At 43.6% G+C, this 144,179-nt stretch overlaps 1 protein-coding gene and 2 long non-coding RNA genes across 8 annotated transcripts; 1 reads left to right on the top strand and 2 right to left on the bottom strand.

Moving 5' to 3' along the window:
- Positions 1-6,162: 6,162 nt before the first annotated feature.
- On the bottom strand, positions 6,163-23,211 carry LOC137322449 (uncharacterized). 3 transcript variants are annotated; one of them, XR_010963130.1, is made up of 3 exons: positions 22,480-23,211; positions 8,897-8,948; positions 6,163-6,883 (listed from the first exon to the last, which is right to left on the bottom strand). It is a non-coding gene; the product is annotated as an uncharacterized lncRNA (long non-coding RNA). The 3 variants fall into 3 exon arrangements; XR_010963128.1 differs by having other exon boundaries at positions 22,384-23,211; XR_010963129.1 differs by having other exon boundaries at positions 22,369-23,211.
- A 9,661-nt stretch (positions 23,212-32,872) lies between these two features.
- Positions 32,873-80,112, top strand: asmtl (acetylserotonin O-methyltransferase-like). Of its 4 annotated transcripts, none has more exons than XM_067985729.1 (14): positions 32,873-32,949; positions 35,914-36,045; positions 45,328-45,459; positions 50,559-50,606; positions 53,302-53,366; positions 55,275-55,339; positions 61,717-61,825; positions 64,318-64,756; positions 65,659-65,830; positions 69,076-69,257; positions 71,863-71,995; positions 73,059-73,202; positions 75,158-75,280; positions 79,687-80,112. In XM_067985729.1, exons 2-14 carry the CDS (start codon positions 35,953-35,955, stop codon positions 79,899-79,901), a joined length of 1,920 nt encoding a protein of 639 aa, XP_067841830.1. In that variant the 5' UTR covers positions 32,873-32,949; positions 35,914-35,952; the 3' UTR covers positions 79,902-80,112. The 4 variants fall into 4 exon arrangements, with proteins under 4 accessions (XP_067841830.1, XP_067841831.1, XP_067841832.1 ...); XM_067985730.1 differs by having other exon boundaries at positions 32,876-32,957; XM_067985731.1 differs by having other exon boundaries at positions 32,878-32,953.
- Positions 80,113-88,989: 8,877 nt separating this feature from the next.
- Positions 88,990-103,437, bottom strand: LOC137322450 (uncharacterized). The gene is made up of 3 exons (XR_010963131.1): positions 103,370-103,437; positions 90,036-90,173; positions 88,990-89,125 (listed from the first exon to the last, which is right to left on the bottom strand). It is a non-coding gene; the product is annotated as an uncharacterized lncRNA (long non-coding RNA).
- Between the last annotated feature and the right edge of the window lie 40,742 nt (positions 103,438-144,179).

The raw sequence follows: 144,179 nt of genomic DNA on the forward strand, positions 1-144,179 counted from the left end.
ATTACCACAAGTGGCTAATGAAGTTGAGTCAATCACAACATTGAGGAAGTTGGGTAAACACTTGAAGAAAGATATTAAAGGATATTTGGAAAGGGCAAGGAAATAGGTGTAAATAGATAGCCCTGGCATGAAGCTAGCACTGCCCATAGGGACAGGCTGAATGGATCAAAATGGCCTTCTTTCTGTACTGAAGCAGCGAGTTTTATTTTGAGGAGAAAGTTTTATTTTTTTTTATTGTTCTTGGGGTGTAGCTGATACTGGCATGTCGGTAGTTATCGCCCAGTTCTAGATTTCCTGAGAGTATTAAGAGTCAACTACATAGTGTGGGACTGGAGTCACATGTAGGCCAGTCCCCGGTAGAGGTAGCAGTTTCCCTTCCCCCCAGGACTTCTGTGAACCAGTTGAGTTTATACAACAATCGGCAGCTTTTTTGGTCATTTCTTTCCTGGTGCTAGCCTACACATGAGCAGATTTAGTGGGGGAGGGAATTTTAACCCCCAAGAATGGGTGGTTTGGGGGCCAGTAGGAGGATAAAATAACAGCTTTTTGGAGTGGGACCGCATCCCGGCTCCAACTTGCCTACTTCTGGGTTTGACCCAGGCAGGAAGTCCCGCCCCTACTTGAAGCCGGCGGGCCAATACTAAAAGGGGCATTGTATCTCATTGAAATACTGAAGTACTTAATTCTTTATGTATTGGAGAACTTAAATGAATTTAACCTTACCTGTTCGGGTTTCCCATTGCTTCCAATTCACGTCATGTGAAAGCAGAAGGGAAAGACCGGATCCTTGAGGTGAGTGCCTTTATTGCATTGGTTGTGGGCCCAGAGGAGCAGGAATGCTTCATCCAGACCTAACAAGCTCACCTGGATGACAGGATCCCCACGATTGGCTGGACACCCTCCCATCCCCCAAGATGGTGGCCCCCACCTACCTCCGACTCTTCACCTGACCTGCGATCTCATCTTCAGTTCTCGAACCTCTTCGAGCGACCTCCGATCTTTACCTGGCATCAGACCCCTCCGATCTCCAAGTCCCGACATCAGAACACCCACCCGCCAATGTTCCCCCCCCCCGCCCATGATCCCTCCCTCCCTCCATCCAATCCCCGGCTGTGGCCTGCTACCGCAGGCCATCCTGCCCGACAGCCAGCCAGCCTGTCAATCAGGCCGGCTGCCGGGATCAAAGCCCGGAAGTAATGTTATCCTCACTAAGGTCGCGGTCGCAGATTGCAGCACGCCAACTTACCTTCCTGGTTTTACATCTGAAAATCTTCCCCTCGGCTCTCTTCCCAGCTCAAGATCAAAATCATGACCATTGAATTCATGGTGGGATCTGAACTCAGGTCCTTTGGGTTGTTAGCCCAGGTACCATAACCACTAGGCTACCAGGCGGAAAGTACGTTTATTATATGTTTAAACATGTAAATCGGTTCTTGATTCACATATGACTTCATGATCTTAAAATCAAACTGCATGAACGTTTCCTTAGGAGAAGATTATTTAAAACAGGCTAAAGCCTCAATTAAAATAGTAGACAAAAGAATTTCATCCAACAGGTAAAACATTTGTCCGATAATCATAGAATCATAGAAAGGTTATCCCACGGAAGGAGGCCATTCGGCCCATTGAGTCCGTGCTGGCTCAATGCAAGAGCAATCCAGCTAGTCCCATTCCCCCGCACTATCCCCATAGCCCTGCAAATTTTTTCCTTACAAGTATTTATCCATGATTGAATCTGCCTCCACCACCCCCTCGGGCAGTGCATTCCAGATCCTAACCACTCGCTGTGTAAAAATGTTTTTCCTCATGTTGCCTTTGGTTCTTTTGCCAATCACCTTATATCTATGTCCTCTGGTTCTAGACCCTTCCGCCAATGGGAACAATTTCTCCCTATCTACTCTGTCTAGACCCTTCATGATTTAGAATACCTCTATCAAATCTCCTTGCAACCGTCTCTGTTCCATGGAGAACAACACCAGCTTCTCCAGTCTATCCACGTAACTAAAGCCCCTCATCCCTGAATTCATTCTAGTATCTCTTCTGCACCCTCTCTAAGGCCTTCACATCTTTCCTAAAGTGCGATGCCCAGAACTGGAAAAAATACTCCAGCTGTGGCCAAACCAGTATTTTATAAAGGTTCATCATGACTTCCTTGCTTTTATACTCTATGCCTCTATTTATAAAGCCCAGGATCCCGTATGCTATTTTAACTGCTTTCTCAAACTACCCTGCCACCTTCAACAATTTGTGTACATATACCCCCATATCTCTCTGTTCCTGTACCCCTTTTAGTATTGTGCCCTTTAGTTTATATTGCCTCTCCACATTCTTCCTACTGAAATGTATCCTCTCATTTTTCTGCGTTAATTTTCAACTGCCACGTGTCCGCCCATGCCACCTCTTGAAGTCTATCACTACCCCTCTCACTGTTCACTACACTACCAAGTTTTGTGTCATCTGCAAATTTTAAAATTGTTCTTTTATACACAACTCTATTAGTGTATATCAAGAAAAGCAGTGGTCCTGGTACCGAGTCCTGGGGAACACCACTGTACACCTCCCTCCATTCAGAAAAACAATCGTTCATCACTACTCTCTGTTTCCTGTTACTTAGCCAATTCTGTATCCATGTTGCTACTGCCCCTTTTATTCCATGGGCTTCAATTTTGATGACAAGCCTATTATGTGGCACTTTATCAAACGCCTTTTGAAAGTCCATACACACCACATTAACTGCATTGCCCTCATCTAGCCTCTCTGTTACCTCATCAAAAAACTCAATCAAGTTAGTTAAACACAATTTGCCTTTAACAAATCTGTGCTGGCTTTCCCTAATCAATCCACACTTGTTCAAGTGATTGTTAATTCTGTCCTGGATTATCGTTTCTAAAAGTTCCTCCACCACTAAGGTTAAATTGACTGGCCTATAGTTGCTGGGTTTATCCTTACACCCTTTTTTGAACAAGGGTGCAACATTTGCAATTCTCCAGTCCTCTAGAACCACCCCCGTATCTACAGATATTTGGAAGATTTTGGCCAGTACCTTTGCAATTTCCAACCTTACTTCCCTCAGCAATCTTGGATGCATCCCATCCGGACCGGTGACTTTTCGACTTTAAGTACAGCTAGCCTTTCCAGTACCTCCTCTTTATTTATTTTTAGCCCATTCAGTATCTCAACTACATCTTCCTTTACTGAGATTCTGGCAGCATCTTCTGCCTCGATAAAGACAGATGCACAGTATTCATTTAGTACCTCGGCCATCCCCTCTGCCTCCATGAATAGATTTTTTTTTTGGTCCCTAATCAGCTCCACCCCACCACTTATTACCCATTTACTGTTTATATGCCTGTAGAAGACTTTTGGATTCCCTTTTATGCAGGCCGCCAGTCTATTCTCATACTCTCTCTTTGCCCCTCTTATTTCATTTTTCACTCTCCCTCTGAACTTTCTATATTCAGCCTGGTTGTCACTTGTGTTATCAACCTGACATCTGTCATATGCCCTTTTTTCCATTTCATCTTACTCTCTATCTCTTTTGTCATCCAGGGAGCTCTGCCTTTAGTTGCCCTACTTTTCTCCCTCGGGAATGTGCCTAGACTGTACCCAAACCATCTTCTCTTTAAAGGCCTCCCATTGTTCAATTACAGTTCTGCCTGCCAATCTTTGATTCCAATTTACCCGGGCCAGATCTGTTCTCATCCCACTGAAATTGGCCCTCCTCCAATTGAGTATTTTTACTTTAGAGCGGTCCATGTCCTTTTCCATAGCTATTCTAAACCTTATGATATTATGATCGCTGTTCCCTAAATTTCCCCCGCTGACACTTGCTCCACTTGGCCAGCCTCATTTCCCAGAACCAAATCTAGCAATGCCTCCTTCCTCATTGGGCTGGAAGTGTGCTGGTCACAAAAGTTCCCCTCCACACACTTCAAAAATTCCTCCCCCTCTTTGCCCCTTGTATTATTACTATCACAGTTTATATTGGGATAGTTGAAGTCCCCCGTTATCACTACTCTATGGCTTTTGCACCTCTCTGTAATTTCCCAGCAAATTTGCTCCTCTATATCCTTCCCACTAGTTGGTGGGCTATAGAATACACCCTGTAGTGTAATGGCACCTCTATCGTTTCTTAGCTTTAACCAAATAGATTCTGTCCTTGATCCCTCCAGGACATCCTCTCTCTCTAGCACTCCAATATTCTCCTTAATCAATACTGCCACCACCCACCCCCCCTCCTTTCTTTCCTTCCCTACCTTTCCTGAACACCTTGTATCCAGGGATATTTAGTTACCAATCCTGCCCTTTTTTGAGCCAGGTCTCCGTTTTCGCACACCGATAATATTTGCACAGCATAATTTTAAGACCTTTGTGTTACAATTGTATCTGATTAGAGGGTTTTATATTATTTAGCCTTTTAAGATTTTGCCTTATTGATGAGATAGTGACAGCTTTGTACACCGAGCTCCCAGATTTTGGATTGTTACCTGCTGCAGTGCTTCCTGCTCTATGCCGATTTGCAAGGCAGAGAACTGTTTCAATGAGCTTGACAGACCGCATTAAAAGTTTGACATCATGATGTGTTGCGACAGTCTGGGAACTTCAAAATAAATCACCTAAAGATTAAAAATTTCCCCAACTGATACTTTGAGGCTTTGAACCCAGCCAGCCTCTAAAAACACATTAAAGCTGTTTAGAAATGGAAACATATTGGTCGTCAACATCGCATTGATTGTCTGTTTGCTCTTATCGCACAAAGGGTGGTGGAAATCTGGAACTCTCTTCCCCGAAAAGGCTGTGGATGCTGGGTCAACTGAAATGTTCAACACTGAGATCGATAGGTTTTGTTTAGGTAAGGGTATCAAGGGATATCGGAACATAGGAACAGAAGTAGGCCATTTAGCCCCTCGAGACTGTTCCACTGTTTAATGAGATCGTGGCTGATCTGTGACCTAACTCCATACACCTGCCTTAGCCTCATATCCCTTAATATCTTTGGTTAAAAAAAATCTATCAATCTCAGATTTAAAATTAACAATTGACCGAGCATCAACTGCCGTTTGCAGAAGAGAGTTCCAAACTTCTACCACCCTTTGCGTGTAGAAGTGTTTCCTAACTTCACTCCTGGAAGTCCTGGCTCTAATTTTTAGGCTGTGTCCCCTAGTCCTAGACTCCCCAAACAGTGAAAATAGTTTCTCTCTATCTACCCGATCAGTTCCCCAAAATACTTTGAAAACTTCGATCAAATCACCCCTTAATCTTCTAAATTCCAGGGAACACAACCCTAGTTTGTGTAATCTCTCTTGTAATTTAACCCCTTGGAGACCAGGTATCATTCTAATAAATCTGCGTTGCACTCCCTCCAAGGACAATATATCCTTCCGAAGGTGCGGTGCCCAGAACTGAACACTGTACTCCAGGTATGGTCTAACCAGGGCTTTGTATAGCTGTAGCATAACTTCAACCCCTTTTATTCTAGTCCTCTAGATATAAAGCCCAGCTTTCCATTAGCCTTTTTGATTATTTTCTGTACCTGTCTATGACATTTTAATGATCTGTGTACATGGACCCTTAAGTCTCTTTGGACCTCCACTGTTTCGAGCTTTTCACCTTCTAGAAAGTACTCTGATCTATCCGTTTTAGGTCCAAAGTGGATGACTTCACATTTGCCCACATTGAAATCCATTTGCCACAGTTTTACCCATTCACTTAATCTATTAATATCTCTCTGTAATTTTATGCTTCCATCTACACTGCTCAATGCTGCCTATCTTTGCGTCTTCGGCAAGCTTGGATATGTGGCTCACTATCCCGTCCTCCAAGATATAGATCAAAGGCAGGTGAATGGAGTTGAGGTACAGATCAGCCATGATCTAATTGAATGGTGGAACAGACTCGAGGGGTTGAATGGCCTACTCCTGTTCCCATGTTACATAAGCGTGCATTTGCATGGAACTGAGTACATGCCTTTAGCTGGACAGAGCAGCAAACGCCTAGCCCACCAATAGGTTGATGCATTGGTCTGCAATATATTCAGAACCCTGAATGCCAGGTCATCCATATTTGACTGCATTAGGTACAGAAGAGCTGCAAGTCTGGCATCACTAGTATTCCTTCAAATAAAGGTGTGTCCAGAGAGTATTACAAGAGTTGTAGTGTATGAAAGATTTAATGTGTAAATATTCCTTTACATGTGATTTGTTCCTTTATATAAAATTACATAGAAATTACAACACGGAAACAGACCATTCAGTCCAACCAGTCCATGTCGGTGTTTATCCCCCACATGAGCAGTAGTCCTAATCCCCTGTGCCCCCTGTTCTTTTATCTTTTCTTCAACCACCTATCCAATCTATTCCTATGCTCCTACGTTCCTTCCTGTACGTATATGGTCTCTCCTTCAAGCACTAACTCCAATAGTGCATTCCACAGCCTCACAACTCTCTGTAAAAAGGTCTCTCCTGCTCTCTGTCCTAAATCTCTCACATTCAATCTGATATCTATATCCCCTCATTCTGGATCCCTTAATCAATCAAAACAGTCTGTTGCTATCTAGTCTGTCCCATCCCTTCATAATTTTAAACACCTTTATCAAATCAACCTTGTAATCAACTTTGTAATCTTCACTGTTCTGAGAAGATTGCCCTGAGAAGCTCTGTGGACTTTGTGCTGATGGTACTTCCATGATGGTGTCAGGCAGGGTCTCCAGGATTTTAAGCCAGTGACAATATATCCAAGGCAGGACGGTGTGTAGCTTGGTGGGGAACTTGGAGGTGATGGTGTTCCCACGATACTGCGGCTCTTATCCTCAGCGGTAGAGGTCGTAGAGCTTGAAGGTCTTGTGAAAGAGAACTTGGTGAGTTGCTCCTGTAGATGGTACATACTGCAGCCACATAAATTCAGTTAATTAATCAGTAATTAAAAGAAACACTTAAAAAAAACAGCTAATCGGAAATCAGGCTTGAAATGTTCTTTTCCATTAGGTCAGGGGATTATGGTAAGCCACATGTGGGTTTTAAACTAATCCACTAAAAACCACAGAAAAGTTGCAGAGCCTAAGGATTGCAGAATTATACACATATCATACAGTCACTGTAGAACTTCCTCAAAAACATCTTAATCAAATCTTAGAAATGTAGGGTTTTTTTGTTGTTGTTGGTTTTTCTTCCTTCCCCTTCTTTCCGCTCATGAAAGTGTTGACTCCATATTGGGGGTCAGTTCCATAAACGCTTGTCACACCCACCAGTATCTTGCCCCAAATGGCCATCCTTTCATGGGGGTGCAAGTCAATGGAAAAGGAAATCAGGTGGACTGTAAAACCTTGCTGCCGGTGCGCTATCGTCCGTTTTGCGCTGTCATCCATTTTGCGCTATTGTCCAAGACGAATTTCACGCCCCTAACATTAGCCTTGACAGAGACTGTTAGCAGGCTATTAAATCACTGGAGAATCAAAGCTGAGCTTGATTCTGTCTACCTGATAGCCACAACAATGTGCACTTCCATGAAGGGTTCACTGAATAACAATGGGTGAAAACCAGGGCCGATTTCCCCATATCTAATCCAGGGTCACTCCACTCAATGGGTAACATATCTATTGTCAGTATATTAATAACTCAGCACAGACCAGGGATCAAACCTGGGTCTTTCTTGATCTGTTTTGTTCATCTACTCACTGGAGAAATCTACTGAACCATCAAATTGAGAAATATCAGCACTAGGGAATGGAAGATTGTCATATCAGCCATAGCATAGTTCAATGCACGATAAAGCTCTCTCTGCTTTGCCCTAAACGACCATTTAATGTTACCGTTCAATTTGTACTCCAGTGGGCATAACATTGTGCCATCTAACATTACATGACCGTCAATCAACTGAACATTGTTGCGCCCATTTTTTGGGCAAAAAAAAATTCAATGTTAGGGGGATGAATTTTGGGTCAAATCTCCGGTGTCCAATCTTCCCCGGAAGTGTGCTGGCTGCCAAATTGGAAGCCAGCAACCTCTATGTGTGCAGGGCATCCACCTGAAAAGGCGTTAAGCACCATACATATGCAAATTGGGGTCCTAAAGCCGAGTGTAAGGCCCCAATGTAAAATTGGTCATCAAATGGGCGGAACTTGTGCCGCCCACACTCTGCTCAATTGTTCCGGGTCTTCAGCGGCCTATCAACGGTATTTAAAGGGACCGCTAGAGGCCATCCACAAAAAGGTAAGAAAACTTTTTTATAGTTTCATTTCTGTGGAACCGGGAACAGGGGTAGGGCATTGGACCCCTTGAGTTTGTTCCGCCATTCAATTAGATTATAGCGGATCTATACCTCAACTCCATTTATTCGCCAATGCTCCATCCTCCTTGATACCCTTACCTAACAAAAATCTATCGAACTCTGTCTTGAAAATTTCAATTCAGCCAATATCCACAACCTATTGGGGAGTGGGTTCCAGATTCCCACCACCCTTTGTGTGAAATAATATTTCACCACCAGGGGAAATCTTTTCTCTGTATCTACCCTATCAAATGCCTTACCATTTTAAATACCTTGATTAGATCATCATTCGACCTTCTAAACTCAAGGGACTACAAACCAAGTTAATGCAAACTGTCCTCATAATTTAACCCCTTAAGCCCTGGTATCATTCTGGTGAATCTGTGCTACATCCTCTCCAAAGCCAATATATACTTCCTGAGATTCAGTGCTCAAAGCTGAATGCAGTACTCCAGTTGGGGTCTGACCAAGGCTCTGTATAACTGAAGCATCACTTCCTCACTTTTGTACTCCAAATCTCTTGAGATAAAGACCTACCAAAGTTACGGCAGGAGAATGCCAGAAGTGCTATGAATTTTCAAGGCTATTATCTTTTTCGCTTTAGACTAAGTTGAAAAAGAAATCAACCCACCAGCTTGAAAGTAGTCTTGATGTGTTTATCTGGGGATGTTCTGCTCACACACCTGGATAGGTTGCAAGAAGAGCTGATTAGTGATCTTTCCCTCACCTCTAGCCTGCAACTTCACTCTTTCTGTCATAAACTTTCTCGTCTCTCTTTTTATTTTACTGCTATGATCATTGCTCCTCTAAACTTCCTTCCCTAGCTCCTCATAAGCTCTTAATATACCATCCTACGCAGTCGTCCTGCTCCCCGCAACTTCAATGTGTTGAAGGCTCGTCATGCCATCTTACTCTTACTCGTTCTGTGGGATTCTTTACTTGCCTCAGTCTTTCCTTCCTCCTACAATTCATGGGTGTTTAAAACCCAAGCTTGACATCACCTGGATGAATGAGGTAAAATTTATTCCGTGCTTTTCCTCTATTTTATTCCACATTGGCACTGTCTTATACTATGGGACTTTTCCTTTCACCTCTCATCCTTTCGTTTCTCTTTCTGTGGCTTGCATCCTGTCCTGCAGTAAATCCTTCTCGTCTGTTATCCCCATCCTCACTGGCTCTCTGCAATCAATTTCAATTCAAATCTCTCATTGTCCTGGCACCCCCTCCTGCCACACATTCACTCCCAAGCTCTTTAAACTTCCAACTCTCGTTTCTGTTTCCCTCCCCACCCCTGCCCCTCCCTTCGCCTTACCACTAGTGCCAAAGTTTTCAGCCACCTTGGCCCGACTCTCTGGAACTCCTTCCCTAAATCTCTCCATCTCTCCACTTCACTGTTTGATCCAGCCTTCACTCACCTTTCCTACATTCTCTCCCATGGCTTTGAATTTGTTTGTTTTATTATTCCTTTGTAAAGTGCCTTGCAATGTCTTGTATGTTAAACGTGCTACATAAATGCAAGTTCTCATTGTTGTTCTTCAACTGCCTCTAAAGGTGTATCAGATTCTTTTATAGGTTTCATTTCCATAAGTGAAGAAGTTACTGAGGAAAGTTCAGAAAAATGCTATTCGTCAACAACAAATACCTTACAAGGTATTTTTTTTAGTATTAATATATCTTTAGATCTATTGGCTTCTACAGAATTCTAAGAAAATCAGTCCTTTTTGTTTATAGTGATTGTATATTAGTTATTGTATCATCACTAAATCTAATGTTTTGGACTGTTGGACTATAACCTGGTGTTGTAAGATTCCCTACATTTGTCCACCCCAGTCCATCACCTGCATCTTCACATCATCACTAATTCTAAATAATTGTAACTAGATTTAATAGTGATCTCCCTTCAAGGGTGAGAGCATGATTTTAACTTGGAGCTCGGAGCTCAGTGGGTGGGTAGATTTGCATGTGGGGAATTCGGAAGTCAGGTGTGGCTTGTTTAAATCTGCGATCGCAACTCGATTGCAGGCAATTATTTTTGCTTCCGGGTTTCGCATCTCCAGGCTGCCCAGCGGGCCTACTGCACTCCCGAATGTCATGATTTAAAGCTCACTATTTAAAGGGCCAGTCCAAGAATGGATTTTGAAAGAGAAATGGAGTCCAGGAAAGCAAAGGCAGCACTTAGATTTATTGATGCCTCCCTAGATGTACTACTGGCTGCAGTGAGAAGCACGAGAGAGGTGATTTACCCAAACAATGGGAGAAAGAAGTCTGGATCTGTCACCAATAGGAGCATGGTGCCCAGGTCTTGGGTTCAGTACAGGAAGCGGTTTAATGACCTAAACAGGTTAAGAAAAGTGAGTGCATTTACAGATTCACCCACATCCTGTGAAATGCAACTCTGTGTTGGCATGCCTACTTCATCACATCACTCTTCACACCCACTTGAGTTTCAGCATCAACCGACCTTCACTTTCTATGCACTTCCTCATCTCCCCATTTGTGCACCCACCACTGCCACTCACCCCAATCGTGATGCAATGTGATATATCTGTCTGATAGTCACCCTCTGATGCATCTGTTTCATTGTCAGCCTCACCGAAAGCAACGTATCCATCGGGTAAAGATGTCGCCTTCAGTCACTCACAGGTCTGTTCTTTCTCCCCTTGTTGGAGAAGAGAGCGCAAAATGTAAGGGAGAGGAGCAAAACTGGAGGTGGACCACCACAAATAGTCTAGCTGACAGATGCAGAGGAGGAGACCATGGAGATCAGTCGCACCGTTGCATGCCTATCCGTCAGAGATGGAGAGACTAGCAACTGCAGATGGCTGTGACAGAACTTTAACATCCTTCACACACATGATGAATTGATTTTATCAATGATTGAACTAATCCGGACCTCAGTATGGTCAGTGGAAGGACTGTCAATTTTCCAATGACTAATTAATATCGGCTTCTGTTGTCTTCTGGGGTCTTCATGCCTTCAAGAGGAAGGAGCCGCGATGGAAGAAAGCGATTCCTCAGAGGATTTCATTCCTTCTGACATACAGCCACGCACCAGCGCAGATACTGGCACTTCGGTAGGTTATGTTAGACAGTTAGTTAGGTTGTCATCTGGTGATTCACCACTCACAAGTTTGTACGAGCAGACACTGATGGCAGGGGCAGCCGTGGAGAATCCGCGTCTGGGGGGGGCACTCCTCTGCAAGCTCTGCTCAGCTGAACATAGATGCTGAACCCCGGGGGCCATCGTTGAGAATGAGAATGCTAGAGGTGCAGCAGCAACTTTGCGAGGTACTGGAAAAAGCGCCACCCACACTCTCCACAATAGCGGAGAGGATGGAGGAGTCCAACTCCATCGCTAGTGGATTGGTGGCGCAGGTAAGTGCAGGAATGGAGAGAGTGGCAGCCTCCATTGTGCTTCAAGCACGGCTCTCAAATGAGTCCATTCAGGCCCTGACAACGGCCATGCGGACTCTGGATGCCTACATGTCTGCCGCCTTAAGCAGGCAGACAGATACTTTAGCTGTGGCCTCACAACGCGTCACAGATCTGCTCAACAACCTGCTGGCCAGCAGAGTGGTGGGAGTGATGTGGCCCTGGCCCAGGAGAAGGATGATGGTGAAAGGGGACATGGAGCAGTACTTTGGAATAAAAATTACTTTCCTTAGACTGACTTTTCCCTTTAATGATCTCTGTGTTAATGTTCTTCTTGTGCAATTGCTGTGTAAATGGCTAAAATACCTTTTTTGGTAATGTTTTTGCGTTTATTTAATTAACAAACACAAATGGTAAAGGCACAAAGTACACATTCTAACACTGTCACAATCCGTGCAAACAAGGAAGGCTGCTGTGGAGTTTACCAGGTCACGACTTTTCATTCTGACTTGCTGTAACAGGAAGAAATATCATTTTGACTTTATATAGCAGGTACATACACTGTAGACACACAGCAGACAGTGCGTGAACCAAGTAACCTCTGTATTCTTCCCCCTACCTCACCCCCCCCACCCAGTGTTCTAGTGCTTAGATTTCTGAATGGAGTTTGTATGAAATCTCTCTGTCCTCTATTTTAACAAATAGTGAACAAAAGAATTTAACACAAGCATATCAACACGATTGCTACTAACACGGCCCCCAGCAAGGGGTACTGTCAGTTTGATAAAGGTTCCATTATGGAGCATTGGCTCTGTTGCTCAAACAATCAAATAGCTTGTGTTAGCTTGGCCCAGTTGGTAATACTCTCACCTCTGCGTCAGATGGTTCTGGGTTCAAGCCCCACTCCAGAATTTGATCACATAATCTAGACTGATACTCCAATGCTAGTATTGAATACTGCTCAAAGTGTGTCTTTTAGATGGGACATTAAGCTGAAGCCTGTCTACCTGCTGTAATGGATGGCACAATTTGAAGAGGAGCATGGAGATCTCCCGTGTCTTGGCCAACATTCATCCTAGAAACTATTCAAAATGAACTGATTGTTCATATCCTTGCCATTTGTGGGATCTATGTGCTGTAACCTTTGCCTATATAACAATGATTGCACTTTTGAAATAAGTGATCTGTAAGCTTTGGGATATTTCTAAAGCACTAGGAATTTTCTCTCCTTTTAATCTTAATACCGATACTCTTGGAGAACTTGGTTCCTTTAGAACAACTCCATCCAGGCACTGACCTCAAAGGAATTTTGGCGTACCCTAAATCAAGCAAAAGCTCTTTTGGCAAAGACTGGTGAAAATATGACCAAGTGGAAGCTGAGAAACTGTCCCAGATGTGAATACAGAGAGTATTGGCAAACAGTTGAACAGAGAGGTTGAGAAGAGGGATAATGTAGCACCATCACAGTCGCAGAGAATGTCATTTCTGACTTGGATTTTCCTGACTTCCCCATTAAAACAATGTCCTGTTTTCGTATATCCTCATACCTCTTCAGAAAGCGACCTGTCTTCCTTCTTGTGCTGAAATGGAGATCTATAGATATATCCCAAGTGTTTGCCTGGAATTGTTCATATTAGAAATGACAGTGCATGAACCAAGTCTGTGTGTCTTGTAGCTTTCTACCATAGGAATGACTCCATTTACCTCCCAGGTGACCCTGACATAGACAGACTGGTGAAATGGGCAGACACATGGCAGATGCAATTTAATGCAGATAAGTGCGAAGTGATGCATATGGGGAGGAACAACCTGGAGAGGCAGTATAATCTGAATGGTAATATTTTGAGGGGGGTGCAAGAGCAGAGGGACCTGGAGATGCATATTCACAAATCTTTGAAGGTGGAAGGGCAAGTGTATGGGATACTTGGCTTTGTAATAGGGGCATTGAATACAAAAACAAGGAAGTCATGCTAATCCTTTACAAATCACTGGTTAGTATTGTGTACACACTTGGCAACACACTTTAGGGAGGATATCAAGGCCTTGGAGAGGGTACAGAGGAGGTTTACCAGGAAAGTACCAGGGATGTGAAACTTCAGTTATGTGGAGAGACTGGAGAACCCGGAATTGTTCTCCTTAGAGCAGAGAAGTTTAAGCGGAGGCCTAATAGAGATATTCAAAATTATGAGGCTTTTGATAGAGCAAGTAGGGAGAAACTGTTTCCTCTGGCAAGTGGGTCAGTAGCCAGAGGTCATAGATTTAAAATAATTGGCAAAAGAACTTGGTAGGAAATCAGTGGAAATTTTTTCACTCAGCAAGTTGCTAAGATCTGGAATGCACTACCTGAAAGGGTGGTGAAAGCAGATTCCATAGGTACTTTCAAAAGGCAATTGGACATGTACTGGACTAATTTGCAGGGAAACGGGGAAAAAGTTGGGATGTGGGACTAAATTGGACAGCTCTTTCAAAGAGCCAACACAGGCACAGTGGGCTGAATGGCCTCCTTCTATGCTATGATATACATACGTATGGTGACACCATCTCCTTTTCTGTCCACTCTCTTTTGTGAGACTGGATACCGTTGAAAGTTACACTGCTCTGTTGTCAGTCTTCATGATCCTCGTCTTTATTTTCCAATCTCTCCACAGCCTCACTCCACCCTAGCATGGCAATCACCTCCAGCTGTATATCCCCGCACCCACCCTCCACTCCTCTGAATCCAGATTACTGTTCATTTCCCATTCCCTTTGCTCCATCATCAGTGGCTGGTCTGCCCGATGGAAATCTCTCCCAAAATCTTTTCTTCTTGCTACCTCCTGGTCTGCCTTCAAAACCACTCTTTATGCCAGCCTTTGGCCTCCCCCTTGTCAACTCCTTTTCTCTACCTTTTTTCTGTATATTGGGCACCTTTTGCTTGCTTGCAAAGCACTCTGGGAAGTTGTCTTGACATGAGGAGCATGTGGAAATGTAAGCTATGTCTACCTTTGACTCATCTGCAGGTCAGAGCTATGGATTTATTCCACACTTATTACCATTGAAGTTTACAGCCAAGGAGGAGGCCATTCAGCCCATTGTGTCCGTGCTGGATCTTTGCTGGAGTAATTCAAAACTAATCCCACTTTAACCCTCTCTTCCCTTTGCCCAGTATCTTCCTCTGCTTCAAATATTTATCCAATTTTGCTATGAAAGCTGTCATGATCTCTGCCTCAACCACTCCCTGTGGCAAAGCATTCCATGTGTCAAGAACCCTCTGTGTAAACATATTTCTTTGGATGGGCAATAAATGCCGACCTTGCCAGTGATGCCCATATTCTGAGAATGGACTTTAAAAAACGCTGGGTGACCAATCCGGATTTGGGTCATTTGAACATTGGTAATTGCCTCTCTTGCCACACGAGAGTGGTAGTTGTAGTAGTTGTTATAATTTGTAGGCTTTAGTATTTGAAAGTGAACAATACGGTAAGATTGTAACTATTGACCTGAACTATTTACAACATCACCATCTTCTGGCATAGAAACAGTACTGCATAGATAAGGTTTTAAATGACCATTTTATCAGTTACTGCATTATTATAGATGGAAAGTGGTTCAGGACAAAATGAAAAATTCATGTGAAGGGATACATCAATCATATTTACCATTATTGGTTTTGTAAATTAGCATGCTAACTGGAACACCGACCATATATTAAATTTAGTACATGGGGTGTGTGTTTCATTAAAAACGGTCCTTGGTACAACAACAATAACTTGCATTTTTTTGTATCTCTAACATAGTAAAAGGTCTCAAGGCACTTCAGAGGAGCGATTTTCAAACAAGATTTGACACCGAGCCACATCTGGAGATATTAGGTCAGGTGACCAAAAGTTTGGTCAAAGAGGTAGATTTTAAGGAGCGTCTTAAAGAAGGAGAGAGAGGTAGAAAGGTGGAGAGGCTTAGGGAGGGAATTCCAGTGCTTAGGGCCTAGGCAGCTGAAGGCACGGACACTAATGGCGGAGCGGTTGAAATTAGGGATGCGCAAGAGGCAAGAATTGGAGGAGCACATAGATCTCGGAGGGTTGTAGGGCTGGAGGAGGTTACTGAGACAGGGAGGGGGTGAGGCTATGGATGGATTTGAAAACAAGGATGAGAATTTTTAAATCGAGGCATTCCTGGGCCGGGAACCAATGTAGTTCAGTGAGCACAGGGGTGATGGGTGAACGCAACTTGGTGCGAGTTAGGATACGGGCAGCAGAGTTTTGGATGAGCTCAAATTTATGGAGGGTGAAAGATGGGAGGTTGGCCAGGAGAGCATTGGGATAGTCAAGTCTAGAGGTAACAAAGGCATGGATGAAGGTTGCAGCTGCAAATAAGCTGAGGCAAGGGCGGAGAAAGGTGATATTACGGAGGTGGAAGTAGGCGGTCTTGGCGATGGAGCGGATTTATGGTCAGAAGCTCATCTCAGGGTCAAATAGGATGCCAAGGTTGCGAATAGTCTGATTCAGCCTCAGACAGTGGACAAGGAGAAGGATGGAGTCGGTGGCTAGGGAACAGAGTTTGTGGCAGAGATCGAAGACAATGGCTTTGGTCTTCCCAATATTTAGTTGGAGGAAATTTTTACTTATCCAGTGCTGGATGTCGGATAAGCAGTGTGACAAATAAGAGACAGTGGAGGGCTCGAGGGAGGTGGTGGTGAGGTAGAGCTGGGTGTTGTCAGCATACATGTGGAATCTGACGTATTTTCGGATGATGTCACGGAGGGGCAGCATGTAGATGAGAAATAGGAGGGGTCCAAGGATAGATCCTTGGGGGACTCCAGAGGTAACGGTGCAGGAGTGGGGAGAAGCCATTGAAGGCGATTGTCTAGCTACGACTGGATAGATACGAATGGAACCAGGGGAGCACAGTCCCACCCAGCTGGACATCAGAGGAGAGGCGTTGGAGGAGGATGATGTGGTCAACCATATCAAAGGCTGCAGACAGATCAAGAAGGATGAGGAGGGATAGTTTACCATGGTCACAGTCACATAGGATGTCATTTGTGACTTTGATAAGGGTCATTTCAGTACTATGGCAGGGGTGGAAACCTGATTGGAGGGATTCAAATATGGAGTTGCGGGAAGGATGGGCACGGATTTGGGAGGCGACAACACGTTCATGGTCTTTGGAGAGGAAAGGGAGGTTGAAGATGGGGTGGTAGTTTGCAAGAACAGAGGGGTCAAGGGTGGGTTTTTTGAGGAGGGGGTGATGATGGAAGGTTTGAGGTGGAGGGGGACAATACCTGAGGAGAGGGAACCGTTAACAATATCAGCTAACGTGGGGGCCAGGAAGGGAAGTTGGGTGGTCAGCAGTTTGGTGAGAATAGGATCAAGGGAACAGGAGGTGGGTCTCATGGTCAAGATGAGCTCGGGGAGATAGGAGCGAGAGTAGAGAAAGGTGTGAGTTCAGGGCTAGGGCAGGGGGGGAAGCATGGGGGATGTTTGGCTTGGTGGGCTAGAGGAAGGGAGGGAAGTGGTAAAGGGGAATGGAGGGAAGTGGTAAAGGGGAATGGAGGGAAGTGGTAATGGAGAAGGGAGGGAAGTGGTAATGGGGAAGGGAGGGAAGTGGTAAAGGGGAATGGAGGGAAGTGGTAAAGGGGAAGGGAGGGAAGTGGTAATGGGGAAGGGAGGGAAGTGGTAAAGGGGAATGGAGGGAAGTGGTAAAGGGGAAGGGAGGGAAGTGGTAAAGGGGAATGGAGGGAAGTGGTAAAGGGGAAGGGAGGGAAGTGGTAAAGGGGAATGGAGGGAAGTGGCAGAGGCAGAGGCAGTTGAATATCCTCCAACAATCCCTTAATCCTGCATTAAAGAACAGTGAAACATTCAGCCAACTTCCATATCAATGACACACTGACAATACAGACTCAGGAGCAGCTAGAAAACCACATCACAGACCAAAATGACAAGGTGATGAATTTAATTCCCAACCCAATAATTGCCTTCCATTCTTTTCTTACCCAAGTATCAACCCATGGTGTATTTCTTCTAAGAAGCTTCCAGCTCCTACAAAGTGCTCCCCTAGTTACTGGAAGTCTGCTGTTGCTCATGTTGGGACCCATGAGATGCTCATCCAAAAGACAGAACCTCTCAGCACTGCATCAGCCCAGATTACATGGTCATATCCGTAGTGCTTAGGTGATAACTATTAAGAAATTATTTTATAGTTTTCTCTCTTGAATTCTTTTTTCATTTAAGTTCTTTGAGTGAACCAGCTGAATCATTCTCAATTTGCAATGAAGTACATACAGTTTTGTGATGTGACTTTGCACCCAGGAATTGGGTTGAGACCACTCAAATAATTGGTACTCTTTTCAACTAGTAGGGAGGGGGAGAGATAGAAAGAGAAAGAGAGAAAGAGAAAGAAAGAGAGAAAGAGAGAGAAACTGCCTATCATCCTATTAATTTGAATTGGATTCAAACCAAAGACTCAGAGGTGGAAGGATAAGAACATAAGAAATAGGAGCAGGAGTATCAGGCCCCTCGAGCCTGCTCCGCCATTCAATAAGATCATGGTTGATCTTCAACCTCAACTTCACTTTCCCGCCCAATCCCCATATCTCTTGATTCCCCTAGAGTCCAAAAATCTATCGATCTCAGTCTTGAATATACTCAACGACTGAGCATCCACAACCCCCTGGGGTAGGGAATTCCAAAGATTCACAAATCTCTGATGAAGAGATTTCTCCTCATTTCTGTCCTTAATGGCTGACCCCTTATCCTGAGACTACAGCCTTTAGTTCTAGACTCTCCAGCCAGGGGAAACAGCCTCACAGCATCTACCCTGTCATGCTCTCTCAGAATCTTATATGTTTCAATGAGATCATTTCTCATTCTTCTAAGTTCCAGAGAGTACAGGCCCATTCTACTCAATCTCTCATCATGGGACAATCCTCTCATCCTAGGAGTCAATCTAGTGAACCTTTGTTGCACTGTCTCTAAGGCAAGTATATCCTTCCTTAGGTAAGGAGACCAAAACTCTACATAGTACTCCAGGTGTGGTCTCACCAAATACCTGTACAATTGCAGCAAGACTTCCTTACTCTTGTACTCCAACCCTCTTGTAATAAAGGCCAACATACCATTTGCCTTCCTAATTGCTTGCTGTACCTGCATGTTAACTTTCGGTGTATCGTGTACAAGGACAACCAAATCGCTCTGAACGCCAACATTTAATAGTTTCTCACCATTTTAAAAATATTCTGCTTTTCTATTCTTCCTACTAAAGTGAATAACCTCACATTTCTCCACATTCTACTCCATCTGCCATGTTCTTGCCCACTCACGTAACCTGTCTATATCCCTTTGCAGACTCTGTGTCCTCCTCACAGCTTACTTTCCCACCCAGCTTTGTATTGTCAGCAAACTTGAATACATTACACTCGATCCCTTCATCTAAGTCATTAATATAGATTGTAAATAGCTGAGGCCCAAGTACCGATCCTTGCAGCACCCCACTAGTTACATCCTGCCAACCGGAAAATGAACCGTTTATCCCTACTCTCTGTTTTCTGTCCATTAACCAATCCTCTATCCCTGCTAATATATTACCCCCAACCCCATGAGCCCTTATCTTGTGTAACAACCTGTTGTGTGGCATCTTATCGAATGCTTTTTGAAAATCCAAATATACTACATCGACCGGTTCCCCTTTATCTACCCTGCTAGTTACATCCTCAAAAAACTCTGATGGATTTGTCAAACATGATTTCCCTTTCATAAAACTGTGTTGACTCTGCCTAATCATATTATGATTTTCTAAGTGCCCGATACTACGTTCTTAATAATAGATTCCAGCATTTTTCCAACTACTGATGTCAGGCTAACTGGCCTGTAGTTCCCTGTTTTCTCCCTCCCTCCTTTCTTAAATAATGGTGTTACATTTGCTGCCTTCTAATCCATTGAGACCGTTTTAGAATCTAGGGAATTTTGGAAGATCACAACCAATGCATCCACTATCTCTGCAGCTACCTCTTTTAGAACCCTAGGATGTAGGCCATCAGGTCCTGGGGATTTGTCGGCTTTTAGTTCCATTAATTTCTCCAGTACTTTTTCTTTACTAATATTAATTACTTTAAGTTCCTCACTCTTGTTAGACCCTTGGTACCCCACTATTTCTGGTATGTTGTTTGTGTCCTCTACTGTGAAGATAGATACAAAATATTTGTTCAATGTGAAATTCTATCATATTACGATCACTCTTCCCCAGAGGATCCCTTACTATGAGAATACTAATTAACCCTTTCTCATTACACAAGACAAAATCTAAAATAGCCTGTTCCCTGGTTGGTTCCACGATGTATTGTTCTAGGAAACTGTCTCAAATGCTTTCCATGAACTTGTTCTCCAAACTATTTTTGCCAATTTGATATGCCCAGTCTATAAGAAGATTAAAGTCCTACTTCCTGATCTTCCGAGCCAAGATCTTTTCTCACTACAGTCTTTATGTCATCCTTTATTATCAGGGCTACCCACCCCCCCACACACTTTTCTATTTTGTCTGTCTTTCCAAATAGTCAAGTACCCTAGAATGTTTAGTTCCCAACCTTGGTCACCTTGCAACCATGTCTCAGTAATGGCTACTAGATCAAACCCATTTATCTCTATTTGTGCCAACAATTCATCTATCTTGCTTCATGCATTCAGATAAAGCACCTTTAATTTTAACTTTTTACGATTTTTCCCTGGCTTGACCTTATTCACTGATGTACTATTACCGTTAAACTCTCTGTCCCTTCCTGACACACTCTGCTTATCTTTACCCAAATCACTACACTGTTCTATGGTCTTGCCTTTTCTCTTTAGATTATAAATTTACCCTGAACCTTCCCTCCCCCTTTTTAGTTTAAAGCCCTATATACCACCCTAGTTATTCGATTCGCCAGGACTCTGGTTCAGCCCGGTTTAAGTGGAGCCTGTCCCAACGGAACAACTCCCTCTTTTCCCAGTACTGGTGCCAGTGCCCCATGAATTGAAACCCCTGTCTCCCACACCACTCTTTGAGCCACACATTTAACTCTCTGATCTATTTGTCCCTATGCCAATTTGCACTTGGCTCAGGTAGGTTTTTTTTATTCGTTCATGGGACGTGGGCGTCGCTGGCGAGGTCAGCATTTATTGCCCATCCCTAATTGCCCTTGAGAAGGTGGTGGTGAGCCGCCTTCTTGAACCGCTGCAGTCCGTGTGGTGAAGGTTCTCCCACAGTGCTGTTAGGAAGGGAGTTCCAGGATTTTGATCCAGCAACGATGAAGGAATGGCGATATATTTCCAAGTCGGGATGGTGTGTGACTTGGAGGGGAACGTGCAGGTGGTGTTCTTCCCATGTGCATGCTGCCCTTGTCCTTCTAGGTGGTAGAGGTCGCGGGTTTGGGAGGTGCTGTTGAAGAAGCCTTGGCGATTTGCTGCAGTGCATCCTGTGGATGGTACACACTGCAGCCACTGTGCGCCAGTGGTGAAGGGAGTGAATGTTTAGGGTGGTGGATGGGGTGCCAATCAAGCGGGCTGCTTTGTCCTGGATGGTGTCGAGCTTCTTGAGTGTTGTTGGAGCTGCACTCACCCAGGCAAGTGGAGAGTATTCCATCACACTCCCGACTTGTGCCTTGTAGATGGTGGAAAGGCTTTGGGGACTTGGGGAATCAGGAGGTGAGTCACTTGCCACAGAATACCCAGCCTCTGACCTGCTCTTGTAGCCACAGTATTTATATGGCTGGTCCAGTTAAGTTTCTGGTCAATGGTGACCCCCAGGATGTTGATGGTGGGGGATTCGGCGATGGTAATGCCGTTGAATGTCAAGGGGAGGTGGTAAGACTCTCTCTTGTTGGAGATGGTCATTGCCTGGCACTTGTCTGGCACGAATGTTACTTGCCACTCATGAGCCCAAGCCTGGATGTTGTCCAGGTCCTGCTGCATGCTGGCTCGGGCTGCTTCATTATCTGAGGGGTTGCGAATGGAACTGAACACTGTGCAATCATCAGCGAACATCCCCATTTCTGACCTAATGATGGAGGGAAGGTCATTGATGAAGCAGCTGAAGATGGTTGGGCCTAGGACACTGCCCTGAGGAACTCCTGCAGCAATGTCCTTGGGCTGAGATGATTGGCCTCCAACAACCACTACCATCTTCCTTTGTGCTAGGTATGACTCCAGCAACTGAAGAGTTTTCCCCCTGAGTCCCATTGACTTCAATTTTACTAGGGGTCCTTGGTGCCACACTCGGTCAAATGCTGCCTTCATGTCAATGGCCACTTGAATGGCCTCCAGTACCACGGTGCCCTGGTCAAATTGCCCATTCTCCCTGCAGTCTTTGTTCTCATCCGCACAGGTAGCAAGTACCTTGTGCCTATTGGACAAGGGCAAAGGCTAAGGCTTCTCCACCACTGCATCCTTGGTCCCCTTACCTGCCTGACTCACAGTCACATCCTCCTGTCCCTGACCATTGACCAAATCTAAACCACTACCTAACCTAAGAGGTGTGACTGCTTCCTGGATCAAAGTGTCCAGGTAACTCCCCCTCCCTGATGCATCGCAATGTCTGCAACTCAGACTCCAGCTCTCAACAACTCTAAGCTGAAGTTCCTCGAGTTGCAGACACTTACCGCAGATGTGGTTGTTTGGGATCTCGCTGCTCTACACCAACTCCCACATGCTGCAGTTACAACACACCACCTGCCCTGCCATCTCTATCTCGCCTTGTTTTATATATTTAATTAGTAATACTCACCAGCCAATCACCTACCTGCTTTCCAGTGACATCACTTTTGGTCTTTTCTTTTGAATTCCCATGTCCGCTCCTGCTCTCTCTCCGCTCCCGCGCCATGTGTGGGCCACTTGCCTCTCACACCCATGTCCACTCCTGCCTCTCTCCGCTCCCGCGCCATGTGTGGGCCACTCACCTCTCACACCCAGGTCCACTCCTGCCTCTCTCCGCTCCCGCGCCATGTGTGGGCCACTTGCCTCTCACACCCATGTCCACTCCTGCCTCTCTCCGCTCCTGCGCCATGTGTGGGCCACTCGCCTCTCACACCCATGTCCACTCCTGCCTCTCTCCGCTCCCGCGCCATGTGTGGGCCACTTGCCTCTCACACCCACGTCCACTCCTGCCTCTCTCCGTTTCCACTTTATGTGTGGGCCACTCGCCTCTCACACCCACGTCCACTCCTGCCTCTCTCCACTCCCGCGCCATGTGTGGGCCACTCGCCTCTCACACCCATGTCCACTCCTGCCTCTCTCCGCTCCTGCGCCATGTGTGGGCCACTCGCCTCTCACACCCACGTCCACTCCTGCCTCTCTCCGCTCCTGCGCCATGTGTGGGCCACTCGCCTCTCACACCCATGTCCGCTCCTGCTCTCTCTCCGCTCCCACTTTAGGTGTGGGCCACTCGCCTCTCACACCCACGTTGACTCCTGCAGCTGTCCACTCCCACTCCATATGTGGGTCACTCGCCTCTCACACCCAGGTCCACTCCTGCCTCTCTCCGCTCCCACTTTATGTGTGGACCGTTCGCCTCTCACACCCAAGTCCGCTCCTGCCACTCTCTCTGCTCCCGCTTTATGTGCGGGCTGCTTGCCTCTCACACCCATAATGTGCCAACTCACTGTCACACACAGTACTTGCAATGATTGTGTGTTTAAGCTTTGGCACCAAACTAACATGGCGTCAAACACAAAAATTGATTTTCCTATCTCTGTGAAGTTACCAAAATATAATTATCAAGTCAATGTACTCCAGTACAGTGACATTGGGTCGAGCTGAGCTAGTCATTTATTTGCAAATTCTGTTTGCTCATTGTCAATATATGATAGCGCAAAGTACAAGGCAGCACAAGTTCCAATAATTCTCTTTTCCTGTTGAAGCTGGACTGATCACTGATGTACTGGTTGATGTGTCCCGATAAACTAAAAGTCAATTTGCTGTACCATACTTGCAGCTCTGTAATAATTAATACTGGTTAATTGTTGCCAGCGAAACTGCAGTCATTATCAATACATTACCATCCACAGGATGCATTGCAGCAACTCGCCAAGGCTTCTTCGACAGCACCTCCCAAACCCGCGACCTCTACCACCTAGAAGGACAAGAGCAGCAGGCACATGGGAACAACACCACCTGCACGTTCCCCTCCAAGTCACACACCATCCCGACTTGGAAATATATCGCCGTTCCTTCATTGTCGCTGGGTCAAAATCCTGGAACTCCCTTCCTAACAGCACTGTGGGAGAACCGTCACCACACGGACTGCAGCGGTTCAAGAAGGCGGCTCACCACCACCTTCTCGAGGGCAATTAGGGATGGGCAATAAATGCTGGCCTCACCAGCGACGCCCACATCCTGTGAACGAATTTTTAAAAAATTACTGTGAGTTCCAAGGAAATAGACATGTCTTATATTGACAAGCCTAGTTGAATGTCTGCTAATGTCTGCAGTTTCGCTGGCCCATTGTGGAAGGCGCAGCAGTGTTGAAAAGAACAGAAAACAAAGTAAATCAAGAAGTAATAATTAGGTGATGACCATGACAAAACATTTTCTTTCCAATTTTCTCTCCTGATTTTTTCCTTCAATTTCTTCCCTTCTCTCCTGATAGCATTAATTTCCTCACTGTTCTACAGTTCCACGGGAACTGGGATTCCTCTGGTATTTCACCCAAGTGGACATTATTGTGCAAGCCTTGATAGTGAGTGACATTCCTTGTTAGTGAGTGTCCTGGCCAATATTTATCCCTCAACCAACATCACTAAAAAAACAGATTATCTGGTCATTATCACATTGCTGATCGGGGGAGCTTGCTGTGTGCAAATTGGCTGCTGTGTTTCCTACATTACAACAGTGACTACACTTCAAAAAATACTTTGGGACCTCCTGAGGTCATGCAATATACTATATAAATGCAAGTCTTTCTTTCATGTAGGCTATTTGACAGTGGGGGACATCATAACCCATCCTGATCATATCCTTACCTGGCATCGGCACTCCAATATTTCCAGTGGCGGTCGATGTGTAGCAATTATAGGTGGGAACCGTACCTGATTTTCCATGCCCAGATCATTTAATGTACTCCCTTGCTCCCTTCCATTGCACAGAGTTCATTGAAGCTTAAAACATGTTGACGATCGCAACTAACTTGACCACCAATATGGAGGACTTACATCAGATATAAATAGAAATAAACTTCTGATTAAATAAATAAAAACTAGAAATGTCAGTACAGGCTGTGTGTCGGGACTGTAATATGTGGGAGTTTGTGGTCAGAGAGACTGTTCTGGATTGCCACATCTGCAGTAAATGTCTCGGGCTTGAGACACTCCAGCTCAGAGTTTTTGAGTTGGAGTGTGAGTTAGAGACACTCGGACTCACAGGGAGGGGGAGGTAGAGAAAGAGGCCCCGCAGACATTGGTCCTATCCAACAGGTATGAACGAGGCACTTGATACTTGTTAAGGATGAAGGCTGCAGGGACGATGCCCAGAATGCCAACCATGGCACCGTGGAGCATGAGGCAGTCCAAGGTGGGGAGGGTGGAGGATAAGAATAGAAAGGTTGTAGTCATAGGGAATTCTATAATCAGGGGGATAGATAGCGTCCTCTGCAGTCGCAACTGAGAGTCCAGAAGGTGTGTTGCCTAACTGATGCAAGGGTAAAGGACATCTCAGAGCAACTGGAGATGAACTTGGAAAGGGAGGGGGAGGATCCAGTTGTCATGGTCTATATTGGCACCAATGACGTAAGGAAGAACAAGAAGGAGGTCCTGCTAAGGGAATGTCAGAAGCTAGGAACTAAATTTAAAAAGCAGGACCTCAGGGGTGGTAATCTCAGGATTACTACCTGAGCCACGTGCTAATTTGCACAGGGATAGACAGATCAGAAAGGTGAATGCATGGCTGAAAGACTGGTGTGGGGAGGAGGGGTTCCATTTAATGGGACACTGGCACCAGTATTGGGACAGGAAGGAGCTGTACGATTGGGACGGGCTCCACCTGAACTGGAATGGGACCAGAGTTCCAGCAGAAAGGATAAATAGGGCGATGGATAAGGTTTTAAACTAGCAAGATAGAGGAGGGTTCTGGGAGCAATAACTAAAGCTTAAAGATAAAAGAAACAGGAGATGAGTGCAAAGGTCAGACCAGGGTAAGGAATAAAGATAACATAAATGGTCAAGGAACAAATACAGTTACAAAACAGAAGTATAAAAAGACTGTTAAAAATAAAGTAAAAGCAACAACTATTAAAGATGAATTAAACTGCATGCACAGCAATGTACACCGTATCCAAAATAAAATAGGGGAACTAGAGGCAATAATCCGTAGCAAGGAATCCAGATGTAGTAGGAATAATTGAAACATGGCTCCATAAAGAACAGGACTGGCAACTAAATATTGCAGGCTATAAGATAATCAGAAAGGATAGGGAAGGAAGTAATGGCTGGGGAGGAGGGGGGCCGGTGGAGTACCTGCACTAATTAGAGATAACATAATGGCAGTAGAAAAAAGGGACATAACTAACAAAAGGATAGAAACAGAATCCATATGGATTGAATAAAAGATAAGGGATCGATCACACTAATAGGGGTATACTACAGACCACCTAATAGTGGAAAGGAGGTGGAGGAAGAAATATGTGAGCAAATATGTGAAATGGGTAAAGGACATAGAATAATAATCATGGGCGATTTTATCCATCCCCAAGTAAGCTATCAAGAAGAGGTAAATAAAGGGGTACAGGGAATGGTGTTTTTACAATGTGTGCAGGACTCCTATCTTATCCAGTATGTAAAAAAAAACAAGAGAGGAATCACTGCTGAATTTAGTGATGGGAAATGAACCAGAACAGACAAGAGAAGTAAGGGTAGTTGAACATCTAGGCAATAGTGATCACAACCTAATCAGGTTTAAGATAAAGATTGCAAAGGACCTAAGTAAGACAAAGACCAAAGTAGTAAATTGGAAAAAATCTGATTTTCAAGGGTTGAGAATGGATCTAGGGAAAACAAATTGGAAACATTTACAGATAAACAAAGAAATAGAACAACAGTAGGAAATGTTTAAAACGATGATCAACAGAGTCCAGGGGAAATATATCCCACTAAAAAGCAAGAACAAACTAGTCAGTAATGATACACCATGGATGAATAAAGAAATAAGGGCAAAATTAAAACTAAAGAAAAAGGCATACACTAAGCACATAGACAACAAAGGAGAGGATGACAAAAGGGAATATGAAAAGGTTAGGAAAGAAGTCAAAAAAACAATTAGGAAGGCAAAGAGAAATTACGAAATTAAATTATCAAGGAATATAAAAATAGTAAAGTATTCTACTGGCACATAAATAACAAAAGAAAAATGAGGATCGGGATAGGGCCACTAAGGGATACACACGATAAACTCAGGAAATGACAGCAAAATGGCAGAAATTTTAAATAATTACTTTGCCTCAGTATTTACCAGGGAGATTAACATGGTGGGCATGACATTAGAAGAAGAGATTAAAAAAGATATAAAGACATTTATGATAGAAAGGGGGGGGGAGATAATTGATAAACTAATCAAACTTAGAAAGGATACGACTCCTGGTCCAGATGGATTGCATCTGCACATAGTAATGAAGTTAGGGAAGAGATTGCAGAGGCACTATTGCTTATATATAAAAGTTCATTAGAAAAGGGAATAGTGCCAGAGGACTGGCGGACAGCTAATGTGATTCCTATATTTAAAAAGGGAGATAGAACTAGTCCAGGGAACAATAAACCAATTAGCTTAATGGTGGTAGGAAAGATAATGGAATCCTTACTCAAAGATGTAATAGGAAAACATCTAGAAACCAAAAAATATAATAAAGAATAATCAGCACCAATATCAAAAGGCAAGGTCATGCTTGACCAACCTTATTGAATTCTTTGAAGGATTAAGAGAAAGGCCAGACAAGAGTAATGTAGTAGATGTAATATATTAGGATTTTCAAAAGGCCTTTGATAAGGTACCGCATAGTAAACCCATGACTAAGGTCAGAGCATGTGGAGTCAGGAGACAAGTAGCAGAATGGATAGCAAGCTGGCTACAAAGCAGAAAACAGAGAGTAGGGGTTAAAGGTAGTTACTCAGACTGGCAAAAGATGGGAAGTGGTGTTCCACAAGGATCGGTGCCGGGACCACTGTTGTTCACCATTTACATAAACGATATGGACTCAGGAATCGTAAGTACAATTTCAACATCTGCGGATTACACCAAATTGGGAGGTATAGTTAACACCCAGGAGGACTGTGACAAAATACAGGAAGACAATAAACTTGCAGAATGGGCATGTAATTGGCAAATGAATTTCAATGTAGGTAAGTGTGAGGTACTACGTTTTCGTAGGAAGAATAAGGAAGCCACATATTGCTTGGATAATATGGGGTTGAGGAGCAGAGGGATCTGGGGGTACAGATACACAAATCACTAAAAGTAGTGATGCAGGTTAGTAAGGCCATAAAAAGAGCAAACAAAGCACTGCGGTTCATTTCTAGAGGGATAGAATTGAAAAGCAGAGAAGTATGTTAAACTTATATAGAACATTGGTTAGACCACGCTTGGAGTACTGTGAACAGTTCTGGTCTCCATATTATAAAAAGGATGTAGAGGCACTGGAGAAGGTGCAAAAAAGATTTACTAGGATGATACCAGAACTGGGAGGTTATACCTATCAGGAAAGATTGAACAGGCTGTGGCTCTTTTCTCTAGAAAAGAGAAGACTGATAGAGGTCTTTAAGATTATGAATGGGTTTGATAAGGTATACGTAGAGAAGGTGTTTCCACTTGTGGGGTAAACCAGAACTAAGAGCCTAAATATAAGATAGTTACTGATAAATCCAATAGGGAATTCAGGAGAAACTTCTTTACCCAGAGAGTGGTTAGAAAGTAGAACTCGCTATCATAAGGAGTAGATGAGATGGCTAGCATAGATGAATTTAAGGGGAAGCTAGATAAACACATGAGGTGGAAGGGATAGCAGGATATGCTGCTAGGGTTAAATGAAGTAGAGAAGGAGGAGGCTCGTGTGGAGCATAAACACTGGCATGGACCTGTTGGGCTGAATGGCCTGTGGATGTACATTCTATGTAATTCTATGTAATCAAGCGCCTCCGTGCCAAACTAACTCCTAGAGTCCAGGGCTAAACAAACTACATTGATCCCCGACCTGGCAATACAGTCCTCCCACAGGCACTGAGCAGTCAGAATTGTGCAGTATAACTTCATAAACTATGTATAGAATTATACACTCTTATAACATGTGTGTGATTGAACACTTAAATATACAATGACCTTATAAAAATATGATGAGTATCCTGGACCATAAAATGGGTTCATAAAATAGATATAAATGCTCATCTACATGATTAATAGCCACAAAAAACATACATATGAATGTACACATATATAATATATATATATTTAAATGTGAATGTACTTTTTTGAGAACCCAATAAAAATATTTTTAAAGAAACATCTTGGCAATTCAAATGCAAATAATTGAATTCAAACATTTTATCAAAGGTGAACTTAAAGCAACTGAAATCTATTTCATGACAAACAGGGACATCACTTTTAATCTTTCACGTGTTTGGTGGCTGCACAGTTACGTGTGCACCAGACTTCAACCTTGAAACGAAGCATCCAGTAGACGAATAAGGTAATGCATGCTCTTGCAGTAGTGCAATAGAAAAATTGCTGACTCACTAGTTATTCAGAGACTGTTGGAATAAACATTGGTAAGTAGTACTGTGCTTTTTTGCAGTGAGACTAACAGGGTGGGAAGGACATTAGAAGAGATTGAAAAAGATATTAAAATATTTAAGATAGAAAAGGGGGAGATAATTGATAAACTAATCAAACACAGGGCGGATAAAACACCTGGGGCGCTAAATTGGGCCGTGTAGCGCCCGTTGTTTCAGCGCCACACGGCCTCTCCGACATCCAAGATGGCGTCTTGGATGCGCACACACGTTTCCAGCGTGACCTGCGCCAGACACCATCTTGGTATAGGAGTTAGCGCAGACGCAGATAACGAACGCTGGAATCATGTAAAGTAGGGAGAAAATGGCTTCAATCAGTGTGCAGCGCTGATTTAAAGTGATAGACACCATTTTAGGACTTAACGCTCAACTCAACGCACAGCCTTAACCCCGACCATCTGAATGTGTCTTAGAGTGCCTGGATGACCCCCCACCAGTGCTATTTAAAGGGATCGTGCAAGATTTACAGGTTAGTGGCTGGATTATTGCTTCTGGCTGCCGAGACATTTGTAACTGCTTTTGGAGGTCTCCTAGGCATCAATACTAGGACGCGGGGACATAGCCTAACATTTAGAGCCAACGTGCAGGAGTGAAGTTAGGAAATGCTTCTAAACGCAAAAGGTGGGAGACGTTTGTAACGCTCTTCTGCAGATGTCAGTTGATGCTAGCTCACTTGTGAATGTTAAATCTGAGATTGATAGGTTTCTGTGAACCAAGGGTATTAAGGGATATGGGGCTAAGGCGGGTAGGTCACAGGTCCACAGGTCCACCATGATCTCATTGAATGGTGGAACAGGCTTGAGGGGCTAAATGCCATGGCCACTTGCTGTTCCTGATATGCACCACCTTCTCCTGAAAGAAAGCGGGACATGTGTCTGGGTGATGATCCTGTCATCGTTGAATAGCTGCCAGTGTGTGTGGCCTGTGAGTTGTGGGTGGGCGGCTTGCAACAGTGGTAATGTGTAAGGGTGAGAAGAAGCATCTGGTTGGAAGAGTTGAGTACTGATGGAAAGAGTAAGTTTGTTGGTATGTGGGGGGATGGTGGGGTTACTGCGTGGTGCAGTTGGTAGGAGACGCCACTTGATAGTTGACCTCATTCACCTTGCCCACTCATGTCAAAGCATTGAACTTCTTCCTACACTGCATCTATGTTCATGATGCTGTGTGCCTGGCATTGACTGCCCCTTTGCCTCCCACTGCCTTTTGGATGTATGTCTGGAGGACCTCTTACCCACCCCACCACCCCCCGCAGATATAGGATGTCCCTCCTTCTGACCACCTCTTGCACCAAGGTCTCTAGTGCATCAGCAGAGAACCTTGGTGCATGCACTCTCGCAGGCCTAGTACCAACTCAGATTGGCAGATTGGTGAGGTCTGGTGTGCAGATTGGAGGATGTGGGATTTAGTAGTGCACAATCTTTATTCAATGTTTTAACAAAACTCATCAGTGTGTAAACATAGGGAAAGAGACCTGCATCTGTGTTTTACGTGTGCAATGTCTGATCTCCGTTCAGAGTCCGTGCCGACAGCAGACTGTTATTTTCAGCAAATAACAGGTACCAGCTACCTTTAAGAGATTTCTAAGAAACATCCTCCCTTTAAGAGATTGAGCTCCCCCTGGTGGAGGAAAGTCCGAATTGCATTGATTAAACATGCAAGGCCTGGAACGGAATGCTAATTGCAGGTGAGTCCTCCGGTGGACCGAAACTTGAGTCCTGCCTGTGCAGGGGTCATTGAGCGTGGGGTAACAGCACATCACGCTACCTATGCCCAAAAATGGCCCCGATCCAATTTTTCCCCCCATGTCCAGATTGATTACATCCATGAATATTAAAAGAAGTTAGGGAGGAGATAGCAGAGGTAATATTACACATATATAAAAATTGACTAGAAAAGGAATTGTGCCAGAGGACTGGTGGACAGCTAATGTTACTCCTATATTTTAAAATGATGTGGAGATGCCGGTGATGGACTGGGGTGGACAAATGTAAGGGATCTTACAACACCAGGTTATAGTCCAACAGTTTTATTTGAAAATCACAAGCTTTCGGAGGCTTTCTCCTTCGACAGGTGAGTGTGGGATTCCATGAAGGTTACCGCATATATAGTCAGAGAACAATGCCTGGTGATTACAGATAATCTTTCCAACTGCCCGTTGTCAAGGCAATCAGACAGAGAGACATTACATACAGGACTACTGAATATACAACGGTCCGAACCCAAAGACAGAGAGAACGAGAGAGAGAAACATCCGAAAGGAAGAGAGAGAGAATGACCAGTTGTATTAAAAACAGATAACTCTTTTTTCGCTGGTGGGGTTACGTGTAGCGTGACATGAACTCAAGATCCCGGTTGAGGCCGTCCTCATGGGTGCGGAACTTGGCTATCAATTTCTGCGCGACGATTTTGCGTTGTCGTGTGTCTCGAAGGCCGCCTTGGAGAACGCTTACCTGAAGATCAGTGGCTGAATGTCCTTGACTGCTGAAGTGTTCCCCGACTGGGAGGGAACCCTCCTGTCTGGCGATTGTTGCGCGGTGTCCGTTCATCCGTTGTCGCAGTGTCTGCATGGTCTCGCCAATGTACCATGCTCTGGGGCATCCTTTCCTGCAATGTATGAGGTAGACAACGTTGGCCGAGTCACAGGAGTATGAACCATGTGGGTGGTGTCCTCTCGTGTGATGGTGGTATCGCAGCAAATTACCCAGCTTTCAGGAGAACAGCGTCCACGACACCACACAACCCTGCCATGACAACCTCTGCAAGACATGCCAGATCATCGACACAGATACCACAGCGTTGCAGCTCCTGATGGCAGCCAGCCTGTCAATCAGGCCGGCTGCCGGGCGCAAAACCCGGAGAGGACGTTTAACATCAGCAATCACCATGCGATCGTGTCGGAAACGGTAAGTTTTGTTTATGCGGGTTTGGATTTAAGTGAATTTATAGCTCCAAACAAGCTAACAAACTTCAGAACTCAAGCCACTCTCTCAACCCCGGTCTTTAATTTTTCCCTTCCAATCTGGACCACATGCCAGATTGCTCCGTCCACATATCCAGGTTGGACGTTGCCCATTGGGGAGGAGTCGCTCTGACAGCCTGCCTCTCTTCCGCGGCCTTGTCCACGCCCCGGAGAAAGAGCACGCCCTGTCCGCCGGTGCTCTTGAGGCCTTCTGCCAACCGGTGGGCACCGCAGGGGGTCCTGGGAGTAACATTATCACTTAATTTTTTGAACTTCCTTTGGTTTTTATGATTTGGGGGGGTTTTTCCATTCGTTGTTCCCTTCTAAAAAAAAAGGGGGGCACTTTTTGTTAGATTTGCTGTCTGATGGCACTGGGGCAACTCAGCGTCTCTTCATGGGTTAAGTCACCACTGGCCGCCTCGCCTCAGCTTCCCCGACGCCTGCGCACACCGGCACACACAAGACGCGCATGCGGACTGCGTCCCCCAACTCTCTGCGCGTGCGTGTTGTGCACCGCGCACGTCTCGTTCCATTTTCCGTGACAACGGGCGAGTGGGTGGGTCGGCAGCCGGAGAGACTCCGAGTGAGTGAGTGAGTGAGTGAGTGGAGGGAGGGGAGGGAGAGACCGGGGCGGGGGGGGGAGGTATTTGCAGGACTGTCGTCGGGAGGGGAGCTGAGTTGTTAAGCCGGGAGCAACGGCCTGCGAAGGATGGGACAAGGAGGAGTGGGCCGCATTGGCGAATAGTTAAACACACGGCGCTGCAGTCTGTGTGTGTATTAGTGCGTGTGTTTGTGTATATTAGTGTTTGTTTGTATATTAATGCGTGTGTATATTAGTGTTTGTATATTAATGCGTGTGTATATTAGTGTTTGTATATTAATGCGTGTGTATATTAGTGTTTATATATAAATGTGTGTGTATATTAATGTGTGTGTATATTAGTGTGTGCGTATATTAGTGCATGTGTGTGCGTATATTAGTGCATGTGTTTGTGTATATTAGTGTTTGTTTGTATATTAGTGCGTGTGTATATTAGTGCGTGTGTATATTAGTGCGTGTGTATATTAGTGCATGTGTTTGTGTATATTAGTGTTTGTTTGTATATTAGTGCGTGTGTATATTAGTGCGTGTGTATATTAGTGTTTGTTTGTATATTAGTGCGTGTGTATATTAGTGCGTGTGTATATTAGTGCATGTGTTTGTGTATATTGATGTGTGTATGTTTGTGTGTTTGTCAGTGTCATTGTATGGACGATGTAGACATAGAAATACGGCAGGGGGACTGTGATATACTCGAACATATGAACATCGAGCGGGAGGAGGTATTGGCGGTTTTAGCAGGCCTAAAAATGGATAAATCCCCAGGCCCGGACGAAATGTATCCCAGGCTACTGTGTGAGGCAAAGGAGGAGATTGCGGGGGCTCTGACACATATATTCAGAACCTCTCTGGCCACAGGGGATGTGCCAGAGGACTGGAGAACCACTAATGTAATACCATTATTCAAGAAGGGGAGTAGGGAAAAACCGGGGAACTACAGGCCAGTGAGCCTAACATCAGTGGTAGGAAAACTATTGGAAAAAATTCTGAAGGACAAAATTAGTCTCCACTTGGAGAAGCAAGGATTAATCAGGGATAGTCAACATGGCTTTGTCAAGGGAAGATCATGTCTGACTAATTTGATTGAATTTTTTGAGGGGGTGACTGGGCGTGTGGATGAGGGTAACGCAGTGGATGTGGTATACATGGATTTCAGTTAGGCCTTCGATAAAGTCCCCCACAGGAGACTGGTCAAGAAGGTACGAGCCCATGGAATCCAGGGTGCCTTGGCACTTTGGATACAGAACTGGCTTAGTGGCAGAAGGCAGAGGGTGATGGTCGAAGGTTGTTTTTGTGACTGGAAGCCTGTGGCCAGTGGGGTACCACAGGGATCGGTGCTGGGTCCCTTGCTGTTTGTGGTCTACATTAATGACTTGGATATGAATGTAAAAGGTATGATCAGTAAGTTCGCTGATGATGCAAAAATTGGTAGGGTGGTAAATAGCGAGGAGGATAGCCTCAGTCTGCAGGACGATATAGATGGGTTGGTCAGATGGGCGGAACAGTGGCAAATGGAATTTAACCCGGAAAAGTGCGAGGTGATGCACTTTGGAGGGACTAACAAGGCAAGGGAATACACAATGAATGGGAGGACCCTAGGCAAGACAGAGGGTCAGAGGGATCTTGGTGTGCAAGTTCACAGATCCCTGAAGGCGGCGGAACAGGTAGATAAGGTGGTAAAGAAGGCATATGGGATACTTGCCTTTATTAGCCGAGGCATAGAATATAAGAGCAAGGAGGTTATGATGGAGCTGTATAAAACACTGGTTAGGCCACAGCTGGAGTATTGTGTGCAGTTCTGGTCGCCACACTACAGGAAGGATGTGATCGCTTTGGAGAGGGTGCAGAGGAGATTCACCAGGATGTTACCAGGGCTGGAGCGCTTCAGCTATGAAGAGAGACTGGGAAGATTGGGTTTGTTTTCCTTGGAGCAGAGGAGGCTGAGGGGGGACATGATTGAGGTGTACAAAATTATGAGGGGCACAGATAGGATGGATACTAAGGAGCTTTTTCCCTTCGTTGAGGGTTCTATAACAAGGGGACATAGATTCAAGGTAAAAGGCGGGAGGTTTAGAGGGGATTTGAGAAAGAACTTTTTCACCCAGAGGGTGGTTGGAGTCTGGAACTCACTGCCTGAAAGGGTTGTGGAGGCAGGAACCCTCACAACATTCAAGAAGCATTTGGATGAGCACTTGAAATGCCATAGCATACAAGGCTACGGACCAAATGCTGGAATATGGGATTAGAGTAGACAGGGCTGATGGCCGGCGCGGACACGATGGGCCGAAGGGCCTCTATCCGTGCTGTATAACTCTATGACTCTATGTGTGTGCATATGTTAACTGAACCGAAAAGATGTGAGACATGGCAGGTCTGTGAGTTTGGAGTTCACTCTGGGTTCGTGGTGCAGGCTCTAGGCTCACTCTTACCTGCCTCTTGTTGACTTTTGCAGCGAAATAAGTAAAGTACAGTTTTATTTTAGCTTAAATCTAAATTTTAAAAAATATCAGCTTGGTCCTATGTTTTAGGGGGAAGAAAGTAGCTTGTTTGAACTTTCTTAATTCAGCATTTTTAGATTATTTTGAAATCTGCTTTTATAGGTTTGCCAAATAATGCTGGGGATATAGTAAAAGGGTTGAGTGTGTGATTTCAAATTTTATTTATATTTGGGAGGTTAATATGTTTCTGCCTTAACTATACTTGGAAGGTTAATATGTTTTCTGTCTTTCTAAGGTGATGAAACAATCTTGAAATACAAGTGTTAAAATACAAAATGCCAGCGATACATGGCAGGAGCTTTAGCATCTGAAAAGAGAGGCTCATGTTTTGGGTTAATATCCGATGCACTTATGACTGAAGGGCCCCAGTGCAAATAGATACTGGTCAAAGTTCATGTGATGTGCGCATGGGTGTATAGTTTGTAATAATTGCCTTTTTTCATTGCAGGCCAGAGTGAGCAACCTGAAAAAAAAGTTCACAAACATCATGGTGCTGAATCCAGTCATTTCAAAACTAGCTGGGAAACGTGTGGTCCTTGCCAGTGCTTCACCACGCAGAAGAGAAATTCTAAGCAATGTTGTAAGTGCTGATTTACTGTTACACAAGTGAACTATTGTATATGTACTTTACACACTGAAATAGAGTAGATAAAATCTCAATTAATGCAATATTGCTGAAAATGAAATGTGACGATTTTAAGCAAGCAGTGGTACGGTATTTATTTTACAGATAAGTTAGATTGAAAATGTTTTTCCAACTTGTTACTTCATTAACATCAGACATTTAGGGCTCGATATTAGGAGGGAGGCGGGTTGGTAGCGGGGGGTCGACTGGGGGCGTGGGTAATGCGCCCAGTGAATTCGGGGTGCTCCGCACGTGATCGCAGCCTAATTGAAGGCTTACGGGTTTCCCGTTCTAGACCTGCGCAGCGGGCGCACTGCGCACGTGCATCACAGGCTATCATCAGGAGGAGCCCTATTTAAAGGGGCAGTCCTCCAATGCTCCTCCTGCAGCAAAGAACCAATTTAGGATCATGGAGCAGGCCAGAGGCAAGGCTGCTCCAAGGTTCTCTGACTCCTCACTCCAGGTGCTGCTCGATGGGGTGAGGAGGAGGAGGGAAACTTTTTTCCCATCGGATGGGAGTAAGTGTCCTCCCTCCACCACCAAGAAGGCCTGGCTGGAGGTGGCCGAGGAGGTCACCAGCAGCGGCAATGTGTCCAGAACCTGGGTGCAGTGCAGGAAGAGATTTAATGACCTAACCAGGTCAGCCAGAGTGAGTATACTTACGCATTCTCGCACACTCCGTCTTCCACATCGCCTCCACCACCACACAACTCCTTCTGCACTGCCACCACAACGTTCTCGCATCCACTCAACTATCATCCTCACCTTGCCTGCACATACTCACCGCTCCAGTTCCCGTTCGAACAGTACCACGCAACCCAATCCTCATACAATCTCATGGCTATGTCTCACACGCACCCTCCCATACATCTCCCTCACGCTCACCCCCACCCACACCAATGCATGCAGCGGGTTGCCATGCAACCATCACTCAATCACGCCTCTGTGTTTTGCCTTGATGGGAGAAGAGATGCCAGAATGCCCGGGAGAGGGCAAGGACCAGAGGGGGCCTGCCACACCAGGTGGCCTTAACAGATGCGGAGCAGCAGGCACTTGAAATAAGCTGGACGCTGGAGTGCCTGTCCGTGGCGGACGCTGAGACTGGGAGTGCACAAGCGGCTGGTGACAGAAATCTAACGCTCAGCACTCATGATAGCGAATTATCTTAGCATCACTTGGCATCTGCAGCACCTCAACATCTATCCACGTGCTTAATATTGCTTTCTGTTCTCTTGCAGGGCCATCTGTGACCGCCGTGACGGCGGAGGGCGATTCCTCAGAGGACCTGCTGGCCTCTGAGGGTGCATCGTCACATCTGAGCCAGCCATCCACCAGCGCAGATACACACACCTCGGTGGGTCCCCGTCCTCACTTAGTTGGGCTTGCACATGTTGAGTCACCACGCACATGTGAGCACGAGCAGACCCTGGTGGCAGGGGCAGCCGTGGAGAGTCCACGTCGGTGGGAGCACTCTTCTCCAGGCTCTGCTCAGCTGGACCCAGATGCTGAACCCTGGGGGCCAGCCGTGAAAAGGAGAGTTCGAGGGGCAGCAGCACATTGCTAAGGTACTGGAACAGTTGCTACGCGCACTCTCCACAATCGCGCAGAGGATGGAGGAGTCCAACTCCTGCATAAGTGGAATACTGTGACAGGGACGTGAAGGCATCTCTGAGATCGTGTCGCAGGTAGGTGCGGGAATGTCTGCGATGGAGGAAAGGCTAGCCTCCATCGAGTGTCAAGCACAGCTCAACAATGAGTCCGTTCAGGCCCTGACAATGGCCGTTCGGATTCAGAGTGAGCAACATTCTGCCGCCTTAAACAGGCTGACAGATACATTACAACTGGCCTTCCAAGGCTTCACACAAGTCCTCCAAACTGTCGTCCAGCAGGGTGGAAGGAGTGATGTGGGCCTGGGCCAGGAGGGGGATGATGGTGAAAGGGGACATGGAAGTGGGGACGCCACTCAAAGCGCTCCCACGTCTCTCCAGTTGACACCCTCTCAACCAGTACCCGCAATGCTGCCCCCTCTCAACCAGTACCCGCAATGCTGCCCCCTCTCCAGGTGGCCGAGTCTGCCCCTGCACAGGTGCAGGTGGAGCAGTCTTTGGAGGGGCCCTCACGGGCACCGAAATCCAGAGGGCATCCATGCAAAGCATTTCATCGGTCAGGGCATGGACAAGAGCAACCTGCCACTACCTCTGAAGCCACAGGGGTAGCACCACGTAGGGGTTCCCGTAAATGTAAGGCGAAGGTTTTGTGAGCACAAAGGGGATGCACAAAGGTGTAAGACAAAATGTCATGTTTTTGATTTATTTTCGTTTGTTTTGCAAAAAATCATAAAAAATTGTTAACACCACTACTGCCACATCTTTGAAAATCTTGTCTGGTTTGTGCAATAATGCCCTTTCCTGAGGATCACCATGAAGACCCACACCTGATGCCTCCCATTGTGTCACTGCGGAGTGGGTGTAGGTGTATTTGCAGGGCTCTTTTGTGCAGACGACTGAGAGACGTCGGCGATGTCCCCGGTGGCACACTGAAGGGATGCGGAGGAGAAGTTGTTGAGGGCAGTGGTGACTTTGACAGTGACAGGTAAGAAGATGGTGCACGGGCCAGCCGGGGAGCAGCTCGGCATCAAGGTGGCTGCTGATGTCCACGACTACATGTCGAGTGACGCTGAGCCTCCGTGTGCACTGCTGCTCAGGGAGGTCTAGGAAGCTGAGCCTCGGTCTGTAGACCCTGTGGCGAGGGTAGTGCCTTCTGCGACACATCTCTCTCTGCGGTTGCCCTCCCTCCTGCTGTGCAGGTGGATGTGTCACAGCACTGTGTTGTGGAGCTCCACATGTCAGAGGTGGACGGCGAGGCTGGTGATGCTTTTCGTCCTTCGAGGAGGTCATGACTGCAGCTGTGGCAGCCCCCATCCGGGAGATGTACGTTTGAGGGGGTCCTCAAGGTAGGTAAATGTGTTTGCACACTGGGGTTGAGGTTGCAAGTTTGTGAACTTTATTATTAGGAGGAGGGTGGTGGAGGCCAAACTTTGTCCAAAGTGACAGAGTGGCCTCCTGCAATGAGTGAGGGTCCCCCCCACCCCCACCTGTCAAATGGACCTTTGCAGCTGCCACAGGCTGGTGGCTGCAACACGTCCATTTCAACTGGGAGTGTTTCCCTCAGTAGGGGAAACACACTCAGTTTAGATGAAAATCCCACCCTTCCTAAAATATCCTACAAATCAGGTCTGCTAACGACCTGAACGATCACATTAATTGGTTTAAGTGGGATCCCGCTGGCTTTAATTGCCGTCGGGAGTCCTGCATGTGGGGGCTGCGCGCGCATCCACTGGGGAACCCGGAAGTGGGCAGGTTGGAGCCGGGCTCCAGACCCACCCCGGGAATCTCCAATTTTTAGAGCCCCCCCCCCCCCCCGCCACAAACCCGCCGTCTCGGACGTCCAAAAATTGAGTCCTTAGTGTTCATCTAAATCAACAGGAATCTTAAGTGATGTATGTTGTTACATTAGTTCTCTTGGTGCATGCCTCTAATTTGTGCAGTCTGCTTTTTAAAAATTGGTGAAAGTTGGCTAATGGGACAAGCCTGCAGAACATTTTTATGAAATGCATTGTCTCTGAGGTCATTTAGCTTCTGTATTACAAAAGATACTCATTCAAGTGTACAGTCATAGTGATGGTTGTCAACATTCAAGAATAGGAAATGGATGTAGTCATTATTAATTGATTCCAACTGTGAGTTTTTAAAAGCCTGCAAATAATAGAAGGAAGAACAGATTGAGGGGGTTAAGCAGTTCTGCAATGTTTGGTGGCCTTAGGAAAAAGTGAGTTAGAGTAAAAGATGATTTGATGAATCTTAATTTGAATAGAGGAAGAAGAATGGGTAAGATGGTATATTTGGGACCTTGGGAGGAAAATCGAGAAAAGTTTGAGAAGTGTTAAAATGGAGCCCAGTGAGGTTGTGATGGAGAAATTGGAGGCTGGAGGTGAGATTGCAATCAGGTAACAAATTTTTCCTTGTATCTTGTCCAAGGGTGCTAGAAATCAGGGCAACATTCAAGTCTTGCACAGACTTAGGCTTTCAGGGGGAGTGAACAGTTACTGAAGGACAAAGCCTTTGTATTTCATCTCATTTAGCTGAATAGAAATAGAAAATGATGAGCACATTTTCTGTAGTGTATGTTGCATTTGGTCACTGTTTGAAATATAACCTATTTCATTACATTCTCTAAGGATAGTTTGAACAAATTATGTAATAGCTGTATATATTTGCTTTTAACTGTTCTTGCCAAGTTAAATATCCCACCTAGTAAAACTTGTATTCAGTGAAGTCATTTTGAATTTAACCCCTTCTGCAGTTGTACATGCATGTATATTTTTAACATTTCTTGCCAACTTTCTTCCTTCTCCCCCCTCCTTCCTGAAAAATGTGCCCTAGATTTTCTGATCAGTTTTACACCAGCAGGAACCCATTTAAAATAAATAGATTATCACTTCTGATAAAGTAACACAATCAGAAAGTCCAGATTTTTAACCTCTTGCTGAGGTGCAATTCTATGAGCACTGTTCACTCTGTGGTAACATTTCCAAATGGCTGTTAATTTGCGACCAAATTTGTGAGCCTTGACGTTTAGTGTTGGCAGAATATAAGGTGGCAGCCTTGGCTCAGAGGTAACACTCTCCTCTGAGTCAGAAGGTCACTGTCCAACGTGCCGTCTTTTAGACGAGGCGTTAAACCGAAGCCCCGTCTGCCCTCTCAGATGGACGTAAAATATCCCGTGGCACTATTCGAAGAAGAGCACGGGAGGGCTCCCGGTGTCCTGGCCAACATTTAACCCTCGACTAACACTTAAGAACAGATGATCCGGTCATTTATTCGATTGCTATTTTTAAGACCTTACTGTACACAAATTAGCTGCCATGTTACAACAACGATTACACTTCAAAAATACTTAATTGGCTGTGAAGCACTTTGGAACCTCCTGAGGTTGTGAAAGCCGCTATATAAATGCATGTTCTTTCTTTATAAGACAGTCTAGGCTCATCCATTAAGATTGGCCACCTGGGCAGTGTACTGGAGAGTTTCTAGAATCTGTGGAACCATAATCCCAGGATAAATTAATGCCTTCAGGAGAGGGGGAATAACCTTGGGGGTGGGGATGCTTAAGTTTTAGCAGTACTTGATTAGAATTGTTTCTGAAAGGCTCACTGGAATAGTGTTATCTGAACAATAGTCAAGATTTGTGGGTGACTGAAGTACAGTGACCAATGATGGAAAATTTCCACAAATTTATGGCCTGTACCCATAGAGTGAGTGAGTATTAACACGATTAGACCTGCTGTGTTTTGTTTTGGGAGGGGTGGAGAAAAAGGAGAGATGTAGCAATTTTGGTATAAACTATTCTCCACTAGTGCATTGGGCGGGGCGTGGGGGGAATCATAGTTTAACTGATGGTTGAAGCTTTCCTCGTTGTAGCACAAACTGGGATCCTTCCAAATCCTGAAGGGGACAATGAGAACTTAATGCTTTGTATGCAGCTGATTAGCGGCAGGTTCCTCCGGTTATCCGAGCAGCTCTTCAGGTTGTGGCAGCTGTGCAACAGGTTGCTGATACATTTTTTTTAAGCCAGATGACGAGTGCCTTACACTGAGTTACCTCTACTTCTCCCTTTCCCTTCCCTATTAATGTAAGGAATCTTACAACACCAGGTTATAGTCCAACAGTTTTATTTGAAAATCACAAGCTTTCAGAGGCTTTCTCCTTCCATGGAATCCCACACTCACCTGACGAAGGAGAAAGCCTCCGAAAGCTTGTGATTTTCAAATAAAACTGTTGGACTATAACCCGGTGTTGTAAGATTCCTTACATTTGTCCACCCCAGTCCATCACCGGCATCTCCACATCATGGCTTCCCTATTAATGTTCTTTGTAATTTAAAAAAAAACAGGAGTGCCATCTTTATACCACCAGGGAATGCAACAATCTTAGCAGGTTGCTAGTAATAGTGCTGCTGTTACCATTTACACCTCCTTACCCATCTTTTGTTTCTTTACTTGTCCCATTACCACCCTCTTTTGCCTTGTACCATCGCTCCCCTTTGTTACTTAATCACTCCTGCCCTGCACCTTTCCCTTTAGTTCTTTCCCTGCCTCCTGCCCCTTTTCCCTGGCTCTGTGCTTGATTATAAACTGTTAAGTCTCTAACTTTTTCCATTTCTGATGAAAGGTCATCGACCTGAAGCATGAACTCTGTTTCTCTCTCCGCAGATGCTGCCTGACCTGCTGAGTGTTTTCCAGCATTTTCAGTTTTTATTTCAGATTTTCAGCATCTGCAATATTTTGCTTTAATCTTAACGGGTTACTGGTTGTGATTTCTCAGGACAGTAATCCCATACCGCAGCACTACATGGAGCAGATTGTTAAAATGGCCAAGAATATTTCACATCTGATTCTGTATTAATCTGTACACAAATGTTTAACCCTTGGACTATTGGCAGATTCTATGAAACTCCTTAAAAAAAACAGAAAATGTCAGAAATACACAGACAGCTAGGCAGCATGTGGGAAGTTTTTTTTAAAAAGTTAATGTTTCAGGCAAAATCTTTCGATAGAATCTGCCTCCTTTTTCCCTGGGCTGGCTAATTTTATACTTGCACGCAGTGACATCAGAAAAAAACAAAGTAATTGACCTGCTCAAATTTCAAATCTCTTAATTTAAACTTACTTCAAATTATCTGACATTTCAAATTTTTTATAGCACTTTGCTGTTTTACTTCATCATTGCTGGGTCTCTAGAGCAGAAAAGGTTAAGGGGAGATTTAATAGAGGTGTTCAAAATTTTGAGGGGTTTTGATAAAGTGCATAGGGCGAAATTGTTTCCACTGGCAGGAGGGTCGGTAACCAGAGGACACAGATTTATGGTAATTGGCAAAAGAACCAGAGGGGAGTTGAGGAGAAATGTTTTTATGGGGAAAGAGCAGGGGAATGGGACTAATTGGATAGCTTTTTCAAAGAGCCGACACAGGCACGATGGGCCGAATGGCCGCCTTCTGTGTTGTATGATTCTATGAAAATCCTCGAATTCCCTGCCTCATGGGAGCACCATCACTGCAAGGACTTCAGTGCTGGAATGAGGCCCACCGTTACCACTTTCAAGACTACTGGCAAGAGGCAATAAATGTGGCCTTGCCGGCATCGCCCACATCCAACAAACAAATAATATTAAAAAAAATTACTGTAGACTGTAACTTTATTAATGTAATTTCAACATTAAACCACTAAATTTAGCATCCAAAGCAAACTTTTTCATAAAAATCAAAATAATTTTTTTCCTCCTCTCTGCCCTGTTTTTGTACTTTAACTTAAATTTGACTCTTTTCGGAAGTACTCTATTCAACTTGTTCTAATGTTTTTTCTCCCCTTTTTTTTCTAATTAAAATCTCTATATGCTTTCTCCTGCTCCCACTGTCTGTTTTGAAAGAAAGAAAGACTTGCATGACCTCAGGACCTCCCAAAGCACTTTACAGCCAATTAAGTACTTTTGAAGTGTATTCACTGCCGCAATGTATGAAATGCGGCAGCCAATTTGCGCACAGCAAGGTCCCACAGACAACAATGAGATAATAACCAGATAATCTGTTTTAGTGATGTTGGTTGAGGAATAAATATTGACCAGGACACTGGGGAGAACTTTCCCTGCTCCTCTTGGAAAAGTGCCATGGGATCTTTTACGTCCACCTGAGAGGGCAGACGGGCTTCGGTTTAACGTCTCATCTGAAAGACGGCACCTCCGAGAATGCTGCACTCCCTCTGTACTGCCCTGAAGTTTCAGCCTAGATAATTGTGCCCAACCTCCTGACTCAAGAGACGACAGTGCTACCAACTGGGCCACGACTGACAGCTTTGGAGTTGAGAACAACTTTACGTCAATTTGCCAGTTGTATCATAGCGTAGCTTTTCAGTCAACCAAAAAGATTGACAGTGTTATTTCTAGGACACAACACTATTGATCTTAGATAGCTTTAGTGTTAAAACCAAGTAGCTTCAGCAAGAGTCTCTGCAGCCCAACAGTGTCTGCAGTAAATGTGTTTGTTATTCATAGGTTAATAGAAATTAGGAACATAAGAGCAGGAGTAGGCCATTCAGCCCCTTGAGCCTGTTTTGCCAATCAATTAGATCATCGCCAGTCTGTATCTTAACTCCATCTACATGGCTTGGTTCCATATCCCTTGATACCCTGACCTAACAAAAATCTATTAATCTCAATTTTGAAATTTTCAGTTGTCCCCCAGCCTCAACAGGTTTTTGGGGGAGACAGTTCCAGATTTCTACTACCCTTAGTGTGAAGAAGTGCTTCCTGACATCACCCCTAATTGGCCGAGCTCTAATTTTAAGATTACGCTCCCTTGATCTGGACTCCCCCACCAGAGGAAATAGTTTCTCTCGATCTACCCTATTAAATCCTTTAATCATCTTAAAACCTCAATTTGATCACTCCTTAACCTTCTATATTCAACAATAACAGCTTGCATTTATATAGCGCCTTTAATGTAGCAAAACGTCCCAGGGTGCTTCATAGGGGCATTACCAAACAAAATTTGACACCGAGCCATATAAGGAAATATTAGGACGGGTGACCAAAAGGTTGGTCAAAGAGGTAGGTTTTAAAGAGCGTCTTAGAGGAAGAGAGAGAAATAGAGCTGTGGAGAGGATTAGGGAGGGAATTCCAGAGCTTAGGGCCTAGGCAGCTGAGGGCATGGCCACCAGTGGTGGAGCGATTAAATTTGGGGATGCTCAAGAGGCAAGAACTGGAGGAGCGCAGAGATCTCGGAGGGTTGTAGGGCTGGAGGAGGTTAGAGATAGGGAAGGGCGATGCCATGGGGCGATTTGAAAACAAGGATGAGAATTTTAAAATCGAGGCGTTCCCGGACCGAGTGCCAATGTAGTTCAGCGAGCAAAGGGCTGATGGGAGAACGGGACTTGGTGCGAGTTAGGATAGAGGCAGCAGAGTTTTGGATGAGCTCAAGTTCATGGAAGGTGCAAAATGGGAGGCCGGCCAGGAGTGCATTGGAATAGTCAAGTTCAGAGGTAACAAAGGCAAATTCATTCAAGGGAATACAAGCTTAGTCTTAGCAACCGGTCCTCATAATTTAACCTCTTTAGCCCTGGTATCATTCTGTTAAGTTTATTTTTTCCAGAATTTTCTAACTTGATTTTTTTTCTTCTTCTTGCAGGGTCTTAGGTTTGAAGTGGTGCCTTCGTGGTTTAAGGAGACTCTTGACAAGTCCTTTTTTAAAATGCCATACGATTACGCAAAAGAGACTGCAAAGGAAAAAGCCCTCGAGGTAGCGAGAAGAATGCACTTGGTATGTAAATCAAGCTGATCAAATTATGTATCAAAAGTCCTGCAATTTCCTGCTTCTAATACCTAGAAGTACCAATATAATTATCGTGTGGAAAATGTTTTGCAATGGCGCCCTGAAATTTTTCAATGGGAAAATAAATGGTTTAATACCTCTACTGAAATAACAGAGAGAGAAATTTCAGATAAAGACAATTAGATTTAGTATCTCATAGTGTAATTTCAGGATCTGGGCCTCTGGTGATGATGTACCAGGTCAGAGCATGAGTGTGATCGAAATGGCCGGCTTTACAAGAGTCATTCCAGAAGAAAAATAATGCTGAAATTTAAAATAACAAACGATGTGATAACCATCTTAAAAATAGAAAAGTGGCAAGATATAAGCTATATACCTGAACAGTGCTGGAGAATAAAATGTATAAAAAGTTGTAAAACACACTGGGAATAATAAGTAATATTTTAAAAATACAAGCAGACTAAAAAATGCTCAACTAAATGAGAGAAATATTCAGATTTCCTTTCGGTGCCAGAATGTAGGAATACTCTTGGATAAAGAGCTGACATTCACCTTGTGACGTATTTTTAAAAGATTGTTCCTATCTATATAATTAGGCCATGCATAGTGTACGTGACACTTCAAATATGTCCATAACCTGAGACATCTGTCAGTGGTTTAAAATAATCACTATCTGTTAACATAACCATGCTGAGTTGCACAACTATAGACAGATAAGAAAGCAACCATCAGCAACGAGCAAGCACCACAAAGCTATCCCATAAAATTGCTCAATTCTTTTTTCAAATCCAGGAATCTGGAACCAACAACCGCCACAAGACGAACCAATTAAATCACCCAAACATTTTTTTAACACTGCTTTCGGCTGCCACTTTCCTGTCTCACTCAGCTAATTGTAGCATTTATAACGCATAAAAATGCTCACTTCTGTAAAGATATTTTGCTAAACTTCGTGGAAGTTTTAGTTCCAACAGGACTTCAAAATCTTGACTACCATGACAACCAAGCTGGAAAAATTACAAATAAATGCAAGTTGTGAGCAGTGGGAATGATATTTGTGCTGGGTTCAGAGGGAAAATTTAAGAGGTACCTTGTGACTGTGGACATTGTAATCGAAGTCAGTCAACGTGAAGATTTAGCACCTGTTCAAGGTAGTGTTTGTTGAAGAATTGTGAGAAAATACCTCGAGATTCATAACTATGTCATGAACATCTTCAGCGAAAAACTACCAATCAACCCTGTAAAAGGGAGAATTTTTTTTATATAGTCGTGTGAACAACTGAGGAAAAATAAGGAAGATTTAAGGAAGGGAGGACAGAAGAATAAATGAAGTACTTAAAAACTCAACTGTCAGCGAGGTAGAGCAAAAGAATATAATATAAATACTGAGAATTAGAGTTGGGGAAGGAAAAAAAAAGTTATGTCAAACGATATATTTTGAGACCTGTACAGCATCAGTAAGGCATGCAATATTTTCATTTCCTGTAAGTCAGTACATTTGCCGTGTTGTAGTAACGTGTGAACTGCTGTCACATTTCATAAAGAAATGGATAAAGATCCGAGATCCGAAATCCTACTCCATGTCCGGAATACCGATTAGCACCTATTATTTTTGAAATAGTTACTGGTGAACTTGTCAGCTGACTGCTGAAGGGTCTGTCCATTTGTGAGCCCTGTGTCTGGAGTGTTCCTTTTGAAGTGCTGCAAGGTGATTTTATATTTAAAAAAAACATTGATTTGTCATTGAAAGCAGGTGCTATTTCTTTATTGCCCACTTAAAAGAAGAAGCTATACTACTATTTGGTGCTAGGGATCTTTGAGAGCTGAACAGCTTCACATACTGCTTAGTGAATTACTTTTTAACTTTGGAGTGTATTTCATCTTCCACTGCACTCTTCTCAATTTCAGTGTCAGCAATTGGGTACATAGGAGCCAGGAGTAGGCCATGCAACCCCTCGAGCCTGTTCCGCCATTCAATTAGATCATGGCTGATCTGTATCTTAACTCCATCTAACAGCCTTGCTTCCATAACCCTTAATACCCTTTGCCTAACAAAAATCTATCAATCTCAGTTTTGAAATTTTCATTTGACCCCCAGCCTGAACAGGTTTTGGGGCGCGATAGTTCCAGATTTCCACCACCCTTTTGTGTGAAGAAGTCGTTTTCCAACATCACCCCTGAATGGCCTAGCTCTAATTTTAAGGTTATGCCCCCTTGTTCTTGACTCTCCCACCAGAGGAAATAGTTTCTATCTACCCTATCAACTCTTTTAAACATCTTAAACACCTCAATTGGATCACCCCATATTCTTCTATACTTGAGGGAATACCAGTCTAGTCCATGCAACCTGTCACTATGCTTTTAGCCCCGATGTCATTCTGGTGAATCTACACTCCACCCCTCTTCGACCAATATATTCTTTGTTGGATACGGTGCCAGAACTGAGCGCAATACTCTAAATGGGTCTATCCTGCAGTGTATTAGCACACTGCCCTTTCCCCTACGAGGCATGACTTCAAATTCAGCCTAGATCGGATGAATGTCTCTTCCCCTCACTATTAACTATGTGAATTCTGTGTGAATTTATTATTGGGCACTCTTAACTTGTGGTCACTTGAAAAGTATTTTGCCCTTCAGAAGGAAATAATTGTGCAAAGCAGTTTGAGATGTTTCTTTGCGTTGAGGTGTTATGTATGTATTACTGTGTATCTAATTCTTAGCAGTGGGTTAAATAAAATCTCAGAAATCTATCACTTTGAGTATTAATGAAGAGGTAAAATGCAAAGGTGAACCCCAAAGTATAATGGGCCTGATTTTAGCAGGCCTGCGGGTTTCCGGCGGGTTGGGTTTCGGGTGCGTGGCCTCCGCGCCCGGTGAAATTAGTGGGTTGCCCGCGCGATCGTAGCAGGCAATCCACTAATTGGAATCATTTACCTGCTCCTCCGGGGTCCGCGCTGCTGGTCTGTGCGTCGGGCGGGCTGCGCATGCGCAGTACGATCTGTCAGCTGGAGGCTCTCTAGTTAAAGGGGCAGTCCTCCACTGACAGATGCTGCAACCAATGGAACAAATTACAGCATGGAGCAGCCCAGGGGGAAGGCTGCTCCCAGTTTAATGATGCCTCACCCCAGGTATCATCAGATGGGGTGAGGAGGAGGGGGAGGACAGAGATCTTCCCCCCGGCGGGCGGGAGGAAGCGGCCTGCCTCTGCCACCAAGAAGGCCTGGCTCGAGGTGGCAGAGGGGGTCACCTGCACCACCAACATATCGCCCACCTGCATACAGTGCAGGAGGCGCTCCAATGACCGCAGTAGGTCAGCCACAGTGAGAACACTTACTCTTTCCCCTACACTCCGTCTGCCACAACACCGCCCCCACCCCACATCTCCTTCGGCACCGCCAACACTACTCTGTCACATCACCCCTCATACCCACTCAAACCCCATCCTCATCTTACCTGCACCGACTCACCTCGCCAGTACTCATCCCGCCACTACCACTCAACCCAATCCTCATACAATCTCATGGCTCTATCTCATACTCACCCTCTTGTGCATCTCTTTCACGGCCAGCCTCACTCAACCTGCCACTACCTGTGCTGCAGCCACAGGGCATGCATCCCATATGTGCAGTAGGCAGCGTAAGGCAAACGTGTCGTGAGCATGAAGGGGATGCACAAGGGTGTTTGAGGGTTTGTCATGGTTGTTACTTATATTGAATTTCTGACCAACGCACATTACATATTATATTGGCACCACTACTGCCATGTCTCCGCAAATCCTGTCTGTTGTGTGCAATAATGCCCGCTCCTGGGTATCACTATGAGGACCCACCACTGATGCCACCCATTGTGTTACTGCAGAGTAGGTGCAGGTGTATTTGCAGGGCTCTTCCGCGCAGACGAATGAGACACATCGGCGGTGTACCTGGCTGCACCCTGGAAGGATGCGGTGGAGAAGTTGTGGAGGGCAGTGGTGACTTTGGCAGCGACAGGTAAGCAGATGGTGCTGGGGCCAGCCAGGAGCAGCTCGGCATGAAAGAGCCTGCAGATGTCCACGACTACATGTCGAGTGAATCTGCGCCTCCGTGTGCACTGCTGCTCGGAGAGGTCCGGGGAGCTGCGCCTCGGTCTGTGGACCCTGTGGCGAGGGTAGTGCCCTCTGCGACGCGTCTCTCTCTGCGGTAGCCCTCCCTCCTGCTGTACAGGTGGATGTGTCACAGCACTCTGTTGTGGAGCTCCACGTGTCAGAGGTGGACGGCGTGGATGGCGAGGCTGGTGATGTTGTTCGCCCTCCGAGGGGGTCATGACTGCAGCTACGACGGCCCCCATCCGCAATATGTACATCTGAGGGGGTCCGCAAGGTAGGCACATGTCTCCGGACCCCGGGGTGAGTGTGCAGGTTGGTCACTTTGACCGTCCGGAGGGGGGTGGTGGAGGCCACGCTTTGTCCCAAGTGACAGAGCGGCCTCCTGCAATGGGTGAGGGTCTTCCCCACCCCCCCCCCCCCCCCCCCCCCCCTCTGTCAAATGGACCTTTGCAGCTGCCACAGGCTGACGGCTGCAACACGTCCAGTTCAACTAGGACTGTTTCCCCCAGTGTGTGAAACAGTCCCATGTTTCCCCAAAATCACACACAGTCCCTTAATCAGGTCAGTTAATGACCTGAACAAGCAAAATAAATAACCTCAAGTGGCATCCCGCTGGCTTTAATTGCCTGCGGGATTCCCACCAGCGGGGGCCACGCACGCACCCCTGCACGTCATCGGGGAACCCGGAAGTGGGCGGGATCGTGGCGCGATCCGGTCACGTGACTGGATATCGGGATTTTCGGGGCCCCCCCCGCTGGAAACCCACAGGAAACCCGACGGTAAAATCGAGCCCAATGTCTCTCCCTCAAATAACCTACAGAATGAATTCTTTATTCAACACCACTTGTTGCATTCAAATATTAAACATCGCAAGGAAAAACTGATATAGTTTTTGCCCAAAAATATTTACTTACAAAATCTGGGAGTGCACTTTATCCTTAGTTTCTTTTCTTGTTTTACATGGAAGAATGGCAATATGAGAATATACATTTTCTTCCAACAGAAACACCTGAAGACTCCAGATATTGTCATTGGAGCAGATACTATTGTGGTAAGCTAAAGTAGAATGTGGAACCTGCAGAAAAGCTCATGATGTATCCCTTTGAGTTCTTCTACCATCGAATTTTAAAGTTAATGCATGTCTGCCCAGCAACAATGTAGAAAAAGAAATAGCTTTAAATATTTATAATTCATGTTTTAATTGTTACAAAAATAGAAATGGTTTCTGTCTTCCTTCCTACTTGTAATCTGATTAGTTATCGTGGGGAGGGGAGGTGAAGATCAAGAATTGATTTGATTTCCTTCCCTTTCAAATCTTCTGTCTTTGTACTTTCACCGTTGTGGAACAGAAACACACAGCGAGCTTTGAGTGGGGCTCTCTTTGAACTTACAGCTTGGCTGCGTTACTTTGGTGTCTCCCACTTTATTTCAGTGCATGCTGCAAGTTGAGAACCATAGATCTGAGGGCTAAACAGAATGCTTGAAAGGATGTACTGCACTCAGTCTAGTTTAATGTATATGTCAAAAGCCTTTAGAATCAGAAATTTCAGCATGGGAGGAGGCCATTTGGCCTTTTGTGCCTTTGCTGGGGCTAGCTTCAGTTAATGCTACTATTGCCCTAGAACAATCTGCTGCGGTGTTTTGGTGGCTGCATTAACATGAAATTATGCTTAATCTGTGGTACAGTGACATCAATTCCCACTACAGAATTGTGCATTTAATTTCAGGCTGCATGTCATCCTGATTTTTGTTTCTGCTTTTATTTTTAAAAGTATGGAACTTTTCTGTTGTTAATTCTTTAAGCAGTTGGTGATCTTTTTCATTCTTTAGAATGTGTTTGACAAGAAATGGCCTTTCATTTCTATTGTAGATCATTGCAAAGTGTTAGCCAATATACTGACTGATTTAAAATACTTTAGCTATTTTGGTTCAGAAATGCTATTGCAGCCTACAAAAGAGTTGACTAGAAAACTTAACCTTCATGCAGGGGTTGTTTTGATTGTATCTTTATTATTGAATGGAGATTGAAAGGAAAGACAAAAGGTGTGAGGGAGATGAACTGTCATTGTTGTTTTAATGTCTAGCTGTTTGGAAAATAGACAATGGTTTTACAATTGCTTGCACATAAATAGCACTCTTATGTAACAGAACAACATCTTGGAGCACTTAAAATGAGCAATTTAAGGGACAGAAAGCACAGTTGAAATTGAGCCACAAGGAAACTTTTGAAGGCACAAAAAGAAGTAACGAGAGAATTGCAGAGAACAGGTGCTGGTGGGTGAAAGAACTCCCTTCTATGGTGGAGTGCAAAGACTGGGGACTCAAAGGAACATATTTATTTTAATGTAGCCTGTAATGCTCAATTGATGCCCTGTAGTTTCACTTGATTTTAGATGACGTTTTAACTTGTGGTTATTTACATTCTTAAGGAAATGTGAAATAAGTTGGGACCAATCTCAAAAGTGCGAACTATTGGTCTTTTGGAAGGAATGTATTTGAAAACACGTAGCAATGAAAAGTTAACCGGCTCAAAGACAAAGTACAAATGGGGTGGTAATCTGCAATCACAGTGGAAGTTTAATCTTCTGAAAGGAATTACAGCAAATGTTGCAAAGTATATCTCATCAGTTTCTGTTCATCAGTTTAGTTATTTTGACAGAACTGAAACTAAGAAAAGTACAAATAAAAAGGAAAACAAATACTCCCAAAGCTGGAAATCTGAAATAAAAACTGGAAATGCTGAAAATACACAGCAGTTCAGTGTGCATCTGTAAAGAGAAATGTTCCAGATGTAGACTCCTCTTCAGAACTGAAAGGTCAGCAAACCCCTCTGTAGGATAACACCTAGACTGTATAACATTTTCAGGGAAAATTGGATAAATATTTGAAGCAGAGGAAGATACAAGGCTATGGGGTGAGTGCAGGCCAGACGGTTTAATTTTGGATAGCTTCCTGTGCTGTAAATTTCTAAAGTCCTACAACTTTTTGCAGGTTGTGTATGGTGTTTTTCACTGTACACGCTTATGTTTTGGGAACGACTGTAAATTCTGACTTAAGATTTTACCACATTTATGTACAATATAGGTTTCCTTTTTTAAAAAAACAATTTAATTGTGAATTATGGTCCAAGAATATTTTTTAAAAGCTAAAGATATAATTGGCATACATAGCTACAGCATTTTATACTTGGAGGAATTGTTTTGCCATCAACTTTCCAAACCATGATTTTTGCTGTAGTGCTATGATTTTTAAAAACTAGTAGCTTGATTCTTCAGAATGCTAATTCTAATATTGATCATTCATATTCTAGTATTGATCAGGTGAATTAAGGGGCTGGATATCCAAAAGTGAAGTTTTCCCCATTTTCTCTGCTTCTGTCGTGAGAGTGCTGACTTGTGATCGACTAAGTTTCTACAAGTGCCAGCAGGCCTAATGGCTGTTCTTTTGAGCGTCAACAAGCTACTTGATCTCATGGTGAGCATCACAGCCGACTGTGATCCAGTCCTTGCCTGATGTACATGCCCATGCACTTTCCAGCAGGGGTCATTGGATAGCGTTTGGGCAGATCTCCCTCTTTTTTTCCTCCCCCCGCCTCCCTCCCCAACCCAATGTTTTAGTTCCTTTAGTCATGGTACAAATATTTCTCTCAATAGCTGTGAAAGGTTGAGAGCTATGAAATCTTACTTCGAGATTACCTTTCACTTCATCAGATGTGTTTTTAATCTTTTTTTTCCCCCCATTTTCAGTCTATTGACGACGACATCCTCGAGAAGCCTGTAGACAAACAAGCTGCATACAATATGCTATCGAGGTTTGTTTCCACTTCTCCTGTGGCTGACACATAAATGCAAGTTAATCTAACGTTTTCAATGTAGAAAAACATCCCAAGGTGCTTCAGGGAGGCATAATCAGACAAAAATTGACCCCAAGCCGACAGAGGTGATGTTGGGAGGAGGGGTGAAGAAAAGCTGGGTCAAAGAGGGATTGTTGAGGAGGGTCTTAAAGGAGGAGAGGGAGGTGGAAAGGTGCGGGGGAGTTGGCATTTAGGAAGGGAATTCAAGAGCATAGGGCCTAGGCAGCTGAAGGTATGGCCACCAATGGCGGGATGCTCAAAAGATCAGAGTTAGAGGAAAGGAAAGTTCTGGGAGTGGGTGGTATGAGGGGCAAGACCATGAAAGGATTTAAACACAACAATGAGAATTTTTGAAGTGGGGGACTGGGAGCCAATGTAGGATATGGGCAGCAGAGTTTTGGATGAGCTGAACTTTACAGTTCAGGATATAAAGGTACTGGAGAAGGTGCAAAAAAGATTTACTAGGATGACACCAGAACTGAGAGGTTATATCTATTGAACAGGCTGGAACTCTATTCTTTAGAAAAGAGAAGACTGAGGGGTGAGCTCTTTTTTTATTCTTTCATGGGATGTGGGTGTCACTTGCAAGGCCAGCATTTATTGCCCATCCCTAATTGCCCTAGAATCATAGAAAGGTTACAGTACGGAAGGTGGCTATTCTGCCCATCGAGTCCGTGCCTGATAGAGATCTGTAAGATTCTGAAAGTGTTTGATAGGGTAGAAGTAAAAAACACTTGTAGGGGAGTCCAAAACTAGGGGCCATAAATATAAGATAGTCACTAATAAACCCAATAGGGAATTCAGGAGAAACTTCTTTACCCAAAGGTTGGTTAGAATATGGAATTCGCTACCACGAGGAGTAGTTGAGGTGACTAGCATAGATGAAATTAAGGGGAAGCTAAATAAACACGCGAGAGAAAGGAATAGAAGGATATGCTAATAGTGTTAGATGAAGTAGGGAGGGAGGAGCCTCGTGTGGAGCATAAACATGGACATGGACCTGTTGGGCCGAATGGCCTGTTTCTGTACTGTACATTCCATGTAATTCCATGTAATACAGAGGGTGGAGGATAGGAGACTGGCCAGCAGAACATTGGAATAGTTGTATTTGGAATTGACAAAGGCATGGATGAGGGTTTCAGTGGCAGACGGGCTGAGGTAGGGGTGGAGTGTGCAATGTTAGGGGAAATGGAAGTATGCCGCCTTTTGATGGGGAGGATGTGGGATTGAGAACTCAGCTTCCGGTTGACTAGGACGCCAAGATGGCGAACCTGAGACAGTGACCAGGACGGGGGATAGAATCGGTGGGAAGTGTATGTTTGGAGGGGTCCGTAGACAATGACTTTGGTCTTCCCTGTGTGTAACTGAAGTAAATTATAGCTCATCCAAGATTAGATGGTTGGATAAGCAGCTTGACAATAGAGGCAGTGGAGGGGCTGAGGGCAGTAGTGGAGGGGCAAAGCTGGGTGCTGTCAGCATGCATATGGAAACTGACCCCCTTTCTGTGGATAATTTTGCCTAGGGGCAGCATGTAGATGAGGAAGAGGAGGGGGAATAAAGGATAGATCCTTAGGAGACTGTAACGGTCACTGTACTGAGGTGGGAAGAGAAGCCATTGCTGAAAATGCTCAGGCTGCAATCAAATAGAAACCAAGCAAGGGCAAACCCAGTGAGCTGGAATATGGAGGAGAGGTGTTGGAGGGGGATGGTGTGGTTGACCGTGTCAAAGGCTGAAGAGGGGATGAGGAGAGAGAATGCACCAAGGTAATCACTTTTAAGCTGTAATCAATACATTCTGACGTTGTATAAACTATTGACATTTTGTACTAATAGGCTGTTTTTTTTTGTTAAATATTTCCTATTTAGGCTAAACAATAAAGAACATAGCGTCTTCACAGGGGTTGCAGTAGTCCAGTGCAGCTGCAAAAATGGTGATGTATTTATATGTTTATGGTGGAATTGCCTGGTTGATTTTTTTAAATTATGCTTTGACGATGGCATTTCCAACTACAAGCTGTGAATTGTCATTGCATTCATGTCTTTAATTAGCACTTGTTTAAATTAGTGAATTTAAGAAAATTAGAAACATAATTCCATATACTTGAATAAAATCAGCTTTTAGATTATGTAGGCCACTCAGCCCCTCGAGCCTGTTCCATCATTCAGTTAGATCATGGCTGATCTGTACCTCAACTCCATTTACCTACCTTTACTCCATATCCTTGATAGCCTTAACTAACAAAAATCTGTCGATCTCAGTCTTGAAAATTTCAATTGACCCAGCATTCACTGCCTTTTGGGGAAGCGAAAATGGCCTCGCTCTAATTTTAAGATTATGCTCCCTTGTTCTGGATTCCCCCACCAGAGAAAATTGTTCCTCTGTATCTACCCTATCGAATCCCTTTATCATTTTGAATACCTTGATTGATCACACCTCAACCTTCTAAACTTAAGGAAATACAAGCCAACTTAATGCCACCTTTCCTCATATTTAACCCTTTAGCCCTGTTATCATTCTGATGAATCTATGCTATACACCTTCCAAGGCCAATATATCTTTCCTGAGATTCGGTGTTCAAAACTGAATGCAGTACTCCAGATGGGGTCTGACCAAGGCTCCCTATAACTGAAGCATCACTTCCTCACTTTTGTATTCTAACCCCCTCGAGGTATGGGCCAACATTCCATTAGTGATTTTGATTTTGAGTGCTCTGGCAAACCGAAAATCTAGGGCAGTAGAGAAGGCTTTAAACTAAATAGAGGGAGGGAGGGCTCAGGTGGGGCGAAGTTTAGATTGATAAAGAGAAAAGAAAAGGAAGTAGTACAGGAAAGTGATGGGGGCAGTGGTAAACAGTGTGTGTCAGGAAGGGACAGAGCGTACAAACTTAAGAGTGCACTAGCAAATGGGGCCGGGGTAGGAAGAATGGTAAAAAGACAAAATTAAAGGTTCTTTATCTGAATGCGTGCAGCATTCGTAATAAAATAGATGAATTGACGGCACAAATAGAAACAAATGGGTATGATCTTGTGGCCATTACAGAGACGTGGTTGCAAGGTGACCAAGGTTGGGAACTAAATATTCAGGATTATTTAACATTTCGGAAGGATAGGATAAAAGGTGAAGGTGGTGGGGTAGCTCTGTTAATAAAGGATGAAATTGGTATAATAGTGAGACATGATCTTGGCTCAGAAGATCAAGATGTCAAATCAATTTGGGTGCGGATAAGAAATAGCAAGGGAAAGAAATCACTGGTGGGAGTAGTATATAGGTCCTCTAACAGTAGCTACACTGTAGGGCAAAATATAAATCTGGAAATAAGGGGGGCTTGTAAAAAAGGTAATGCAATAATCATGGGCGATTTTAACTTTCACATAGATTGGACAAATCAAATCGGCAAAAATAGCCCTGAGGAAGACTTCGTAGAGCGTATTAGGGACTTTTCTTAGACCAATACGTCAGGGAACCAACCATGGAACAGGCCATTTTGGATCTGGTAATGGGTAACGAAACAGGATTAATTAATGATCTCAAAGTAAAGGATCCCTTGGGAAGCAGTGATCATAACATGATAGAATTTCACATCCAGTTTGAGAGCGAGGATCTTGGATCTGAAACTATTGTATTAAACTTAAATAAAGGCAATTATAAAGGAATGAGGGAGGAATTGGCTAAAGTGGACTGGGTAAACAGAATAGATAGTGTGATGGTGGATAAGCAGTGGCAAACATTTAAAAAGATATATTATGACTCGCAACAAAAATATATCCCTGTGAGGAGGAAGGACTCCACAAAAAGGGTGAACCAACCATGGCTAACTAAGGAAGTCAAGGATGGTATCAGGTTAAAAGAAAAAGCATACAACATGGCAAAGATTACTGGTAAGCCCGAAGATTGGGAAAACTTTAAAAACCAGCAAAGGATGACTAAAAGAATAATAGAGGGAGAAAATAAATTGAGAGTAAACTAACAAGAAGTATAAAAACTGATAGTAAATGCTTCTACAAGTATGTAAAAAGGAAGAGGGTAGCTAAAGTAAACATTGGTCCCTTAGAGGATGAGATTGGGGAAATAATAATGGAAAACAAGGAAATGCAGAGGAATTGAACAGATATTTTGCATCTGTCTTCACAGTAGAAGACACTAGTAATTTACCAATAATAGGAGAAAATCAAGGGGCAAAGGGGAGGGAGGAACTAAAAACAATCACTATCACTAGAGAAAAAGTACTAGGTAAGCTAATGGGTCTAAAGGCTGACAAGTACCCTGGACCTGATGGCTTGCATCCGAGGGTCTTAAAGGAAGTGGCTACAGAGATAGTGGATGTATTGGTTGTAATCTTCCAGAATTCACTAGATTCTGGAAAGGTCCCAGCGGATTGGAAACCGCAAACGTAACACCCCAATGCAAGAAGGGAGTGAGACAGAATGCAGGTAACTATAGACCAGTTAGTCTAACATCTGTCATTGGGAAAATGCTAGAATCCATTATTAAGGAAGTAGTAGCAGGACATTTGGAGACTCATAATTCATAATACAATCAAGGAGAGTCAACATGGTTTATGAAGGGGAAATCGTGTCTGACAAATTTATTAGAGTTCTTTGAGGAAGTAACAGGCAGGGTGGTTAAAGGGGAACCAATGGATGCAGTATATTTATGGATTTCCAAAAGGCATTCGATATGATGCCACATAAAAGATTACTGCACAAGATAAGAGCTCACGGTGTTAGGGGTAATATACTGGCATGGATAGAGGATTGGCTAACTAACAGAAAACAAAGAGTCGGGATAAAAGGGTCATTTTCAAAATGGCAATGTGTAACTAGTGGGATGCCGCAGGGCTCGGTGTTGGGGCCTCAACTATTTACAATATATATCAATGACTTGGATGAAGGAACAGAGTGTCTTGTGGCCAAATTTGCTGATGATACAAAGATAGGTGGAAAAACAAGTTGCGAGGAGGACACAAAGTGTCTGCAAAGGGATATTGACAGGTTAAACGAATGGGCAAAAATTTGGCAGATGGAATATAATGTGGGAAAATGTAAAGTCATCCACTTTGGGAGGAAAAATAAAAAAGCAAAATATTATTTGAATGGAGAAATACTACAAAATGCTGCAATACAGAGGGATCTGGGTGTCCTCGTACATGAAACACAAAAGTCAACATGCAGGTGTAGCAGGTAATCCGGAAGGCAAACGGAATATTGGCCTTTATTTCTGGGGGGATGGAATATAAAAGCAGGGAAGTCATGCTACAACTGTAGGGTGCTGGTGAGACCACATCTGGAATGCTGCATACAGTTCTGGTGCCCTTATTTAAGGAAGGACATACTTGCATTGGAGGCAGTTCAGAGAAGGTTCACTAGTTTGATGCCGGGTATGGAAGTGTTGTCTTATGAGGAAAGATTGAACAGGTTGGATCTATACTCATTGGAGTTTAGAAGAATGAGAGGAGATCTTATTGAAACACTCAAGATTCTGAGGGGACTCGATAGGGTAGATGCTGAGAGGATGTTACCCCTCATGGGGGAATTTAAAACTAGGGGGCATAGTCTCAGAATAAGGGGTCGCCCGTTTAAGATGGAAATGAGGAATTTCTTCTCCCAGAGGGTTGTGAATCTTTGGAATTCTTTACCCCAAAAAGCTGTGGAGGCTGAGTCATTGAATACATTCAAGGCTGAGTTAGACAAATTTTTGATCAGCAAGGGAGTCAAAGGATATGGGGAAAGGGCGGGAAAGTGGAGTTGAGGTAAAAATCAGATCAGCCATGATCTCACTAAATGGTGGAGCAGGCTCGAGGGGCCGAATGGCCTTATTTTGCACCTGTACACTCGTGCTTAGTGATTTTTGTACATGGGCACCTAAATCCCTTTGCTCCTCCACAGCTCCTAATCTCTGACCATTAAGAAAATATTCCGATTTTTCTTTATCGGATCCACAATAGATGTTATCATGCTTTCCCATGTTGAACTCCAATCTGCCATGGTTTTGCCCATTGACTTAATCTGTCTAGGCCCCTTTGTAACTTCCTGTTCCCATCTGCACAAATTACTGTCCTCCTAACTTTGTGTCATCTGCAGACTTGGATATAAAACTCTCCATTCCTTCATCCAAGTCATTGATCTATATGATGAAAAGCTGATGCCCCAGTACAGATCCTTGGGGAACACCATTTGTCTCATCCTGCCAATCGGAGAACGTTCCCTCTCTGTGAGGAAAGCGTGAGATCACGTTGGACCCAAGAAAGATAGATCAGAGTATTTTCTAAATGGCGAGAAGCTTGAAGATGTCTAAGGACCCAAGTAAAGAAATCACTAAAAGCTAGTGGACAGGTAAAAAAAAAATAATTAAAAAGGCTAATGGAATGCTGGCCTTTATCTCAAGAGGGCTGGAATACAAAGGGGTGGAAGTTATGTTACAACTGTAGAGATCTGGTTAGACCAAAGCTGGAGTACTGCATTCACTTCTGGGCACCGCACCTCAGGAAGGATATGTTGGCCTAGGAAGAGGTGCAGCGCAGTTTCACCAGAATGATGCTGGGGCTAAAAGGGTTAAATTATTAGGAAAGGTGCATCGACTAGGCTTGTAGTCCCTTCAGTATAGAAGATTAAGGGGTAATCTAATCGAGGTATTTAAGATGATTAAAGGATTTGATAGGGTAGATAGAGAGAAACTATTTCCTCTGATGGGGGAGTCCACAACAAGGGGGTATAATCTTAAAATTAGAGCTAGGCCATTCGGGGGTGATGTCAGAAAGCACTTCACACAAATGGTAGTGGAAATCTGGAACTCTTTCCCCAAAAAGCTGATGAGGCTAGGTCAATGAGATTGATAGATTTTTGTTAGGCATGGGTTTTAAGGGTTACGGAACCAAGGCGGGTAGATGGACTTAAGATAATCTAATTGAATGGCAGAACAGGCTTGAGGGGCTGCATGGCCTACTCTTGTTCCTATGTGATGCCGAACAAACATAAGTTTACTCATGCTGTCTGTTTTTCTGTATAGTGTTTGTTTTTCTGAAGGGGCAAATAGGTTATCTAGTTCTGTGAAGGATTAAATTCCGAGTCATCAGTCCTTTTATCTGGCAAAGGCTTAGATTAGCCTCCGTGGGCTACAGTGGTTAAAGAAGTAAGAATTAGTCAAAATTTACTTAAGAAAACTAGCTTGAGTACTTATATTGTGGGGGTAGTTACCATAATACAGGTAGAGTAAATATAACTTGGGAGCACCTCCCCAAGACCTGATTTTTTGGGGTCTGACAAACAGCAAAAATGCAATCCGGGTGCCGTTGAGTGAGAGGGGCATGAATCCATCTGCAAGTGGCTCTCTCGAGACATCTGGGACTACTTTCTACTTGGTCTTTAGAAATTACTGTGCTCGATTCCCAGCCAATACCAGATGAGGAAAAGAAAATCAATTGATTCGACATTGACCATTATGGTGCTCGTCTCCAATGACTTGGTGTAGCTGCTCACTGACAGACCTGCCACCGACACAAGCTGGGAGCTACTATTTGTTATGTTGTTACATTAAGTGAGGAAAGGAGGTTATATGAAGGTATTCTTCTGCTCTTCCCCACCCTTGTCCCTCCTACCACCACCACTACAATAATGTCTGAGACTGGCGACCCACCGAATCCCAGCATGTCTACTTTTTTGCTGTAGCTGACCGCACAAGACCCATACACCAGCACAAATCTTGTGCAGAGTAATAGCAGCTTAAGTTTCATTGCAATGTTGAGTAGAGTTTAGTAGCTGATTCTCCTCACTGATCTTTATTTCTAGTAAGTTTGTCCTATGTCAATGGATTTTTGCCCTCTGAACGGTATGCAAAAATATTGGGTACTATTTGCGTATTTTCCCACGTTTTTGGGGGGAGAAGCTCTGGTTATACTAGCCCCAGCAGTATGTAATGCACATTGAACTTATTCATGAGTTAGCATGATATTTATTGTATCAAATTGTTACAGAAAATGCAACCTTTAAGAAATAGCAGTATTGTAGAATCTACCCCAGCTGCTGCTTCTCAGGTGAATGGCCACAGATAAAACTCCCTAGAAAAGAAGGTCTCAAAATATAGACTGAAATGGCGTTATTCATCTCAAAGTTCATACTTTGCATAGTGCAACAATTGTATTTGATTTGAATATCTTTCGTGCTCGTATTGCTGAGAGCACGGCCTATTTTTTGCTGAACTCGTTGTCCTAATTTTGACAGAGATAGATGTGTGGTTAATACATTTGCATACCCCGAGTGTAAGAGATATGGAAATTGAACGTGGTAACGTAAATCGACATTATTGTTCCAGGCGGCCAATTGGAGACCAACATTGTTGGTTTTTATGAAGAAACTAAAGTGAAGTTTTCGGACCTGTCTGAGGAGCTTCTGTGGGAGTACATACACAGCGGTGAGCCAATGTACGTGCAGATGCAAACCTATACCCAAAGATAAAATTCAATGTTAGAGCATGATATTGCAATGAGTCCTCTATTTTAGAACACAAGAAAATGTATTTCACAAAGGCCATTTGTCCCATTGAGCCTTTTGTTCTAGTTAACAGTATTGTAGATTCTACCCCAGCTGCTGTTTCTCAGGTGAATGGCCACAGATAAAACTCCCTAGAAAAGAGAACTGAAATTTTTCACCAGTTCCTTCAGATGGCCAAGCAAAACTCCAGTATCTATTTTCATGTCCAAAATAACACGTAAAAAGAAAGAAAAAGTTGCATTTATCTCACGCCTTTCAAGACGTCCCATTGCTCTTTACAATGAAGGGTAGTCACTGTTGTAATGTAGGAAATGCGCCAGCCAATTTGCACACAGCAAATCCCACAAACAGCAATGTGATAAATGACCAGATCATCTGTTTTAGTGATGTTGGTTGAGGCATAAATATTGGCCAGGACACCGGAGAGAATTCTCCAGCTCTTCTTCGAAATAATGCCATGGGATCTTTTACGTCCGCCTGAGAGAGCAGATCCTCGGTATCATGTCCCATCTGAAAGACGGCACCTCGGACAGTGCAGTACTCACTCAGTGCTGCACTGGAGTGTCAGCCTAGATTATGTGCTCAAGTTTTTGGAGTGGGACTTCAACCCACAACCTTATGACTCAGAGGCGAGAGTGCTACCATTTTATGAGCACTGAAAAATTGTATTTTTTTTCTAAATTTAATTTTTATTTTCTCAATATGCAGTGCACGAATCCAGTAGTGCAAGAGCATATTTCTATTCCTAAGAAAGACCCTGTGAGTTTAATGCAGGCTCATGTTGTTTTACAAGTCATGCTATGGAGTAATTCATTTGAGGACCATTGGCGGCCATGACTTCAGCAGTTTAGGCCTCTTGCTCTGGAATGTCCTCCTTAAACACGCCCGCTTCTCCACCTCCCTCTTCTCTTTTAAGAACCTCCTTAATACCCACTTCTGATCAAGCTTTTGGTCACCCCTCCTAATGTCGTCTTCTCAGGCTTGGCATCTGTTTTTGTCTGATTACGTCTCTATGAAGAATCTTGGGACGTTTTCCTACATTAAATGTGGATCCTCACTACCATGGATAATTGCAGGCATGAACGCCTGTCTTGTAGCTTTGTGCCACAGTAGGTTCATGGATCAACCTTCACCAGATATTTTCTTAGCTTTCATAAACAAAATATAATTTATGTGCCCAAGGGCATTGTGTTGCTGGAGCATTATTGATTGTAGTACCTGAAGCAAGCCACATGTGTGATGAGTAGCATGACTTGTATCGGTCGGGTCAGTTAGCCATTAATCAGACATATTTACTTGTGGGGTTTCTGTGCAATGTTTACAGCACTGAATACACAACAAAATCTATTTGAATGGTATGCAGCCTGTTGATGTGAAGTGTGTAGAAGATAGATCATTGTCAACTGTGAAATATATTTATGCTTCTATAAGTGAAGCTGACTTTTAAAAGTTGTAGTCAGCGTTACAAGTGGAAGTTCAGTTCTTATATTTATAGGGTATGTTTTAAGTGTTTTCATTTTTTTAGTGTTAAATAAAGGCTCATTTAGGCATAGCATGCATGTCAGTATGTTTTGATATGCCTGTTGGCTTGTTTACTCTGGAGCTACCTGCCTGTCATTTTAAATTTATTTTATTTAATTGACTGTCAAACTGTTGTTTTTATAGAACTGTCTTCTCGCTCAACATTGTAACAGTGTACTCTAAATGCACCATATTCCTTACAATCTGAAAGTGTGCTTTTTCTGTAATCTGCAGAGTTGCATACTCAAGGAGTAACAGTTAACCTCCTTGCAACAATCTGATTACCAGGTTAACATTGTGGGTGGAGACCTTGCGTCCGAGCACTGATAAAGTCAGAAGGGGAAATCCCACCTGATGACTGCTCGATGAAATGTTTCACCCCAAATGTTAAGCTGTGTATTTCGTCCTTTATGTATTTTATTTTTCTGATTTTCAGCATATCATAGAATCTTACAGCACAAAAGGAGGCCATTTGTGCCTGTGCCGACTCTTTGAAAGAAGAATTAATCTTTGAATTAATCCTACTCCTCTGTTCTTTCCCCATAGCCCTGCAATTTTCTCCCCTTCAAGTATTTAACCAATTCCCTTTTGAAATTTATTACTAAATCTGCTTCCATCACCCTTTCAGGCAGTGCATTCCAGATCACTACAATCGCTGTGTTTAAAAAAAAATGATCCTCATCTCACTTCTGGCTCTTTCGCTAATTACCTTAAATCTGTGTCCTCTGGTTACCGATCCTTCTGCCAGTGGAAACAGTTTCTCCTTATTTACTCTTATCAAAACCCTTCATTTGCATTTTTTTTCTTTTTAAATCTCATTGTAATGTTTCTGAAAAGCTGTGCACTGGGGTATATTGGACAAGTAGTTCTTCATGTACTGTTCTGTCCCCTATGTTTCTAGGGACAAGGCAGGTGGCTATGGAATTCAGGCGCTTGGTGGAATGCTAGTTGAGTATGTTCATGGGGACTTTTTGAACGTGGTAGGATTTCCCTTAAATCAGTTCTGCAAGAGGCTGGCTGAAATCTACAACCCACCTGTAAGTCAGTGTACCGCGAACAGCTCCACTCCAAGTTTGGAAGGCCTCAGTGATCCTTGGGATGACCCTACAAACCACATGGAGAATGGAATAGCAGAAGAGGAACTGAAATCTAACCAAACTGCAGCGTCGAATGAGGTGCTATGTAGTCCAAGCTCAATAAAGCCAAACAGTGTTTCTGCGGCAAGAGAGTCGTCGGAAATGCACCACCACAGTCTGTCAAGTGCATCTACCACGAGTGAGGTGAACGCTGAGTGGCTTCATAAAATTGCAGACCTTGCGGATGGTTTTAAAGCATCAAAGGTAATATGAGGATGTAGAAATTAGTTATGAATGGATTTTATTTTTATAGTGTTGAAATAATTTGATATCTCCCAATGGCCTCATGGGTGTAAGCATCACCAATATATAATATTAATCCATAGAACGTCTCTAGTTCGATTTTGAGTTCTGTGTTGAATTAGCTGAAGCAGCAGTTGGAACACTCTAATCGGCCTCTGCCTGCCTGGTCTTTATAGGTGGGGGGAGGGGGGGGGGAAAGTCAGCCAGTGTCCCCACCCCTAATTGCAATCCAGAGACTCCTGCTGGAAAACGCGAATGTGTACGCTCAAGGTGAACACAAGAACGACCTTGCCTGTGATTTTCCCCCCCTCGCCCCAATATGATCAAACAGTCTGCTGTCTAAGCTCACACGAGCAATGGCCAGTTCAACATGGTTTCTGGAGGCTGGCAGCATCTCTGGATCTACCGCAATGGCAAGAATCGCATTTCAATATAGAAGGAAAAACTGGAATGCGTTTTTTAAAAAAAATTTGCAAAGCTTTTATTAGGCAGCTTGGGACAAGTCTGTTTCTGTATAATTCATGTTTATATGTTTACGTTAAATTTTCAGCCCTTTGCTAAATAACAAAATGGAGATAATGGGGCCACGATTAGTTGTTATTAGTGTTAAGATGCATTTTGAGCCATTTTTAAAAGTGAGGTAGAAGCTTTTAAGATCAAAATTTGTGAAACATTTAAAGTGGCCCCTCTTCAAACATTATTATTTGGCCTGTCTGATGACGTTGGGGTTCATCTGTATCTGCAATGATGATGTTCATTTCTTTTATTGAAGGATAGGATCCTTATGATCCTCGCAGATCTCTTTTGTTTTTTCCTGCTCCAACTTTTCCCAAGAGCTAGCGATAATTTATTGTACCTTACAGGTCTTATTCACAGCTTCCAAACTGAAGGTGTTTGACATATTGAGCACACACAACGGCTTAAATGCTTCAGAAGTTGCTCAGACATTAGAGGCTACAGTGACTGGGACGGAGCGCCTCTTAGATGCCTGTGCATCACTTAATTTACTAGAAAAATCCCCAGGAACTTCACATTGTAAGTGGCACTTGCTCTTCGGGTAATCATGTGCTTGGTGCTGATGAGTCTCTATGTAGGTACTATCCTTATTTGTCCCTTTGGTATTCTTTGTTCCACTGCTCTCGTGTGCATGTTTGTGCAGTTGTTATTGAAGACTTTCTAAAATAAGAAACTACATTAGTGTAGCGTTCCTCATGTTACAGACTTTCTTAGACTGCTTTACAAGACAGGAGAGGTGAACATCAATTAGGAATAAAGGAAATTGGGGAAACTGTTACAAATTTGGTCTGCTGTAGATATCTTCTCTGTTTCATTGGCGTTGGTCACTTCTGTAAGTGATCCCATGCTCCTTCTATGGCGGACTAGATGCGCCGTGCTCAGCCTCTACTTCTCCATTAGTGTAACCCAGGGGTATAACGATAGTACCCCCTTGTGATCTGAACTGCATATTCGTGTCTTTTTTCACATGTCCTCGTGCCTCCAATTTTCTCAGTTAGACTGAGAAAACACCTGGTAAGATGAGATCAAATCCAAATCATTAAGCTGCTTTCTTTCAGAGCAAGTGAACATACGGCAGAACGGTTATGATCAGACTCACTTAATTCAATCAGTACAACTTATCTTCACATAATACAAAAAATAATGAACACGCTATGCTTCCCCGGATCAGTGGATCATCTTGTTTGACTTGAGTTGTATCTATCCGCCTGCATTCTCCTTCTGAGCCTCGGCAAAGCTTGCCTTTAGAGCTTTCTTTTTAAAGACCTGACAGACCTTGCAGCTATTGCTGGATCTGACTATTTCTGTCCGTGTATTTTTTTTAATGTCCCTGCGTTCCCAGCCAAAAGGGAAAGCCTGCTCGGTAACTCCTGACAAGCAACCAGGATCAGAGACTTCCCAAAACAATGTATATGAAATCAAAAGCAAAATACCGCGGATGCTGGAAATCTGAAATAAAAGCAGAAAATGCTGGAGAAGCTCAGCAAGTCAGGCAGCATCTGTGGAAAAAGAAACAGAGTTAATGTTTCAGGTCGAAGACCTTTCATCAGATCTGAAAGATGTTAAAAGGGTTAAAGTTTTAAAGCAAGTACAGAGCCAGGGAAAGGAGGGGGTGGGAAGGGGAAGGTCTGTGATAAGGTAGAGGGCAAGAGTGATTAAATGACAAAAGGGATGATGGTGCAAGGCAAGGGTGGTGGTAATGGGACAGGTTAAGAAACAAAAGATTGGTCAGGAGTAGCTGTCAATGGCAACAGCAGAACCGTTAACAGCACTTGCTGTCCAAAAAAATAGGCATGATGTGGAGATGCCGGTGATGGACTGGGGTGGACAAATGTAAGGAATCTTACAACACCAGGTTATAGTCCAACATAGGAGCAGTGGTTATGATCTGAAGTTAGTGAAATCAGTGTTCAGTCCAGAAAGTTGTAAAGTGCTTGATTGAGAGATGAGGTGCTGTTCCTTGAGCTTTTGTTGAGCTTCATTGGAATAGAGTAAGAGTTGAGGTCAGTGAGAGAGTGAGATAGGGAATTAAAATGGCGTGTGACCGGCAGGTCAGGGTCACGCTTGCGGACTGAACGGAGGTGTTAAGCAAAGCGATCACCCAGTCTGCATTTGGTCTCCCCAGTGTAGAGGAGACCGCATTGTGTGTAGCGGATACAGTATACTAAATTGAAAGAAGTACAAGTAAATCGCTGTTTCTCCTGGAAGGAGTATTTGGGGCCCTGAATGGTGGGAAGGGAGGAGGCGATAGGGCAGGTGTTGCATCTCCTGCACTCACACAGGAAGGTGCCGTGGGGAGGAGGGTGGGTGTTGGGGGTGATGGAAGAGTGGACCAGGGTGTCGCGGAGGGAGCGGTCCCTTTGGAATGCTGAAAGGGGAGGGAAAGAGGTATTTGGTGGTGGGATCGCGCTGGAGGTGGCGGAAATGGCGGAGGATGGTACGTTGAATGTGGAGGCTGGTGGGGTAGAAGGTGAAGACATGGAGGACCCTATCATGGTTCTGGAAGGGAAGGGGTGAGGGCAAAAGTGCGGGAAATAGGACGGACACAGTTGAGGGCCCTGTCAACCACAGCAGAGGGGAATCCTTGGTTGAGGAAAAAAGATGTATCGGAAGCACTGGTGTGGAAGGTGGCATTGTCAGAACAAATGAGATGGAGAAACTGGGAGAAAGGAATAGAGTCCTTACAGGAAGCTGGGTGGGAGGAAGTGTAATCAAGGTAGCTGTGGGAGTCGGTGGGCTTATAATAGATATTGGTTAACAGCCAATCCCCAGAAATGGAAATGGAGATGGAGAAGTCGAGGATGGGAAGAGTTGGAGATGGACCATGTGAAGGCGAGGGAAGGGTGGAAATTGGAAGCAAAGTTGATGAAATTTTCCAGTTCAGGGCAAGAGCAGGAAACAGCTCCGATTCAGTCATCATTGTACCGCACAAAGAGGTGAGGGAGGGGACCTGAGTAGGACTGGAACAAGGAATATTCCACGTATCCCACAAAAAGGCAGGCATAGCTGGGACCCACACAGGTTCCCGTAGCAACACCGTGACTCATGAGCTGTTAATCAATTACTGAGACAGGCTAACAAATTGCTTATTTCGTCTTTGAAGAAACAATGTCAAATCCTCACAACATTTTAAGCACCATTGTTTTTAAACTTGCTTATTGGAAGCATTTTCTCGCTTAGCTGTCATACCAAAATACTTTATTTTGACATTTACAGTGGTTCAGGTGCTTTGAGATTAATCTTCATATTTTCTGTGGTTCATAATTGGAATGCTGTTGATGTTTGAGATCTTGTGACAATATCAAATGTCTACTTCCCGCAATCATAGGAAAGGTTATTGATCCAGCAACCAGCGGGGGACGAAATCCCTGTTTATACTCAAATCATTTGAACATTTCAATTACATTTCTCCATTAACATTCTCTGCTCCTGTGCATATAGCCCCAATTTTAGTTTCTCATAACCGTATGCTCTCATCCCTAGCATCATTCTAACAAATTTATCTTCTATCTTGCTTCTTTTCCATGGCTCAGATAAATAATCTTTCTATAATGGAGTTCCCAGAACGGCGTACAATACTGAATTGGTGGTACTCAATGCAATCTTGGGTATTTCTTTTTAAAAAAAGGATTTGTTGTTAGCTGTAACATAATATCACTCATTGACTAGCTGAAAAAATGGTGTGGTGTATTGTAAGGTTTTGACACGAGGATAAATCGAGTAACCTATACATTGATTCCTTTCTTTACATCTTATTTTTGCAGTGTATAAGAACACAAAACTTGCCAACACATATCTGAAGTCGGCCAGTGAAAATTCTATACGTGACTATATTACCTATAATAATGACCACATTTGGCCACTTTTCACTCATCTGGATTCAGCTGTAAAAGGTGCATATCAGTACCCATCGGCCTGTGGAAAAAAGCCTGAAGACTTATTTCAGGTAAAATGTCCAGTTTTTATAATTGAAACTCCACATACAATTCAGCAAACCTTTTCCATCGTTATCCTTCAGGCACTGGTCTGAGACCAGCATCTCTAGTACGTAGTTTGCCGCCAGCAGACTCTCGTTATATTACTGACTGCGTTTTGCAGGGCTCACGGAGCTTGGTGACAGAGATCACTGTGCATACACGCAGTGCTCCTAGATGGGTGATGATTATTGTTAAGAGGAAACAGACAGCAGCATTGTTTGTCTCCTAACATTAAAAGGATTCAACAGTGACTGATCCTAGCTTCTGCTCAGTTTCAATTTATAAGAAATTCTATATTTTATCTTTATGAATTTGGAGTTTGCACTAAGTAGTGGATTGTTTAAAAGGGGAGCCATGACTGGTCTGTTTAATTTCGGCTGAGGCGTCATTGCGGTATTGAGGGAGTGCTGCACTTTTGGACGTGCAGTCTTTCGATTGAGACATTGAACCGAAGCCCTGTCTGCGCTCTCAGGTGGACATGATCCCATGGCACTATTTTGAAGAAGAGATGGGGAGCTCTCCCTGGTGTCCTGGCCAATATTTATCCCTCAACCAACATCACTAAAACAGATTAACAGGTCATTATCACATTTCCGTTTGTGGGACCTTGCTGTGCGCAAATGTTTCCTACATTACAACAGTGATTGCACCTCAAAAAAAAAATTACTTCATTGGCTGTAAAGCAATTTGGGATGTCCCAAGGTTGTGAAAGGCGCTATATAAATGCAAGCTCTTTCTTACTAAGGATTTTTCACTCTGGCGGAATCCTGCTGCAGAGTCTGCAGTGCAGGCTTTATGGCCGCCTCATGGCTGTGCTCCTGACCCTGGACAGTTGTCTGGAGTGACGCTCCTTTGGATATTTTTGTGGGGGGCTCCTGGTGTGCTGCTCTAACAGCACCCCTACTGCTGATCATTCCCTCGGCAGGCCCACTGATATATATATGTGTGTGTGTGTGTGTGTGATCATTCCCTCGGCAGGCCCACTGATGTGTGTGTGTGTGATTTGTCCCTCGGCAGGCCCACTGATCTGAGAGCAGACTTCAGGGCAGCAACGAGGTCTGTGAAGCCCTGCCTCGGGGTTCTTTCCATCTGAACCTCAAGCATGTTGAAGTTGGGCAAAGAGAGCCCTTTAGGGAGCCCAGGGGCCTCTGATCCAGCAGTGTCCTTTCTCTCTACTAATGCTAACAAACTTTTATCTCTTCAGCGTTTTCTGCTTTTTACTGCAGATTTCCAGCACTTCCTTTTTTTTTATTTCAAGAATACAGGGAAGTAGAGCTTAAAAAGAAAGGATCTGTAGACAAAGAGTACATTTTTTAAAAATTGATTGCTTTCTGTATTCTTCTCCTTGGATCAGAGAAGGGAGACATTAAATAGACATGTTCAAAATTATGAGGGGTTTTGATAGATAGGGAGAGATTGTTTCCACTTGCAGGAAGGGTAGGTAAACAGAGAACACATATTTAAGTGAATTGGCAAAAGAACCAGGGGGGAGATAAAGAGAACATTTTTTTTTTACACAGCGAGTTGTTATGATCTGGAATGCATTGCCTGAGAGGGTGGTGGAAGCACATTCAATAGGGAATTGGATAAATACTAGAAAAGGAAAAATTTGCAGGGCTCTATGGAGAAAGAGCAGGGGAGTGGAACTAATTGGATAGCTCTTTCAAAGAGCCGACACAGGCACGATGGGCCAAATGGCCTCCTGCACTGTGTGATTCTATGATTATGGATTTGATTGTGGGGGTCTGATTGGTCAGTGGTGTCATGTGGTTATCGTGACTCAAAGAACAATGATGTAGAAATGTTAAAGCTATACAGAATTGTATTCATGTGGGCACAAGTTTTTTTTATTTAAAATGTATATGCGTACTGTATGAAAACAAAAATGCCAGAAATCTGAAATTAAAACAGAAGAGCTTGGAAATGCACAATAGGGTATTAGTCGCAGCTGAACTGTTAACCTATGTCTCCTGAGTTGCTGACCGACCTATTGTGTGCATTTCCTGTCAAGTTTTTCCATTTTAAGTTACTCCTCCCAACATTTATAATGGAAACTGCTTAAGTAAACTTGACCTGCTTTAATTACACCTTTTCCCCAGGTGAGGTGCTGCAACGCCACTTATGGCAGGAGGGTGTAATTACAGCATGTCACGTTCTCACAGGCAGCTTCCAATATAAATGTGCACATAGGAATTTGTAATAGAATTAAGAGCAGAATGTATGACTTCAAAATGGGAAGAGAATTACATGCAGCGCAGCCTTGCCCAAGCAACCCCTCTCTTCTAATAAATTAAATGGTACAATTCACAGTAGAGACAAATTAGGCCAACGATTGAATGTCAACGTGGATCGCTCTTACAAAGAGCCAGCATGGGCCGAATGGCCTCCTGTGCTGTAATTATTCTATGATAATCTTGCTTCACCTCAAGACTGTGCTTGGCCTTGACTCCCCATGTGCAGTGCCATGGGATATATATTTATTGATTGAATGTCAATACAAAGTGCATTCTCAATCATTGGCCTAAATCATCTCCACTGAGACATTCATTTTAAAGTGTCACTTTAACTTTACAGGTTTTCGATCCACTGAATTCAGAAGAAATGCTGCCTCTTATTTCTGCAATTAACTGCATTAGCAAAGTGACAAGAAATGACATTGTTACGGCGTTTGATCTTTCATCATTTAAAACAGCTTGTGACTTAGGAGGTAGGAACGTTTTTTAAATTTAATTTTACTTTTTCTTAACTAATGGAACTTTGTAAGCTGGTAACTTTTTCTTACCCCCCACAAGTGACTGATTTTGTTGTACAGTAGTCTCAATGAGCTCATCAGCAGTAAAACGCTGATAGGAAAGTAAAATGTGGTGTGTGAGCTTCAATCTCAGTGGTGTAATTTTTTTTGTTGTTGTGCTCTGGACGTGTGAGCTGCTTGCAAGGCTAACATTTATTGCCTATCCCTAGTTGCCCTGAAAAAGTGGTGGTGGGCCTTCTCGAATCCCTGGGGTCCGTGTGATGGTTTACATGATCAGAGACAGAATAAGACAGTTTCTACTTTTGAAATTTGACCACCTTTATTTTGCTCTGAGAATATATTTTACTTATTATTAATCCCATGTGTAATATTTCCATTCCTATGCATCGTCCTTGAGGCCTCTGTGATATACTGGGGGCTCAAGGAGTTCTCCATTTCCAGCATCAAGGCCATCTGCTGAGCTGCACAGTGCACACGGTAGAAACTTGAGCGTGGGACCAGGAATGAAAATTTGAATAGATAGAAGCTGGGTGGGGAGGTGATCGTTTGAGGAAATTAATCTGAGGAGGGCTATGGGAATATTGAGGGGGAAGCTGCATTGTTTGAGGGTTAGTTTCGAGGAGGAGTTGGGAGGAATGGCCATTAAGAAACTATAGGTTGGTGAAAGTAATGGTGGTCAAGCAGAAGGCCTCAATTTTGCTGTTTGAACCAGGCTACAAAGAATAGTGGAGAACTCTGATTGTGGTTGACTTGCTCAGAGATGTGGACTGAGCCCTATTTCATATTAAAGAGTTTTTGTCTGACCTGATTGTCCTCCCTAATTTGAACACATTCAGCCAAACCATACACTGCCTTTCCAAATGCAAATCGAAAGGTTGGTAGTAAGATGAATTTTCTGTATAAATGCAAGGGCAGCAAAGAGATACCAAGGAAATTAAGTCTATTCCTTCAGTCTGTTTTGATATCAACGTGTTTATTGATGTTAGTAATTGTGACCAAAATGGCTCTTTTGTTGCAGGATGTACTGGAGCTTTAGCATATGAAATGGCAAATGCATATCAAGATATGACTCTCACAGTATTTGATCTGCCACAAGTGTTGGCAAAGGTTAAGTACTTCCAGCCACAAGGTCAAAATCTGAGTCGAATTTCTTTCAGAGAAGGTAACTCATAACGACACTTACTTGGGTTTCTTTTACTGTTGGTTCAGATTTTTATCCTCATAATTAACTTGCATCTTACGATTAAATCAGCTGTTGCAAACGAAACCTTTAATATAAGATTTAGCAAACTGAATTGAAGAAGGTTGTAATTCAAGTAATTGAACAAGGTTTTAGCAGAGGCCATCTTCTGTACTGCACCTCTTCCAGCAGCACATTCAGGTGTTCTTGAATGAAGGAGGCAGTTCTCCCAGTTGAAGCTGCCATTTTCTTAACTACAACAGCGGACTTGAGGAAAAATTAAACAGCAATTTTAAACACAGCAGCCCTTTAAGATCTGCTGTGCTCCTTATTCTTGTCACAGCGTTCCCTGTGCACAGGGACAACATACATGTGAAGCATATTTAAATTAAATGGATCGACAGGTCACTCCATCATCTTGGGAGTGCCATGATCATATCTTTTTCCCTGTGACTGAGAAATCTGTCCTTTTGATTTCTCTATAATAAAGAACTGGCTAGGAGGAGGAAGAAAAGAAAGTCTTGTATTAATATAGTGCCTTAACAAATCATTCAAATGTCCTAAAGTGTTTCACTCAGTGAATTACTTAGAAATGCAGTGACTGTTGTTAGCTAGACAAACGTGTCAGTCAGTTCTCACCTAGCAATATCCTGCAAACTGACTGAATGAATGACCAGTTAATCTGTTTTTGGTTGTATTGGTTGAGGAATAAATGTTGACCAGGAGACAAGAAGATTTCCCTGCCCTTCGAATAATACTAAGATCTTTTAAATATCCACTTGAACCAGGCAGGTGAGCTTCAGTTAACATCTCTTCCAAAGGACAGTACCTCTAACAATGCAACACTTGCTTAGTACCGCACTGGATCGTCCGCCTAGGTTATATGCTTAAGTCCTGGAGCGGAAATCTAGGGTTGGACTGCATAATTGCAGCTTGGGAGAAACTAGAAGAAAGTTCAGAGGATTACTGACCATAGTAGTAATAGTAAAATAAAGAGTAGAAAGATTGTGCTGGAGAAAGATGGGAAGCTGGAGATGAAAGAAGGATCTTCTGTCCTGCTCAGGGTGTGTAAGAGAGGTGTTAGAAGACCCTCACCAGAAAGTATTCAAGTTCTAATGATTACATTTTTATTCACTAATTTTCTCACCACTCTCATTGCCGGGGTGCAGTTAGTGACGCAGGTCCTTACCCAAGTGATCGTTTTTGATGTGTGTGTGTTAGACAGTGAGTGTTGGCAGACCATTCAACTATGGGTAAGTAATCAGAGCCAAGGCCAGTGCTTCCTACATCTGACATTAACAGACTTGAACTTTCCAGCGAGGACCACTGGATAGTGATCAGGTCCAGGAATCCTGATTTGCTTTTCTCTTCCTTACCCCAGGGATGCTGAGGCCAGTTGTAGCCCTCAACTGTAAGACCACTTTTAATAATTGCAATGTAGTCGGTTTTCTTTTTGAGTAAGATCTAAAACTTAAATTTCAAGAGCCCAATTTTGATATGACCATGAGTAGAGTGTACTAGCTCCTGATCAGCACTCAAATCAAGCCCGCACCACATCGCCACCCAGAGCACAGTCTCATAAAAGATCCATATTTACAGATAGGACCCAATAAACTAACCTAATGTGTGCCTTTTTCTTCAGATTTGAAGGATGTTAGATTTTAAATAGTGTGTTATTATCACATAGATTTTTAGATTTGACCATTTCAGGCAGATAAGTGATGTAAATGTAAAAACTATATATATGCCAAATGCCACCAGAAATGTTACCGAATCTAGCCACAGTCTAAACTGCACCAAGAACTGACAGTTCTCCTAAGGTATAATGTTACAAAGGTTTTTTTTGTCCCACTTGTTAGCAGGGGGAGGGGGAGGTTGTAGGTATGCTGAGTAAACTACAATTTCAATATTCTGTTTTCTCCCCCTCCCTCAAAAAGGAGACTTCTTCAGAGATGTCCTACCAGAGGCAGAACTTTATATTCTCTCAAACATTCTGCATTTCTGGAAGGAAGACAAGGTTAATCTCATATTAAGCAGACTCTCTCAGTCGTGCAAACCAGGTAATAGAACCCTCTTGCATCTCCTTCCGCGTAAGATGTCTTTTTTCTTTCTTTTTTTCTTCTCCTTCCAGGGAAAATGCTTTGCTTCCATTTGGCTTTTTTATAAAACAGTTGGGGGTAATTTTAACTTAGGGCAATATCGAATGAGCTGCCCGTTATAACACCCTCCTCCCCTGACCCGTTATACCCCCCGGCCCAATTTTTCTTTCCATTGAAGTCAACGGAGCGGAAAACCGGACAGAGTGTAAATTGGACGGCCAATTCGATAGTGCCCATTTTACACTTTCGCCCAAAGTTGAAATTACTCGAGATGGAAAAATGACTTCCCAGAGGTTGCACTGTGAGCAACATTTTAAATAGAGATTGTCCATTTTCTAGCAGGATTGTTTGAGATGAACTGAAAAGCTAAAGAGCCGACTGATTGGTCTGACAGAATATTCGCTGCTTTAAATGTTTCCATCTCTTTTTTTACTGTTTTAATTGCATGATGTTTATGCAGCATGTTTCCTTTGTTTCCTGTACATTTGTGATGAGTTTGGTTTCTTGTTTGAAGAGCTTTTGTCCAGCATGCATTTCTTCTTTTGAGGAATAACCTTTTCATCATCAGTGAAGTTTCTGTTCTTCATTTTCGAGCTATTGTCTCCCAAATGGCCATTTTTGTGTCACTTGCATACATTTCCCTCCAGTTGTGATTAATTTCTGATATCGTTACTCTTATCACAACTTTTGTACAAGCTTTCCCAAGTACTGGACCAGCAAGACCATGTCACTCGCAATTCAAGGATTCCAGTGCACAGCTCTCTGGAGCAATTTGAACATCTCTCTTGATCTCTGTTTCACTGCTTTGATGAAGCTTCCAATGAAGGCAGCTGATGATAGATTGGGAGCGTGAGTAGCTAATTGAGAAAATATTAAAAAGGTGCTGATATAAATACAAAGAAAAAATGTGAGTGTGTGTAGGAAACAGATCAGATAAGTGATTTTAGGAGATTGTAGATGGCAGGCAATTTTTTTTTTAAAAAGGTTAAAGCATTTGTAGGCATTTAGCTAAATGTTGGTGTAATGGTTTCTGGATGTGTATCTTGGTGCAAACCGAGAATCTGTTCTGATAAGTGGCAAATATACTTAATTTTTAAAAAAGAGGTTTTTTGAAAGACTTGAGACAGTGGAAATGGAATATAGCAAATATCTGAAGTATTGAGATCTCAAAAATTGGAAGGGGAAAATGAATGGAATGAATGGCCAAGAATTTATAGAAAGATGAAAGAAAAGGGGAAAAATTGAATGTGAGAAAAAACAGAAATCAAATGGATGCACTCTGATATCATTTGAATCGATATTATGTTCCTGGAAACACAATGTAGTCTTCTAAGCACGCTGCTTATAATATAAAAATAAATTTTAGCATTATTGGCTCCTGTTCTTCTTAGAAAAAAACTTGTTTTGACTCCAAATCTCTACGGATCTAAGACTTTCCAGGAAGTTCTACTTTCTGCCAATTGCAGACTGGAAGTTGGATCATTGTTGTGATGTGGCTCTATCCATGTAATGTGTTCATCTAATATTTAGACATTCCATTCCAAATCTAGGACATTTATTCTGGGATAAAAACAGAAAATGCTGGAAACACTCAGCAGATCAGGCAGCATCTGTGAAGAGAGAAACAGAATTAATGTTTCAGGTCGATGACCTTTTCATTAGAACTGGAAGAAGTTAGAGATTTAACAGTTTTTAAGCAAACCCAGGGAAAAGGGTGGTGGGGGTTATTCTGGAGTTATGTTCAAAATGGGTAGTGCGTTTGATTTTTTTTTTAAAAGTTAAACTACTATCCTTTCAAAGTATGTTCCCAACTTGTTAAAAAGAAAGCGCAGAATGGGAAAGGTTATTCAGCCCATCAAACCTGTTCCTTCTACAGTTTGCTCTATCATGGGCTCTACCCTGGAGAAGATTCTGCCCGGGTAATCCCTACCTGCCCTCAACTAACTTAAATTGAACAGACCTCTAAAATGTAACCTCACTTCTTACATTATACTTCCTATCCCAGTTGTTTTCCTTGACATGGTATTTTCATTGTCCAAAAAGCTCAGTGATCATTATATTCCACACAGTATTCAGTAATCTCTATCTCTACTTACTGTAACCCACAATTCTGTTTCAAACCAGATATTCATCTAGTTCTTTCTTTTTATAGATGTTAATCGTCACAGCAATAACTACTTTATCAGGGATTCTCGGCTCTAATTTCGCACCCGCGATCGGGTGCGTTCGTGGCGGGGGGGGGGCTGCGAAAATCGGGGATTCCCGGGGCGGGTCTGGAGCCCAGCTCCAACCCGCCCACTTCCGGGTTTCCCACTGACGCGCTCACAAGCCGGCGGGGTGCCACTTAAAGTACTTGAACAGGTACTTCAGGCTGTTTACAGACCTGATTGACCTGTTATTTTAGCAGGGATGGGATTTTGCAATTGACTGAGACTGTTTCCCGTACTGGGGGAAACATTCCCAGTTCAAATGGACGTGTGGCAGCTGCAAAGGTCCATTTGACAGGTGGGGGGGGGTGGGGAGACCCTCACTCATCGCAGGAGGCCACTCTGTCACTTTGGACAAAGTTTGGCCTCCACTACCCTCCTCCTCACAAGAAAATTCACAAACTTGCACACTTACCCTGGTGTCCAGACACATTTACCCACCTTGCGGACCCCCTCAGATATACATCTTCAGAATGGGGGCCGCCGTAGCTGCAGTCATGACCTCCTCGGAGGGCGAACAGCATCACCAGCCACGCCGTCCACCTCTGACAGGTGGAGCTCCACAACAGTGCTGTGACACACCCACCTGCACAGCAGGAGGGTGGGCAACCCCGCAGAGAGAAATGTGTCGCAGAGGGCACTACCCTCGCCACAGGGTCCACAGACCAAGGCTCAGCTTCCTGGACCTCTCTCAGCAGCAGTACACACAGAGGCTCAGAGTCACTCGACATGTAGCCGTGGACATCTGCAGCCTCCTTCATGCCAAGCTGCTCCCGGCTGGCCCGAGCACCATCTTCTTACCTGTCGCTGTCAAAGTCACCACTGCCCTCAACAACTTCTCTGCATCCTTCCATGGTGCCACCGGGGACATTGCCGACGTCTCTGTCGTCTGCACAAAAGAGCCCTGAAAATACACCTACACCCACTCTGCAGTGACACAATGGGTGGCATCAGTTGTGGGTCTTCATCGTGATCCTCAGGAAAGGGCATTATTGCACAAACCAGACAAGATTCGCAAAGACGTGGCAGTAGTGGTGACAATATAATATGTTATGTGAGTTGATCAGAAATTCAGTTATAAGTAAAAACCATGACAAACCCTCAAACACCCTTGTGCATCCCCTTCATGCTCACGACACGTTTGCCTTATGCTTCCTACTGCACATATGTGATGCATGCCCTGTGGCTGCAACACAGGTAGTGGCAGGTTGAGTGAGGCTGACCGTGAAAGAGATGCATGAGAGGGTGAGTATGAGATAGAGCCATGAGATTCTATGAGGATTGGGTTGAGTGGTAGTGGTGGGATGAGTACTGGCGAGGTGAGTAAGTGCAGGTAAGAGGAGGATGAGCTTTGAGTGGGTGTGAGGAGTGATGTGATAGAGTAGTGTTGGCAGTGCAGAAGATGATGTGGGGTGGGGGCGGTGATGTGGCAGACGGAGTGTAGGGGAATGAGTAAGTGTACTCACTTTGGCTGACCTACTTAGGTCATTGAAGCGCCTCCTTCACTGTATGCAGGTGGGCGATATGTTGGTGGTGCTGGTGACCTCTGCTACCTCGAGCCAGGCCTTGGTGGCAGAGGCAGGCTGCTTCCTCCCGCCCGCCGGGGGGAAGATCTCTGTCCTCCCCCTCCTCACTCCATCCAATAATACCTGGAGTGAGGCATCATTAAACCTGGGAGCAGCCTTCCCCCTGGGCTGCTCCATGCTGTAATTTTTCCCACTTCCTGCAGCATCAGTCAGTGGAAGACTGCCCCTTTAAATAGGGCTCCTCCAGCTGACAGACCTTACTGCGCATGCGCAGCCCGCCCGCCGCGCAGATCAGCAGCGGGAAACCTGCAAGCACAGGTAAGTGGCTCCAATTAGCCTGCGATGGCGTGCGGAGCACACTGATTTCACCGGGCGCGTTACCCACGCGCCCAGTCGACCCCCCCCACTGCAAACCCGCCGCCATGCTAATATCGGGCCCTCTATTTCTCAGCCATGACCCAGCGGGAAAATGTTTTATTTTCCGTTCTTTGTTTTTGCTGCTTAATTTGTGACTTTTCAAATAATACATCAAGTTTCAGAAAAGTTTCTTTGCATGCAAAATATTTTGCTTTGCTTATTGCAGAATGTTACCTGTTGTTTGTTTTTACTGATTGAATTGTTCTGGAATTTTTAGGATGCGGCCTTCTGCTGGCTGAGCTTGTGCTCTATGACCGGAAGACCAAGCCCAGCAGAGCTGTGCTGCAGTCCCTCAACATGCTCATGGAAAATGAAGGGAAAGAGAGGAGTGGGTCAGAGTACAGGAAGCTCTTGCACAAACACGGCTTCACAAATGTAGAGATCAAGCACACAGGAAATTTTCTGGATGCCATTTTGTGCATAAAGCAATAGAAAAACGTAGAAAATTTCTAACTGAATATTGAAAATTACTAATAAATGTTGGTCTTTTTCTTAAAGTGAAGGGCAAAATGTGTTTGGTACATGTGAGCACGTGTCCAATGGAGGTGGACAGTTATGTTTCACTTGGTTAAAATCCATGGCAAAATTATAGATTCTGTAAAATTAACTTGATATTAAATGATTGCTTCATGTTTAAAATATATTTTTTAAATCGTAGCATTGAATTGTATGCATAAAAAAATGCACATGAAACTTGAATATATTTATTCTGCTACTGAAGGAGACCCATGTAAATCACTTATCAACTTGAGTTGTACAGAGTTCTGCATTCGTGGTTTTTGTAGCATTAGCTTGGCTCAGGTGGTAGCACTTTTGCCTCTGCATCAGAAGGTTTCAGACGATAGTGTAAACTAGGCTGAGACTCCAGTGAAAGAGTGCTTCATTATAGGAAGTGTTTATCTTTTGGATGTGGCATTAAACAGTGATCCTTCCTACTGGCTGAGGTGGACATTAAAGCTGTAATGGAAAGGCAGTAGGATTGGTATCCTGAAAGGATCAGATCAAGGGCCGTCTTTATTCGAATACATGTACGAAATCTGATTCACTGCTGTGGGGGTGGAGTGTTAAACATATGGACTATACAGACAATAGATGCACAGGATATGTGCTTCAGACTGTTAGTCATCTCACTTGAGGGTGTTGTATAAGCTTCTCTATGGTTCTGGCAAGCAGTCCCAGCTTTCTTACTGTAATATGACCAGAATCTTTTACAACAAACTAATAATATTTATAATAATTCAGTGTTTTTAAAATTAGTGTCCACCTTTTATTTGAGCATTCTTTCCTGACTAATGGAGCATTGAGTTGCTGAACAAACTCCATTAATGTCAAAACCTCATTTAATCATGAAACATGCAATGTCATAACCTCTGCGTCATATAGATGAGATATCTTGTAAAGTACAGAGGCGATGGATTATAATTAAACACGCAGCTCATACAGAAGTTTGAATTACAGCTGTCTCAGCTGTTTCAGGCAGTTTGCCATAGGGAGATGGGTAGGAAAGTTAGGAGAGTCACTTCAGGCTGTTCCTGTCAAATCTCCAGGTGGTTGAATTTAGAGCAGCAAGTTAAAGTTAATTTGATTTTTTTTTTTCCTTTAGTCTTATGTGCTTCCTTCGTAAAACATGAAATCAGCACTACATCTGCAGATACTGCCATTTATTTAATCTATTTTTTGTGGTCATTTTTATTTGAGGCATGTTCTCCCTATCTTAATTCTGCTTGGATTCTCTGTTCTGTTGTAAAGGGAGCAGAAGGGCAGCTCGCTCCAGACCTCCATCAGTACCTCTTTGGCCAAGTGATAAAAAGTATCAGTTACCACTCAAATATCCTCTCCACTTTTCCTTCCCTTCGGCTAGGCGACTCCTAAGCTTTTATCCTCCATGCCCACGTGGTTCAGGACAGCAAATTAGCATAGTCGGAGGTTTGAACACCTCATCAAGGCACTCCATGGTGCTGAGCGTTAGTGCTGCAACATTCACGACTACATAGTGTTAGGTGTATCCCACTGTTAAATATTACATAGAGCTCCACACTGCAAGTGCCTGTTACTACAGTCACACTGAAACAGTATATCACCAAAGACGATTTCCCCCCCCCCCCCCCCCCCAAAGCGGGGTCCTTTACAAACTTGTGTGTGGGGATAGGAGATTAAGTGGTGATGGTGAACAATGTCAGGCAGAGGGAAAAGTGGTAAAAGAGGAGCAAAACAACACTGCAAAGAGTGGCAGAAGGGTCAGTAAACAGAGGACACAGATTTAAGGTAATTGGCAAAAGATCCAGAGGCGACCGGAAGAAAAAAATGTTTTATGCGGCAAGTTATGATCTGGAACGCACTGCCTGAAAGGGTGGTGGAAGCAGATTCAATAGTAACTTTCAAAAAAGGAATTAGATAAATACTTGAAGGGGAAAAATTTGCAGGACTATGGGGAAAGAGCAGGAATGTGGAACTAATTGGAAAGAGCCAGCAGAGGCGCAATGGACCGAATGGCCTGTGCTGTATCATTCTATGAGAAGAAAACCCCTTGCGAATATTGACATTTGCTCAAGGCCCACTGTTCAAAAAGGCAGGGTCAGCTGCCAAACGGAAGTCAGTGCTATTATTGCAGATTGACTTTTTTTTCCATTAGCGAAGAGCAGCAAAGGTACTATGGTAATAAGTCAACAAATACAGAAATAAAATACAGCATGCAAAATTCTCAAACACTGTACTCAACGCCCAGTCCCAGCTGGAGAAAAATCTGGTGGTGTGGGCTCCTGGCAAACTGCTCATGGACCCCCGGAGGTTGTAGACACTCAGCTTGTAAATCTATGCTGCCTAGCAACAGATCAGCACTCGGCAAAGTCAGATAACTTCAGAAAACGTGAGGGGGAAATGTACAAACTTCATACCATTTGGCATGATATGTAATATATTATTTAACTACCTGTTCTGCAGCATGGGATGTTTACTTGAATCAAATTGCTTTTTAACATCAGGAGTGGGGTTATGAAACTGTGGGCTTCCAACATACCAAGCATCTCAACAAAAGAAATACTTGGGGGGTGGAGAAGGAGAGGGAATAATAGATGTGTAATATGGGAATTTAATTAAGTCCTGAGGGAGGACAGATATTGATAGGGTGGAAACCCCAAACGCAGCAAGGACCGAACAGAAACGTTAGAAAAAACAAGTGACAAAGCATAATTTGATTTTTCTTTTTTACCCCCTCTGGCTTGTTCCTCTTTCATGAATGCTTTTGGAAACACAAGTTGACAGACTATTTGGAGGAGACATCAAATGGTACTGTACGAGGAATGTGTTACCATGGGAACTGTCACGCTCACACACGCAAAATGAAGCTAATGGGCTCAACTTCACCCCCCGAGGATTACTTGAAACCAAGATGTTAGCAAACTGATTTTTGCTGATAGCTTGTATTCAAAGGTTTTGTCTTGTGATTTGCTGTGTCTGTTACTACCAAACCACTTTTTTTTATTTGAATACTTGCAAAAGTTCTTTCATGTGACACTTGAACAACTTGCGTGTATCTTTCTGTCCCCTGCCATTTGCAGAATGTGCCAGTGATAATGTGCTTCAAAAGCCTGCTTTTGAGGTTGAACATGATCTGTGTTTAGGTTGACATGGAGACCTTGGCATTGTCATTAAGCAAGGTATTGTCTGCGTGCTGCAGGCAATGTTGCAAACAAAGTTTTTCTTTTCCTTCTGGAGGCTATATTGCTTTCTACTCTGTTGGTTTTTGTTAATCTGTCCCCTTCTCTGCAAACAGTTTCACAAAAAGGATACATTTCCAAAACCACCGTTACTGTTGGAATCTAGCCTCTGTCATAACCTTTTCTCTTGTCTCTATTTTATCTGTTACTCTGTTAGATTTTCTACCCACTTGCACTCAAACGAGTGGAAGGGTTTTGTTACTCTGCGCTCGTCCAATCCTGGCACGTGCGCATCCCTGATTTTGATCGCTTCACCATTGGCAGCCGTGCCTTCAGCTGCCTAGGCCCTAAGCTCTGGAATTCCCTCCATACCTCTCCGCCCCTCTCCTTTAAGACACTCCTTAAAACCTACCTCTTTGACCAAGCTTTTGGTCACTTGTCCTACTATTTCCTTGTAGCGTGGTGTCAAATTTTGTTTGAAAATCGCTCCTGTTAAGTGACTTGGGATGTTTTACTAGGTTAAAGGTGCAATATAAATGCAAATTGTTGTTGTACCAAGGACTGATTTCAATGAAACACACACACCATGTACTAAATTTAAATATGATAGGTGTTCCAGTTATCATGCTAGTTTGCAAAACCAATATTGGTAAATATGATTGATGTATTCCTGCACATTAATTTTTCATTTTACCCTGAACCACTTTGAATCTATAATAATGCAGTAACTGATAAAATGGTCATTTAAAACCTTATTTATGCAGTAATATTTCTCTGCCAGAAGATGGTGATGTTGTAAATAGTTCAGGTCAATAGTTAGTCTTCCTGTATTATTCACTTTCAAATATTAAAGCCTACAAATTATAACAACTACTACAACTACCACTCTCGTGTGGCAAGAGAGGCAATTACCAATGTTCAAATGACCCAAATCTGCATTGGTGAGCTCGTGTTTTTTTTAATTAATTGTCTCTTTTCTCACTAATGTTTCCAACCATCAGCTACACATGTTCAAAGGATGTGTTTATTGAGGTCGAGGAAGCAGCACAGGGTGAGGCAAAAGTAGGTGCTGACAGAGGGGAAAGGAGGAATCTGCTGACTAATGACCAAATGACTGCCATCAATAATGTCCTATATTTGGGCAGTGCACCAGCATGGTTTAAAGTGGGCAGGCATGTCCTGTTATGTCATGACAAAGGAGCCAGGGGAGAGATTAGCAGAATTTTTTTTTAAAAACACAGTGCGCTGCTATGATCTGGAATGCCCTGCCTGAAAGCAGATTCAATAGTAACTTTCATCGAGTTACATCGAAACTACAGCACAGAAACAGACCGTTCGGCCCAACTGGTCTATGCCAGCATTTAGGTTCCACACGCGCCTCCTCCCTCCCTACTTCATCTACCCCCATCAGGATACCCTGCTATTCCTTTCTCCATCATGTGCTTATCTAGCTTCCCCTTAAAATGCATCTATGCTATTTGCCTCAACTACTCCTTGTAGTAGCATATTCCACATTCTTATCACTATGGAATTCAGGAGAAACTTCTTTACCCAGTGACTATTTTATATTTATGGCCTCTAGTTTTGGACCCCCCCCCCCCCCCCCACAAGTGGAAACATTTTCTCTACATCTACCCTAGCAAACCCTTTCATTATCTTAAAGACTTATCAGTCCCAGCCTGTTCAGCTTTTCCTGATAAGGATATCTAAGTTCTGGTATCAACCTTGTGAATCGAAAGGGAATTGGATATATACCTGTAAAGGAAAAATTTGCTGGCGGGATTAGGATTTCAGAAATTAAGAGCATTTGAGTGCCTGATGCTACCACCATCTTGAAAGGACCTTTTTTGGGACCCTTATCTATATACTGCCCTTTGGTGGCATTATCCACAGACATGAGATCAACTTCCATATGTACACTGATAACATGCAGCTCTACCTCCCCAACACCTGTCTCAACTCGTCCACTATCTGTTGTGAAACTGATGGTCTAGTCTTGGATGAACCATAATTTCTTCCAGTTAAACACTGGTAAAACTGGAACTATCATCTTTAGCTCCCCCCTCGTACCCTTGCTACCGATTCCATTCCTCCCTCCCCGGCCATTGTTTCAGATCAAACCAAATTGTTTGCAATATCTGTCTCCACACTCGACCCCGATCCGAGCTTCCAGCCACATATATTCTCCATTACAAAGACTGTCTATTTTCGCCTCCACATTCGCCTTGTTGAGCGGCTGAGGCGACGGAGCAGAGGAGAGGGAACGGCCCATAAAAAGGCAGGCGTCGGAGGCCTGAGGCGGAGCCAGAGCGTGAGCATCAGGGAGAGAGAAATAAAACCCAGTGATGTCAGCACATGGGAAGGAGCTGATTAGACTTAACAAAAACAAACTTTGGTGAGTTTTTTTTTAAAAGTTTAGTTAATATAATAAATCGAGGCATGGCAGCACACCTCACTCCTGTGGAATGCACATCTTGTGCCATGTGGGAACTCCAGCACGCTTCCCGTGTCCTGGACAACCACAGGTGCAGGAAGTGTCACCAGCTGGAGGAACTTGAGCAGCAGCTGGCGTCCCTGCAGTGCCTCCCCGAGACAGATCTACGTGGATAACACGTTTCAGGAGGTGGTCTCCCCACAGTTTAAGAAACTGCAAACAGAGAGGGACTGGGTGACTGCCAGACAGACAAGGATGAGCAGAAGGGTAGTGTAGGAGTCCCCTGAGGGCCTCTCGCTCTCTAACAGTTATTCAGTTCTGAATACCGGTGAGGAAGAGGGTTCCTCTGGTAAGCGCAGCCAGAGCCAAGACCATAGCAGCACAGATGGCTCAGGTATATGGGGTGGGGGGGGGGAAGGAAGGAGAAAGGTCAAGAGAGCGATAGTGACAGGGGAGCAGACAGATGTTTCTGCAGCCACAGATGTGATTCCAGGATGGTATGTTGCCTCCCAGGTGCCAGGGTCAAGGATGTCACTGAGCGGCTGCAGAGCATTCCGGCGGGGGAGGGTGAACAGCCAGAGGTCATGGTCCATAATCGGTACCAACGACATAGAAGAGCAAGCAATGAGGTCCTGCAGGCAGATTTTAAGGAGTTAGGATAGAGATTAAGAAGCAAGACCTCAAAAAAGATAGTAATCTCTGGATTACTCCTGGTGCCATGTGCTAACGAGTACAGAAATGGACGGATAGAGCAGATAAATGCGTGGCTGGAGAGATGGTGCAGGAGGGAGGGCTTTAGATTCCTGGGACATTGGGACCAGTTCTGGGGGAGGTGGGACCTGTCCAGGCCGGACGAGTTGCACCTCAATGGAGCTGGGACCAATGTCCTCGTGGGGAGGTTCGCTAGTGCTGTGGGGTTTAAACCAATTTGGCAAGGGGATGGAAAGGAGAAATAAGGTGCACAAAGGATTGAGAGAGAAAGCTAGCACTAGAGCAAGAAACAGTATGGCAGTAGATGGGACCAGACTAAGAGAGAGAGTACAAGAAAGTCTAAGATAGGTTTACAGTGCATGTGTGTAAATGCACGAGGCATGGTAAACAAGGTTGGTGAGCTGCAGGCGCAAATAGCCACATGGGAATATGATGATGTGGCGATAACAGAGACCTGGCTCAAAAAAGGGTAGGATTGGATACTAAATATTCCTGGATACAAGGTGTTCAGGAAAGATAGGGAAGGGAAGAAAGGTGGGGGTGGGGGTGGGGTGGTAGTATTGATTAAGGAGTATATTGCCGTGCTAGAGAGAGAGAGAATATCCTTGAGGGGTCAAGGACAGAATCTATTTGGTTAGAGTTAAGAAACAATAGAGGTGCCATTACACTACTGGGTGTATTCTATAGGCCACCAACCAGTGGGAAGGAGATATAGGAGCAAATTTTGCAGGGAAATTACAGAGAGGTGCAAAAGCCATAGAGTAGTGATACCGGGGGACTTCAACTATCCTAATATAGACTGGGATAGTAATAAGGGGCATTAAAAAAAAGGGGAGGAATTTTTGAAGTGTGTTCAGGAGAACCCAATAAGGAAGGAGGTATTGCTGGACTTGGTTTGGAGGAATGAGGCGGGCCAAGTGTCAATGGGGGAACATTTAGGGAACAGCAATCATAGTATCATAAGGTTTAGAATAGCTATGGAAGAGGACATGGACCACTCAAATAAAAACACTCAATTGGAGGACGGCCAATTTCAGTGGGATGAGAACTGATCTGGCCCGGATAAATTGGAATCAAAGGTCAGCAGGCAAAACTGTAATTGAACAATGGGAAGCCTTTAAAGAAGGAGATGGTTCAGGTACAGTCTAGGTACATTCCCACAAGGGAGAAAGGTAGGGCAATTAAAGCCAGAGCTCCCTGGATGACAAAAGAGATAGAAAGTAAGATGAAGCAGGAAAAAGGGGTATATGACAGATGTCAGGTTGATAACAAGTGAGAACCAGGCAGAATACAGAAAATTCAGAGGGGAAGTAAAAAAGGAAATGAGGGACAAAGAGAGAGTAAGAGAATAGACTGGCAGCCTGCATAAAAGGGAATCCAAGAGTCTTCTACAGGCATGTAAATAGTAAACGGGAAAGGAAGTGAACCCCCTTTCAAAAAAGGGTGTAACGATAAACCCAGCAACTACAGGCCATGGCCTCGGTGTTGGGGGAACTTTTAGAAACGACAGTCCAGGACAGAATTAGCAGTCACTTAGACAAGTGTGGATTGATTAGGGAAAGCCAGCATGGATTTGTTAAAGACAAATTGTGTGCAACTAACTTGATTGAGCTTTTTTAATGAGGTAACAGAGAGGGTCGATGAGGGCAATGTGGTGCGGATGGACTTTCAAAAAGGCATTTGATAAAGTGCCACATAATAGGCTTGTCATCAAGATTGAAGCCCATGGAATAAAGGGGGCAGTAGCAACATGGATACAGAATTGGCTGAATAACAGGAAGTAGAAAGTAGTGGTGGATGGTTGTTTTTTGGATTGGAGGAAGGTGTACAGTGATGTTCCCCAGGGGTCGGTACCGGGACCTCTGCTTTTCTTGATATATATTAATGACTTGGACTTGGGTGTACAGGGCACAATTTCCAAATTTGCAGATGACAAACTTGGAAGTGTAGTGAACAGTGAGGAGGATAGTGATAGACTTCAAGAGAATACAGGCTGATGGAATGGGTGGACATGTGGCAGATGAAATTTAATGCAGAAAAATGCAAAGTGATACATTTTGGTAGGAAGAATGAGGCAATATAAACTAGAGGGCACTATTCTAAAAGGGGTACAGGAACAGAGAGATCTGAGGGTACATGTGCACAAATCGTTGAAGGTGGCAGGGCAGGTTGAGAAAGCAATTAAAAAAGCATACGGGATCCTGGGCTTTATAAATAGAGGCATAGAGTACAAAAGCAAGGAAGTAATGATGAACCTTTATAAAACACTGGCTCGTCCACAACTGGAGTATTATGTCCAGTTCTGGGCACCACACTTCAGGAAAGATGAGATGGCCTTAGAGGGTGTAAAAAAATTTACTAGAATGATGCCAGGAATGAGGGACTTTCGTTACGTGGATAGGCTGGAGTTGTTCTCCTTGGAACAGAGAAGGTTGCGAGGAGATTTGATAGAGGTATTTAAAATCACGAGTGGTCTAAGCAGAATAGATAGAGAGAAACTGCTCCCAGTGGCAGATGAGTCGAGGCAGGGGCAAAGACGGGCGATGTCACGGAGGTGGAAGTTGGTGGTCTTGGTGATGGAGCGAATATATGGTCAGAAGCTCACCTCAGGGCAAACAGAGCTGAAAAAGGGCCATGTCGGTCAATCTGGCCATCCCAAAGTTCCAGAATAGGATAACCTTACTTTAAAAGACTCAGAGACTGGATAAAATCTACCTCATCATCACTTGAATTCAGGTATTTATAGTCAAGCTGGTAGTAGGTTTCCTTTTCGCATGTGCAGTTTCCACTCCAAGAGACAATGTACTCTCCTAAACGTCCGGGGGAGATCGTAATATCGGTGGGCGGATTCATAACTTTGAGAGATAATGTAAACAGAGTAAATAAGTGAAGGTGCACTGTTTATAAACTGAAGACACGCATGCCTCTTATCTAGAGCTACCCTTGAACTTTAAAAAAAAAGAGGTAAAAACATGTTTGCTTAGAAATTGGATATCGGGCGAGATTTAAAACGGGTGTACCGTTTGCTATCGCCCGTTCTTTCACCAGACGACAAAAGTTAAAATGACCCACTTGGAGTTCCTGTATAATATATCAAGTTGACATCTCTGATAGAATGCAAGGTGGCTTTAGAAGAACGAAATGAGTCTTGTGCCAGATAGTTCGACGGGGATCCAGAATCACCCACATATTTTGCTTTAAAGAATACGAAATCCAAAATCCTTTGCTTCTCATGGATCAGACTGCCTCCGACACGTGGCCTTTATTGTACTGAAGGACATGTCTATGGAGTCACAGCCAAAGTTCAGCACTGCGGATGAGGTTAATCACGCATAAAATATAAATACTAAAACCGACTTCCTGGCTGCAAAATATTGTGGACTCCAGGATTAAAGTACTTCTTTTATTAAAATTGGGGAGACTCAGGTAAACATGGTAGCAGAAGAATTTTTCCCCCTTTAACGTCACACAGAGCAGAATTATCCCCAAAGAATTCATTTCGAAAATGTGATTCTCAGTTAATTGAACATTCTAATAACATCCAAAATGGTTTTGCGTTTTGTGGGTCAGAATGCCTCATACATTTGACCTTTATTACATTGGGAAAGGCGGGCTTCAGAAATCACTAATGGTACAAGCAACTGCTGAAATAATTAGTAACATATGAAAAATAAGTGCTGACGCCAGCTCTCTGAATACTGCCAACCTCTGCAGTACAGTTATTTACCTCATTATTTTGACAATAAGTTAGTTGAAATTACTTACTCATTTCTTCCAAGGAAGTGAGGGCAGCTCTGTCTACTGTCATTGTCCAAATAATGGCCATTATCGGGAAAGATGAAGCAAACGGCATGATGGTGGGTCACGGAGGGCAAATAAAATAACTTGTAGTCCCAGCACAACCTAAGGAACAGCACATTTATAGATTAAAATGCTTTGTGCAGATTTCATACTTTTTCTATTTCTTATATTTGTAGCACAGCACGATCATTTTATTTCCATTTCTTTTTTATTTTAAACTCCCCCATCCTGCTCAGAATATCCTAATCGTTAAATAATTTACATAAAAACTATAAAAGGAGAACAAGCACCATACTAAGATTGACCCGTGACCACATAACATGCTCGTATGAAATTCCTTGTCTATTTTAACGGAGGAGTTACCCATTTAAAACATCAATATCATTAAAACTGTTGGCCCGAAAAATTGGTGCCAGTGCGAGGGCTGGGATTGGCCCACTGGGAACCTTGGCAGCTGATTCTGACGCAGGGTAAGGAGGACGTTCCCTCATCTGAATGAAGCTGGCAGGCATTCATGCCACTGTGGGTACATCCTGGGCATCCACCACAATTGGGGAAGGGGAGGAAAGAGGTGTGGCAGTGCCCAGCAGCTAATCTGGGCCAGGGCCTTGGAAAGTGCATCGTTTTGTTTTTAAAACGGGCCCGTCATCCCCCTTTTCTCAAAGTGGCCAATGAAGCTCCAGAGATGGCATAATTTTCTGAGGACTCGGGCCTGAGACTCCCAGGGAAGGCTCGTATGTGCCAGCCAGGAGGCTTTCTCCCTGCGCACCAGCCACCTGGCAGAACCCATGCCAGGGCCAAAGAAACGTTCGGGCCTGGGAGTTCCCTCACCCAGCCACATAGATATGCTGGTCACCTGTGTCCTAGCCTAATTAGCAGGCCTTCCACTGTACTCCCAGCAGACTTATGTCTGTAGTGTGCCAGGCATCTTGTACCTAGTGATTGAAGGGTTTCACACGACATACAAAGGCCTCACACCCTTGAGCCGTATGGCCTACTCCTGCTCCTATTCAATGAGATTGTGGCTGACCTTCGACCTTAACTCCACCTTCCTGCCCGATTCGCATATCCCTTGATTCCCCTAGAGTCCAAAAAAAACCTATTCATCTCAGCCTTGAATATATTCAATGACTCAGCATCCACAGCCCTCTGGGGTAGAGAATTCTAAAGATTCACAACCCTCTGCACGAAGAAATTCCTCCTCATCTAAGTCTTGAATGGACGACCCCTTATCCTGAGACTATGCCCCCTAGTTCTAGACTCTCTAGCCAGGGGAAACAATCTCTCATCATCTATGCTGTCAAGCCCCCTCAGAATCTTATATATTTCAATGAGATCACCTCTCATTCTTCTAAACTCCAGAAAATATAGGCCCATTTTAATCTATCATCCCAGGAATCAATCTAGTGAACATTCATTGCACCACCTTTAAGGCAAGTATATCTTTCCTTAGATAAGGAGATCAAAACTATGCACATTATTCCAGACGTGGTCTCACCAAAACCCTGTACAATTGTAGCAAGACTTCCTTACTCTTGTGCTCCAACCCCCTTGCAATAAAGGCCAACATACCATTTGCCTTCCTAATTGTTTGCTGCACCTGCATGCTGACTTTGTGTTTCTTGTACGAGGACATCCAAATCTCTGAACACCAACATTTAATAGTTTCTCACCATTTCAAAAAATATTCTGCTTTTCTATTCTTCCTACCAAAGTGAATAACCTCACATTTCCCCACATTATACCCCATCTGCCACCTTCTTGCCCACTCACTTAACCTGTCTATATCCTTTTGCAGCCTCTTTGTGTCCTGCTCACAGCTTACTTTGCCACCTAGCTTTGTATCATTAGCAAACTTGGATACATTACAAATCGGTCCCTTCATCTAAGTCATTAATATAGATTGTAAATAGCTGAGGCCCAAGCACTGATCCTTGCGGTATCCCACTAGTTACAGAGGCAGCATTATCCTGATGACTGATGTCAGGCTAACTGGTCTATAGTTCTGTTTTCTCTCTCCCTCCTTCCTTGAGTGGCAGTGTTACATTTGCTACCTTTCAATCCACTGGGACCATTCTAGAATCTAGGGAATTTTGGAAGATCACAACTAATGCATCCATTACTTCTTTTAGAACCCTAGGATATAGGCCATCAGGTCCAGGGGATTTGTTAGCTTTTAGTCCCATTAGTTTGTCTAGTACTTTTTCCTCCACTGATATTAATTGTTTTAAGTTCCTCACTCATTTGCTCCTTGGTTCCCCACTATTTTTGGTATATTTTTTGTGTCTTCTATTGTGAAGACAGATGCAAAATATTTGTTTAAATGTCTCTGCCATTTCCTTATTCCCCCATTATAATTTCTCCTGTCTCAGCCTCAAAAGGACCAATGTTTATTTTTGCTACTCTCAATTTTACATACAATCTGTTTTTAAATTTCTTGCTAGTTTACCCACATTCTACTTTCTCCCTTTTTAATCATCCTTTGCTGGTTTCTAAAGCTCTCCCAATCCTCAGGCTTACTACTATTCTTCACAACATTATAAGCCTCTTCGTTTAATCGAATACTATCCTTAACTTCTTTAGTTAGCCATGGATGGATCGCTTTTCCCATGGAGATTTTATTTCTCAATGGAAAGTATGTTTGTTGAGAATTCTGAAATAATCCTTTAAAATGTCTGCCATTGCTTATCTACCATCATACCTTTTAATCTAATGTCCCAATCTACCTTAGCCAACTCGCCCCTCATACCTATGTAATTGGCTTTAAGTTTAAGACTCTAGTTTCAGACTTAAGTATGTCACTCTCAATGTGAAATTCTATCATATTATGATCACTCTTCCCCAGAGGACCCTTTACTATGAGATTACTAATTAACCCTATCTCATTACACAATACAAAATCTAAAATAGCCTGGTCCCTAGTTGGTTCCATGGCGTATTGTTCTAGGAAACTGTCTCGAATGCATTCCATGAACTCGTCCTCCAGACTACCTTTGCCAATTTGATTTGCCCAGTCTATATGAAGATTAAAGTCCCTCATGCATTACTCTTGTTACAAGCTCCTATTATTTCTTGATTAATACTCCGTCCGATGGTATCGCTTCTGAGTGTGGCTTCAGAGGGAATCTCCTGTGACCGGGAAATTCCTTAGAGCTTCTGCCCGTCCACCGGCATTGCTTCACCAGAAGTGCGGCAGAAACCCTACGTACAACTAAAGAAACCTTCCCTTAAGGCAACGGTAGGAAAAAAAAATAGGGATGGTGTATAACGGGCAGCCCATTCACTATCACCAGTTTCCCACCCACGCGCAAAGTGAAAATTACTCCTAGTAGGTCATGCTTTTAGCGGCACTGCATGAAAGCAGGCATGCTCAGGTGAACAACAACCAACCTAGTTGGCAACACTTGGCAAAGATGCCCACCTGTCATATCTGCAAGGTCTGCTACATTTACCCAAAGGCTGTAGGGAACGATCTTCAGAGGGTCCTGGGCATCAGAGAGACGGTTGCAAAGTTGTGCCATTTGTTGCAAGGATGCCAGCACCTACCATGCATTATAGGGCAAGGGTTGCCAACCGTCCAGGATTGCCCTGGAGTCTCCAGGAATTAAAGACTAATCTCCAGGACACTGCTGCGAGCAAAGCCCAGGAGAGAAAAAAAAATCATAGGAGCGTTTAGAAAGTGTTTTTAAAACTTTTTTTTTGAACACTTTTGTTTACTAGTTATAAAAATATTGCACATGGGGGAAAAAGGCTGTTTGACTGACAGTCAAGAATCATCCAATCTGGGAATGAAGAATTGATTCACTTTCCAATTGGTGTAGAAAGGCAGTGCACCGTGAGGATGGACATATCGCATGACCAATAACGAGAGTGTGGGGGCGGGGCAGTTGGAGGCAGGAGGTCATGTGATGAAACCTCCAGGAATATGTCCAACCAGAGTTGGCAACCCTATATCGGGTTGGCACATCCTGTGACAGTAACAGTAGATGAGGCCAGAAATTTTGTACCACCTCCTTGCAAGGCTGTAAAAACCTGGGTGAAAGTGCCAGGGCTCATAATGCAGAACATTACCAATGCTGAAAAAAGAAGTAGAAAAGACAGAGTAAAAGAGGTAGAGATTATGTGACACCAAGCTTGGCTTTTAAAAACTGGCAGATTGAAGGCAAAAAGGAAAGACTGAGGTCTTTGAGAAAGAAGAGGTAGTTTTGATTTCAACACAGCAAGTATGTAACAGCACCTTTCATGACCTCGGGACGTCCCAAAGTGCTTTACAGCCAATGAAGTACTTTTTGATATGTATTCACTGTTGTAATGTAGGAAATGCGACAGCCAATTTCCTCACAGCAAAGTCCCACAAACAGCAATGTGATAATGACCAGATAATCTATTTTGGTAATGTGGGTCGAGATAAATATTGGCTATGACACTGGGGAGAACTCCCCTGTTCTTCTTCAAAATAGAGCTATGGGATCATTTATGTCCACCTGAGGGGGCAGACAGGGCCTCGGTTTAACGTCTCGTCTAACAAAAAGTTAGTATGCAGGCAATTAGGAAAGTAAATGGCATGTTGGCCTTTATTGCAAGGGGGTTGGAGTTCAAGAGTAAGGAAGTCTTACTACAATTGTACAGGGCTTTGGTGAGACCTCACCTGGACTACTGCATACAGTTTTGGTCTCCTTATCTAAGGAAGTATATACTTGCCTCGGAGGCAGTACAACAAAGGTTCACTAGATTCATTCCTGGGATGAGAGGGTTGTCCTATGAGGTGAGGTTGAGTAGAATGGGCCTATTCTCTCTGGCGTTTAGAAGAATGAGAGGTGATCTCAAAATTATTAGGGGGCTTGACAGAGTAGATGCTGAGAGATTGTTTCCCCTGGCTAGAGTGTCTAAAACTAGGGGGCATAGTCGCAGGATAAAGGGTCGGCCATTCAAGACCGAGATGAGGAGGAATTTCTTCAAGCAGAGGGTTGTGAATCTTTGGAATTATCTACCCAAGAGGGCTGTGAATGCTGAGTCATTGAATATATTCAAGGCTGAGATCGATAGATTTTTGGACTGTAGGAGAATCAAGGGATATGGGGATCAGGCAGGAAAGTGGCTATGAGGTGGAAGATCAGCCATGATCTGATTGAATGGCGGAGCAGGCTCGAGGGGCCGAATGGCCTATTGCTATTTCTTATATCTCATCCAAAAGACGGCACCTCCGACAGTGCAGCACTCCCTTAGTGCTGCATTGGAGTGTCAGCCTGGATTTTGTGCTCAATTCTCTGGAGTGGGGCTTGAACCCACAACCTTCGGACTAAGAAGCCAGAGCGCTACTACTGAGACACAGCTGCACACCTACATATAAAGTCTGGTTGCGATGGAGTGTATGTTTATTCTGTGTCCAGCATTGAATTGTGCCTGATCCTGCACTGTATAAGCTGACAGCTTCTGTTTGCTATTTTGTAGCTCATGTTGTATGCTTGAATCACCACCTACTTAGAACCTCATGCATTTCAGTTCCTCTTCGTCTAATTCAAATTGCCCCTTCTTGTTTTAACTTGAGTGAATACAGATACACAAAGGTTATCAGCTGTGCCTCAGTTGGCAGCAATCTCGGCTCTGAGTCATTAGGTTGTGGTTTCAAGCCCTGCTCCAGAGACTTGAGCACCAAATTCTAAACTAAAATGTTATATCGAGGTCCCTTCTGCCCACTTAGTTGGATGTAAAAGATCCCATGGCACTATTCGAGAGCAGGAGAGTTCTCCTTGGTGTCCTGGCCAATAATGATCCCTCAACCAACATCACTAAAAACAGATTATCTGGTCATCATCACATTGCCGATTGTGGGCCCTTGCTGTGCACAAATTGGCTACCACATTTAATTACTTTACAACAGTGACTACAGTCAATGAAGTACTTTTGAAGTGCAAAGCACTCTGGAACGTCCTGAGGTCATGAAAGGTGCTATATAAATGCAAGTCTATAGTTCTAAAATAAATTGACGTTGAGCACAGTGAATAAGTGAAGAAACTAAAAGTCAATGCAGAGCCGATTTTACAAGTTAGCATTTGGGCAGAATTTATAGACTGGCATTTTGGGTGCGGAGATGAGTGTGCGCAAACCAATCTTACACCCATTAATGGACAGATTATAGTGTGTGCCGATCTGACTCACTCGCCCATATTCCCTGGTCAAGCACTACTGGCGAGAAGCGACACACACTGAGAGCGCGGGTCGGGAAAGCCCCTGATTTTTCTCCATTCATTTCCTGATCACGGAATCAACCCCTAATGTGCACTCCCGTCATGTGTCGCGCTCTGCCAGGAGTGCTAACTCATTAAAGCCACCCCGTAATCTCTTTCCTCATTGTAATAAATAGTCTCTGCTGCTTTTTTGGGGCTTCCACCAGTCTCCTTGTCTTTATCTTATTGATATTACTACAGTCATTGCTCTGCACTTTCCTCACTTGTTCCTGTTAAGCCCCAAACATATCATACACATTTCTCTTCCTACGTGCTCACACCGCCCTGAATTTTCATCGTGTGAAAACAAAACTCATCACTATCTCCGCGTCCAACTCATTCTTATCCAGGACCTTTGAAACTCCTTACATCCTTCAGTTATTGTGTTCAAATCCCTCCATGGCCTCGCCCCTCCCTATAACCCCCTTCAGCCCTACAACCCTCCAAGAACTCTGTGTTCCCCCACTTCCTTCACCCCACCATTGATGGCTGTGCCTCCAGCCATCTAGGTCCAAGGCTCTGGAATTCCCTATCTAAACCTCTCTCTTCCCCTTTAAGACGTTCCTTGAAACCTACCTTTTTGACCCAGTTTTGGGTCACCTGTCCTAATGTCTCCTTCTTTGGCTCGGTGTCACTTTTTGTCTGAATTCACTCCTGTGAAGCACCTTCGGACGTTTTACTATGTTAAAGGCACTATATTAATGCAAGTTGTTGTTGTAGTTCTCTTTTCTCCGACAAATCAACAGGCTTTTTAAAACCTAAACTTGGCACAGCCACTTTTTAATTTATCCCTCATCTCTCCTGCTCTTCTCATCCTTGGTTGGTGTCCTACACTGTGGACTTTGACCCTCCATCTAGCTTTGCCAATTCAAACAAATCTCATTGAGGAGTTGATGTGGTTTCTATAGAGAGTAATGGACGTCCTGGAGCAATTCCAAGGTTATAATTTCAGTGAGGGCTCAGCAACACTTACTGCAATTTACAACTATCGCTTAAAGGCTGAGATGGAACAGTACCTTGAGGTCACTTTCATGCAGTAACTCTTCTGTCCCCCATTGTGTTGCTCACTTTGAATCAGAGGATACACTATTTTATGTTACGTAACGTGGAGTATATAATCACAGCCACTGATTTACAGTGACTGAATAAGTCAAAATGACATTTTTATTACAGATCACTGTGAGTATTTGAGAAATACATGGCCTTGAATTCTATGTTTGTGGTGTATTTCCATGGAAACTGTAAGCATGTGGCCCCGATTACTTTTAAAGTTCATTGTCACATAAATACAATGACTACAAGAGCAGGTCAGAGGCTGGGTATTCTGCAGTGAGTGACTCACCTCCTGAATCCCCAAAGCCTTTCCACCATTTACAAGGTACAAGTCAGGAGTGTGATGGAATACTCTCCACTTGCCTGAATGAGTGCAGCTCCAACACCACCATCCAGGACAAAGCAGCCCACTTGATTGGTACCCCATTCACCACCATAAACATTCACTCCTTCTACCACCAGTGCACCATGGCTGCAGTGTGTACCATCTACAAGGTGCACTGCAGCTCATCCTAAGCCCCGCGCCCTCTATCACCTAGAAGGACAAGAGCAGCAGGCGCATGGGAACACTGCCAACAACACAGTCCCCTCCAAGTCACACACCATCCCGACTTGGAAATATATCGCCGTTCCTTCATTGTCACTCGATCAAAATCCTGGAACTCCCTACCTAACAGCACTGTGGGAGAACCTTCATCGCACAGACTGCAGCTGTTCAAGAAGGTGGCTCACCACCACCTCCTCAAGAGTAATTAGGGATGGGCAATAAATGCTGACCTTCCCAGCGACGCCCACATCCCATGAATAAATTTTTTAAAATTCAGCAATGTAATTTAATTTCTTAACCTGGTTTTAAAGCCCATGATACATGGGAAGATGAGATGGGATCATGTTCCAGGAGGAAGAGAGTACCAGCATCTGGTAGGAGTGGCAGAGGAATGCTGAGTTATGCCACCACCGGAGCTAGTCCAAGGTTTGGGGAGGGATGCTGCTCATGGATCTTCTCACTGCCGATCCTAGGTGGAGTTCCAACCTGAGTCTACCTCTTCATTCCACAAGTAGACTATCTGCTGAGGGCAGGATTTCCCAATTTATCACAACGCCAAAAAGGTCCACTTGCGCTATCAGCGGTGGCACTCCTGTCTCCTGGGCAGGAGATTGTGGGTTCAATCCCCACTCCAGACACTTGGGTAAGTGGTCTAGGCTGGCACTTGGGTGAGGTGCTGCACTGTCAGAGTTGCCGTCTTTCAGATAGGGATGTTGAGCCGAGGCATCCTGTCTGCGCTCTCGAGTGGACATGGTGGGGGGGGGTGGATTCCACAGCACTATTCGGAGAGGAGTAGGGGTGTGCCCCTGGTGTCCTGGGCAACACCTATGGACAACTCCACTTGCAGAGCTTTCTCACGGGTCAAAGCAGCATCATTAGGTGTGAGCTTCCGCCAAGTCCAGCAATAAGAATAGCTTCAGGAAACGCAGCAGGTGAGCTCTCAGCTTGGGGCAAAACAAGCTCATTCTGCAATGCAAAACAAGCTCATTCTGACTCAATCACCCCAGGGAATTAAAAACTGTACATACACTTGCATTTTAAGGGTCAGCTGTGGCTCAGTGGTAGCACTCTTGCATCAGAGTCAGAAGGTTGTGGGTTCAAGTCCCGCTCCAGAGACTTGAGCCTGACACTCGTGTGCAGTACTGAGGGGGTCGTTCAGATGCGACATAAAACCGAGGCTGTCTGTGATGGATGGATGGATGGATGTAAAGCCCTTTGGGACACCCGGAGATTATGAAAAGTGCATTGGGATTCCAAATTTTTTCTGTATATTTGAGCCTTGACAATGAGCATGGACAGGTTATTTGATCTTTGGAGGAGGGGAACACGATCCAGCCCATCCTGTCCTCACCTGACTGTCACACCTGTACACCCCCCAGCAGGAGCCACAGGATAGTGACCAGGAGTTGGAGAACCAGCTGATTTTTGTTCCCCTTCGTAGCCCAGTGGTACTCAGGTCAATGGTAGCTGACTTGCCAACATAAGGTATTAAAAAGTGATGGCTGAGATCAGCTAACTCAGCACAGAACAGGCATCAAACCTAGGACCTTCCTGGCCTGTATGGTTCAATCGTACAGTGGGCAGTGAGTTTACCAACAGAATCACTTGAGGAACCTTTTATTGCCTGTGCAGCCATTAAGATTCTTGTATAAGATCCCTCTCTGTGCTATCGCCTTGTTAAACAGGCTGCATACCTGCTAATTCTCATTAATGTTAACCTATTTAGTTTAAACGACTTCAAATCTGTGTTAAGAAAGCACAGACAGGAATTTAAATGAATGCTGCATAGAGCAGAGAAGTTTAAGGGGAGATTTAATAGGGATGTTCAAAATGATGAGGGGTTTTGATGGAGTAGATAGGGAGAAACTTTCCACTGGCAGGAGGGTGACAGGTTTAAGATAATTGACAAGAAAACCAGAGGGGAGATGAAGAGAATTTAAAAAAAAAATAAATGCAGCGAGTTGTTTTGATCTGGAATACACTGCCTGAAAGGGTGGTAGAAGTAGACTCAATAGTAACTTTCAAAAAGGGAATTGGATAAATACTCGAAGAGGAAAATTTGCAGGGCTGTGGGGAAAAAGCAGGGGAGTGGGACTAATTGGAGAGCTCTCTCAAAGAGCCGGCACAGGCACGATGGGCCAAATGGCCTCCTTCTGTGCAGTATCATTCTATGAAAGGATATAACCTCAGTGCAATCATTTTACAATATTACATCAGTAAGGATATATTTCTAAGAATACATTTTACTCAGCAGAAGTGACACAACCAGCATGCCACCATCTATCAGGACCACAAACAATCTTATCAACACATCAGTGCTTCACCACACAAGGAACTCCACTCACCAGCATCTTAATGCCTGTTAATAAAGTAGGTGATGGAGAAGTGGCTGTCTGCAAACATTAAAAAGACTAAACAAAAAAGTTCAGTGGACCACCTGGGAACTTTCCAAATTTTGCTAAGCGCCCTTTATAGTGCAGAATGGTGTGAGCCCAGCTCCTGAAGGTGGTACCAGGCTGCATTCAATTCACAAAATTTCACACCCTGTAGGGAATGAGTCGATATGAAAGAGATGCCATTCTGCATTGGAAACAATTTTACACCACCAAGTTATAGTCCAACAATTTTATTTTAAAATCCACAAGCTTTGGGAGGCTTCCTCCTTCCTCAGGTGAATCACATTCACCTGAGGAAGGAGGAAGCCTCCGAAAGCTTGTGGATTTTAAAATAAAATTGTTGGACTATAACTTGGTGGTGTAAAATTGTTTCCAATTGTCAACCCCAGTCCATCACCGGCATCTCCACATCATTCTGCATTGGCACAGACTATGCATTTTAACAGGCCCCTTAAGGTCTGAGTTATACCGCACCCTGCGCACACTCAGACAGGTGGGACAGGGGACTTATACCTCATGACTTTACTACGTTTGGTAGTCCCTGGAGCTGTACTGCCATTTTTGTGTTGATGCATTATTAGAAAAGTGACACTATATCTGCTGTCTAAGGGTTTCATTTTCCAACCAGCACTGACCCCATCTGAACACTTAATGCGCTCATACTAAATCCCTCTGTGCACATTTAAAATAATTGAATTAATGCCTGGGGTAACAAAGCATGGAGGAAGGTATGCGAGTGTGTTAAGGATCCATATGGGGTCAGCACTGGTGGGAAAAGCAGCTTTGTCGGGTTTCAGATTTTTTTTTACAATATATTAAACAACATCTAAAAGGAAATTAATTTTAGTGGACGACATATCACAGGTTGGGACAGAGCAACTTCTAAATAAGCACTCCCGGTGTGTGCCAGAGTACCAAAGTGGAAAATCACTCCTTGATTTCCTACACTGAATACTGCACACAAACAGAAGTGAGCAGACTAATTCCTAGACTCCAGCACTTAAAATAACAAACTTTTCTACCTTTGTGTAACAAGACAATTATTATTCACCTGTCGACTTTGAGACAAACACGTGTTTTATACTGTCCGCTTTTAGCGCTCCCAATGTCCCGACCAAATCGAAACAAAGACTTACACCTCTCGAGATACTTTTACATTTGGCGTTCTTGCATTTCAGACGACAGGATACAATATTCATGCAGTGGCTTCTGTATTTGCATTATTAAAACTGTCTCCCTTACCCTAATGGCAGATTCCAGGTTGGGATCTAGGAGCTGGTGTTCGCCATATTGTTTAATATCTTTAAAAAACACACCTGAAAACCGACAAAGCTGCTTTTCCCACCAGTGCTGACCCCGTATGGATCCTTAACACACTCGCATACCTTCCTCCATGCTTTGTTACCCCAGGCATTAATTCAATTATTTTAAGAAGTGCACAGAGGGATTTAGTATGAGCGCACTAAACGTTCATATGGGGACAGCGCTAGTTGGCAAACGATAGCCTTAGACAGCAGTTATACTGTCACTTTTCTAACATTCAGCTTCGGCGAGGGGATGTAAAACAGGCAAGATCAATTTAGCTGCCCATTATGCGCCCTGCCCCATTTTCTTTTGTGCTGAAGTCAATATTGAATTGACTAATAGGCAGGGTGATTAACAGGTGGCTGATACGATTCCGCCTGTCTTGTACTCCCGCCCCACTTAAAAACTTCCAGCCCTTAATGGAGGGTTCTGGAGCGCAATAGGAAGCTCTCCCCGATCCAAAATAGAGGAGTTAATTTTTTTTTTAAAAAAGGCCCTTCAGAAACGTCTCTAAGTGCAACACATACAATGAATGACTCCCAAACCCAACACCTCGAAAGGCAAGAGCAGAAGGTGCACGGGAACACCATCACCTCCAGTGACACACCATCCCAACTTGGACACATACATCACCCATTCCTTCACAGTCACTGGGTCTAAATCCTGGAACTTCCGACCAAACACCACATGAACCGCAGCAATTCAAGCTGAAGGCCCACCCCAACTTTCTCAAAGGCGGTGGCAATATATGCCGAACTTGCTAGCGATGCCCACACACAATCATAAAATGACTGGCCTCCTTCTGTGCTCATTCAGCCCATCGTGCCTGTGCTAGGTCTTTCAAAGAGCTATCTAATTAGTCCCACTCCCCTGCTCTTTGCCCATAGCCCTGCTAATTTTTCCCCTTTAAGTATTTAGCCAATTCCTTTTTGCAAGCTACTACTGAATCTGCTTCCACCACCCTTTCAGTCAGTGCATTCCAGATCATAACAACTCAGGCATGAATTTTTTTTTCCCCTCTGTCTCTTTTGCAAGAAAAAGAAACAAAAGAAAGAACTTGCATTTATATAGCACCTTTCAAGACCTTAGAACGTCCCAGTGCGCTTTACAGACAATGAAGTATTTTTGAAGTGTAGTCACTTGTAATGTAGGAAACACAGCAGCCAATTTCCAAACAGGATGGTCCCACAAACAGCATTGAGTAATGACCAGATAATCTGTTTCAGTGATGTTTGTCAAGGGATAAATATTGACCAGGACACCGGAGAAACTCCTTTGCTCTTCTTCGAAATAATGCCATGGGATCTTGTACGTCCACCTGAGAGGGCAGACTGGGTCTCGTTTTAACTTCTCGTCCAAAAGGCAGCGCCTCTGACAGCGCAGCATTCCCTCAGTACTGCTCTGAAATATCAGCCTAGATTTTGTACTCAAGTTTCTGGAGTGGGACTTAACTTCTGACTGAGACAGAGTGCTACCAACTGAGCCAAGGCTGACAGCATGAATAATAATTTTAAAAAAGTACAGTGCCTGTAATTTAAATAATAATCATCAGGTCATAAGAACCAAGTGCAAAATTCCAAGCCGCTGCTTTGAAGGGGGAAAGAGGGTGGATTGAAAGCAAAAGAGGATCTAGCGGGCAGAACCGCCAGTCCGCATTCAAACCCTCTCTATTATTAATTAAAGACGTAACGGGAAGGTTTACCCCATTAAAGAGACGTTGTTACTGTCCAGTTACCGAGCGAGTTCTGCGATCACCAATACTCTACTTACCCAGGGGATCCCCGACACAGATGTGGAGAACCGCTGGAGACCGCAGCCTCTGCCTGAGCCCAGACCCCAGCCCCGGTTCGCACCGCTTTGAGCGGCCCGCCTGAGTCAGGAGCGGGCGGGGTTTTTCTTTTTTTGTTTCTTGTTGAGAGGAATTCGAAGGGAATCTCGGCTCCGCCCCCCCCTCTCTCTCTCTCTCTCTCCAAAAACCCTCTTCCCAGTTCGGTGAGTCGACCGACCGACCACCTGCCCAATTCTCAAAGCTGATGATTGTAAACAATTTTACAACACCAAGTTATAGTCCAACGATTTTATTTGAAATCTACAAGCTTTCGGAGGCTTCCTCCTTCCTCAAGTAAATGTCAGGAATTCCTGACATTTACCTGAGGAAGGAGGAAGCCTCCGAAAGCTTGTAGATTTCAAATAAAATTGTTGGACTATAACTTGGTGTTGTAAAATTGTTTACAATTGTCAACCCCAGTCCATCACCGGCATCTCCACATCAAAGCTAATGAAACAGTAAAGGCGGTCACTGCACCCAAAGCTGTGTTTCCTCCAGACACCTGGCCAGCTGCAAACTCACACAGCTGAATAATTTAAACATTTAAAGTGAAGAGTGAGTGCCCCCTTCGGCTGTGGTACAGCCCAGGAAGGTCCACCCCCCCACCTCCCCCCGGTTGTATTCCTGATTGTTGCTCCGCAGCTCAATGACTCACCGCACACAATGTGATCCGTTGCTAATAACTTGTGGGAACAGGTCAAATATGAATCAATAGGGACGGCAGATTCATTCATCCCCACACAGTCTTGATATGATGCTATGCAATGAGGCGAGACTCATAACTGTAGGAAATAATCACACTTGTGGTGTGCTACTGTAAAATAGGTTTTAATCATTTTTAAAATCTAACCACAGACTTATAGGAATACACCTTAACAACAACAACTTGCATTTATATAGCGCCTTTAACGTAGTAAAATGTCCCAAGACCCTTCACAGTAGCGTTATCGGACAAGGTTTGACACTGAACCACACATCAGGAGATATTAGATCAGGTGGAGGTAGGTTTTAAGGAGCACCTTAGGGCAGGGGGACAGGGAGGGAGATTTGCAGAGGTGAGGCGTTTTGTGGAGGGAGTTCCAGAGCTTGGGACACAGCCGCCAAGAAGGGGGCGAGGGAAATCGGGGATGCGCAGGAGGCCAGGGTTGGAGGAACGCAGAGTTCTCGGAGGGTTGTGGGGCTGGAGGAGGTTGCAGACTTGGGGAGGGGCGAGGCTATGGAGTTGATTTGAAGACAAGGATGAGAATTTTGAATTTGATGCATTGCTGGACCAGGGGTCATTGTAGGTCAGAGAGCCCAGGGGTGATGGCTGAATGGGCTGATTTTTGCAGGTCAAGCTGTCGACTGGGAGCCTCACTGGCTGGGTATATCAGGGAATCACAATCCGCTGCCCATTATTTCTTGATAAGGATGGCAAGTGGGCAAAGCTTCACTATTCACTGGGAAATGAAGAACCATCTAAATTCTAACCCAGTTCTGCCCCAACATAACTTGAAAGTGGTCCTCCCTAACCTGTCCAATTGAAATAATTGATCTACATAAAAACAGTCAAAGCCCTTCATTATTTTATAAACAGCTATCAAATCCACCCAAACATACGCTCCTCTAAAGTATAGAGGCCCAGCTCTATGAGCCTATCTGGGTAACTAAGGTGTTTTAAACTGGGAATTCATCTCGAGGCCCTCCTCTGCATCTGTTCCAGAATCTCAATATCCATCACCATGAGAGGAGACCAAAACTGGACGCAATATTCTTACTCACACCTAACTAAAGCTGTGAACAAAGACATGATGCAGCCCAAACCTCCAAATACCGGCAAGAATTTCCAGTGAGTAAAAGGAAACCTCACTTTAAGAGGTGCAAGTACACTTTAAACAGGTACTGGACCCACTGGAAATCCTGCTCTCCAATTAGGCACGCTGCCCAGCTCCACCGGAGATGTCTGGCCAGTTCGACAATGAAACTTAAATGAGGCCCGACCATCAAAATGGCTCGAGCCGCAGATTGGTGACATTGGGCCCCATAATCCCGCTCTAAAGAACAGATATCTGATTTTGTTACACCGAAGAAATCCTGTCCCACAAATGCCTCAATCCTTTCTCACTCCAAAGTTTTTCAATAGTGACAAGGATCTTTTGCCCCTCAGCCCTTACTGTAAAAGTTATGGGTAAGTAATGGATGCAACGTTTACACCACTGTGAGTGGTGTTATAGTACAATACCTTGTTGAAGCAAAATCTGCTCTGATTGTGTTGATTCTACTGAGACCCACCCAAATTGTACTCCAGCAGTGACAACTACATTGCCCGTCACAACATTATAACGTTTATTGGAGCTGCCTTTTACCTGCCGATGTGAATCCGACCTCTTTAACTGGTGAGAGATAACGTATTGTCTATACTGACAGGTTATACTGACCACCACACGCTGTGTGCTGAGGATTCCTCCAAAACCTGGAGCACCACTGGGCAGGCATAGGCAGTAAACGACATGGGGAATAATGTATAGATGCATGGAAGCTCGATAGCACCTGTTACATGCAGAGCACTTCATAGAGTGGTGGGTAAAGAGTGGGCATTGAGCAGGTGGGAGAAAAGCAAAGATGGGGTTGGGTGGGAAATAGGCTCAACACCTTTACGAGGCATGGGGGGAGGTGACCAGGTAGAGCCTCAGAGATGGAGGGCATAATGGCTGACCGAGCAGCCACTCATGGTAGTGTGGAACAAAGAATAGGCTGGTATTAGAGGGGTGGACTGTGCATGACATATGATGGACAGCCCAATTGCCCTGCTCACCTGCCGCCCAAAATCTGCCCAAAGTCAAAATCTGCCCGGCAGTCTTCTGAATCAGAGCTGAGAATACTTAAGGGGTAGCTTATAGACGATGGAGTGGAGGAGGCCAAAGGGCTCTGAGGTGCACAGCAAGCAATGGAGAAGACATGGGATAATTTTGAGAGGCTCTGCTGGTGGTATGGAGCCTCAGTAGTGACAGGCATAGGTCAGAAAATCAGGACTTTAATCTTATTGTCCTGTGTCTCTGATCCATCGCTCACTTCTGATCAGATTCTACACCAGCAGCCGAGTCTGACAAAATTACCCTTATAGTGTCAGTGCTATAACAAGGAGGAATGGAACCATGAACCATGCCATGGATGTGGACTGTGGATAAAAAACATTATGGAGTTAGGTCACAGATCAGCCATGATCTCATTGAATGGTGGAGCAGGCCCGAGGGGCTGGGCAGCCTACTCCTGTTCCTATGTTCTTATGAAGGGTTAGAAAACTTCCACCTTGAAAATAGGTGAATGAGATCTTTTAATGTATATAAGTTACTGGGAATGAAATTCCTCAGGACTTCTCCCGATCTGATACTGTAACTTCAGTGTTAGTTTGTCAGAAATTTAATGTATGTGCATAAACGTTGTTTCCTCCAAAGGCACACTGACCAAACAGGGAAATTCACCCCATTAAGTAGAACAGAAAAAGTTTGCCCAGAGCGCTATTCATGTTAAATTGCAAGGAGACAAAGGTGCAAACGAAGCAAAAGGTGAGGATAGGCTCATGCCAGCGAGCACTTCTTCACACAAAGTGATTTTTTTTTTAAATTCCAAGAAATAAAGGCACTCATTCAGTTACCATATACTTTTGTCAGACGGTTCTTGTGGAGGGTCAGTTGGCACGTCGTGGTTACTCTGTACCCGAAATTTGCCCTCCTCCAATTAAGCATTTTCATGTTTGATTGTTCCTTTTTCATAACTATTCTAAACCTAATGATATTATGATCACTGTTCCCCATATGCTCCCCCACTGATACATGCTCCACCTGCCCCACTTCATTCCCCAGATCCGGCACTGTTTCCTTCCTGGGTGGGCTGGAAATACACTGTTCCAGAAAGTTCTCTTGAACTCTTGAACACATTTCAGGAATTCCTCCCCTCTTTGCCCTTTACACTGTTACTGTCCCAGTCTGTGTAAAGAGAATTGATGTCCCCCTACCCCAAATTCCCCTTATTGGGGTAGAGTACCAACAAGGCAGCATGCACGGCAGGATCCTGTGGGGATGCCAGCCTTCACGAGGGAGCCTGCCAGTGTGAGGTGGCCAGGGTCCTTAAAGTGGCAGAAGCGCCCAAAAGTGGCAACAGGGCTCTCACTGAGGGGCCTAACTAGAGAGAGAGACGGCTAGAGAGAGAGATGGCCGCTACAAGTCCCTCTCCCTCCATTAATAGACCACGGTTCTTTACCACCACTTCCTGGAGTTTACCACCGCCTTCCATGAGGCTACATACAGTGGTAAATGGAACGGATGGGAGGGAAATCCACTGGGGACTTGGGCCCTGCCGCCCTCACTGCCATTTGCATGTGACAGACATGGAAGGAGCAGCCAGCAGCCATTCCACTGGTGATTGGGGAGGGGGTGGAAGGATAGCCCGGTTGGGGTGTTACGGTGATTGTAGGCCAACACTTGCATTTTCGTCTTCTCCAGCACGATCCTGGCCAATTTCCAGCAGGATCGCAGAGGAGAACTCCACCCACCACCCCCGACAACAAGGAACACACAGGCATCCCTAGTGCCCAGCATTGCTCGGAAATACATTGAATGATGTATCGCCATGTTGTGCATGCCCTTACAATATACTTACCTCACCCTCAACCATGCCTTTGTCACCTCCAGACTCATTCCAGTCTCACAACACTCTGTGTTAAAAAACACTTTCCTCTACTGTCCTAACTCTGTTACATTTAATCTTGAATCTTATCCCATCATTCTAGACCCCTGCAATCACTGGAAACTGTCTGTTTCTATTTTCATTATCCCTTCACTTCATAATTTTGAACACCTACAATCTTCAGGGACAATCTTCATGTTTATATTTAATACACAAATGTAAACATCATCTAACCAGTATTTCTCGACTTCTTTTGTCTTCTCTCCTTTTCTCTGGCCCCGTGGTGTCCTGTTCTATCTGTCTTGACCCTTCATCAGGTTTCTCAATTATATTTTTTAATGTATGACTATTTTATGGTGAAATATTAGTGAAATTTAAAACAAAATTACCGTTCTACACAAAAGACTTAAAAATTATGAAGGCGTTTGATAGGGTAGACGTAGAGAAGATGTTTCCACTTGTGGGGGAGTCCAAAACTAGAGGTCAGATATATACGAGAAAGGAATAGAAGGATAAGCTGATAGGGTTAGATGAAGAGGAATGGACGGAGGCTCATGTGGAGCATAAACACCAGCATGGACCAGTTGGGCCGAATGGCCTACTTCTGGACGTTCTATGTAATTCTATGTAAGACATGACAAAGCAGCTTCAACTGATTTTCTTGGGCTACAAAAATACTGATTAAAATGAATGTCTTTCAGTCGACAACTGATCAAAAGTGTATTAAATAAATATTCCTGGACTGACTTGATGTATGGCGAATATCATCACTGGTGAAGTGGAGTCTTCCTCCCGAGTGGATGTATTTATCACATATTATGGCTCGCTGTGACATATCCTCCATATATTTTAAACCTGTTGACTTGGAAAGGAATTGAAAGAAGGATGAAGTTGCCAGTGGTTAGCACTATAACCATATGGCCCTCCTGATAACACTTGTTTACAATCTCCCAGTGCTAAAATGTGAGTTTCATAGACATTTAAACTAGCTCTTTGACAGATTATTAACCTTTAGTGAGCCACAGGCAATTTTACTCACCCCCAGGCATGATATTGCTCGAGGAAAATTGTGTTCAAAATTATGAAGGGTTTTGACAGAGTGAATCAGGAGAAACAGTTTTTCCACTGGCAGGAGAGCAGTAACCAGAGGATATGGATTTAAGGTAATTGGCAAAAGAACCAGAGGGAAGATGAGAATTTTTTTCACCTAGCTCAGTGAGCAGGATGAGGAATGAAGCAGGAACTCAGTTGCTTGCTGTCCTCAGTACCTTGCTGCCTTGCAGATGTATCTAACATTTGATCACTTTTATTGCAAGGGAGCTGTCAGCCATGGCTCAGTGGTACCACTCTAGTCTCTGAGGCAGAAGGTTGTGGGTTCAAGCCCCACCCCAGAGACTTGAGCACAAAATCTAGGCTGACACTCCAGTGCAGTACTGAGGCGGTTCTGCACTGTCAGAGGTGCTGCCTTTCGGATGTGATGTTAAACCGAGGTCCCGTCTGGCCACTCAGGTGGACAGAAAAGATCCTGTGGCGCCATTCCGAAGAAAAACCGGAGCGATCTCCTTAGTGTCCTGACCAATATTTATCCCTCAACCAACATCACTAAAAACAGATTTCCTGATCATTATCACGTTGCTGTTTGTGGGAGCTTGCTGTGCGCAAATTGGCTGCCATGTTTCCTACATTACAACAATGACTACAATTGGCTGTGAAGTGCTTTTGGACGTCCTGAGGGCTGGCAAGGCCTTTATTTAGGAGCTAAATTGATGAAAGCACTTCCAAGCATGAAGCCTTTGCCAACTTTCTGTCCTACCAATTTTAATGAGCGAGCGTGTGTCCAAGTTCCCAGATGAGCCCCGACTGGGTGAGGCTCTGCGCCTGGAGCACGATTTTGTCCAATTACCCCTCTAAAGTACACAATATCATAGTCTGTAGCCGTGGTGTGTTTAGAAATTACTGAAGGTGGATGTGAGCACTGAAAGGTTGTTTTCTTCTGGCACCGAAAACCTTGACCCCAGAAAATTCAAATTTTGACACTTCATTTGTTGCGATTTCCAGTATTTCGGAGCCCGCTGTAATTCAGCTTTCATGTCAAAAATAATTGCTCCTGAAAGAATTACAGATATTTTAAATATAAAAATACAACTTTACAGGATCCAGTTCCTTTCATTGAGAATCTAACCCCAAATACGTCATGTTAATTTGTGAACTGAAATCTTTTATAATACACACCTACAATAATCCCAACTGGTAATTCATTAGACATTCACAAGGAAGTACTGACTCAGTATTGCATCTGTCCTTGTCCTGGGTCCCATAGCAGCCCTGAGTAAATTGGGGACTTTCCAGAATGCTATATGAGGGTGTGCTGTTCTTTCGAACATTAACCCCAAAAGGAAAAAAACGCATGAAGCTAGAAATTACCTGTTGGTGAAAAATTCAACTTTTTTTCCCTTTCGAAGCCTCACAAAACACACCACTGAAAACACTGTGGGGTGGAATGTCCCCAATCGTCCACCATAACTTGGCGGGAGATCCGTGGAAACCCCGGAGAAACAGTGTGAACGCCGATGACGTCATTTCCCCAGGGTTTCCTCAAACCTTCCGGTGAAGTTACAGCAGACAATTCAACCCGTGTAACTTGAACATGACATTATAGCATTATAACAGTGCCAACTTGCCCCAGTGATAACACTGTCACCTCTGAGTCAGAAGATTGTGGGTTCAAGCCCCACTGTAAGACTGGAACACACATTGGGTGGTACTGAGGGAGTGCTGCATTGTCAGAAGTGCTGTCTACTGGATGAGGCATTAAACTGATCCCGTCTGCCCACTCAGGTCAATGAAGAAGAGCAACTTGGCCAACGTTTAGCCCTCAACCAATGACACTAAAACAGATTAGCTGGTCAGTTATCTCATTGCTGTTTGTGGGACCTTGCCAGTTACAAATTAGCTGCTGCATTTGCCTACATAACAACAATGACTACACTTCAAAAAGTAATTCATTGGCTGTGAAGCGCATTGGGATTTCCTGAGGATGTCAAAGGAACTATATAAATGCAAGTTCTTTCTTCTCTTTCATAATATAAATTAAGCAAAAAATCCCTTCCAGACCCAATTGGTGAAAGTTTCAAAATGTTACAGCTCTCATCTGAAACATTAATACATCTTTCTTTTTTCAATGTTTATCAACTTGCTGTGTAATTTCACCATTTTTGTCACTATTTAAATATTGCTTTGGCGCTAGTCTGGTCTAAGATCATTTTCAGATCGATTTTCTGTGTGGTGTCAATGATAAAAGAAAAAAAAAAGAAAGGCCTGCATTTACATAGCGCCTTTCATAACCTCAGGATACCCCAAAGCACTTTACAGCCAATTACTGTTGTAATGTAGGAAACTCGGCAACCAATTTGCGCACAGCAATGTCCCATAAACAGCAACGTGATAAATGACCAGATCATCTATTTTTTGGTGATATTGGTTAAGCGATAAATATTGACCGGGACACTCCGCTGCTCCTCTTCGAAATAGTGCCGTGGGAAAGAGAAAGAGAACCGAAAGGCAAACTGGACATTCTTTCTCTCTCTTAGCCTTTCGGGTCTCTTTCTCTCTCTGTCTTTGTGACCTGACCTATTGTGTATTCAGTATACTGGGATGTAATGTTTTCCGTGGCTAACCTGTCTGAACACCAACGACTCCTTTGATTGCTGTGATCGTCTCCCAGCCAAGGTGTTATAGGGGGCAGTTGGAAAGATTATCTGTAATCACCTGGCATTGTTCTCTGACTATATATGCTATGCGTTTTTAGAACCCTTCACTCACCCGACGAAGGAGGAAAGCTCCGAAAGCTTGTGATTTAAAATAAAACTGTTGGACTATAACCTGGTGTTGTGCAAGTCCTTACATTTGTATATTCTCAGTAGACTTTGACAGCAGCACATCATAATATCTGTGTGTTGCCAGGAAGGAAATGGTTTCTTCTGATACAGTGACGTACACCATTCACAGTTTGCGTCACAGTGATTAAGTAAAAAATAATTTGAATTTATACTGCAACTTTCATGACCCCAGGACATCCAAAAGTGCCTTACAGCAGATGAAGTATTTTTTGAAGTGTAGTCAATGTTGAAATGTAGGAAACGTGGCAGCCAATGTGCGCACAGGAAGGTCCCACAAGCAGCAATGAGATGATGACCAGATAATATATTTTAGTGATGTTTGCTGAGGGATAAACATTGGCCAAGACACTGGGGAGAACTCACCTGCTCTTCTTTGAAATAGTGTCATGGGTTCTTTTACATCCACCTAAGAGGACAGACGGGGCCTTGGTTTAATGTCTCATCTGAAAGACGGCACCTCCGACAGTGCAGCAGCCATTCAGTACTGCACTGAAGCGTCAGCCGAGAGAAGGAGAAGTTAAGAAGCAGATGATGTCATGTTTGGGTTTAAAAAGTTTGTTGATTGTGGGAGAAAAGGAGAACTGCAACAACAACTTTCATTTATAAAGCACCTTTAATGAAGTATAACAAGTCCCAAGGCACTTCACGGGATCATAATCAGTCAAAATTTGACAACGACGGAGATAAGGAGATATTAGAACAGGTGATCAAAAGCTTGGTCAGATATAGGTTTTAAGGAGCATCTTAAAGGAGGAGAGAAAGGTAGAGAGGTTTAGGGAGGCAATTCCAGACCTTAGGGCCAATGCAACTGAAGGCATGGCCGCCATTGGTGAAGCGATGAAAATCGGCAATGTGCAAGAGGCCAGAATTGGAGGAGCGCAGAGATCTCGGAGGGTTGTAGGGCTGGAGGAGGTTTCAGAGATAGGGAGGGGCGAGGCCATGGAGGGATTCGAAAACAAGGATGAGAATTTTAAAATCAAGGTGTTGCCGCATAAGCAAACATCAGGGCTTCTAAAATTGCTGCCCTCAACTGCACAACTGCCATCAGAGTAATACTATACCCCAACAGCATGTCTGGGCTTTAGTCTTAAAAGGTTTAAGATGATAAACACACCTTATAAAGCAGCCTGAATGAACCCTGACCTCAAAGTGTTTCCTTTTCAGAACCAGATAACTTCTGAAAAATAAAGGGTTACTATATTCCTCTGGAATAATTTATTGCATCGATGCCAAGTGCATCATCTTGTGTAATCCAACAAATGGAAAGTCCCATGTTCCTTTTCACAAAACTACAAAATGATTAGATTATGAATCAAAATGTGGGAATTGCACTTTGTTTGTGCTGTCCTGAGAGTGACCAGAAAAAGCAACATGCCATTGTGGGATACAAACAGAAAATGCTGCAAGTCTCAGCATTTTCAGCATTTGGACGTTTTTTTTTGTTCTGTTTTTGTTCTGTTTATAATTTGAACAAATTTCACTTGACAAGAAAGTAGGAACCTTGTAAAAGGCTCACTAATGAAGGCAAATAAACGGGAAAAAAATTTGACATACTTATTGGTAAAGGATCACTGTTAAAAAGATAACACAGCAGGATGGGAGAGCAGCAATCTTAACATTTGGCAAGGCACCAGGCCAATCTTCTGGGATGAGCCTAGGGTTTTTCATGATACAGGCACAACGAACTTCCAATATGGATCGGTCCTACCAGTGGGAGCTCACTGTCAGCAGGGGGTGAAAAATATCCTGGTGTTTCAGCTCGTAAACGCAGTGGGTTATTATTTAATAGGGCTTTTTGAGCACATAATCCGGGCTGATACTCTAGTGCAGTACTGAGGGAGTGCTGCACTGTTGGAGGTGCCGTCTTTCGGATGAGACGTTAAACTGAGGCCCTGTCTGTCCTCTCAGGTGGACGTAAAAGATCCCGCGGCACTATTTCAAAGAAGAGCAGGGGAGTTCTCCCCGGTGTCCTGGCCAATATTTATCCCTCAACTAACACCTAAAAGCAGATTATCTGGTTGTTATCACATTACTGTTTGTGGAACCTTGCTGTGCGCAAATTAGTTGCATTACATTACAACAGTGACTACACTTCAAAAGTACTTCATTGGCCGTAAGGCGTTTTGGAACGTCCTGACGTCATTAAAGGAGTTATATAAATGCAAGTCTTAAATGCAAGTCTTTCTTTTTTTTAATCTCCCAACCAGCATAATGGTGGCAAATTATTGAAGCACACAGAAACTACTGAGCTGCATCACATAGGGACTGATCGCCTTCCTCACTACATGCTACTTCCTTTTTTAAAGCAGCAGATTCATTCAAAATAAGGTTTCCCTCAAACCACCCCAAATCGGGTCCTTCTTTCAAGGTACCCATCATTGTCCTGAGCATTCTCCTACTTTCCCAGGAGATTACATGGCTGCAGCAGAGGAGTGGGGTGGAGGAAGGAGGAAGTATCTAGTCATGAAAGTCCAGCCATCATAGAGTGGGACAGCCTTGATGAGCCAGCTGGTCTTTTCCTGCCCGTTAATTTTGTATGTTGGTCAGAGCATTGGGCATAGTTCCAGGCGGGCATGTGAACAACCACACTAATATTTTATTGTGTTTTCACACCTCAGTTTGCAAGTAGCAATACAATATTTGGCTTCAAACTGAATTTATTAAGATGGAAAGGGATTCCATGATCTGCTGCCACAGCCCATGAGTGACAGTTTTCCAATTGAATTTTTTTTTGTTGTTTTAAATGGCTCCCTGCTGTGTGTCTTCTTTGTAGTGCCCATGTTTTACAGACTCTGCTGACAACCAGAGGTCTGAAGGGAAAAGAAACGCGTGGGAACTAGCTGCTCAATCTTTTATAAACCCTCTTTCATTGTCATTTGGCATTAATTTATCATATAAAAATCTGCCGACTTTTCCTTTTCTCACATATCCAGGCAGCAATGCTGGTGCGGGCAGATGCTACAAAGACTCTTTTGATGTAAATTTAGATTTTATGGCATTCTGTTTTAATCACAGGAGAACATGAGTGCGAGCTTTCATTTTGCCCGATGATATAATGCTGAACTTGAAATCAACCGTTTCTACACAGGTGCTTTTTAAAAAAATAAATTGCAATGTAGTTGTCACTGGAAACTAATGGGCCATAATTTGCTGTGGCAGGGCTTGTTTTTTTAATTCAAATTTGACATTTTTAAAATCTTCAACAATTAAAACCTGGAGGAATGAGACTCCGCACTTATAATATTTAATTTCCAGTGCCAGAGAGCTTGATTGGTAGTAATTAACATTTATTACATTGTAATGCCAAATTAGCAATAATACTGTGGGGGAGGAATTCCTGGAGTGTGTACGTGATGGTTTTCTAGACCAATACATTGAGGAACCAACTAGAGAACAGGCGATCCTAGACTGGGTATTGTGCAATGAGAAAGGATTAATTAACAACCTTGTTGTGTGGGGTCCCTTAGGGAAGAGCGACCATAACATGATAGAATTCCTCATTAAGATGGAGAGTGAAGTAGTTGAATCCAAAACTAGGGCCCTGAATCTAAATAAAGGAAATTACGAAAGTATGAGGTGCGAGTTGGCTATGATAGACTGGGGAACTTTACTAAAAGGGATGATGGTCGATAGGCAATGGCTAATATTTAAAAAACGTGTGCAGGAATTACAACAATTATTCATCCCTGTCTGGCGCAAAAATAAAACAGGAAAGGTGGCTCAACCGTGGCATACAAAAGAAATTAGGGATAGTTTTAGATCCAAAGAGGAGACATATAAAATTACTAGAAAAAGCTGCAAGCCTGAGGATTGGGAGCAGTTTAGAATTCAGCAAAGGAGAACAAAGAGATTGATTAAGAGAGGAAAAATAGAATATGAGAGTAAACTAGCAGGGAACATAAAAACTGACTGTAAAAGCTTCTATAAATATGTCAAGAGAAAAAGATTAGTGAAGGCAAATGTAGGTCCCTTACAGTCAGAAATAGGGGAAATTATAATGGGGAACAAAGAAATGGCAGAACAATTAAACACATACTTTGGTTCTGTCTTCACAAAGGAGGACACAAATAACCTGCCAGAAATGTTAGGGAACTATGGGTCTAGTGAGAGGGAGGAACTGAAGGAAACCAGTATTAGTAAAAAAAATAGTGCTAGGGAAATTAATGGGGCTAAAAGCTGACAAATCCCCAGGGCCTGATAATCTACATCCCAGAGTACTAAAGGAAGTGGCCCTGGAAATAGTGGATGCATTGGTGATCATCTTCCAAAATTCTATAGACTCTGGAACAGTTCCGACAGATTGGAGGGAGGTAAATGTAACCCCACTATTTAAAAAAGGAGGGAGAGAAAAAACAGGGAATTACAGACCAGTTAGCCTAACATCAGTAATGGGGAAAATGCTAGAGTCTTTTATAAAAGATGTGATAACAGAACACTTGGAAGGCATTAACAGGATTGGACAAAGTCAGCATGGGTTTATGAAAGGGAAATCATGCTTAACAAATCTACTGGAGTTTTTTGAGGATGTAACTAGTAGAATAGATAGGGGAGAACCAGTGGATGTGGTGTACTTGGATTTTTAGAAGGCTTTTGATAACGTCCCACACAAGAGGTTAGTATGCAAAATTAAAGCACATGGGATTGGGGGGAATATACTGGCATGGATTGAGAATTGGTTGACAGACAGGAAACAGAGAGTAGGAATAAACGGGTCTTTTTCCAGGTGGCAGGCAGTGACTAGTGGGGTACTGCAGGGATCAATGCTTGGGCCCCAGCTATTCACAATATATATCAATGATTTGGATGAGGGAACTAAATGTAACATTTCCAAGTTTGCAGATGACACAAAGCTGGGGTGGAATGTGAGTTGTGAGGTGCATGCAAAGAGGCTCCAATGTGATTTAGACAAATTGGGTGAGTAGGCAAGAACATGGCAGGCGCAGTATAATGTGGATAAATGTGAGGTTTTCCACTTTGGTTGTAAAAACAGAAAAGCAGATTATTATCTGAATGGTGATAGATTGGGAAAAGGGGAGGTGCAATGAAACCTGGGTGTCCTTGTACACCAGTCGCTGAAAGCGAGCATTCAGGTGCAGCAAGCAGTTAGGAAGGCAAATGGTATGTTGGCGTTCATTGCAAGAGGATTTGAGTACAGGAGCAGGGATGTCTTACTGCAGTTATACAGGGCCTTGGTGAGACCACATCTGGAGTATTGTGTGCAGTTTTGGTCTCCTTATCTGAGGAAGGATGTCCTTGCCATGGAGGGAGTGCAATGAAGGTTTACCAGACTGATTCCTGGGATGGCAGGGCGGACGTGTGAGGAGAGATTGGGACGACTAGGCCTATATTCACTACAGTTTAGAAGAATGAGAGGTGATCTCATCGAAACACATAAAATTCTAACAGGACTAGACAGACTAGATGCAGGGAGCATGTTCCCGATGGCTGGGGAGTCCAGAACCAGGGGTCACAGTCTCAGGATACGGGGTATGCCATTTAGAACCAAGATGAGGAGAAATTTCTTCACTCAGAGGGTGGTGAACCTGTGGAATTCTCTACCACAGAAGACAGTGGAGGCCAAGTCATTAGATGTATTCAAGAAGGAGATAGATATATTTCTTAATGCTAAAGGGATCAAAGGATATGGGGAAAAAGTGGGAACAGGGTACTGAGTTAGACGATCAGCCATGATCATTTTGAATGGCGGAGCAGGCCAGAAGGGCCGAATGGCCTACTCTTGCTCCTATTTTCTATGTTTCTATGTAAAAGGGTACTTAGACTTTCTGTGGTGAGTTTAGTTCGTATCTGGTGCGCAAGTACAACTACTTCACGCCGTTCAATGCATTTCAATGGTGAGGCAGCCATCGAGATGCCGTTTTCGAGAAGCTAACGGCAGAGCAGCGTATCTCGGAGAGCAACTTTTGGATTTTGGCGTTTAACCATGCATCCGTCCCTCACCTGCAGTGGCTTCAGCATTTGCGCATAAATAACAGCAAGTGCTGTTATTGTAACAGGGAATTAAGGCCCAATGTTCTCTGCTGGTTAAATGAAATGAAAATCAAAGTGAAAATTATCGACAAGTACTTAATGGCTCACCACATCGATAATGTATTCCATGGACTGGGAGATGTATAATTCACAAAACTGGAGAAGTTTCAGCCAATTCTGGCTCCACATCAGAAATATATTCTCTCATCTTGTTTTGAGGGCATCATGAGGGTAGATGAGGCCTCAATTTAAGGTCTCATCTGAATGCCAGCATCTCCTACAGTGTAGCACTCCATCAGTACTGCACTGAATTATCATCCTAGATTTTGTGCTCAAGTGTCTGGAGTAGGGCTTGAACCCACAACTTTTTGACTCAGAGGCAATAGTGCTACCACTTAGCCAATGTTGAATGACATAGCCAAAACAATAGAGAAGTCATGATCAAACTGTACAGTGCTCTGGTCAGACCCTACTTGAGTACTAAGTCCAGTCCTGGTTTTTGGCAAACAGGGAGACATTCAGGTACTGGAGGCAAAGCAGATGAGGCTTATCCATAACATCAAAGGTTAGAGTTTTGAGGACAGATCGGAGAAATTTGGGCTTTCCAGCCTTGAAAGAAGGCATCCGAGAGATGATCGTATAGAGATGTATCAGTTTGGTAAGAGAATGGGAAAGGTAAATACAGAATAATATTTGAAATTAAATTGCAAGCATAGCACCAGTGGATATAGACTCAAACCACTAAAAGGTAAATTTAAGACTGATTATCAGAAAGCTCTTCACAAAAAAAGTGATCAACATATGGAATGGGCGTCCAGATAGAGTTGTGCAGGGCTTTTACCTTGTGATCTTGTGCCCTTATTCTCACTCATTGAAATAGTTGATCTGAATAATTCCTAAAAAGTTCTGCTTGGATGACCAAAATTAGCACCAACAAGAAGTTAAAGATGCGCTTTATTGGAATTTCTCAGCATTCCAGAGGATGAGTAAATGCCACAGGGTGTTAGCTGTGGTTCAGTGGTAGCACTCTTGTGTCTGAGTCAGAAAGTTGTGGGTTCAAGTCTCACTCCAGGGACTTGGGCACAAAATCTCGGCTGATACTCCAGTGCAGCACTGAGGGAGTGCTGCACTGTCAGAGGTGCTGTCGTTTGGATGAGATGTGAAATCAAGGCCTGGTCTGCAATATTTTGAAGAAGAGCAGGAGAGTTATTCCCAGTGTCCTGGTCGATATATATCCCTCAACCAACATCACTAAAAACAGATTATCTGGTCATTATCACATTGCTATTTGCGGGACCTTGCTGTGCGTAAATTGGCTGCCACATTTCCTACATTACAACAGTGACTACACTTCAAAAAATATTTCATTGGGTGGAATGCACTTTGGGGCGTCCTGAGGTCATGATAGACATTATATAAATGCAAGTCTTTTTTATATTTTTATAGGTCAGTGAGATGGCCAGGTAAACATTGGACCTTGAGAGTGAACCTTCAGGGAGTGGGACTGGAGACCAGTATAGGCAGGGGCAGGGTTGTAAAATTATGGTAACTAATGCGAGGGAAGCTGAGGTAATAGCGATATTGGATGGATTAAGGCTAGGAAAAGAAGCAAGATTAGTAAAATAGCCTGCAAAGATACCCATGAGATCCCAATGACAAATTGAATCCAGGCACTGCTAGGGTTGCCAAATCTGGTTGAATGTATTCCTGGCCTGCGCAGGGGCCATTGGGCGCGGGGTAATAATAGATCGCACTACCAGCGCCCAACAATTGTCCCTATCCAATTGATAGAGAATTATTGATTAAACTGGGGAATATTTCTTTTATACCAGTCCTTTATGTTCTTGTAACGTTCCCAGTTATTGATGAAGGGAACACTGTTATTTTGACACCAGACTGCCAACCATTTATTTACATAATTCATTTTATTATTGAACTCCACCCGTTTTCCAAACATTGGAAGTATACCAGAGAACACCACTTTGCATTCTCTATCTTTCTCTTCTGAGGCAATCCTTTAATGCTCCTATACTATTTCCCCCAGTGTTGTTACCCTTTTCAGTATAATTTCTAACCTTTCCTTGATAATGTACTGCCCTAGCTCCAGGTACACAGCTATGGGGCTTGTCTTTCTGGCACACATGGCTTTCTACTTTCCTGAGCAAAGAATCCCCTAAAACCACAGTCTCTCTGGGACCTACAGACTCAGTCTTTGTCCAAGCTGTCTCCTCTGCTATTCTATGGCCTTTTCTTCCAGGACCTTGTTACTTGCTGTGGGGCAGTGCCTAGGGTTGCCGACCCTCCAGATTTGGCCTGGAGTCTCCAAGAAATGAATATTAATCTCCAGGACACCGCTGCAAGCAAAACCCGGGAGAAAAATCATAAGGGCATTAAAAAAGTGTGTTTATTTCATTTTCTTTGAGCACTTCTATATATTAGTTATAAAAATATAGGACATGGGAAAAAAAGTTGTTTGACTGACAGTCAAGAATCTTACAATTGGATTATGAATAGTTTTTTTGCTTTCCAATTGGGAGTGGGGACGGGCTGTGCCGTTAGGATGGACGTGTTGGACGACCAATGGTGGGAGCGTGGGGGCGGGCAGTTGGAGGCAGGAGGTCATGTGACGAAACCTCCAGGAATACATTCAACCAGAGTTGGCAACTTTAGCAGTGCCTGGAATCAATGTGTTATTGGGATCTCATGGATATCTTTGCAGGCTCTTTTACCCATCTTGTTTCTTTTCCTGGCCTTAATCCATCCAATAGCCCGATTACCTTGGCTTCCCTCGCATTAGTTACCATAATTTCACAACCCTGCCCCTGCCTATACTGGTCTCCAGTCCCACTCCCTGAAGGTCCACTCTCAAGGTCCAATGTTTACCTGGCCATCAAACTGACCTATAAAAATATAAAATAGAAAGACTTGCATTTATATAGCATCTATCATGACCTCAGGACATCCCAAACTGCTTTACAGCCAATGAAGTACTTTTGAAGTGTAGTCACTGTTGTAATGTAGGAAATGTGGCAGCCAATTTGCGCACAGCAAGGTCCCACAAACAGCAATATGATAATGACCAGGCAGTCTGTTTTTAGTGATGTTGGTTGAGGGTTAAATATTGATCAGTACACTGTAGATAATTCCTCTTTGAAATAGGGCAGTCCAGGCCTCGGTTTCACATCTCATCCGAAAGACGGCACCTCTGACAGTGCAGCACCCTCTCCATGGCCTCGCCCCTCCCTATCTCTGCAACCTCCTCCAACCCTACAAACCTCTGAAATCTCTGCGCTCCTTCAATTCTGGCCTCTTGCAAATTCCCAATTTTAATTGCTTCACCATTGACAGCTGTGCCTTCAGCTGGCTAGGCCCTAAGATCTGGAATTCCCTCCCTAAACCTCTCTGCCTCTTTACCACTCTCTCCTCCTTTAAGACGCTCCTTAAAATCTATCTCTTTGCCTGTCCTAATATCTCCTTAAGTTGCTCGGTGTTGAATTATGTTTGATAACACTCCTGTGAAGCACTTTGGGAAGTTTTACCACAATAAAGGCGCTATATAAATGCAAGTTGTTGTTGTCGTTGTTGTTATTTTGTATGCAACTATTATTCACATAGCAGTGTCCCACAAACAGCACTGAGATGAACAACCAGTTAATTTGCTTTTGGTGGTGTTGACTGAAGAACAAATGTTAGCCAAGACACTAGGAGACCTCTCTGTTCTTCTTCAAATAGTGAACCACAGGAACAGGTAGACAGGGTCTCAATTTTAAAGGACGGAATCTCTGCAGCATCCCTTTACTGCTTCTCTGGAGCGTCAGCCTAGTTTCACGTGCTGACTTGAACCGATGACCTTCTGACTTAAAGGCAAGAATGCTACCAAATGAGGCAGGTTGATCTTAAAGTTGTCATGGGAATCAGGAAGTGGCACCGAAAACAAAATGCACATATTCCACTTGGAGGTTAGCTGCACGAGGAAAGGTACAGGGACACACATAGATATAATGCAGTCACATCTAAAGGAAGTGTTGCTGACAAGCCCCAAGCAAACACACACACGCAAGCATATGTCAACAACAGCAGCAAGCACAAATATCATGCACTGTACATGGCAATCAGCCACACAACCCAGCACACCCACTGCGGGACGAACTTAACTGTTACCGCTGGGCAGGAAAGAAGCGTAACCCCACCAGCGAACAAATGTTATCTGTTTTTAATATAATGGGTCATTTGCTGTCTTCCTTCCGGATGTCTCTATGTCTCTGCCTTTTTTTTGGGGGGGGTTTGTATATTCGGTGGCCTTGTAGGTGACACCTCTCTGTCTGCTCACTGTGATTGCCTTGGCAACGGGCAGTAATCACCAGGCATTGTTCTGTGATTTATAAATGCGTAGGATTCGAAGATTTCATTTCCACAACATTCACCTGAGGAAGGAGGAAGCCTCCGAAAGCTTGTGAAATTTAAAATAAATTTGTTGGACTATAACTTGGTGTTGTAAAATTGTTTACAATTGTGAACCCCAGTCCATCACCGGCATCTCCACATCAGGAAAGAAGCAACAGTGGGTCGGCTGCCCGTTTTACACCCCGCCCGATTTCCCTCTCCATTGAAGTCAGCAATAAGCACACGGACACTGTGTACATTTTGATTTAAAACACTGTGCCAAGGATACTGTTCTTACATGTGCATCAACTTTGTCCATATAAATGCAGTGTACATGGGTTCCATATACAGTATAGAACGTGCTGTACATACACACATGCACACGTGCGTGATACACACACATATGTCACCCATACCCTGCCTGTACTGGTCTACAGACCACTATATTTTTCCTCCTATTCAGTCTGAGTGCTACAGTTTGGGATCTGGACCATTTTTTCCATGTAAAAAGACTTGAACATAAGCAATGTTAATATCTATGTGCTCCTTGGGTAGAGCACTGCATCATAGTCCCCCTACTGCCACAACTTCCTACGGTTCAGTCATCTTATTTTTAATGCTGCCAGCATTCACACATGAGCATCTTAATGTAGATTTGCCTTCTTTCATGTTTTCCAGTATCACCTTATGCCTGGGCTCCTGTACACGGATGTCTCTCAGGGTTACTGTGTCCATACTGACCTGTGGATCATCTTCTACCCTACAATCCATTTTATTTGAGATCCGGTTATCTCCACACCTGCATAATTTAAACGATTTTCAATTGCTAGCTCAGTGATCAGTGATCCTCACAAGTCTCTATGTTCCTGTTTGATTAAAGTGGGGATTATCTCTTTTGTACCAGTCCTTTTTGTTCCAGTAATGTTTCCAATTATTGATGAAAGGAGCATTGTTGTTTTGACACCAGATGGCCAATGATTTATTTACATACTTCATTTTATTATTGAACTCCACCCCTTTTCCAAACATTGGAAGTTTACCAGAGAACACTACTTTGCAATTCCTATCTTTCTGTTCCGAAGCAATCCTTTAATGCCCCTATACTGTTTCTCATTAACCCCTATACGGACATCTACTACAGGCCCTGGTCCTGACCCGTTCAGTATCATTTCTAATCTTTCCTTGATAATGTACTGCCATAACTCCAGTTAACAGTCATGGGCCTTGTCTTTCTGACACACATGGCTTTCAACTTTCCTGAGCAAAGAATCCCCTAAAACCACAGTCTCTCTGGGACCTGCAGACTCTGTCTTTGTCCAAGCTGTCTCCTCTGCTATTCTCGCATGCTTTTTCTTCCAGGACCTTGTTACTTGCTGTGGGACATTGCCTAGGGTTGCTAACCCTCTGAATTGAAGATTAATCTCCAGGACAATGCTGCGAGCAAAACCCGGGAGAAAAATCAGAAGGTCATTAAAAGTAAAAGTGTGTTTTTTGAACAGCGTTTGAACAGTTTCTTTCCGTTTAGGATGGACGTGTTGGGTGACCAATGGCGGGAGCGTGGTGGGGCAGTTGGAAACAGGAAGTCATGTGATGAAATCTCCAGGAATGCATTCAACCCGACTTGACAACCCTAGCAGCGCCTGGAATCAATGTGTTATTGGCATCTCATGGATATCTTTGTAGGCTCTTTTACCAATCTTGCTTCTTTTCCTGGCCTTAATCCACCCAATGTCCCTATTGCCTTGGCTTCCCTCGCATTAGTTACCGTAATTTCACAACCCTCCCCCTGCCTATACTGGTCTCCAGACTCACTACCTGAAGGTTCACTCTCAAGGTCCAATGTTTACCTGGCCATCTCACTGACCTATAAAAATATAAAAAAGACTTGCAATGATATAGCACCTTGCACGACCTCAAGACATCCCAAAACGCTTTACGGCTAATTAAGTACTTTTTGAAGTGTAGTCACTGTTGTAATGTAGGAAACGCAGCAGCCAATTTGCACACAGCAAGGTCCCACAAACAGCAATGGCCAGATAATCTGGTGCAAAAAGGAAAAGGAGACATTTCAGGCCCAACGATCACAGAGAAGGCAGACTGAGTGAGTTCACTGCAAGGTCCGGGTCAGTGTGGGGGGTGAGGGGGAAGTAAGATTACAATCGGCCTATCATGGCCAGGCCCCGTTGTTAACTTCTGAATACCTGTGCTGTAGTGGTACTTCCATTTATATAAAAGGTATGAGGAGCGAGCAGCAGAGTGGGATTATATTAAGTGACCCATGTGCAGAAAAGCACAATCACACACTTGATGGCCTGTTTCTGTGCTGTATTATTCTTTGAAGGTGAATTCGCACTGTGATTCTCCCACTGCAGAAGAACTGCAGAAACCCTGGAAAAGTGGTGTCAATCACGTTTGCGCTGTTTTTCCAGGGTTCATGCGGGCCTCCTGCCAAAGTTACGGTGGGCGAGCGCGAGAACTCCCGTGTAAATTCGCCCCCCATCGCTCCATTCTTAGGTCATATGAACCTTAAATGTTGCAATGTTTGTATGAAATGCCTGATCTTGCCACTGGGTGTCCTTGTTTCTCACAAATGAATAGGATGAACCTTCTCCCGTTAATACTGTATACACCATTTCGGGTATATTTACCAATTGGCCGGCTTGGATCCGCTGGTGCAAAGTGTGCAAGCGGGGATCAGGAAATTTGACAGTGAATCCATTTGCTCAGCATGCAATGTTCCAACCAGCCTTTTAGGTCAGCCTAAATATGTAAGAACTTAATTTTAATATTATAATATATTCAAATTAAGTGATAAGCGCAATTCCCCAATTTTCTCAAGCGGAATAATATGGGCGATGACAGGCACATTCTGGTCTGACGATGAATGATTTTTAAAGGGAGATCGGTTGGTTTCTTTTTGCGGAAGTTTTTCTGATTGTGGACTTTATTGTTGGATCTTTTAGAGCTGCATTTCTGATTGTTTAGTATTTTTTTTTCCAGCACTTCTGTTTGCTATTTTCTTTTTTTAACAGAATGTCTGGACAGATGTCTTACAATCTGGCCCAGCCAGGGTCTCCAGGATTATCGTAGTCTGTTGCTTGCTCCACAACTTTAACATCCACACAGGTGGAGCAAGTGGAGGAAGAATAAAGAAAAAGACTTGTATTTATATAGCACTTTTCACATCCTCAGGATGTCCCAAAGCAACTCACAACCAATGAATTCCTTTTGAAGTGTGGTTACTGTTGTTATGTACGAAACACGGCAGCCATTTTGCGCACAGCAAGGGTCCACAAATAGCAATAAGATAAGTGACCAACTAATCTATCTGGGTGGTCTTGTTTAAGGGATAAATGTTGGCCAGGACACGAGGAGAACTCCCCAGCTCTTCTTTGAAAAGTGCCATCAGGTCTTTTGCATCCACCTCAACAGGCCTCAGTTTAACATCTCTTACAAAAGTCCATAATCTTATGACAATGCAGCACTCCTTCAGCCTAGATTGTGTACTCGTGTCTACAGTGGGGGAGTGAATCCATGAACTTCATGAATGAGAGACGAATGTGCCATTACTGAGCCAAAGCTGGCACTAGTCTACCTGTAGCCAAGACAGAACAAGACTCTGCCAGTGAGTAAGAAGATATCTCTGCTGAAACATTTTCTCAGCAGTAGGAGTCATACCCCAGGCTCTTTCAGATGATACCTTCGTGGAATTGCGTCATTTACACAACGCACTAACGTTGTTTTCCACATGTTTATGATGCAGTGGCCCAATACATCGTCACCAAGGTTGCCAGGCCTTTGATCTGTTAAAACCTTATTCTACACCATCAGAAGAAAATTCTCAGTATAGAATTGAAATAAAATCCAGCCAAGATGAATTTCCTAAAAGTGATGAGTGTATGTACCTAGGGTGTTTTATTGAGGCACATCTCTATGGCGACAGTTACGAAATGTGGGTTCAACAATAACAAGCAATTAGCATTTATATACCATCTTCCACATCGAAAAAATATTCAAGGCGCTTCATTGAGGCAAGAAGGATGCCAAGCCCAATATTATGAGGTGCGACCAAAAGCTTGGTCAAAGAGGTGGGCAATAAAGGAGGGATAGAGTGGTTTATCTATTCCCTCAAGAACCGTAATTACTTAAATAATGGCCCTGAATTTCTTTGGACTTTCCGATGCACCTCCATAATGGGGTTTCCAGCAAAGTTACAGTGGCACAGAGGCAGAAAGTCTGGGGAAATTTGATTAATTTTTTTTCTCTCTTGCTAGGTCTGTTTTGTTTGTCTCCTGATAGATCAATCAAGTAGGTCCATCCAACTTATATAAGTACGGGTGCCAAAGATAAATTAACTTGTTAATTATTGACAGAAAATACCAGCAAGTCTATACGTTCAGTTACTCACAAGTAGGATACCCATCAGAGACTTAGAACTGCTCACCAATCCAGGTGAATTCTCAGTGCGGAATGCCCAAAGAACTACCGAAAGTGGTTCGTTTTTATACATCTAGATGGACAGTTCCGAAGCAACGTCAGGTGGCTTGCTTGAAACTTTTAACTCTGAGACTATTGTCGTGTGAGACTTGTGTGTCATATCCTGTTGCACCACATAGCCTTCATTCTCACTGGAATGGCTCCATCTGATCTCAGTCGAAGATAAGAGGGTAGAAATTGGTACACTATGCGCCTGTTTCTCGTCCGTAAAATGGGCGCAAAGCGTACCACTTTAGCAGTGGGACGCCTGCACCCAATCTGCACGGGTGATGTTGGTTCCACTGCTAAATTCTTGGGGCCGTTTTGTTAGGTGCCCTGAGCAGTCGCCTAAAGCAGGCGTTAGGCACTTTAAATATTAGCGGCCCAACACATGACGAAGGGCACCATTAAGAAATTTGTTGGCGATGAGCAGGTCAGTCATCGGCCTGCCCTGCTCAGGATTCTTTCACAGCCACCAACGAGGAGTAGATGAACATGTATTTGATGTTGAGCTGCCTGTGGAGGGTCGACCAGCTCGCGGCGAGTAGAGTGATGAGGCCCAAGGAACTATTTCCATCGATCCTCGGGCCCCTTGGTTCGGGCGCGCACTGGTCGCGCAGCGTCGAGTTTTTGCCCGAAAACTGGCCCAGACCAAAAATTGACCCTGGGATAACCTTGCATGGCTGATGGCGTTCACTCTTTTCTCAGGATATCAGTAATCCAGCTCAGACATACTGGGCTACAAATTAATTTGAGTGAGTTTTTGGGCACAAAATGGATGTCGCAATCATTAATTAAAATAAAATAAGCGGGCGGCCAGCTCTACTCGCGCTGTTGGTTGGCAGCTCAACCTGATGACGGCCTCAATTTTGTGCATTCCTGACCCAATTTAAGGGCAGGCTGCAGGTCTTAAAGGGGAGGTGCACTTTGACTGCAGGCAACTATCTGTGGACAATTGGCAGGCTCAGGAGAAGCTCCAAGACCACCTCCCCCCCACCCCGGCTTCGGACATTGCTTTGAAGATTTTGGTAGAGGAGGGGCAGGAGGAGGGGCACCTTCCATCCACCAGGTGGCGGGAAGTGCTCTGCGAGTGGGCAGAGGTGGCAGAGCATGTCAGTGCGAGGAGTATCACCCCAAGGACATGTTTGCAATGCAGGAAGAAGTTCAATGACCACAAGTGGATAGACGAGATACATCGAGTTACATTGCATTTACAGCACAGAAACAAGCCATTCGGCCCAACTGGTCTATACTGATGTTTATGCTTCATACCAGCCTCCTCCCTCCCTACTTCATCTAACCCTTCTAGTCCTTTCTCCCTCTTGTGCTTATCTAGCTTCCCCTTAAATGTTATCTAGCTTCCCCTTAAATGCTATCTAACTTCCCCTTAAATTTTATCTAACTTCCCATTAAATGTTATCTAATTTCCCCTTAAATTTTATCTAACTTCCCATTAAACAGTAAGCCTCCTAACTCATATCTCTCATTACTCTATGATTAGCCTTGAATGGCCAGTTGCCCCAGCACTCCCAACCCTTCCCTCTCCCGATTACTAGCCCTCTCCTACAATCACTTCACACCACCTCCCTCAGCCCCTAATGCAACACTCTGGACCTGCTACTCTCCTCGCTATTCCCTCCTGCACCATAGAATCATAGAATCGTTACAGCACAGAAGGAGGCCATTCGTCTCATCGAGCCCATTGGCACGGACTCGATGGGCCGAATGGTTTGACAACCATTACTTTGACAAACATTGAGCGTCACGGGATCGCTGAGAGGCAAACAGCTGAAATGTAGTTCAAGCTTTAATCGAGTTGACAAACCCACAATAAATTTAGTTTATTTTTGGTTAAAACGACACTGAACTAGATAAAAGAATTAGTGATAAGACTGTGTTCCTCCTAACATGTTACACCAAAGATTTCAGATCACAGTGTCATTTGAAGCTTAACATGATAACAATTCATCACATGAATTAATCATTAACTACTGCTAATGTTTGATGTACACATTCAACGTCATTAATATTTCAGTCAACCCAGTAAAAATTTGATAGTTACTTTTTTGACAAATGCGAATAGTCTTCAACAAAAGCAAAATACTGTGGAAGTTTGAAATCTGAAATAAAAACAGGAAACGCTGGACACACTCAGCAGGCAACATCTGTAGAGAGTGAAACAGAGTTAATGTTTCAGGTCGATGACCTTTCATCAGAACTGGTCGACCTGAAGCGTTAACTCTGATTCTCTCTCCACAGATGCTGCCTGAATAACCAACAACAACTTACATTTATAAACGCCTTTAAGGTAGTCAAACATCCCAGGGCACTTCACAGGCACGTTATCAGACAAAATTTGACACTGAGCCAAATAAAGATATGTTAGCAAAGGTGGCCAAAAGCTTGGTCATAGAGATAGGTTCTAAGGAGTGACTGAAAGGAGGAGAGGGAGGTAAAGAGTTGGAAAGGTTTAGGGAGCTAATTCCAGAGCTTAGGGCCTACGCAGCTGCAGGCACATCCACCAATGGTGGAGCGAAGGAAATCGGAGATGTGCAAGAGGCCAGGATTGGAGGAACGCAGAGATCTCGGAGGGTTGTAGGGCTGGAGAAGGTTACAGAGATGGTGCGGCGGGGGGGTGGAGGGCGAGGCAATGGAGGGATTTGAACTCAAGGATGAGAATTTTAAATTTGAGGCGTTGTCAGACCGGGAGCAAATGTAGGTCAGCGAGCACGGGGTGATGGTTGAACGGGACTTGGTGCAAGTTAGAATACGGGCAGCAGAGTTTTGCATGAGCTTAAGTTTACGGAAGGTGCAAGGTGGGAGGCCAGCATTGGGTTGGTCGATCCCAGAGGTAACAAAGGCATGGATGAGGGTTTCAGCAGCAGATGAGCTGAGGCAGGGGCAAAGACGAGCGATATTGTTGCTTTCAAATTGTCTAATATTTTTGAACAGTAGGGAAGATGTAGGAAAACCCTGATGAAGCCCCAAGACCCATTGTGCAGGACACCAGCAAGGTCATGAAGAGCAGAGAGAGAAGATGAGGTGAATCAAGAAGTAGTGATTAGGTGACACAAAGTTTGGGCTGTAAAAGCTTGTGTATTCTAGAAGAAAGGGAAAAATTGAGGAAGATAGGAAGTTCCACAGTGACAAGGAAAGAATGAGATAGTTGAAACCACAATAGATATCATTTGAAGCTTAAAATGATGACAACATTTTATCATCTTAACAATTAATCCAGATTATTCAGCATTTATCAAGAAATGCCCTGATCACATCTCTGAAATGATGGTACTTGGTTGGCTGAAAAACTAGCTCGTGAAGCCTTTTTACGTTTTACAACCTGCAATGTAAGGACTTCATGTGCTGGATTTGGGACGTATATGCACAACACAACCCCATTAATGCAAATTTGGTTTTTGGAAACTTTGGCCATGAATTTCCATGAATTTCCGTCCTAAAATCAGGGCAATTGACTTGTCTGGCCAGGGAATTGGAGTGGAAGCAATTTCCCGTGTTTCCACCCCAAAATCGAACCACCCGAATTTCCAAATAAAAATTGGCCCTTCCAGCAATCCGCCCGTCGAGTCCCCATGCTGCTCATTTACATATATGATAATGAGGGCCAGTGGCATTGCAGCACATGCAAAGGGCCAATGCCTGTTTCAGGCGCGGGCCCTAGACGCCTTTTTTTTGCCTGTACTAATATGGTAGGCGACGCACTCCCGGCTCATAATGAATGTGCGGTTCCTGCCCGCCATATTGGAGGCTTAGGTGCCAGTTTGGCGCCCAAAAAATGGGATTGGCACCACCAAATTTCAAGGCCACTGTCAACATTCAAGGTTAGGTTGGAAAGGTGGATGAAGAAAAAAAGATTGAAGGGATTTTGGAACAGGGTGGGTAAATGCTCGCAGCAAGGGTAAACATCGACGCAGACTGGTTGGGCCCAATGACACGAATCCATGTTGTAACTTCAATGTATTTCGAAGTACCAGGGTCTGGAAACAGGTACAAAGGGTATTATTTATTCTATCCCCTATGGCAACCAGAGCTGCAACCTGTGCTTCCATGGACAAGGAGGCATTAATTGGTCCCTGGCAGATTGCAATGAATCCGCCACATGCTCCACTGATGCCTGTAACCTTAAAGAAAGGGTTATGGTCTTAGAGAGCAAGTTAGCAGAACTTACAACAGCAGAGAAGAATGAAGGGATTTTTAAGCATGAGTGTATAGTATTAGATTCGGTAACTGAGCAATCATAGTCAGAAGGTCGTCGGTTCAAGTCCAACTCCAGAGACTTGAGCACAAAATGCAGGCTGACACTCCAGTGCAGTACTGAGGGAGTGCTGCACTGTCGGAGGTGTCGTCTTTTGGATGAGACGTTAAACCAAGGCTCCATCTGCCCTCTCAGGTGGCTGTAAAAGATCCCACGGCATTATTTCGAAGAAGAGCAGGGGCGTTATCCCCAGTGTCCTAGCTAACATCCCTCAACCAAAACCACTAGAACAGATTATCTGGTCATTATCACATTGCTGTTTGTGGGATCTTGCTGTGCTCAAATTGGTTGCTGCGTTTCCTACATTACAACAGTGACTACACTTCAAAAAGTACTTAATTGGCCGTGAAGCACGTTGGGACGCCTTTAGGACGGGTAAGGGGCTATATCAATGTAAGTCTTTTTTATATTTTTATAGGTCAGTGAGATGGCCAGGTAAACATTGGACCTTAAGAGGGAACCTTAAGGGAGTGGGATTGGAGACCAGTATAGGCAGGGGCAGGGTTGTGAAATTATGGTAAGTAATGCGAGGGAAGCCAAGGTAATCGGGATATTGGATGGATTAAGGCCAGGAAAAGAAGCAAGATGGGTAAAAGAGCCTGCAAAGATACCCATGAGATCCCAATAACACATTGATTCCAGGCACTGCTAAAGTTGCCATCTCTGGTTGAATGTATCCCTGGAGGTTTCATCACATGACCTCCTGTTTCCAACTGCTTTCCCCCACGATCCCACCATTGGTCGTCCAACACGTCCATCCTAACGGCACAGCCCTTCCCCACTCCCAATTGGAAAGTGAAAAGACTCTTGATCTTCATTACCCAATTGGAAGATTCTTGACTATCAGTCAAACAGCCTTTTTTCCCATATCCAATATTTTTATAACTAATAAACAGAAGTATTCAAAGAAAATTTAAAAAACACACTTTATTTAATGACCTTCTGATTTTCCTCCCGGGTTTTGCTCGCAGCAGTGTCCTGGACATTAATCTTCAATTCCGAGGGTTAGCAACCCTAGGCACTGTCCCACAGCAAGTAACAAGGTCCTGGAAGAAAGGGCATGCTGGAATAGCAGAGGAGACAGCTTGGACAAAGACGGAGTCTGTAGGTCCCAGAGAGACTTTGGTTTTAGGGGATTCTTTGCTCAGGAAAGTAGAAAGCCATGTGTGCCAGAAAGACAAGGCCCACAGCTGTGTACCTGGAGCTAGGGCAGTACATTATCAAGGAAAGGTTAGAAATTATACTGAACAGGTCAGGATCAGGGCCTGTAGTAGATGTCCATATAGGGGTTAACGACAAAGGAGAATTAGTATAGGGGCATTAAAGCATTGCCTCAGAACAGAAAAATAAGGAATGCAAATAGTGTTCTCTGGTAAATTTCCAATGTTTGGAAAAAGGGTGGAGTTCAATAATAAAATGAAGTATGTAAATAAATGGTTGGCCATCTGGTGTCAAATCAACAATGCTCCTTTCATCAATAATTGGGAACATTACCCGAAATAAAGGATTGATACACAAGACAAAATCCCCAGTTTAATCAAACAGGAACATAGAGACTTGTAAGAAACATTGAGCCAGAAATTGAAAATTGTTTAAACTAGGCAGGTGTGGAAATAACCGGACCCAGATAAAATGGATTGTAGGGTAGAAGATGTTCCACAGGTCAGTATGGACACAGTAACCCTGAGAGACATCCGTGTACAGGAGCCCAGGCATAAGGTGATACTGGAAAACATGAAAGAAGGCAAATCTGCATTAAGATGCTCATGTATGAATGCTGGCGGCATTAAAAATAAGATGACTGAACTGTAGGAAGTTGTGGCAGTAGGGGGACTATGATGCAGTGCTCTACCCAAGGAGCATATTAACATTGCTTATGTTCAAGACTTTTTACATGGAAAAAATGGTCCCAGATCCCAAACCGTGGCACTCAGCCTGAACAGGAGGAAAAATCTTGTGTAGGTATGGGCAACATATGTGTGTGTATGCAGGCGCACGTGTGCATGTGTGTATGTACAGCACGTTCTATGCTGTATATGGAACCCATGTACACTGCATTTATATGGACAAAGTTGATGCACACGTAAGAACAGTGTCCTTGGCACAGTGTTTTAAATCAAAATGTACACAGTGTCCGTGTGCTTATTGCTGACTTCAATGGAGAGGGAAATCGGGCGGGGTGTAAAACGGGCAGCCGACCCACTGCTGCTTCTTTCCTGCCCAGCGGTAACAGTTAAGTTCGACCCACAGTGGGTGTGCTGGGTTGTGTGGCTGATTGCCATGTACAGTGCATGATATTTGTGCTTGCTGCTGTTGTTGACATATGCTTGCGTGTGTGTGTTTGCTTGGGGCTTGTCAGCAACACTTCCTTTAGATGTGACTGCATTATATCTATGTGTGTCCCTGTACCTTTCCTCGTGCAGCTAACCTCCAAGTGGAATATGTGCATTTTGTTTTCGGTGCCACTTCCTGATTCCCATGACAACTTTAAGATCAACCTGCCTCAGTTCTTGCCTTTAAGTCAGAAGGTCATCGGTTCAAGTCAGCACGTGAAACTAGGCTGACGCTCCAGAGAAGTAGTAAAGGGGATGCTGCAGAGATTCCGTCCTTTAAAATTGAGACCCTGTCTACCTGTTCCTGTGGTTCACTATTTGAAGAAGAACAGAGAGCTCTCCTAGTGTCTTGGCTAACATTTGTTCTTCAGTCGACACCACCAAAAGCAGATTAACTGGTTGTTCATCTCAGTGCTGTTTGTGGGACACTGCTATGTGAATAATAGCAGCATACAAAATAATAACAACAACAACAACTTGCATTTATATAGCGCCTTTATTGTGGTAAAACTTCCCAAGGTGCTTCACGGGAGAGTTATCAAACAAAATTTGACACCGAGCGACTTAAGGAGATATTAGGACAGGTGAAAGAGGTAGATTTTAAGGAGCTTCTTAAAGGAGGAGAGGTAGAGAAGGGGAGGGGTTTAGGGAGGGAATTCCAGAGCATAGGGCCTAGGCAGTCGAAGGCACAGTCGCCAATGGTGGAACAATTAGTATTTGGGATGCGCAAGAGGCCAAAATTGGAGGAGCGCGGGGATCTCTGAGGGTTATAGGGCTGGAGGAGTTTACAGAGATAGGGAGGGGCGAGGCCATGGAGGGAGTGCTGCACTGTCAGAGGTGCCGTCTTTTGGATGAGACGTGAAACCGAGGTCTGGTCTGCCCTATTTCAAAGAAGAGCAGGGCAGTTATCCCCATTGTCCTGATCAATATTTATCCTTCAAACAACATAATTTAAAACAGACTACCTGGTCATTATCACATTGATGTTTGTGGGACCTTGCTGTGCTTAAATTAGCTTCCACATTTCCTACATTGCAACAGTGACTATACTTCAAAAGTACTTCATTGGCTATAAAGCACTTTGGGACGTCCTGAGGTCATGATAGACACTATATAAATGCAAGTCTTTCTTTTTTATATTTTTATAGGTCAGTGAGATGGCCGGGTAAACACTGGACCATGAGAGTGAGCCTTCAGGGAGTGGGACTGGAGACCAGTATAGGCAGGGGCAGGGTTGTGAAATTATTGCAACTAATGCGAGGGATGCCAAGGTAATCGGGATAATGGATGGATTAAGGCCAGAAAAAGAAGCAGGATGGGTAAAAGAGCCTGCAAAAGATACCCATAAGATCCCAGTAACAAATTGATTCCAGGCACTGCTAGGGTTGCCAACTCTGGTTGAATGTATTCCTGGAGGTTTCATCACATGACCTCCTGCCTCCAACTGCCCATCCGCATTGGTCACCCAACACGTCCATCCTAACGGCACACCCAATTGGAAAGTGAAAAAACTCTTCATAACCCGATTGTAAGATTCTTGATTGTCAGTCAAACAATCTTTTTTCCCGTGTCCAATATTTTTATAACAAATAAACGGAAGTGTTCAAAGAAAATGAAAAAAACAACAGCCCGCTCCCACACTCCCGCCATTGGTCACCCAATATGTTGCAGATCATCTCAAGTGGATGGAGAGTTAAGAGACTTAATCAAAAGCTATGAAGGTTTTGTCAGCGAGAGTGTCTTTTGATGGTAGAGAGCGATATAGCAACCATTTTGCTTTTCAACAATCTCATAGGATCGCTAAAAGCTTTTATTCTTAGAGACATAAAACTAGAAATTATGGTTGGCGATTATAGTGGATGAATGCAAAAGCATTCCATGATTTTGTCTGCTGTTTTAGCCTTTTTGAAAATATGGGGGCTGATTTTCCTCTGTTTGCAGACCACCTACTTCCAGGGTGGAATCCTTTTGAGGAAGGGGCAGAGAGATCTGTTACATTAGGTCTCTCAGGGTATCTCTAAGTGTTGGTATCAGAGCAGTTTCAGGTGGGAGGATTTAAATGCAATCCAGATGACGTCGGATTGACATCAAAATGCCTCCCCATGTCATTTTCCTGGGTTTCTGCCTGGCAGGTGGCCAGAAACCAGCTGGTCCTTTGAAATTGGTCCTTAGAGCAGCGTTTTTCAAACTACGGGTCACTACCTATTAATGGGTCACAGGACGTTAATCACTGGGTACCCCCCTTCCCCTACTCCGGCTTGACCCATTGATGATCGACTCCAAATCTCTCCCAGCAGGAGTGGGGTGCAAAGAGTTCTTCAAAATAGTTTTGCTTATCCAGGACACCAGAAGACTGAATGAAATCAGTCTCCTATAACTTTTCAAATTATAATTTGTATATTCATGCTTGATTAGGGGGAGGGTTGTTGTGAGCACGGTGCTATTGTGCTCTCTGTGTCCTACAACTCCCCCCACAGAGTGATGGGCTCGATCAGATGTCGCAGGTGAAGCAGCATGAGTCCTCCCCTCGCCATGATCGCTCTGCCTCTGTGAGCAAAGGAAGGACCAGTGTTTTTCAAACTTTTCTTTATGACTACACAACTACTTCATGGTGTCGGCTGAGTTAAATGACACTTTAGTGATATCGTTTTGGAAGCCCGTTGGCCCATATTAATCATCCAAGACATCTTTTGAGGAAATCTAAGTTCTGCCATGTGCAGGCAAGTGGCACACCATTAGTTCTACCATTCCGTGCCATTGTTATTGTGTTTGATGGCTAATATATCACTTGTTATGTTGAAGGAAATTGTACCCATAGTGGTGGAGAGGACATAATAAATCATCTGCTTTTTTTTCTGCCTTTTATCTCTGCTATTTCAGCTTCCTTTTCTTGTCTCTTCTTATGCTGCCATTTTTTATTTATTCCCATCCTTTCACTCCAATTTCTCAATTGCTTTGTTCCATCTTATCTTCACATTACCTCTTTCATGCTTGCACCTGTGACTTCTCTTTCTATTTTATTCATGTATGACCCCTTTACCCCTGCTGCCCATTTCCTTTAAGATTAAAAAAGGACACTTTAAAACTGAAAAATAAAGAAAAGTAGATTTTATTTAATGAAAGGGGAAAACACAGAAAATCCAGAAAGTGATAAACAGGCTGAAATCCAGGGAAAATGCGAAAAGGAAAATCAGAGCATTCTCAAATGAAATGAAAAGAGCAGCTACAAGAAATATCAACTAACGACGAATATAAGACAAAGGGCTCGATTTTAAACATAAATTGCGGGTGCTTTGGAGGCGGAGGGGGGGCTGCGAAAATTGCAGAAATGCAGAGTGGGTTCAGAAGCCGGCTCCAACCCGCCGACTTCTGAGTTGCCCACAGACGCACCTGTGTACGCACGGGTGTCCCAAAGCCGGAAATTAAAATCGACCACATGATAGTTAAAGGACCAAATGTACCTCATTGATGTGCTTAAGGCACTCTACCTATTATAGATTATGTGATTATAACGATTTTTAACTTACCTGGGCGGCTTGCACACCACTTCTGATTCACGCCTGGTGAAACTGGATCAGGCAAAAAGAAACAAAATTAAGTAAATAACAAACTATTGCAAAAAGTTAAAACACAAAATCAACCCACCTTTCCACCCTGCTCTGATGTCCGATGTCTCCCTCTCCGATCTCCCCCCACTTCTTCCCCCCGATGTTCCCCTCTTCACCCCCTGATGTCTCCTCAATCTCCCCCCCTTCACCCCCACCCCCCAATCTCCCCCTCTCCCCCCTAATCTTCCACTCCCCCCCGATCTTCCCCTCTCCCCCCCAATCTTCCCCTCTCCCCCCCCCAATCTTCTTCTCTCCCCCTCCCCCCCCATCTTCCAGCACTGGATGACGTCTCACTCTCTCTCTTTCTCTCTCCCCCCCCTCACCGTTTATTTGGGTTTGCCACGCACACCTTCACCCCCCACCCCGCTACCAAGCCGCCACCATTTCAAAATTGAGCCCAAAGTATCAAACGAATGCGGTTTTCTGCATCTTATTCATGTCGTTTTATTTGGAAATGGTCTTAATAATTAATTGATAATTGGCTTGGACTAGTTGGACTGAATGGAACATGGAAAGGAAATTCGTCGGATATCAGGTTATCGGCGGAGTTTACAGGGCAGGTAGCTGCTCACCCGAGAACGCAGAGCTCGATTGGCAATATCAGCTCACTGCCATTAAATGGGTATGGCCACAGTACAAACCCAGGAAAATGAAATGAAGCATAACTGGATGCCAAATAAGAAAAGGGCAAACATTTATTTTATAAAGCCATGATATGTCACAGGCAGTTTTGCAGTCAGAACTTGTGATTGCTTGACATGGATTAGTTGAATGTTGGACTGGACTTTAGGTTCACGTTTTTATTATTGAAGAGGTAATTTCCATTGGGCAGATGGCAGGCAGATCCATTTCATTCTGTGGAGCGATGACCTTGTTCCAGTGGAATAATCTTCCTGTTATATTTAGCGCTTTCGAGCATCAACCAGGACGCGCTCTTCCTCACCGCCAAAGCCAAGGTGAGTGGTGCCAGGCGGGGGTCTGTGTAAGTACGTCGTCTCAACAGAAAGTTCAAGTAATGACGAACATACTTCTGCCATGTCGACCTCGTCTGAAAGAATATCCACTGTTAAGTAAGATTCGTGCTCCGTTCACAACAATCTACCTGTGCAAACTGCGATTTTCGACATTGACATGGTTAAAAACATGAGAAAGAAACCGACTCAGCAACATATCAGATATGCATGTAGCCCTTTAATCTTGTGATCCAGATTGGAATGAAGTCATGAACAGGCAGGCCACCCATTAAGTAAGTGATACTCAACCAGATCTTTTTTTACTGTATTTATAATGTATTTAAAATATCTTTCAAGTAACGTCGATGTCTAATTTTATTCATTACTTGAAATTAAGTGAAGTGAAGTTGTTCAAGCTAGCATGTATGGACCTTTCTTGTGATTTTATGAAAACTCTAGTCAGAGGATATTATTGTAATGGGGCCCTGGGGTAAATGTTTTCCTTTCACTGGGCCATGAGAAAAAAAGTTTGAAAAACACTGTCTTAGAGTTTGGAATATCAGTAAATGGGCTGCCAGAAAACCTCCAGCAACATCTGGACACATAAGTTTTTTGTTTCTGTGGGTCAGCTGGGAGGAGCAGCGGCCGCTGTTTTTGAAAGCAGCCAGAAGGCCCTGAGACCAGAAGGCTTTAGCGCTGCTTCAGGCCTCTTAGAACAACTTGTTGTTGTTACGACCTGGAATGCACTGCTTTAAAAGGGTGGTGGAAGCAGATTCGATAAGAACTTTCAAAAGGGAATTGGACAAATACTTGAAGGAGAGAAAATTGCAGAGCTAGGGGGGAAAGGGCAGGGGAGTGGGACTAACTGGATAGCTCTTTCGGCACAGGCACGATGGGCTGAATGATTCTATGATTCAGTTCCCTCCTTGATCTGGGATGCCTGGTAATGAGTTAAACCTGGAAATTCACCCAAGTCCAGCTGTGCTCCAGTTGAAAGCAACACACCATTCAACTTGGACTGGAGCAGGGGGATGGGAAGAAAAATGAGGCTAGGGAGTCAATCCAGCATCTGGCAACCGATATCACAATCCCTCATGCTCTGTAATTCTCTTCCTAAACCTCTCAACCTCTCCACCTCCCACTCCTCTTTAAAACCCACCTCTTTGACTGAGCTTTTGGTCACTCCTTCTTTATATCTCCTTCTTTGGCTCTATGCCATTTTTAAAATATCTTTCAGATGAGATGTTAAACCGAGGCCCTGTCTGCCCTCGCAGGTTGACGTAAAAGATCCCAAGGCACTATTTCGAAGACAAGCAGGGGAGTTCTCCCCAGTGTCCTGGCCAATATTTATCCCTCAACCAACATCACTAAAACAGATTATCTGGTCATTATCAAATTGCAGTTTGTGGGATCTTGCTGTGCGCAAATTAGATGCCATGTTTCCTACATTACAACAATGACTACACTTCAAAAATTCTTAATTGGCTGTAAAGTGCTTTGGGACATCCTGAGGTTGTGAAAAGCATTATATAAATACAAGTCTTTCTTTCTTTTACATCTCTGTGAAGCACCTTGGGGTGATTTTCAAGTTCAAGTGGTATTCGAATGACTGGTTTCAAAATCAACTTTTGAGAGGCCAAAGATTCAGAGGCTCCTATAATCTTGGTCACTGAACTGTTAACAAACTACAAAAACCAGCTTGTTTTTTTTTTACTTCCTCAGTAAATTTTGGTATTCCAGCTACCAGAACGTGTCAACTCATTGTTAAAATAAATATAATGGGATCACAGTCATTATATTAATGTCATTCCACTCTCCCAGATAGAAAGAAAGTGCAACGTGTATTTTTTTTGAATTAGGAGCCGACAGTTTTCAAAAAATGATTTTGATCTGGCTAAAAGCCAGTCAGTTTCCTTGGACGTCATATTCCCAGGCCCAGCCAAACCACCTTACATGTTGATTAAGGATCCATTTCTGTTAACACAACCTCAACTCAAATGTTGCAATGGCCGCATTTTAAAAGTTAAATTAATGGCCTTATCTTTTTAAGTATGAAAGAGATAACTACCATTTTATTTTGTTCCAATGTAGTCAGGCATGCGAAAGATCATCTTAGAGTCAGTTATTTTCTTCCCAGAATTTGTTGCTACATGTTTATTTTTCTTGCACATTCTTGTAAAGGAAAAACTTTGCTTGCTAAAGAGCTATTGAGTGAGTTCCTGCGACTTCTGGGTATTATGCTCTTGACAGTTATGTGAAGAAAGAAAGACTTGCATTTATATAATGTCTATCATGACCTCAGGACGTCCCAAAGTGCATTCCACCCAGTGAAATATTTTTTGAAGTGTAGACACTGTTGTAATATAGGAAATGTGGCACCCAATTTGCGCACAGCAAGGTCCCATAAATAGCAATGTGATAATGACCAGATAATCTGTTTTTAGTGATATTGGTTGAGGGATAAATATTGGCCAGGACACTGGGAAGAACTCCCCTGCTCTTCTTCAATATGTTGCAGACCAGGCTTTGATTTTACAATCTCATCCAAAAGACGACACCTCTGACAGTGCAGCACTCCCTCAGTGCTGCACGGGAGTATCAGCCTAGATTTTGTGCTCAAGTCCCTGGAGTGAGACTTGAACCCACAACTTTCTGAGTCGGACACAAGAGTGCTACCACTGAACCACAGCTAATACTATGTGGCATTTACTTATCATCTGGAATGCTGAGAAATTCCAATAAACCGTATATTAACTTCTTGTTGGTGCTAATTTTGGTCATCCATTCTCGAAAATAGCATCTCGATGGCTGCCTCACCATTGAAATGCATTAAACAGCGTGAAGTAGCTGTATTTGCGCACCAGATACGAACTAAACTCACCACAGAAAGTCTAAGTACCCTTTTAATGATGTAATAAATGTTAATTACTAACAATCAAGCTCTCTGGCACTGAAAATTAACTATTACAAGTGTGGAGTCTCATTCCTTCAGGTTTTAATTGTTGGAGATTTTTAAAATGTCAAATTTTAATTAAAAATTTTTATTTTCACTTTTCCTTTCCATCTCTCTTTTCTCTCTCTTAATCCAATCTTTCTTTCCCTCTCTTTATTTCTCTTTCTGTACCTGATTTGAACCTGAATTCACTCACTCTAATTTACACTTCCTCCTCAATCCTTGCACAGTTTATTTCGCAACCTTTCAATCTGACTGGTTAAGGAGAAACCCAGTTGCTTGCCCTGTTCACTCAGACCCCAGATGTCCTGTCTCCCTCACTGCGACATTATCAGCTCGCACTTTCAGCACCTTGCTACGCAAAAAAATTTAAAACCCAAACATGCAGGGGCAAGTCTAACTAACCGTAAACGCTGTTACAAGCCCTGCCACAGCAAATTATGGCCCATTAGTTTCCAGTGACAACTTCATTGCAATTTATTTTTTTAAAAAGCACCTGTGTAGAAACGGTTGATTTCAAGTTCAGCATTATATCATCGGGCAAAATGAAAGCTCGCACTCATGTTCTCCTGTGATTAAAACAGAATGCCATAAAATCTAAATTTACATCAAAAGAGTCTTTGTAGCATCTGCCCGCACCAGCATTGCTGCCTGGATATGTGAGAAAAGGAAAAGTCGGCTGAATTTTACATGATAAATTAATGCCAAATGACAATGAAAGAGGGTTTATAAAAGATTGAGCAGCTAGTTCCCACACGTTTCTTTTCCCTTCAGACCTCTGGTTGTCAGCAGAGTCTGTAAAACATGGGCACTACAAAGAAGATACACAGCAAGGAGCCATTTAAAACAACAAAAAAAAGTTCAATTGGAAAACTGTCACTCATGGGCTGTAGCAGCAGATCATGGAATTCCTTTCCATCTTAATAAATTCAGTTTGAAGCCAAATATTGTATTGCTACTTGCAAACTGAGGTGTGAAAACACAAAATAAAATATTAGCGCGGTTGTTCACATGCCCGCCTGGAACTATGCCCAATGCTCTGACCAATATACAAAATTAACGGGCAGGAAAAGACCAGCTGGCTCATCAAGGCTGTCCCACTCTATGATGGCTGGACTTTCATGACTAGATACTTCCTCCTTCCTCCCCCACCAACTCCCCCGCCAAAGCCATGAAATCTCCTGGGAGACTAGGAGAATGCTCAGGACAATGATGGGTACCTTGAAAGAAGGACCCAATTTGGGATGGTTTGAGAGAAACCTTATTTTGAATGAATCTGCTGCTTTAAAAAAGGAAATAGCATGTAGTGATGAAGACGATCAGTCCCTGTGTGATGCAGCTCAGTAGTTTCTATGTGCTGCAGTAATTTGCCACCATTATGCTGGTTGGGAGATTAAAAAAAAGAAAGACTTGCATTTATATAACTCCTTTCATGGTAAAGATAAAGGTGATGGGGTCGCTCTGTTAATAAAGGATGAAATTGGAATAATAGTGAGAAATGATCTTGGCTCAGAAGATCAAGATGTCGAATCAATTTGGGTGGAGGTAAGAAATAGCAACGGAAGAAATCACTGGTGGGAGTACTATATTGGCCCCCTAACAGTAGATACACTGTAGGGCAAAATATTAATCAGGAAATAAGGGGGACTTGTAAAAAAGGTAATGCAATAATCATGGGCGATTTTAACTTTCACATAGATTGGACAAATCAAATTGGCAAAAATAGCCCTGAGGAGGAGTTCATAGAGTGTATTAGGGACTGTTTCTTAGACCAATCCTTCGGGGAACCAACCAGGCAACAGGCCATTTTGGATCTGGTAATGGGTAACGAAACAGGATTAATTAATGATCTCAAAGTAAAGGATCCCTTGGGAAGCAGTGATCATAACATGATAGAATTTCACATCCAGTTTGAGAGCGAGGATCTTGGGTCTGAAACTATTGTATTAAACTTAAAGAAGGGCAATTATAAAGGAATGAGGGTGGAATTGGCTAAAGTGGACTGGGTAAACAGATTAGTTGGTATGATGGTGGATAAGCAGTGGCAAACATTTAAAAAGATATGTTATGACTCGCAACAAAAATATATCCCTGTGAGGAGGAAAGACTCCACAAAAAGGATGAACCAACCATGGCGAACTAAGGAAGTAAAGGATGGTATCAGGTTAAAAGAAAAAGCATACAACATGGCAAAGATTACTGGTAAGCCCGAAGATTGGGAAAACTTTAAAAACCAGCAAAGGATGACTAAAAGAATAATAAAGAGGGAGAAAATAAATTATGAGAGTAAACTAACAAGAAATATAAAAACTGACAGTAAAAGCTTCTACAAGTATATAAAAAGGAAGAGGGTAGCTAAATAAACATTGGTCCCTTAGAGGATGAGATTGGGGAAATAATAATGGAAAAGAAGGAAATGGCAGAGGAATTGAACAGATATTTTGTATCTGTCTTCACAGTAGAAGACACTAATAATATACCAATAATAGTAAAAAATCAAGGGGCAAATGGGAGGGAGGAACTAAAAACAATCACTAGAGAAAAAGTACTAGGTAAACTAACGGGTCTAAAGGCTGACAAGTACCCTGGACCTGATGGCTTGCATCCGAGGGTCTTAAAGGAAGTGGCTACAGAGATAGTGGATGCATTGGTTGTAATCTTCCAGAATTCACTAGATCCTGGAAAGGTCCCAGCGGATTGGAAAACCGCAAACGTAACACCCCTATTCAAGAAGGGAGTGAGACAGAAAGCAGGTAACTATAGACCAGTTAGCCTAACATCCGTCATTGGGAAAATGCTAGAATCCATTATTAAGGAAGTAGTAGCAGGACATTTGGAGACTCATAATACAATCAAGGAGAGTCACCATAGTTTATGAAGGGGAAATCATGTCTGACAAATTTATTAGAGTTCTTTGAGGAAGTAACAGGCAGGGTGGTTAAAGGGGAACCAATGGATGCAGTATATTTGGATTTCCAAAAGGCATTCGATAAGGTGCCACATAAAAGATTACTGCACAAGATAAGAGCTCGTGGTGTCGGGAGTAATATACTGGCATGGATAGAGGATTGGCTAACTAACAGAAAACAAAGAGTCGGGATAAAAGGGTCATTTTCAAAATGGCAATCTGTAACTAGTGGGGTGCCGCAGGGATCAGTGCTGGGTCCTCAACTATTTACAATATATATCAATGACCAGAGTGTCTTGTGGCCAAATTTGTT

This window comes from Heptranchias perlo, chromosome 6 (genome assembly GCF_035084215.1).
Source record: "Heptranchias perlo isolate sHepPer1 chromosome 6, sHepPer1.hap1, whole genome shotgun sequence".
NCBI lineage: Eukaryota > Metazoa > Chordata > Chondrichthyes > Hexanchiformes > Hexanchidae > Heptranchias > Heptranchias perlo.

Coding starts and splice junctions, on each gene's coding strand:
- asmtl (XM_067985729.1), top strand. CDS start 35,953: ATGGTGCTGAATCCAGTCATTTCAAAACTAGCTGGGAAACGTGTGGTC. Junction 36,046..45,327: donor GAGAAATTCTAAGCAATGTT/GTAAGTGCTGAT, acceptor TTCTTCTTGCAG/GGTCTTAGGTTTGAAGTGGT. Junction 73,203..75,157: donor TCGAATTTCTTTCAGAGAAG/GTAACTCATAAC, acceptor TCCCTCAAAAAG/GAGACTTCTTCAGAGATGTC.